Genomic DNA, 127848 nt, shown 5'->3' with positions numbered 1-127848 from the left:
AACGGAGGGAGTATTATATGATACGAAGTAACATTTATTTATTTTATAAAGGTGAAAAAATTAAGTTAAACGTGGTATAAAATAATGCAAAAATCAAAGTGATGCATTTAAAAAAAAAATAGAGGGAGTAGTTTACAATTTTACTTATGTGGGATTCCCACTTCATCTCTGTAATACTTCTTCCGTTTCATAATATAATTCGTTTCACATGAAATAAGTGTAGTATTATTATGTTAGTCTCAATGTGTAATTTACAATCAATGTTATACCAAGTAATTTTTTTTTTTTTTTTTTTATATATACACTTAAAAGCATTGCAAATGAAACTATAATGAGACAAGAAATATGTAGTTTTAAATCAACTAACTCTGATATGATTAATAATTATGTAAGGTATATATATACTTTCAAAAAAAAAATGTTAGAGTGCTTTGATTTTATTTTTTTATTTTTTTGAAAGAGTGCTTTGAATTTTAACCAACCTCATTTTAATTAAAACCACAATATATACTAGGTTATGCGCTATATTAATTTAACGATAAATGTTTAATAAAAGGTGGATAATACAAGTACTTGTGTAGTTGTATGTAACAAAGACAACTTAAGCTAAGCAAAATTGAGCAATGGAATTTGGTGAAGATAAGATAGTACTGTAATGTAATAAATTAAATTCAAAAAAAAAAAAAAAAAAAAAAAAAAAAAAAAATTAAAAAAAGGTTTAAATTCAGCTCAAATATAACATTCTTTTACAAGTGGTTTCTCAGATTTGCTTCAACTTCTCTACTAATCTTTCTACTTGTAAAAGAATGTTATATTTGACTGTAGTGCTGTTTGAGCCTGTGGTTTCTCAGTATATGAATTAGATGGGCATGGATAATGGAAATGAGGTTGCTTTGATTTCTGTTTAATAAAAACCTGAAACTAGACTACACCAATCTATTATAATCACAACACATAATACGCTACACATCTTCAACATCCCACTCACCATCTCAAGCACACTTCCAACTCGAACCACAACCCTGATCCACTCTATCATCTATATTCTAAAATCACAAAGAGCAGGAAAAGAGAGGAAACCAACATGACAACTTTGAACTGAAGTTCTAGCTAATGTTAACATATAGCACAACAATCTTCCATTGAGAGAGATACAATTGGCAAATTTTTTGTCCAAAATGGAGGCAGTTCTGCCAATAATAGAGTTGTGCTGACTTCTTTCCTTTACAATCCCATAACAAGATGAACATAGAGTAATGACACCTGATTAGTTAATAAAAAACAATGTCTCCCTTTCGTCAAATAAGCTCCGATCTTGAGGGACTGTCCAGCATATGTCAATAAGAGTGTCATGTTTCAAGTGAGCCATGCAATCAAATAATCCAATGCTGCTTAGTGTTTTTTTCTCACATTCCACGTCTGGGATCTCATCTGCATAAAGAGTAGCAAAAACCACTGATGTTAGCTATTGCTATCACAGAGCCGGAAATGTCATTGCAGCCTGATATATTGCACTGTAACAGCCTTTTGTCACACAGGCAAAACCCTAGCTAGGAAAACCTTGAGGATACAAGAAAGACAGAAATCCCTCCATCCCATATCAAAGTTAGCTAAAGAAGTAAAAAAATTGAGTGTATAGGTGGGTCGGTCAGTGGGAATGTGGGGTCTAACTTCAGAGGAAAATCTTACAGTAAGAAATTTTCAGCTTAAATATGGGACGGCCATAGTTAGTATATGATGACAAGACATCTAGAGTAAAGGGAGTATTATTAAGAATTAAAGGGACGAGAGCAAGTCAATCCCCTTCCAGTAGAAGATTTCGTTTGCTGTTATTAGAAGTAGGAAAAGAAAAGAAGGGACGGAGAACAAGCCTAGAAATTAAAGAACTGGTATCACAGTCATGCTTTACATTTCCCTACACCCATTCGACCATTTCAGCACATTTAAGAGAGTCAAATGTGGACAATCATACCAATACAATGATGTAAAATGTAGGTTTCTTCCTGAAATTCCCTTCTTGAAAACCCTGGACTAAAAAAACTAATGCGAAGTCAGCCTCAGGGGGTAATGGTTTTGGCTATATGTCATATTACTAGAAAACACTCGATGAAGATAGGGATATAAATGACATGGGGATCAATCTCAATATACTCCCTCTCTCTAGCTATGGCAATGGGATGGAGTTAAGAAAGAGGAAGGCAAGTAAAGAATAAGACTTACTTCCTGTCGTCATTTACTACAAACTGTACTCAGGTCTCAGGGTCCGGGGTCAAGGAATCATATGGTCTTCAGGATCAGAATCATAATCTTCACCATTCCAGATGCGAGGTTTTGGTCTTTGGTCCTTATCTTCCTCTTCCTGTACAAGCCCAAATTCACATATGATCAAAATCAAAACATTTAGGAGACATACTCTATGAACCAAAATGAAAAAATTAAAGTTCACTGGCAGTGGACCTCTTCTGGCTCCTTTGTGATAGGAGGAGTTGTCTGGAATGGAACACTTGGCGCATGAGGTATTCTAGATAATTGCTCTAGAAGAATATTTCTGCAACATTACAAAGGGCATATCAGAATCAGAAGACAAAGCCAAAAAAGTTTCGTAAACACAGCACTTGATACATACAACTATATAAGTAATGGCAGTGAAACAATGCAAAAAACATATAACACTAGTTCAACCTACAGTCAAGCAAACAAGCTTTGGCACAAATGGCACTTCCTAGGAAAGAAAACTTCTAATTGCCATAGCCTAGAATACTCCGCCACACCTCCAACAACTAATTCGTATACAGTAAATGGATTAATAATAATATAATAAACTAAAACCTATACTTCACATAAGTTAAACATAACCTCATTGGCTCATTGCCTGGGCAATTATTCTTCTGAAGCACCAGTTGCACACCATACCCAACTCAATAAAGTTCATTTACCACTTAACCATACCCATAAGCTAGAACTTAGGCCAACAAGAAGCAAATAAAGACACAAACTCAGAAAAATATATGCCCATACTAATCTCAAATATTGCACATATAATGAAATAGTTTAGTGTACACTACTAAAATCTACAGCAATATATGTATAGACAAACTTCAATACTTGAATATCTGAGATCATCTTCTCTCACATATTCTGAATTAAAAGTGACAGCCTTCATCTAACTAGCACTGAATTCTAAATACACAAGGATGCTAACATCACCTTCAATCTATAATCCTATTGCAGTCAAAGCACTCAAAGAAAATGTAAAGCTCCCTTGTCATATGTATAAAGAATAAAACAGGGTCAAGGATAAAAAGAGAAAGTTACTAAGCAAATCCTCAACAGGAAAGGTAGACGTAAACTAATTAATCAGACGAAGTGAGATGAAAACTCAACACAGGCCTCTGATAGAATCTAGCAGGCTAAGCAAATTAATTACAAATTGGAAGCTCTGTTTAACTGCTAATAGCCAAAATAAATAAATATCTTGGAAAATAAAATCTTGTAATGTCCATAATGGCGAGTAAATTAACCAGAATACCCTCAACAGCATTGCAAAAATTGCTGTCTTATGGTTAAACAAGAAATGCAGAATTACCGAATTTTCTCCATATCTTTAGGCGAGTTTTGGTTCTCCATGTTACTAGGCTCAACATGAAGGACGTAATCTGGGCCAAAATACTCATAATACTCGTTGTAAGGTAACTTATTATCAGGTTCGACTCCAACTGCAACTGCTGTCTGCATATTAACCATATGAAACTTGTTAAATAGTAGAAAAATAGATGTTAAAGTTTCCAGAGAACCAAAGACAAACAAAAATACACATTTGAATGCACCTGAACACACACACACACACACACACACACACACAAACAGAGGGGGAGAGAGAGAGAGAGAGAGACCTCATAGCACCAACAACGAGCTACATTTCGAATAGTGTACCCTCCTCCACCCAGCACCATTAGAGGGACATTGAATGATCTGAGAAATCGCAAGCAATCAGCATGACCCTTCACAGATAAGTTAAAACAGCCAAGCCTATCACCAGAGAGTGAATCCGCTCCGCATTGCAGGACAACTGCATCGGGCTGGTAAACATCCATGACTTTTTGAATAATTGGTCTGAATAGACCCCGGAAGCTGTCATCATCTATTCCATCATTTAATGGGACATTAAGAGAGTAATGCTTCCCAGAATTTGCTCCAACGTCTTTAATGTGTCCAGTTCCAGGAAAAAAGTCACCAAACTTGTGAAAAGAAACAGTCATAACTCTATCAGTGGTGTAGAAAGCTTCTTCAACACCATCTCCATGATGCACATCAATGTCAATGTATAGTACACGCTGCATAAAGAAAGAGTGAGATCAACGGAAAAGAGAAAGAAGTAGATAGAAACCCTAGTAATCCACACTCTGAAGGGGATAAATACACAGCCAAGAAGTCAAGACGAATTGGTGAAGCTGAAGACATGAAAAGCCCATAAAACTAGAGGAACAAGCCAATCAAAAGACCTCATGTAAAAGCACATTTGCAGGCAGGAATCAGTGATTTATCAGCAATCAGCATAGAACAATCAATTATCAAATAGCTCACCCAAAATCAACAGAGGTAAAAAAGCTAGCTAAAATAACTGAGCCAGGAGCTCAATAACCCTTCATCAAGGAATTCTATACCTACACCCTAGAGCAGTCATGAAGCTATCAAAAAGTCCCTCTTACAAAAGCCAGGTGAGAGGAATATTAATTTTCTGTCAAAATTAACTTGATCTAAAAAAAAGAAGAGAGTATATTAATGGAGCAACAGTAACATAAAAGCTCCAACAATTTATTTTCGCATCAACTATCCCTCTGTCTCCTAAATATTAAGCCATAAATTTCATGCTGCCATTTCTCAATGATCTCAGGCTTTGAATAATATTTGACAGAAGATGTCATCCAACCAAACAAGGTGGTGTTGCAATTTTCAATAGAAAAGCCTGAATTTCACTTCATTCTATATAGACAATCAAATAACTCTAAATCTCAAATAATGTCATCAAATCAAACACTAATCATAACATAGGGAATGCAACAAAACAACATTTCCCCACATAAAGTCCTTTCTCCATCTTACATGAGATTTTACTACGACATTCCTACCTACCAAAACTCAAGCATAATGCTCTTAGTAATAGAACCAATAACTCAAGTGAGTACAAGGTCAAGCCTTCAGAATACACTAACACCTAATGCAAACAGTTAAGAATCATCAAAACTCAGAAAAAAGGAGCAAAGCAAAATATAAAAATATAAAAAGCCTAGTGATTTTTCAGTAGCTCAAGTATCCAAACTTAAACACCATTAAAATTGAGGACAAAAATTATCTTACCATGAAACTCAAACCACCTTAAGAAGCGCTAATGACATATTTTGTTAGTAATAACTTGAGGGAATGTGTTTTTCTACACGAATTTTCATAACCACCCAACACCACGTCTAAATTGGTCATGAATGATGACACAAATTTATGATGACAGTTACATACTTGGGGTCTTGAGGGATGGACAAGCATTACCATAGACTATGATATGAGCCTTTCCTTACAAAAGTACATAAAAACTCATTCTCAATACGGCCTATCAAACGGATCACGAGAAACTAGACAGAGAGTTCACACTAACACTATATAAATTCTCAAACAGTCCACAGGCTCAAACAGCACTACAGTCACAAAGCTAAATTGCAATTGGCAATCAAAAGAATACTATGACACTACCAATCAAGTCAACCCCCCCCCCCCCCCCCCACCCCACCCCACACACAAATCAATACTGTAAACCAAAATTTAACACCAAATTCATCAATAAATAAAAAAATGACAAATTTAAAAGACCCAAAAACAGAAACTACTGAAATAATGTAACAGTATACTTATAAATGCAAATATTAAGAGGGGTGCGAAAGTTAGGAAGAGGAAAAGGAAAAGGCGCAATACCCTATGAAATTTAAGAAGCTCAAGAATCCCAAGAACAATATCATTAACATAACAAAACCCAGAAGCCTCAGATTTCTTAGCATGATGCAAACCACCAGCCCAATTAATAGCAATATCAGCATCCTTCCGATTCAACTTAACAGCAGCCCCAATAGACCCACCAGCAGAAGCCTGACAAAACGAGAAAAGCCCAGGAAAAACAGGGCAATCATCTCCAACATTGAACCTCTTCAAATGCCGATTATGAGAGTGATCAAGTGTAGAAGAAGCAGAGGAAGAAGAAGAGAGAGAACCGCAGAGTTCAGGGGAAACGGAGGAGAGAAACTCAACATAATCGTCGGAATGAAAGCGACGGATATCGGTGGCGGCGGCGGGGAAAGGGCGGTTGATTTCCATGCGACGGTGAAGAGAGTAATGGACGATGAGATTGTGGGACATACGGATGCGGTGGGGTTTCATGGGGTGGCCTTGACCGTAGTAGTAGTCGCCAATTGTGGGTTCGTAGAAGTAGGTTACTCGACGTTTTTGTGCGTCGGTTGATGCGGGTGATGGGAGTGATGCGCCGCCGTGTATGGCGGGATCTTCCATTGTTGAAGTGAGAGGAAGCTTTTTTGTGTTTCTGGTTTTTCGAAGGAGGGAGAAGAGAGAAGAGGGGGGAAGGAAAGAAGGAGAAGTTTTTAGGCCAACTAGCACACACACATAATATAATTTTGGTGAGTAAATTCGATAAAAATAATTTAAGTTCAACAACGAATATATCTTTGGTAGTACAATTTAAATTATAACCTAGTTTGTATGAAGTATACATCATAGATGAACTATATATACAACACAAATTAAAGATGGAATTAGGCCGAGTTAACTTGAGGTATGGCACGACACAACAATGAAAATTCGACATCCTTCTCAACGTGTTAAAGAAGTTCACGTTTTAATTACTAACGCAGGCAAATAGTAAGTGGACTAAAATGAAAAATTACATTGTCCCGTTGCTTACTCATCCTCTCCACTATCCACCATTGTTGGTTGTCGTTGTCGACACAACTAGCTGCAAGCCCACATCAATCCCCAATCCCCACACAACCACCAACTCGCCGCCAATAACTACAAGCCACCACCAACAACCCAGAGGTTTCCATACAACGCCTGGTTTGTTTTATTGGGCCATTAAGGAAGCTGCTAGGTTTTCTTGGTGCTCCCTTGTGGCATCGAGAATCAGGTAGTGCTACAGGACATCGCTGTCACCAAACAAGAACTATATAACATCTTTTTTCCAAATTGTATCCTTTCAAATTACAAAATAAAATGAAATATTGATTACATAGTTTCAAAATAAAGAATAGATTATAAAAAGTCTGCTACGCATGGACAATATGAAAAATACTTCTAATTACTACTTTGGTAGTTTCGTGTTAATTTTGTGTTTATGCCGTATCAATGGGTATATCAGTATATGTAATAGCTAGGGGTGAAAGTAGTATGGACAAAAACCGAAAACCGATCCAAACCGAACCGAACTAGAAATTCGGTTCGGTTTTTTTCGGTTTCGGTTTGGATTCGGTTCCAAAAACCTGAAACCGAATTATTTCGGTTTTGGGTCCTAAAAAACCGAAAACCGAAAACCGAAATCCAAACCGAAATGTTTAAAGCCCATATAGAATCCCAGCCCAATTCCCCTACATATATATAGCAAACCCTAATTTCCCCCTTCATTTTTCTGACTTTCGCCCACCTTCATTCCTCAGTGCCTCACTGCCTCTACAGCTCTACTTCCTCACCAAAACCCTTCATTTCCTCACTCCGGCCACCGTATCTCACCACCGTATCTCACTCCGGCCACCATATATTGTCTCCTTGTTCGAATCTCAGTTCCTTTCTTCAGATTTGGTGTTCGTAGACTTCGTACTCCCTCAAATCCGCGACGCGCCACGGCCGCCACCACCTCTCTCAGTCACTCAAAGGTAAGGATTTTTTATTTACTCCTCTTTTCCTCTTTCATTTGTTTTTTTGAATTGGGAATTTGAATTATGTTCGAATTGGGAATTTTGAGCGTGAACTATTTCTGGGTTATTAATTTATTATGTTCGAATTGGGAAATTGGTGGTCTATTTCTAGGTTATTATGTTCGAACTGGGAAATTTTGTTCGAATTGATTCATATGTTTCACTTTTTTGCAATCCCTAATTTGTGATTCCATTCAAATTGGTGATGTTTTGTTCTGTTATGTTCAAATTGGTGAGTACTTATGTTATTTTTAATAGATTGATTATTTTATGAGCCTTATTTTTGTAGTATAATGATTAATTTTCTGTTTTTTGTTGGCTCTTTTGTTCTATTATGTGCGACTGTTGAAATTGATAGCATTGGTTTATTTTCTTTTAATTTTGACAGTAATGATTCATATGTTTCACTCTTTTGCAAATTGCAATACTTAATTTGTGATTCCATTCAAATTTCTATTGCCTACCAACTGTTTGTTAAAATTCCCTGTGTGAGGTGTGACTGTTGAAATGTTAACTTGTTGGTTTTGTGTTGATATGCTGGTTTTTGTGTTAAATGGCCCTATATATTAGTTTCTGTGTTGATATGCTGGTTTTTTTGTCTTAAATCAGCATGTCCACAAATATGGGTGACGTTGAAGGAGGTGCTCCTATTGAGCAGCAATCCGATAATGATAAATCCAAACCAAAAAGGAAGAGAATGAAGGATCGCTCTGAAGTCTGGGAGCATTTTATCAAAGAAGAAACACCCACCGGAATGGAAGCACGTTGCAAATATTGTGGTATGAGATACAAGTGTGGTACAAAGAGAAATGGCACTAGTCCATTGTGGGCTCACATAAATAGATGCTGTAAGTACCCCTATAATACTCCTAAAGATTCAAAACAAAGCTTGTTGTCTTTCAAAAGTAAAGTTGAAAGTGGTGGTACTAGTGGGTTGTCTTATGTGAAATATGATCCGGTTTTAATTAGAAAAGCTTTATCTTACATGGTTATAGTTGATGAATTGCCTTTTAAGTTTGTTGAGGGAGTAGGTTTTAAACATTTTTGTAATGTTATGGAGCCTAGATTTCATGTTCCTTCAAGAATTACTGTGGCTAGAGATTGTTTTGAAACCTTTTTAACTAAAAAAAAGAAGCTGAAAATGGTATTAAAAAAGTGTAACTCAAGGGTTTCTTTAACAACTGATACATGGACATCTATTCAGCAAATTAATTATATGTGCTTGACTGTTCACTTTTATTGATAATGAATGGAAATTGCAAAAACGTATTTTGAATTTTTGTCCTGTATCAAGTCATAAGGGTGAGGAAATCGGGAAAGAAATTGAGAAATGTTTGTTGGTGGGAGCTTGAAAAAGTATTTTGCATAACTGTTGACAATGCTAGCTCAAATGATACCGCAATAGGATATATGAGAAGGAAAATAAATGGTTGGAAAACTGGGGTTCTTAAGGGTCGGTTCCTTCATATGCGTTGTGTTGCACATATTGTGAATTTGGTTGTTTCTGATGGCTTGAAAATTGTTAATGAGTCTATTACTCGAGTGAGACAAGCTGTTAGATTCATCAAACAATCCCCTGCCAGGTTGTCAAAGTTTAAAAAATGTGTTTTGGATGAAAAAATCAACTCTAAAAAGTTGTTGTGTCTTGATGTGCTTACTAGGTGGAACTCCACCTATTTAATGTTGGATTCTGCTTTAGATCTTGAGTTTGCTTTTCAGAGGTACTCTGAGGAAGACCCTCATTATGTGATTGAATTAAATGAAAGGGAAGGGAAGGGTTGCCCTAATTCTGAGGATTGGGAAACAGTGAGAAGGTTTTCTGAATTTTTAGGAGCCTTTTATGATCTTACCTTGCGTGTCTCTGGTTCTTTGCATGTGACTTCTAATTTATTTTTTCATGAATTGGTGAGTGTTGCTGTACTTTTGAAAGATTTGATTACAAATGAGGATCCGGAGATGTGTCTTATGGCTAGTAAAATGAAGGATAAATATGACAAAAATTGGGGTGATCCGGAGAAAATGAACATGCTGATTTTTATTGCTGTTGTGCTTGATCCTCGTTACAAGTTAGATTATGTTGAGTGGATGATATCTGAAATTTATGATTATTTGATTGCGTCTGTTATGGTGAATAATTTGAAAGAGGCTTTGAATACTTTGTATGAGGAGTATCGTGTTTTGTCTAGTGATGTGAGTAGGGAGGAAGTGTCCTCATCAACTAAGGATGATTCCCAATTTTCTCCCAAACACAAGAAGATTGAGGCTTTGAAAAGTAAGTATAAGAAACACAAGTGTGAAAAAGATGGAGATGCAAAAATTGAGTTAGACAAGTATTTGGATGAGGAAACGGAGGAGGAATCTGAAAATTTTGATATTTTAGGGTGGTGGAAGTTTAATAGTGCTAGGTTTCCTACAATGGGGAAAATGGCGCGTGATATACTTGTTGTCCCTATCTCAACAGTAGCTTCTGAGAGTGCATTCAGCACTGGTGGTAGGGTTCTAGACCCATTTAGGAGCTCCTTAACTCCGAGGGTCGTTGAAGGCCTTGTTTGTGCTCAAAATTGGCTACGTTCTTCTCCATTTCCTAATGTAGAAGAGTGTTTACAGGAAGTTGAAGACCTTGAAGAAGGTAATATAAAACAACAATTATCATATGTTTTTTTTTTTTTTCATTATGTCATATATATTATGTAACTTGTTTAATTTTTGAATGTTAGACTTGAAGAATATGACAATTAATGATCCAATCAACCCAGACTTGGTTGAGCTTGATTGAATGCTTGAAGAGTAGGCTGCCAAGAAGAAGAAGCTGCTGCCAGATTTGAATGAAGCTGCTGCCAATCTGCCAAGCTGCTGTTTTTAGTCTTTGCTTGTTGATTTTTAGCTTGATTGAGGGACTGTCATTTTATTTTTAAGACTATTGTTGTGTCTGACTGTCTGTAATTTTATTCTGGCAGGACAAACTTTTTTTTTTATTATGTTGTTTCCTAAATTTGGTATGCTTACAGACTTAAGTGTTGTAATTCATGACATTATGGTGGTGGAAGCTTTTTCTTAAAATTTATGTTTTGTTCAGGAACAGGTACAAAAATTAGGTCTTTAAAAGGCCCAAAACTATTTGTCCAACAACAGCCCAGAATTTAAGGCCCAAAAAAAAAGCCCAAAGAAAATCGGTTCGGTTTGGATTCAATATCCAAAACCGAATTATTTCGGTTTGGATTGGATTGGATTGAATCCAAATTCGGTTTGGATTCGGTTTCAAAAATCCGAAACTGAAATAATTCAGTTTGGATTCGGTTTGGGGTATAATCCAAACCGAATACCGAACTTTCACCCCTAGTAATAGCTTTGGGTCTCTCGAGTGTTCGTTTTTGCTTATAAAGACCGTTGCAAACGCAAACACTTCATTTATTTCCTGATACTTGTATTTCAATATAGGGGTATTGCACAAATTTTTAAGATGAATAGAGATAAGGAAACCCTGGTTTCTCTTCTTGATAAACATACTTGTCCCTTTATTTATCTATGGGTAAAAATTAAATACCACAAACAAATCCTCTAAATTAAAATACTTGTCCCTAACCACTATTTCTAGTGGGATTATCCCTCCGGATCCGACCCTACTCCGCCGCGATTTGAGGAAAAAAAATCGCTTCGAGTCTAAGAAAAAAGTAATCTGATTCTGACTACGTTAAAATAGTTCTAGTCCAACTAAGTTAAAATAATCTGACTTCGAGTTGAAGGAGGGTTGGAGTTGGATCCTACTGCCTGACTCTGATGAATTGTCTGACTTCAACTCTAATGGATCGTGGATTTGACTGTGGATTACAAAGGCCTAAATAGCTCAATTTCTCAAAACTCAGTGTACACCTGGGTGTATGGTGAAATTCTCAGGCTGATGTCCGACCCGTTGCCATCCCTAATTGCGATTATACCTATGAACAGTGAATAATACTTCGCCCGCACAAGCAATCAGAACAGTTTGAATGGGAGTTCATTACCGCCTTACCTTGCTCGCTCGATTCACAGAGGAACAATTCTTCATTTACTGAAGAATTTTCAGGTAATTGTTATCTGCTCAAATGATTATCATCGCGAATCTGAAAAGTATATATATAATTTATTGATAGGTGTGTTTGCTTTTATTTATATATTTTTCTGAAAAATTGTACAGTTTGTGATGTAATTTGCTTAGCATTTACAAAATAGAAAGCTTTATGGAAATAATTCAATTCGACTAGTGTAATTATTCATGAATATATCAGTCAAATTGAAAGAAAAATCCTAATTTTTGAATTGGATGGTATTGAAGAATGTTTGTGTACTAAGATCACTTAATTACAAAGTTGTATCAGCCTGTCAATGAATTTGTGATAATTACCGGGTTTTTGAGAAATTATTGGTGATTTTTGTCTGAAAATAAGATGAATTTGTCATTTTATCAGCAAAAATGTAGCTTGATGTTAAGGACTGGTATGAGATTATTAGTCTATATCTTGCTGTTGGAATGGATGCAATGCACATCTTGCATAAAGCACTTGTCACGGCCCGAACATGCTGGTCAATTTGAGGTGAGTGGCCTAACCTGAACACATTGTTTGATCAGCTTTACGTCAAGTAGTACGTTTTTCGTCTTAAAGTTAATAGACACCACTTCAGCATTGATGATTAAGAGATCATGGGGAATCTAATTGTTCTGATTTACACCTTTTAGTCTATTGGATATCATTTGGGTTCAGTCTTGAATTGAATGATCAAATCTTGCTATTATTAAGTAGTTTGTTTGTCTTATGGTTAAAATTGAAATGTTCGATTGCTATACCATGTTCTGGTGTTCTGAGAAGTCTGAGAACCGATAGTTTAACTTTAGTTGGATTAAAGCAGGTATGTAAAGTAACTTAGTTTGTTCAGCCATATAGCCTGCAAGTATGAGGTTTAAATATTCTTCTGTACTTCATCTGGTGCTCGATAAAAGGTTCAATAAACTTACAGCTCAATGATGCAGCCTTGTTTGATTTGTCTTAACTCTTAAGTAGTATTCTCACCTAATGGAAACCCTAATTATTATTGCTTATGTTCATAAGTAGAGAACAAGTGCTAGGGTAGTGAGGATCCTTGTAGAGACATCTGTGTGCCGAATTAATGAGATACTATCAAAATATAAGGCATTACTTGTATAGCAAACGGACTGAAGAGCGAAAATCCCTTGAAATCTATAGAAAACAAAAGGTGAAAATTGATTAAACTATGTTTTTTTAGACTTTTATGAAATGTTGGTGAAAGGAAAATAAGATGATATAGGTGAAAATTATGTCTTGTATTTTGTTCTTGTTAAATGTATATATTAAGAGGAATAAAATTGGCAGGCCATATAGTACACATCCATGGATATCTCAATGCCTTCTATAGGATATCAGCGTTTAGTGTAAATACGATATAGTTATCTTCTGTTAGATTTTCATATCCTCCTTTGTGTACTACTGTACTGAGTTGGAAAATACTTTATTACTTTTCTCAATGCCATTCTTTTTAAGAGTTTGGTGCTCCTGTATCTGAATTGGCTTTATCAATGGGAATTACAATTTCTTTGGTTCTGTTGGAAGCTCAGTTTGGTGACTGCATCAATGTGACACAACACACAAGTATTATTCGATCAGCTCTTCAACAGAGGAGAGGAAAATGGTTGTTGCTACATGCAAATTGGAATCAACGTGGTACTTCCTCATGATGTAATTTTCAGAGTACTGAATATCATTTGTATGATTAGAAGAACCATCAGGTATACATCTGTTCTCTAAGAGTTCAAGTATAGATTGTTGCTTAATAGGAGTTGAATATGGGTCTACTGTATGAATTTCATGCTATGTTTTCCTACTCTGTGAATCAGTGAATGGAAGAGAAAGCAAATGTGTTATTTTGAATCTGGGGTTCAAAGAGAATGACCATGCATGGAGAGGTAGAAAAAATCATTTACCAATATGATCTGACATTTATTAGATTAAGCTTCCAATTAATAAATTTGAAGTTCCTCTCATTTGGATTGTTTCCTCTGTTTACTTTTGTTGAATTTAACTCATTTTTTTTAAAGTTATTTCTGCTGAAATTTTTTCCTTTACTTTCCTTTTGCTTAACATAGCTTATTTTTTGTCAAACTTGTCTTATATTTGCTTAAATTTATTTTACTTGCTGAACTTAATTGTAATTTTTTTTTTTTTTTTTTTGACACCAACTTAATTGTAATACTACTTAACTAAACATTGTCTTGGTTAAACTTATTTCAATTAGGTGTGGAGATTCTGGAGAACAAGGCCTTAGTTTTGAATTCAGCGTTAATTTGCAAATTTCACTTGGCTTTTGTGGTATCAAATTCAATTAAGAAAAGAGTAAGTAAAGCCATAAAGGGAAGGAAAAGTATGCACATCTTGTTTAAAAAGAAAATTGGGAGTTCTAGTTATAAATTAGTAGAAATTGTGTTCCTCTTTGTGGAACATGGCCACCTAAATAGTCTATTGGTTTTATGGTCGAAGGGTTGGTCATTCGTATGAAGACCTCCCATATATCCAAAGGCATAATAACCACCTTAAAAAAAAACTGAGATACGCTGTCCTGTTGGAATCAGTGTTTTTTTTTTTTTTTTGGGGGGGGGGGGGGGGGGGGAAGTGAGCTGTTTTTTTTTCCAGAACAGAAAGGGGAAGAAAAGACTCATGTACTGTCTAGTTTTATAATGTTGTAGCATGGGTGACATTGTGGAGTGGCCCTGGAATTGAGGTTTCTGTAGAACAAACTCAGAAGTAAATGACTTGGCAGATGCTCTAGCAGAAAAGGTGTCAAAGCATGGACTTATGCATGAACAACCGAACAATGATACAATGGAGCTAGCCTTGTACTTTGATTAAAGGGTGAGGTGTGAAATGGCAGGTTGAGATATTTTCTAGATGGTGATTGGCAGATGCATATGGAAGAAGATAGGTTTAAGATAATAGCGCCAAGAGCATATGAACTTATCTTATATTGAAAAAGGTTGTTTTAGATGTGTGTGTGTGTGTGTGTGTGTGAGAGAGAAAACAGTTGTGAATTTGGCTCTTTCAAAAAGGAAATAAAAAAAAAAAATCAAGATGTCCTACCTTTTGGTGTAACATAGCTTGAAGCTACTTCCCTTGAAAATTCTCCAAGGAAAGTTCATGGATTATTGGCCCTGACAAAAGTTGTCTTCCACTTACTGTAAGGATTTGGCCTGGCTTAGACATAAGCAACCTTATCCCCGCAGTTTAAAATTTAGACATGATTTTGTCATGTACCCTTGGTTGAAAAAGCATCTATGATGTCCTAAGCTGACATGCTAGATTGTATTCCTAAGTTAAATCACATACCCTTGTGACAATGTGGTCGCTGTTGGAAATGAACAGTGGCCAGTGCATGAACGAAACATGGTCTTGAAGTTTGAGAGGAATTGCTATGATTTGTTGATCTGGTGTTTTCAGCGATGGTGAAGTGGTCTATTTAATCTAGTAGTCCTTTCTGACCTGGGCAGGTTATTGCTGTTGTTTAAACTCCTGGGTCCTGGCAGCCCAGAAGATTGCCCCTCGTAACTTTTAAAGCAGGTGACTTAGGATGATTCCTATGTCATATCTCAGACAGAGCCCACACCTAGGAAGCAGTTTTCAGAGTGAAAGTATGCAATTGGCAGGTTGTTTATGTGACAATGCCTGCTTTTTTTTTTTTATGTTTTGTGGATGTTGCTGCACTTGTTTTTCTTTCTAAGTTTTTTGAAAGAGTCCAACTTCTAAAAAAATATTAGTCTATTTCTGGACACAAATGATGTTAGGGGAATTTCACAAGCCTCATTCTGTGGTTTCCCAAGATTTTACATACAAACTTACAAAGGATGTAATGAATCATTTTGAATCTTAAGTTGAAGTCCACCTACAATTTCTTCTTTTCTTAAACATAAATTGTCTTATGATGGGAATATGCAATGTAGTAGAAATCAATCCAATTCCCCCTAGCCTTTCCTTGTTTGTACTTGTTTTATATGTTTGTTGAATTGCAGTAGTAAAAGTGCTATTCCTCCTTACCTGAGAAGAATTTGGCTAAAATCTAGTGATTTTGAATACTGACGAGGTTGTTGTCTGCACTCTGCAAGTCTGCAGTATTATAATCCTAAGAGAATTATTTCACAGATAAAATAAGCTGTATTAGCATGTTTGATTACTTCCCAAACATTGGAATACTATTAACCTTTGAGTTGATTTGTGTAAATTACTAATATAATTCTAGTGTACACCCATCAAGGGGTTTCTTTGTCCTTGAAAAGATGCAAACACAGAAACGCTTTAATTCAGCTTATTTGTTCAGGTTTGGAGTTGGCCTTCAGTTTAGTTCTTTCTTGTATTTACCAGATCGCTGTTGAAAGATGATAGAACGGATGATTTGAATGTGTTCTTTGCATGTAAAGCATAGTGGTGGTTTATATGTGTAAACCGAGTTATTCAAGTCCGGAAAAGAGGTGATTTGTCAGGGAATTGGCATTTGTGGCTCCTGAAGTTGAACTGGCGAAGCTCAATGGTAAGAAGCTGGTTGTTGCCTTGTGCAGGCTTTAAAAGGGATATTACTACTGCGTTTCTGTTGTATGACTGAGCTATGTTGTATTCTTTTACACGACACGTTAACTTGTATGATAATGCTGTCATACAGCACCTCTGTTGTTTGTTAGCTGCCTATTAGTGATCAAATGTTAGTATTAGTATATGTACTTATCAACTAACTACATTAAAGTTTAACAACTCTTTTATTCCCATTACTGTCTATGGAACCAGCTTTTACAATTGTACTCCATGTATTATTTCGCTCTTCAAAAATGTTACATTATCAGTTACTTGGAAATGCTAATGAGGAGTTTGCATTCTGGTACTGTAACTAACAAGTTCATACAAAGTAATATGCATAAATTAACATTTCACGCTACAAATTATTAGATCTTGAAAAGGAGTAGACGGTATGAAAAGGAGAAAATTCAGCAGTGTAGTTTTCAGATGTCGAATTGGGGGTCATCATTCTATGTGCTGCTCGTCTAAGCTTGGCTGTGGGTCGTGGGTCGTGTCGAGCCACCTTCATGCTGGCAGGTTCACCTAGTACCAACTTTAAGTTCTACCTTGACACGTGACATGAATTTTCGGCTTGGTGCAGTTGTGCACCTCTATATCTCACCATATTAACCATTTTAACTTAAGAGGAAATGCACTTCGTACAATCAATCAACTATAATTCGATCCCCTAAATTGTTTGAAGATAAATTGATGCAGGGTAGTAGGGCTGTCAACTTCAGAGAATTCTGAATGCACTCAAATTCACAAAAATGTGAAAATGATGTTCAATTGGTTTAATCACAAGATTGTGGGTCCTACACTAATCAGTACCAATTTTTAACTAGCAGCACTTATTAGGGGGAGATTCCTCTCTTTTCTCCTACCTTTCTTCTTGTGTGGGCCATTTATCATTATTTTGGGCCTGGGCCTATAATGGGTAGCCCAGTAAAAGGTCCCACTTGCCTATTCATAAAATCAAAAACTCAATTAATTTCTCTGACTTCTATCTATAATTCTATAGGCTGTTGTAGAGAAAAACCTTTGAGATTATGTTACAAGTAGCAAAATCCGGATGTGTATGTAGAGTTCTGTAAATCTATATACTCGTATATTTTTTTCTCGATAGTGAATGTCAACTAGTTTAGTTTTTAAAATATTAGGTCAAGCAGTAAAGACTATGATCAAATCCCATCTAACATAATTTGTCTTACGACTCTATCTGATTGTAAGATTGTAGACTATTTTCTTTAATTTTCATACTATTAGAATTACTAGAACATTTGATTATAAGATTGTAGACTCTTTTCTTTAATTTTCATACTAGTAGAATTACTAGAACATTTGATTGTAAGATTGTAGACTCTTTTCTTTAATTTTCATACTAGTATAGTAGAATTACTAGAACATTAGATTGTAAGATTGTAGACTCTTTTCTTTAATTTTCATACTAGTAGAGTTACTAGAACATTTGATTGTAAGATTGTAAACTCTTTTCTTTAATTTTCATACTAGTAGAATTACTAGAAAATTTTGAAAGCTATACGCCTATACCAACAGAAGATAACATCATACAAATGATATTATGATGACATAAGCTTGATGTCAAATGAACTTAATGTCCAACAAATGTTTAATTGCATACAATAAATGTAACCAAAACTTTATAACATGCATGCATATTGACACGTCTAAAATTTAAAATAAGAATACATACACCAAATTATAAAGTCTGTATATAAGATTATTTGTCCTTGTTCTTATGATAATTATATATTCCACATGTACATTATAATTTGTACTCCGTATAGATCTATAGGCAATGAGCTTATTTTGACTATTATCCAAATGAATGAAATGATTTTATAATTACTACAACATCTAGACTAACTAAATAAAAAAATAGAAGGAAATCCTTAAAAATGATTGTGAATTAAAAAACGTACACCTTCCAATCAAAAGACAAACTTATTAGTGGAGCACTTGAACATCTCAAGTATTTGCATTATTTTCTTAATTATATGATTTGATCTCCAAATTGTAGGAGAGAAAGAAGGAGATTGATAGGTGAGGGAGACAAGAAACACCACTTTTTTTTTTTTTTTTTTTTTTTTTTTTTTTTTTTTTACTTTATAAGTTTAAGTTGGTCATATTATGTTTAACATTATAATTAAAATAATTATGATTGACAAAGCATCACCACTATTAATTTATTATTGACTTGAATCTAAGGTCAAATCATTTCCATGTGAAGTTAATTATAATATTTGTGTTTTAACTTTAGTATCATAATTACTCATATCAAAAGAAAACAAAAATTAACAGTTTGTTTCATAATTACTAACGTGCTTTACTTGAGGTAACAATATGGCGGTTGTCATTATGCTAGCATTAGTCGCGGGGAATACAGACATGTGTCGTCATACTCATACACAAATTTCCCCCTCTCAAAAATCACTAAATTATTACCAGTATTATATTACTATACTTAATTAGGTCTACACCGAAGAAAATCCCATACTAAATAAAATCAATTAATGATAATAAGAGTACGTAAATCATTTAAGTTATAAGGTGTATCTCCTCTATCTTCGATGTAGGACATATGTCGATAACAAAAAGGTTTAACACATAGCTACTCGTACTATATAAGCTAGCTAGTAATCCTGGTATAAGTGACTTGTTAGGTTGCGATACGTTATAAAGAGGTTATTTCTATTTGTGATATTATATTCCTGTTGTTAAAATATGCTGTAATAATATTTCTGTGTCTCATCCAAGGAAAAAGGAAGAAAAAAATAAACTTTTTTCAGTCCATATAATATATGGATTATGTACCTTAGCATTCTCTATCCTAATTAGGTTTTGACAAATGCTAGTTGTATGTTAATTTATTGTTTGCTCTGCATGTGAATTGACATGTAAACTGTAGAAAATTAATATTAAAAAGATTATAAATTCCCAGTTTGTTTCTCTGTCATCAATTCTCAAGTTTAACATCTTAAGGTAATTATATTAGGTGAAGTGAAAGTAATAACTTTGAAAAAACTACAGTATTTAGCTACTTAAAAGAGTCAAAACGCTATTTCAGATATGTAGTCCTCAAACAATTAATTGAGTGCATGTTGAGTGTAGTGCTCCCTCTAAACAACACCAACAACTTTCGTTGTTAGAGAATTACAAATAGCAAATGACGCAGATAAAATTTCAAGATTAAAAATTTTACATACCACCTTTTTCATACTTTAATCAACTAATCTAATTAAAACTATATTTAAACTCGACTTGTTAACTACTCATAAATAATGACACGTTTATAGCCTATGTCACATGTAATATGTTTGATTAAATTAGCTAGTATGGTAAGCCTTATTAATTAGCGAGTATAATGCCAATGCCGTACCGTTGTGCTCTGTTCAAGCTAGCCATTACTCCTCCAAACGTACGTAACATTGTATTTAGCATTCTACATTTCTACAAACCCATTCCTTAGGGCTCTTACCATGGGAACCATTTAGATACTTAATTGTATCATATCATTAGAAAATGATATGGAGTAGAGTTTTAGGAAATTATTAGGGTTTTTATTTAATGTAGATTGATTTCATTTGTTGCTTCCTTATAAACTCTATTTTTATATTGGCATCTAAGACTTTTCACAAAAATAATTGTAATTTTACAGAAAAAGAAAAAAAAAAAAAAAAAAAAAAAAAAAAAAACCTACAAATTAAACACAAACCCATTTTGATTTAACTGCAATGTTTTGTCGTCATGATTTGTTTTTATCATAAATAATTAGATTCAAAATATATACTCAAATTGCATGTGACAAGTGGACCTAAATTATGTATTACTTAAAAAGATATTAATTAGTTTTGTACTTTTGTTAATGGTGTCATATCACCTAAAAATGAAAATAAAAATCAAGGGATTAAAATGAAGGTGTTACATATTATATATACAGTTGATAGGATGGCCTTAGCTAAAAATTATGTGATTAGACATAGAAGGTTTTTATTTCTCAAGGCACTCTAATTACAGCTTTTGACTTATAAAAATGAAATTGGATTGGCTAATTAAATGAGAAAATTTTATAAAAAAGGGGACCATATATTATTATATGATGAGGAATATTAATAGAAATTAAGAATCATAACTTTAACAAAAGGGTTGAATTTTTAGGTAATTATCCCTCTTTGAAGTTAAGTACTGTAATTATGTGACAAGATGCAGCCCACTAGAATAGTCTGGTTGAAGAGAAATTAAAGGTTAATAGCTTTCTAGAACCAAAATTAAAAGTTATGTTATTAATATCTTAAGCAAATGATAATTAATCATTGCTAGCCTAAAGCATAAAGTGACCTTAATTTTATTATCATGAATTTTGGATTTACCGTCACAAACTTTTTATTTCCTCATTAAGAAATTCATCATCGTCGGCATATGAGTGAATAATTATTTTGACCGTCGGCAGCATATTTTACTTGAGGTAAAATGTATACACACACCTTTTTGGGGGTGTTTTATTCTCTTCATATAGACATGATCTTAATGGATAATGATATTCCTCGTTTTTAAATAATAGCCCATCACATTTTATGTTAGACGGTTCAAATTTATAAATCATAATTTCTAAAGTTTTACTCATATATAAAGTTGATAATCTTTGATGATCAACTACAAGTACTAATTTTCTAAGAATTCCTGTATTTTGTTGACACGACTAAACATGATTTTACCTGAGTTTAGTTAGTGACCCAAAACCCAACTTAAACATGATGAAGTTACATCAATCATTTTCGACCCAATTTGTCACCTAATAACTAAAGTAACAAGATATCTGGCTATTTTAGCACATACAAAGCCTCTTTCTCTTTATTATGTGAGTAATAAATGTTCGAAAGAGCGAGGCTTTGTATTAAGGGACGGAGGGAGTATTATACATGCATTAACTTATGTTTGATTAGATCGAACCAAAATCAAAATAATCTACAATTATATTACCAAGCTAAAATTGGTATAATGGCGAGCATTGTACCTATCAATCTTAAAATTGGTGAGGATTCATTAGAGACACTTTAAGAGTGATGATCCCTAGCTTACTCATTGCACAGCCCTCACTATCGTGAAAGTGTCTAATCTACTAATTTTATATGTTGATGCGTGTGAAATTCTTTCAATTAGCATTCGATATGATTCTAGTTAAATGATTGTTTTTAAAATTGTTGCTTATTAATTAGTAAAGATGTCATGCCATATTTCGATTTTTATTTATTTTTTGGAAAAAGGACAAATTAATTTTGCCGTGTTATTTGAAGACGAAAGAAGTACTAAGTAAGAAAATAAAAATTCCTTCTCTAATTTGGTCCACGTTTTTTTAGTATAGAGACAGGAAAACAAGGCAAATAATCTAATCATTCTTTTCAAGGGGGAGGCATAGAAAAGAATGATAGAAAGACCCTAAAAACAAAATAAAGGTCGATTATGGAAAAACTTTTTTACTTTCAATTGTCAATTTTTCATCATCGCTTGAAAAGGAATACATATCGTTGGTTGATCAAGACTTTTATGAAAAGGACCACAACTTTGTAGTTTGTTCTATCTTACATGGCTAATCAATTAATATACGTACGTAGAAAACCAATTTCTTGATTTTTTTCATGCAAGACGGTACAAGTCTACATCTCCATTATTTGAACTAGGCCATCAATGCTTTGATGTAATGTGATTTAGCCCCTTTTTTTTCACCAAAACACAAGGTTTTGGTGGTCGAGATGGACTAGTTTGTGAATTATTGGGTGCATGCAAAGTGGCCCCTTGAGGAGGGTTCACCGGCAACCTAACACAATCGACGATATATTATGTTTTGACAAATCTATAAAAACTTCGTGTGTAGCTGTGTTTTTAATTTCACGTATATATCATAATTTTTGTAATATGTATGTCTTAGGCTCAATAAAAAATTTCTCTTACCAGCATGTGAAAGTAACAACTAACACATTATTAGTAAAACACTAAAACATGTATCTTGTGTGTTTTCAATTAATTGTTCTTTATTAATTATCCTTACATCAGCCGCCCCAACAACAACAACAACAACAACAACAAAAGGATCTTGATTAATTTAACCAATTGATATAAACTATATAAAACTTAGATAGTGTTATATATATATAGAAGTCAATATACTTCGTATATATTAGCAGTATCTAATACCTTTTGTCCACATCACAATATGTCTAAATCTTTTTTTGACTTACCATGGATAATCATAAGTTTTCTCATGTACATACCCTTGCTCTTTTTGTATGTATTAGCTTATACGGATTATGGAGTACTACGTAAGTAGCAAAATTATTGAATTGTCGCAATAAATAATGGTAGACTGAAGGATAAAAAAAATAAAATAAAAAAAATAAAAAAATAAAAAAATAAAAAATAACGTTTTGAACTGTTGACATTGTTGCAAAATAAAGAATTTTCCACATAAACTTACAAATTTAATTACTACATTTTTTTGGACAACATTTTTTTTATTAGAAAATTACAATTTGTTATACTCGTATTTCATGATAACGCAGTAATGATTAATGAGTCACATGAATCACGATGACCCAGAATTAAATTAGAAAACACTAAAATGACCTCTTCAATTTTGAAAATGTTGCAACACACACGTTAATTAGAATGAACATCATCCACAATTATTTGATTTAACAAGTTACTCTGGATATATACGTACCAAGCTACTCATATAAGACCATAGATGGAATTTTGTATGAGAACAAGGAGCAATTGTATGTACTCTGTATGTATGTATTCCCGGCCAATTGGCCACTGGATTTTTTTTCCGGCTATTTGATGAACGGATTTTTTCCGGCCAATTGATAGTCGTATATACATCATGGTATACTTTTTCAACTTTATTACACTGTATTTTGACAATTTGATACTTTGATTAGGTTTATAATGTGCGGCTCAGACATGTTTAACATCAATGCACATCGTCTTTGAATAACAAACATTTGAATACTTGTATAATTTTTATTATGTAGTAAAATTTTTGAAAAGTTGATACTGCGTATTAAAAATAGACACATCGTTTATTTTATTTCATTTTATTTTTGCTAGCTACCTAGTTGACCCCATGAATGATAACCCCGTCAATTACTTCTACAGATTTTTTTTTTCACATTGATCACTCATTTTAGGTAAACTTAATGTTTTAAGTTGTACAAGGGCGGTGATCGAATTTATTTAGATCATTCTTCTTGAAGAATGAAGATTATAACCCTAAGGATGCTATCATGCGGCCTCTAGATTTGTTGCTTGAAGATTGACCTTAATTTATCTAATTAATTTCTACCTTTATTTTGAATTTCTCATGTGTTTTAGTAAAATTGTTGTCGTCCCGCATCTCATAGGAGAGATCGAATAGATTGTACATAACAAGTTTTATCAAATCATTATTTATTAAGCTCACATTCTCGAATTTCACCTAAAAAAGAACGTAACCTACAACTAGCCTAATAAATAATAGTTTCCTTCCTAGTCCCTACTACAAGTCCTATATACATCAAGCAAAAAGGTCAATCCATCAAAATTTTATTACATCAACCAATCTAATTCAAAGTTCCTATAATCAAATTAGCTAAGGCCACACCATTAAATTAATAATTTGTCTAAATTTTGTGAACATAAGAAGCTCTAGCACCACAACATGCATGCATATCGTCCCTACACAAATATATAACATATATATGAGGTCACATAAATTCATACAATAGTAATAGTAATAGTAATAGTAATTGAATAGAAGCATTAGAGATGGGCTACATGTTGTCGGGGAGTATATGCATGTGTACCATTAAAGAAGGTGGTCAATTGGTGAATGAGACTTAGCTTGCATTATATTGAGAGCAGCTCTTATATAATTTAATTTGGGTTCCACGTCCAACCGTGCGTGTGATCAGATTATGTCGGACAACACATTATTTATATTTCTTGGATCTATTTTATATTTACCATCTATTTTATGTATGTACGTACGTAGGAGGCGTGCACGTTTGATGGTCATGAGCTTAAACTCTCATTTTGGTCCATGCATGTGACAACAATCAAGCTTGTTGAAGGGAACTCGACACCGCGCGATACTATTTATGATATGTCTTGGATATGGATTAAGCGGATTATTGTTGTAATTTTGACATGATGAAAATGAAAAAGTGAAATCTTTATATTATTGTCCCTATTCATAAGTATGAATTATTGTTGAAGATTATTTGATGATCTAATCAAATATGACAGCTTAATTATTACCAATCATTTAATTTTATTTATTAATTAAATAGGTTTCTGGTCGACACACGAATAGGTCACATCTGAGTAAATTTTTAAAATTGTTAAAATATGGCATAAATTAGTATGTCACTTCAACTGATTCCCATAGCATGCACCTCGAATTCTATTTTGCCGCCGAGCTTTAGATTATTTTAGCTTAGACTAATTTACATGGTGCCTAATTCGAATATGTTTGGAGAAGTAATATATGAACCTATGGCCTCCTTATTTTAACCTAGCATAATTTTGTAGTCTATTTAATTTTCATCAAAATCTATGTACAAATCTTCTTCTTACTTGTATGTAGATCAGTTGACATAGCTAACACATTATTAAAGAGCTACCACAAATTAACTTCTTTTTATTTATTTATTTTTTTTTTAACGTCATTTAATGTATAATTTTTTGCACTTGTTACAAACATAAATAATACAAGTAGTAACGAGGTGACAAAATGCAAACTTTACGATAACTATTTATAGAGTAAGCAGTACTACTTATAATTACAATTACAACTAAGTTAAATACCAAAAAAAAGTAGCAAATAATAATTTGATTGGGGCCATGAAAAACAAATTATAATTTGATTTGTCCGTTCGTATGTATCTGCCTATCTGGAAAGGTTTAGCTGGCTTTGTATTTTCAATCCAAAGATAATTAATTTAACTTGCTTATTATATTTTTCTTTATTTTGCATTCAATTAATGTTCCATCCAATCATACATACGTGTATCTGTCGGTTACCTTGAACATTATGATCTTTCTAGTTTCTAATATTATTTCTGGTGTTTTTATTCTCCAATCATTGAATTCCAGCAGTACTTCCAAGAAAAAAGAGAAAATAGCTCATTCATTTCATTTCGTATGATTTTGTATATTTTTCATAATGTATGGTTTAGTAGATAGTATGCGTAATTTATCCGTATTTGCTTGCGTTAAGAGAGAATTATCATTATTATTCATTAATGTTAAGTAACTAACACTATTATGATTGTAAACACAAAATACATTTATGTTGAGTTATTTTCTCTCTTAATCTAAGTCGTTGAGGAGGAGGAAAATTATAATTATCCACTTTAAATTTGATAGGAGGTTTCATCCAAAATCATTCCTTAACATACAATGGGAGGATAAAACACACGATCCTTAAATTTATATGAGTAATATAGTTACTATAGGTCCTCATGATATAGGAATGAAATTAAAGAGCGGGCTTGAACCATCACCTGTCTCGATTAAGGACTTGTTCTGATTTACTGAGCTGATGAACTGAACTGAATAGAGCTGAAATGAATTGTTTATGAGAGAAGGAAATTAGGAGTTGAACTGAACTGAAATTAAGTTGAAGAGAACCCTTCGCGTTTTGAGCTAGTATACTATATACCTACTCTTTAACATATCAGAGAATACTCTACATTTGCATGCATGAATGCATGATGCATAGGGATGTCAATGGGTGGGGCGGGGCGGATGTTGGCCTTCCCATCCCCACCTAACATTTTCATCCTCATTCCCATCCCCATCCCTGCGGCGGGTCTAATATTCACCCCCATCCCTGCCCCGGTGGGTACAACTCCAAAATCATCCCTACCTCACCTCCCACTTGGATATCCATCCCCACCAAAGACCCGTCTAATCCTCACCCAAGACCCACCTAATCTTCGTCTCTCAAATACACAATTCTACATAATTAATACGAAAAAAAAAACATTCTTAATATTACACTCATTTTTGTTTATAATATAAGTATAGTACAAAGTATTATAATTAGTATTTTATTTCATGTAATTATTTTATAAAATAGTATAAAAGTATATAATTTTGCAAATATTGGAGAATACCCTACATTTGCATGTATGATGCATATATGTTGTCACAAAGGGTCACAATCAAATTGGCAAAGAAATCTCTTGGAAAAGTCTCTAATGTGACATCTTAATTATTTTTTTAATTGAGAAAAAAAAATAATGTTTTAAAATTGTGACAGCTTAAAATCTTTTATTATATTCGCTATACCCTTCATATATTTCAACTTTTTATTAATGAATAAATATGCCAATATTTGCGACCATAATACAAATTTTCGCTAGGGATATGATGCGTTTAATGCTTTAATTATTATAAAATTATCACATTATTTGTAATATTGCATTGTCCAATGATAAGTGGGCATGTACGAGATTCAGTTCGATTAAGAAATCAAAATTTTTGGATTTCATCTTATTGTCAATGAAACTAGCAAAATTTCTAATGTGTTCATTTATTATTGATTGAAACCACTATGTATATATAATGGTTTTCAACACGTACAACTATTTCAGTTAATCAAACTCCGTATTACTAGCTATCTAACAACAATCAAACATTTACTCGTAAGTCTTATACACGCTAGATACTAGATATATGAGTTGTAACCTTAGTTGTATGTACGTACTCTTCAATGTGTTACACGATGCATGTACAGAATATCCGTCTTTCCACAATTTTTGGGAATAATTAATTGAATCTGATCGATCTTTCGTGGATGATTGTCACAATTTATTTTGTTCTACCGTCAATTGTTTAGCCTTTAGAGAAGTACAATCGATGAAACGATAGAAGTACTTTAGAAGGCATATAAATGTAAGCAAGTACTAATTACTGTACATAAAATGCAAGTAGTCAAACAAGTAGTGATAATTAGGAGTAAGAGCTAAGAAGAGAGATAATAAACATCTTAAAGCATACACCTGTCCTGGTCCACCTCAACAGAAAACTAATTGACTACTGTTTTTAAGTAGAGTATAAATGGGATTGATAACTTAAGGCCCAAATTGCGGGCTATTTTAAACACTATTACACATTATAGTAGGCCGTGTATACAATAAGTGTATTTATCTATATAATTGTATAGTAATTTACTCGTAATAATTAGCAATCCCTACCCCCTCTAATCAAGATTATGAATATCTAATTAATTTAGCAATAATGTCTTGTCGGTTTCTATAGATCACTCAAACTTGCACTAATAAGGTGATTAATTAAGCTTCGGCAATGATTATTAGTAAAGATTATTGATGTTAATTAGCTGACATTAAGCCATTAACCCTAAAAAAAGACATGTCTTTATAATGATTAGGTTGACAGCAAGAAATGTTAACGAAATGCATGTACGTATTTGTATAATTCAAGGAATAAAAATTAGAAAATTGGAGTCAAATACAAAGCATATTACAAGAATCAGCCGACACTAAGTATAAGAGTAGTAGGGTCCATACAGATATGAATCCAATATTGTATGCGGAATAATTCAAAGCCATGAAAAGTTTAAACCCTCATCAACAAACATAGCATAAAGACTACATTATATTAATCTACAGTATTGTTCATTTTAATTAATATGGGTCTTTTATTAACCACACAATTTGACTAATCAAACTCTATAATTCAATAAGTTTCCAGCCTACAATAAAAAGTCTTAAATTTCTTTATATCATTTTATTTGGAAAGTGATATGTATTACAACCAAGGAGTTGCCTATAAGAGTCAAAAATAGGTATATAATAAGCTAAATTATATACGAAGTATTAACTATACCGATCCCACAACGGAATACATGTGATCATCGAGTTTCAGTGAAAGTCAATTGATAATAGTAAACATGTAATTTAATTTTAAAAAGACATTTAATGTTTATATGAAACTACTATCGAAGTATGTATGTTTTAAGTATCATTATTTTTTATTCATCAATAATAACACATCACAAAAAGAGGCACAACATTTATTAATGTTCTCAAATGTCACAACTTCGTGAACTATCTGAACAAACTATATACGGAGTATTAGCTAGATTAATAAATGAAGTATATTAATTTTATTAAACAAATCATTTAATCAAAAGAGATAAATGGAAAATATAATAGAAGTATGTAGTTTGCGAATTAATAGAAAATTATTTTTAATCATGATGTACCTTTTCATTATCTTCAAATTTCCAGGCCTAAAAAATATTCCAAAACCTGAAAATTTTCCTCATAGCTAGGCTAGATCGGACGCGAAACCAAAGTCCGCTCAAAAGCTTTTGGATCGGATTAGGTCATGCCTATCTACGTAGATATATTAGTTGCCGTATATTCACTTTTAAATTCCTATGGAATTACTACATTACTTCTAACTAATCAATCTCCATAAGTTAACCCAGGTCAAGAAAACTAAACGAAAAATTTATTTAAAGAGAATGCTATTTTACGAAAAATTGTTCTCTTATATATTCCATATCATCTTAATTAGTTTTATTCACACCAATGTAGATTTTACGAATTCATTACATATCTATAACTATAACTAAAATAGAAACCGCTGACATTATCCTTTTTCAAATTTGTACATGTGTCGCTTTTTTATGATATTATATTACGCAAAAAGCATTTTAATTTCTCATGTCTTTCCATTCTATAGATTATTCTGTATTTCAACTCTGTTCAGGTACATGTTACACAGTAATAGTTAATATTAATTATGTGCTAAATGTTGATATTTTTAGTTAATATTAATTATGTGCTAAATGTTGATATTTTTCTAATGATCCTTCTTCTCTTTTCATTATGATAGTGGAAATAATGTGTATGGTGTTCATACCCTAGGTTGATATGCTTAACTACTCATAATTTTGGTCAAATGACTCAAGTTAAATTAATTAAACACACATGGTCATCAACGTGGTGCTCAACATTAGCAATGGTTTTAGACGAATTTTCTCTTAATGGTTTTAAATAAAATAAAAAAAATAAAAAAAAATTGAATAGTTTTTTTTTTTCTTTTTAAATGAGTAGTTGTTTGCATTGGTCCTTTATACAGTATATTCATCATTATATATTTTTGATAAACCGTGCATCGCACGGGACTAACCTAGTATACAATAAAATAAATGACATGTTTTTAAAATCAAAATGACTAACCATTGTATATTTTCAAACTCCATTATTCTTTAAAAACACTCCATTATATTAGTCCATACATATTACAATCGAAATTAATAAATAATTAGATACAAAGTATGAAACTAAACTAACATCACATCTTCAAACATATATGCATCATATTGTGGACCATACCACAGCTACGTGAGATGTCTAAATGATCACTGTATTCCTACTCCTAAGCTAATTATTTTACTTAACACGTTTACACACTTCTTCTCATTTACAATTATACCTTTTTAATTAGTATCATCATCTATCTCTATTTATTTAATTAATTAACAAGAAAAATAAATGAGATTTCTTAAATTTCAATCCATAATTTCAATATATTAAAAAAATAAAGCAGAGCATTTACTTGCGTAAAAACCACTTGATTGCATCACATCTCTCTCTCTCTCTCTCTTACCCATAACTTGAATTCTAAGTATGATTAATTTTAATTTTATAAGAAAACATTAATTAGAAAGAATAATAATAATAATAAAGTAATAATATTTACTTTCTATTAATAGTGATTGATGATAAATATAGAAGTACTATATATGAGTTTGATCTCTTGCTAACTCACTACCGTACGAGCAGCAGCTAGCTTATCACTATCTCTATAACTTCCTCTTTCATCAAACATTTTTACTCTTAAAAAACCAAACATTTCTATTAATTATATCCTATTATTATTCACACAAATTTATATATTAAACACCCAAAAAGAAAAAAGAAAAAAAAAACACACACGCAAAGTATGGGGCGCCATTCTTGTTGTGCAAAACAAAAGTTGAAGAAAGGGTTATGGTCTCCTGAAGAAGATGAGAAGCTTTACAATCACATTACTCGTTTCGGCGTCGGTTGCTGGAGTTCTGTCCCTAAGCTTGCTGGTACAAAAATATATCCTAAATCTGCGACAAATATTATCTGTCTTTTTTTTTTTGTTTTTTTTGAAATATTGTATTTAGGGTGGGATTATAACATATGAATTTTTTTTTCATAATGTAAATTTTTCCAGGTTTACAAAGGTGTGGAAAGAGTTGTAGGTTGAGATGGATTAATTACTTGAGACCAGATCTTAAGAGAGGAATGTTTTCACAAGAGGAAGAAGATCTTATTCTTAACCTTCATCAAATTCTAGGAAATAGGTATGTTTCTTTTTGTATAATTTTCCTTATTTTATCATGAAATTTTATCTACAAATTTCTTTTCTTTCTTTAAAAGGTATAATAGGCATATTACTCCTTTAGTCCGTACTGAATTGTCGTGTTAACAGTGTAATTTGAACTACTCCGGAGAAAGATGGTACATTTTCTCACCTAAATAATTAAATTACATACGAGTACATACATACTTCTTCCGTACGAGTTCAATTGTCACATTACTCTAGTCTAATTACATACACTATCAAAATGAAAACTAATTCTGGACGAAGAAAGAGTGTAATAATTTAAAAAGTAGCAATAGATTATTGAGTATGGAATTATTGGACATCATGATTATTATCATAAGAAAGAAATGGGTATTCATTGATTCTAGTCATTAAATAGTAAAAGAAACTCAAACTTATTCCATCAAACTAAATTGTGAAATTATTTGTTGATGAAATTGTTGTACAGGTGGGCTCAAATAGCATCACAATTGCCTGGAAGAACAGATAATGAGATCAAAAACTTTTGGAACTCATGTCTAAAGAAGAAGCTAATGAAGCAAGGGATCGACCCACAAACACACGAGCCTATTTCGACTCAAATGCAATCCAGTAACAACATCAGCACCAGCAGCAATGGCTTCAGAAACACAGCTGAAAACCAGAAAATCGCGCGAGCTGTCAAGATGGAACAATCCTACCCTTTCTGCAACACTGCAGAAGTAACAAACACAAACACAAGCGCAAGCGCAACAGTTATCAGTAGTTCATTCTCCTCTTCATTAAACTCCCAATTCAGTCTATTACAACCTGCAGCTTTTCTTAGTTCGTCGTCTCAGAATTATCTGAGTCTGCTTAGGCCGATGATTGAGTCGCAATTACAGTCGCAGTCACAGTCGCAGCAGCAGTATATGCTGCAGCAGAGCTGCTTCAATGAAAATTTGGAGACCGAGAATTTGGGGTCAGAATCTGTTGTATTCAATGAAGGAAAAGAGTGTTCCAGTAGCAGTTCAAACAATAACAATAACATCATGACTAATTCTGATAACAGTGCAAGATTTTCATGGGAAAACAGTACTAATGATCAGCAGAACAAGTTTGATCAGTCAGAAATTTTCCAGTTTCCTGTTAATTTTGGTGGGTTGATAAAAATGGAAGCAGTTAGTCATGATCAAACAAGTCCATGGGAGGAAGATCCACTGAAGTCACTTTCGATGCCTGAAGATTTAGTGACAACAGCTGCAGGAAACCTTGATTATTTCTTACAGCAGATTTCATGAAAGTGAACTAATTAACTTACTGCTGCTACTAACGATCATTTCGTTTGTCATGTCATTCTGTTACACTTGATCAGCCTTGCTTTCCGGTTATGCGCTTGGGCTGCCCATTTCAGTTCGACGGGGACTATATGGGCACACGCAATTAAAAAAAAAAAAAAGCGGTATGTTGATCCCATGTCGACCTTAATGGGTCTTAACCTCTTATTTTTATTCGATCAATTGGTTTTGGAATGGAACCTCGCGCTTACCTATAGCATAGGTAAATAGAGCTTCAGTTGGTGTGCAACAAGTATACCACTTGTAGAATATACAGTACTCATAGAAAAATTAGGGATGAAAAAAAAAAAGATTGTGATGATTTTTTTATTTTTGTGTGGTTAATCATTTTGTTATTCTTTCTTTATTTCTTTGTCAGTTTGATGGGTCATTTTTAATTTTTTGGATTTTGACAATTTTAATTAGTGGTAGTCTCAAGGTATTATTGTGATTGATTGATTTATTTCTGCATTCTTTTCAGTGGGAAATATGGTGAATATAACAGTGTTTTTTTATGATTTTTTTTCTAATGTAAAAAACTGATATTTTGAGTGAAAATAATTTTGTGGCCCATGTAAATATAATTCTTTGCCACCCAAAAAAATGTGTAACAACTTAACAAGTCTTAAATTGAGTGTAACAACTTAACAAGCCATTTTGTGGTCCATATATGTCTATGTCTCACACAATTAACTGTTGAGGAATTGGTGATTTTGAATCATCCAGTACTCATGTACTTTCACTTCTTTTCTTTTTTAAGTACTCCCTCTGTTCTTATTTGATAGTCATTTATTTCATTTTTGGTGCCCCAAAATGTTAATTACATTTGCTTTTTTCAAGTACCATTAATATTAATTTTTTACCAAAATTCTCTCCTTGCAAAAATATTTGTGCAAATTTAACTTTCCCATGTAAATTTTGCTTTCCCATGTACTTTAATTACTTTATCTCTCTATTTTTTTGCATGCCCAATGTAAATTTACTTTTTCAATGTACTTTTGCTACTTCTTATTCATGTTTATTAATTCCTGTGAACATTGCCCAAAAGTGACTATCAATAGGGACGGAGGGAGTATTAAAATATTTAACAAATTATTAAATAGATATAGAATTTTCTTCCAAAAAAAAAAAAAGATATAGAAAATAGCTCTAACTTCTCATCTATCATTGATTTTTATTCATTTCTAATAATCTTTAAGGTCATTAATTGATGTTTTTGATATTAATTGACATAATTTTGTTTCTCATTTACATTATTGGTAATCACAACTTGTTTTAAAAAAAAAAAAAAAAAAAAAAAAAAAAGGCATATAAAAACGATTGAGTGCATAATAAGAGAGACACTTTTTCTTATAAGACTCGTAATGGTAATAATGATTTATAAATAAGGTAATGCAAAAGTCAAATGACAACCTCAAAAAGATAATGAGCAATCAAAACCTTCTAAAAAAAAATCACCTTCGCTTAATCCCGGTGTAGGCGGAGTGGGGAATATAGAGGGGTTGTGTCATAGTGTTGATAAATAAAATCAACCCTAAAAGTGAAATTGAATTGATGGTGTATTTCTGTATATACAGTTAATGAAAAAAGGATAGAAACTTTTTTTTTAAGAACTTTAATCCGTTGCTTGAAATTGGGTATACAAAAGTGAATATATAGAGTGGTACAGGTGCCTAGTTAAATTAAAGTTTGATTTTTTGTCCGCTGACCTGTTCTTGAGAATGTTATACAGTTTTTGATCTGGCTTTGGCTTTTACTTTTGGTGTGTTTAATAAATTAATCCTTATTTAATTGCTTCCCTTTTTTTTTTAATGATATTATTTAAATTGCTCTTAAAAAGTTGAACTTGTAAGTTTTTCATATGAAATTGTACGTTACTTAATTTTGTGATTATTGAAATATTTTACAGAGTATGAACAATTTTATCACCAGAAAACCTGAAATAGCCCTTCATTTATTCATGATACATACACATATAGTGAGTGCATAGGCCATGTAAAATAGTCAAGCTCAGACACGATTTCATAATAAAAACAATAATTAATACTCCACGTAAAATAGTCCACTTGACTTATATGTTCATCGTTTATTGTCATTTACAAAGTGGAAAAATTAGTCTGGTTATGTGTCGATTATTCAATGCTCCCTCTCACATTGTCACACATATACTGCTCACAAATACATCTTTTTCTAACAATGTACGCCGAAGGTTAGCAAAAAATTTCAAAAACTAGAAGTTTATAAGATTATATTCTAAAGTTTCATCATTTTTGAATTGTACCTTATCATCCAAAGTCTTTATTTCAGCCGAAAAATCTTGTTTTTAAATGAAAGAAGTAATAACTTTACTTAATTAAAAACGAATGGAGGAAGTAATACTTATACAAAGTGTATCTACTATATAATTAAGAGTGTTATTTTTTTTCTAATGTTCAACCATAGCACTCCAAACCGCTAATCTTTTTAACTTGAGCATTTCTATTTTATTTATTTATTTATTGGCTATAACCTTCAATTAAATAACTAATTGCCTATGAAGTACTATTTAAAGAGGATTAATAAAAACCTACTCATATTACATTTATTTTTTAATAAATCAAATATTCATAAATTCATCGCAATGAGAATATATCCCGTACTTCAACACGACTGCGTTCTAGTTCTAATAACTTCAAAGTCGTACTCATTGGCACCCCACTCGAAAAGTAATTAAGAATACATTCTTCTTTACAAGGATTAAGTGTAAATTATAATGCCAGCTTGGGTTGTGTACCCACTAGCTTGCTTCATTGGAGCAACGACCAATAATTGCTAGACTTTACAATGAAACTTGTATAGTAGCTTCATTTACACCACAAGAATAAGCCCAAAACAATATCATTAATTCTCATGATAATTGAGTCATAATACCTCCTATACAATTAATTACACAAGGGGCAAAAAATTTATTGCGCACGCATTGACGGACACACAATAATAATGGATATTCATATTGTTTAACTAAAATTGTTAAATTGATGATTGATAATGATAATCAAACCGGCATTTTTAAAGAAAATTTCAACAAAACCACTAAATTTGAGCAAACCTCATAAGTATCTCACATCAACTGTAATATAAGCATAATTGATTTAACGAAAATAACGTATTTATATGTAAGAAGTAAGTACTCAAATTTCGAGTCTAAATATACCTAACTGTATTTAGACTTGACAATATCTAATCCAATCCATTCAATTTACATTCGGATAAAGTTCACTCGTGTAAATATCGTCAGATCAGTGGTTTGAGGTGAGATACGCACATGGAGGACCAAAGAGATGCGTCCCAATCTCGTAGTACTACAAATTATTACAAAGGTCCATTCTGTGGAGCTCCTTGCAATCATGAACAACTAGACGACCTTAATTCTTTGGTCCCTTGGTATTTATTCAGAAAACAACAGCAAGAGTGTGTGGTTGAAGTCTTGAAGATGCCAACTTCTTGTTGAAGTCTTCAAAAAAACTGCTTATGAACACAATTATTAATCCCCTTTATTAGTCCTTGTATTGGGTGTCAAATTGTCCTACGCACAAACATATAGTCAAGACTGCGTTATCTCTATATTTCTAGTTGATTCGACGTGAATACTCCATATACAGAATACTCCCTCCGTTTCCAAAATTTCTTCATGTAGCATCTTTAGGGAAGTAGGGGAATTCCCAAATTGAAAATTGTGAAGATATTTAAAAACAAAAGAAGTACGAGTAGCATATATTCGTACCCATAACAATAATTTCAATACTCCATATTCATAATTTATATTGGATTATCCTAATTAAAACAAATAAACAAAGGACAGAAATTTTTTTTTTTTAAATATTAAATTGTCATTCTATGTGACAGTATGACACAGCCTCCATAAGGAAAACACAGCAGAGGTCACTTTTCAGTTATCCCCACACAAAGGCACTGTAACTTTCCTTACAGAGCTTAACCACATGATTCTGCCAATGAAGTTGAAATGGAGCAGTAAGTTTCAACTTCAGGTTACTGCCATAAAAATGCCTTGAAATAATAATAAAGCCAAACAGTTCTTCAAGTCATATTCACCATTCACCAAAACTAACTACATGGGTCTACCATGAAATTTGCTGATGGCTACATTCCAAGTAGCACCTAGCTTGGACTACCCCTCTCTCCCACCAACCTAGTACCGCCTTTTCAACTAGTTGCTGGACCATTTTTCTAGCAAATATACATAGAGCATCATTATGTTACTTAAGGAAAAAAAGAGAAGATGCTATGAATTTGGCCTGGCTTTGAAAAAGATCCCAAGAAAAAATGTAGTACAAAATTTAAAGATGACTCAAGCAAATATGGCATGTAATAATAAATATTTTAGTGGCTGCATTCCACTGAATGATTGATTGCCTTCAATTGCCTCGTCTTATAACCCTGTTAGTTAGGCAGCAACGGCTTTTCTGTACCAAGAAATGTTTCAAAAGTTGGGTTAGCATTGGAGTTATGGCGGTATGCCAAAGACAAGAGTCGGACCTAACTGATGTAGTGAGTTACCTAGGGTGAAAGAGGCAGAGCTTACCATGTCCATCATACGAGATAATGCAGCATGTTTATAAAGATATCACGCCATTTGGATGTTTACTATACCCTGCTTCAGAATTCATTTACAACTTAATTACAGATCTCTTGCAGCTTATATGTCATTGTAACATGCTCTGGCCTGTCGGTCTGTTAAAATTACAATCACAAAATTGCAGTCTCTATTATTCAAGTGAAAATGAAAGCCTCAACTAGTTTCTCGACCAGTTTAGATAAGCAAGGGAGTAACATTCAATTATCTGGGGAAAACAATATAAAATCTTAAGCACGAGTACGACTAGCCATGCATTAGCTGCAAAATTACCATCCGAAGCTGACATGGAAAAAGGAATAATTACCATCTTACTCTGCACAATAGGAATGAAATGGATGAGATAATGTTACACTATAACCCAGCAGCAGTTAAGATATTACTGTCTAGCTAACAGTTGTCACCACTTCCTAGAGTAGCTTCCAGCCAAAGGCACCCTCAAGTCCTCAACAACCACCCCTAAATTAACAAGTTGGATGTTTAATGCACATCTGAAGTGCAAACCAAAGTATAACTAACAAGAAAGCATCCCACATCAGCATTCCAAATAGAATGAAAAATTGAAGGGGACATAAATCGATTTCATCTTCAGAATGCAACTCTGATATGGTTTTAATAACGGAAAATAGCCAAAAACAACTTGGTCACGGATTTCTTTAAAACAAAGAGGATGCAAGGCCCCTGCCTTTCTCTTTCAAAAAATAAAGAATTGATGCGTCTCACCAAGAAACTTCTCCTCACACTGCTTTTATCGCAAATCATAAACATCAAGCGTAATAGTCCATTAATTGGGATTAGCAGAAAGTTCCTTGTGCCAAGAAATAATTAGCACCCTCTCTGTTACTTAAACAACATATATAGAGAGAGAAGAAAAAAAAAAAAAAAAAACAGCCATTGCAAAGATGCTTTAAGAAAATTATGCCAAAGTTTATATTTTTTACCTTATTCTTCATATAGCTTTATAAATAAACCTAAAAAGGTATGTTTTATACGGAGTATGCAACTAGGAAAATAAAAATAAAAATATGTAGAATAGTTAAGTTGTAATCAATAAAAACTAAAGCACAATGCAAACTCTAAAAGCCTGGTTTTAATTAGAAAGTGTAATTAAAAATTAAGGTTTGTAAATATCAGCCTCATGCAAACTCATTTCTTGCTCTTTTGGGTAAAAGGACACATCATCTATCATGTATAAAAATTAATTAGAAGATACGTATCTTTTCAAAAATATCATCATTTAGATCCAATGCCAAATCCTCTGAATTATCCCTATTGGTGAAGGTTGCTTCTATTCATACCCAACAAAGCTGTACAAGATTCATAAGCAAATTTTAACTTTGGAATACAAAAGTTAAATAAATTGTCTTATTAAACTGTCAGTCATTTTTTATCTACAGTTAAATACTAGTTGAATAGTCCTACTCCTTACAATTGAGCCGTATTTCAAGAATGGACAAGCCATTCTCCTTATTATGAACATAAATGGCCATAGATCCAAAACTGGCTTAGATATTCATGTATTTAAGGTGGCAAGCTGAAAATGAAACGCAGCCTCCTTCATTCAACACCAAATCTTAGATCTAAGGATATAAAAAGCACGATAAAGAGTAGGAACCAAAGCAAACCTCATAAACTTTGAGCCAACGGCCTTGGAAGATCGCAGGTATCATCATTCAATGTTGGATCCAAGCCTGCATGAAAAGACAAGTGATAGTGTTTGCAGGGTAGATACTGATGAGAGACAGAGAAATGAGGACATTACAAACCTAGTACTTTAAAAACTGTACAGAACAATTATGATCAATGACGGTGCTCTCGCACAGGGAAGCAATTATATGACGGGCTGACATTTTATTATCAGATATAGAAACAAAGGAAATAAATCATGCAATAAATAAAGCAGTGAAACACACACAATGTACAGGACAGTCAATCAGTCATAAGCAGCAGATTTTCATTCTAAGGTGATACAAGTAACCAAAAGACTAAGGATAGCCTTACAAATGGTCTTTAGACTCTTTACCTAACAATTCAGCATCAATTGAACTCACTGGTTTGTCTGCATGCATATATATTGCTGTCAGTAACATGTAGTGCAGATAAGAAACAACTTTGCAATCAGCTTTTCCCAAATTGTGTAAAGCTTTTGCAATGAGATCTATGATTCAAAAGTGAAAGAAAACAATGAACATGGCAAAGATAACATAAAAACAAAATAAAAAATGAATCAAGCTTAGAGCAATTCCAATACTCCGTGATTGGTCACATATAACAACCAATCTATAACTGAGAACAGGGGTCCAGAATCGATTGCAACATTGCCAATCTCTCAATAATGAACAAAGAATGCACAAGGACATGAAGGGTGGGGAAAACTTGGCAGATGAATTCGTAGCTGGTTCCTTCAACTTTGTGTAGACAGCCTCCCAAGAGTCTAGCAAGAGAATATTTTATGTCAGTCAGACAACGGAAATAGCAAGTGTCAAAATGCTTGACGATGCTTTGCAAAGTTCCTGCTCAAAAAATATTGAAAAAGCCTTCTTCCCTACCTTCCAAGTTCCCATTTCAATTGGGTTGGACAGCAATGTCAAATATTTGTCCATTAAACAGGATAGTAGATAGCCAGGAACAGAAACACACACCGCGAGGTGATCAAATAACAACTCGCAAGATTAATATAACACGCTGCACACGCCAAAGCATGCAAGTATCACGAACTTGAATTTACACAAAGGCTCCGTTTGGTTTACAGAATACATGTTCAATGAAAGATGATTTTCCATAAAATATAGTTTATCAAGGGAATACAATATTACAAGCTAGTTTTCTTTCGACAGGTTCCTTGCAAAAGTTGTACAATAAAGAAAATTGAAAGTTGAATGGAGAGGATGGATGAGAGGAGAGAGCAAGGGAGGTCAAGGCAGATGTTTTCCATCCTAGGGAACAGGGAGAACTATTCTCACCCCTTAACAAACCAAATAAAGAAAACGAGAAAATCATTCCCCGAAATAATGTTTTACACCCAAACAAACACTCTACAAGACAATGCCAATTCAGTACCAAGGAGAGAACCTTGAGCAGCAAATTCGGAAATGAAATCTAAGACTCCAATATACGACTAATGCAAGTGTATAAAAATTCAAAAACAATGAAAAGAAAGGATATCTAGAAATCTAAGAAACGTAGACATCACTGATCAGCTCTAGGAAACTGTTAATAGATATTTGAGTACTAATTCTGGATTGAAAATTTAAATAACTCGTGTTAAAAAGTAAATATAGTATTATTAACAACAAAAAAACTCATTTACATCTCTGAAGTCAAAGGCAGAACTGCATTAAGCTTCAACCCTTAGAGCACAAAACTGCAAACTCACTACAAGTTGCCATACAAGATTAAGCAAGCAAATTTATACTACATTAATTTACCCTCTTGTTTCTGACAAATACAATGTACAAGTCAGGGCTTCAATCCAGCAATGACAAGCACGCAGGAGTCAATCATTAGCCCTTCACAATGATCATACCATCGCAAATGAATGGTGGTGAGGATGACTCCCATCTTGATACAACATGAGATGATGTACAGCTCGGGAAAACAAATCTCTTAATTCAGCATTTTGAGCCATCCCAGAGCGAACTGCAGTCTCAAGCGTTTTCAAAGCTCTAGCCTCAGCAAGTTCCTTGCTATTCCCAACATGCATGGACAAGTAGCAGAGCAAAACAAGTCCATGCTTCCTAGAGCGATCACTAACAGCCGACAATTTCATCAATAGAGGAACTCCATTGAACTCAATTATTGTTTTTGAGTGCGCAACACAGTTGTGGTTATCAGGGCAAGCAAATTTCGCCAATGCAATGGCAGCTTCAGTGGCCACATCAACATCCTTATTCCCAAGCTGACTAACCAATGAGCTAACAATCCCTGTTTCCTTAGCAGAAAATATCCTCGCCAAACACCCAATTGCTCTGATAGCAGCAATTTTAATATCAGGGATACTCTCCTCCTTAATCACTCTAAGAAGCTGCTCCAAAACTGCTTTAGCAGGTGGAGAACTCGGCTTCCAAGACACTTTCCTAAGGTCGGCATTATCCTCAGCCACTTTCGCAACCTCCATAATGGTCATCAAACAATGGTATTGCAACTCCCCTTTCTCAGTTTCAATAATTTTCGACAAACAAAACAACCCTTTAGGCTCAGCAACCTTCTGACTATTCAAGACACTACCTTCACACAATCTCCACAATGCCAAAGCACACATAATCTTAAGCTTAAGCTTAACCTCAGGCGACTCATTCTCCTTCTCCTTCCTATTATAACTACTCCCCCCAACCCTCGAATCAAACGACGAACACGAATGCACCTTACTATAACTATAACTATTACTACCATTACCATGACTATGAACACGATTATTATAATTCGGATAATTCTTAGCAGCTAATTCCTTTTGAACAATAGAATGAATACTATTCTTACCTCCTCCGCTATGATACCTTTTGTATTCCTCCATATCCACGTCCATGATCAAGCAAGAAATCAACTGCTTCAGCAAATTCTCCTTCCCAAACTCCTCCCTCGCAATCGAATCGATTTCCGCCACTTTTGCCACCAATTCCGCCACCGCTATCTGCACATTCATACACGATTCCGCAAACACTTGCACCATTATCGGTATCCCACCTTCAGCAGCGACAATCCTAGTCCTCTCTACCTCATCTACCAACATATACAACGCTGTTGCGGCCGCAATCTGACCATCCGGAGAACCTCCACCATCTTTCAATAATCTCAACAATGGCGAAACTGCTCCTTCCTCCACAATCAACTTCCTGTACCTCTGATTATCTACTGCTAACGAAGCCAGATTATTCGCCGATTCAATCCGATCCTTCACCTGGCGATTAACCTGCAACGACGCAATATAAGACCAAACCCAAGCAATAATCGGATCATTACTCACAATAGGAGGAATCGCAAGATTCGCACCACCTTCATCATCACTGTAAATCGACAACAACCAACCAAAATCCGCAATAGAAGACTGTAGAAGATTCGAAACCTTCTTGAAATCAGCAGTAGAGGAAGTAATAGTCAAGAAAACATGGCGAAGAAGACCAGTATGCTTGCATTTGCGAACTAGGGTTAACGCTCTTTCGAGATTCTTGGTGACATCAGCGGCGATGCGACGGATAGGGCGGTCGTAAATAGAGGAAGAAGACGACGGAGAGGAGATTAATCGGACGGCAGCACGGAGTTTGTGGGAGAGTTCGTCGGCTTGACGGGCGAGTTCGACGCAGTCGGAGCGGGAAGACTCGGCTTCGCCGACGGATTTGATGAGGCGGTCGGTGAGAAGGATGGGAAGAGCGAGTTGTTCTTGGAGAGTTTTCTCGCGGTCGAGAGTGGAAGCCGCCATTATTGTTTGGGGGTTTCAGGAGGAGGAGAGAGAAAGATGACTGTGGAAGAGTTTTTTTTATTTTTTATTTATTTTTGGAAGGAATGTTTTTGTGTTTTGCGTATTAATATTTGGAAATACTCAAATAATAATGTTTGTTGTAGATACTCTTGACCCTTGATAGTCCACATGACTACATGAGTATTGATTTTTCCATTTTATATTGCTCTCATGTATCTATGTTTTATACTACAAATATTATAATAATAATAATTTCTTAAAAAATTAAAATAACACTTCCTCCGTTCTTACTTACTGTGCTTGTTTCTTTTATCATGCTTATCAATGCACGCAAAACTTTAACGATTAATAACTTTAATTCTCCATAAGTAAAAATTATACTACCTTCGATTTTTTTTTAAGCTGCAACTTTGAAATATTTTATATCTCACAAATAATATCCCAAAGTTGCAACTAAAAAAAAATCGGAGGTAGTATATAAAAGTTATATATTATGATAGTATTTATTGATACAAATTTTAAAAACATTCCACATGAATATGTTTTTCCTTAGATATTAATCACAAAAGACGGTTAAAGGAAGGGTGCGTGGTGAATAGTGTAAAAGTTATAATTGATCAAGTAAAAAAGAACAGGAAAAGTAGTAATTATGATTAAAAAATAAATAAAAACTATAAAAAATTTAAGGGACAATATATAAATTCTAAAGATTATAAATAGATGCTTAAAAAGAGAAATTAGGTTGAATAAAACATTGATCATACTAATTGTTGCTTATACATGTTGTAATATTATAGAAAGAGAAATTAGGTTGAATAAAACATTAACCATATACTGAGTATAATTCATTTTCTTATAATGTCAAACTCCACGGGCATCAAAGCTGAAATTTTCTAATTACGATTTACGAAGTATTTTACTGGATTTCCTTATTGATATTATAGTATTCCATAAAATATACAATAATCACTTCACCAAACAGTAAGAAGTTTGCTTTAGTATAATATATTACTGTCACATATACAGTCCTAATATCTTGCATTAATTTCATAATTATTGGGAAAACGTTAAGATAAGCTAGATTCTTTCATTATGTTATAATTACTTACAATTTGAGGTCTATTCTATTACAATTATAGCTAGAAGTTGAACTACCCTAAAAAATAAATGGTTTTATAATTTTTGTGGTCAATAACGTTGGATTGATCACATACATTATATATTCATAATATATAAATCTATAATAATGAACAACATTTGGCTTTGGACGTAACATCATTAAATGACAAGAAATTGATCAAATATGTATGTTTTTATCATCTAGAGCTGTTTCTCGGCAATTTCGGAGTCTCCAAATAGAATATGTCTAAATCATTTTGATTACATGCAAAATCATTTTCATAGGTAAAAAATCATTATGCATGAGAGTAAAGGGGGGAAAAATCTAATGCCAAGATTGCCGACTATAATTTCTAATTTGAAAATAATCTACTCCTTTCATCTTAAAATGATAATTTCTCATGTCTACTTTAGTACAAACCACTTCATATAAGCTAATGTTATAATCTACATTTTCAAAAATAAATCACTATCTCAATTTAAAAATATTACATATTATTATATCTCGTTCACTTATTTTCCATAATAATTTAAACAATTTTTAATACCGAGCAACTGTTATTATAATATCTCACATAAAATTTCAATTAATATAGAGAAATATATGTAAATTCATGATTTAATAAGTAATTCGATAATTCTATGATCAAAAGATTGATCATTTATTTTCAGACATGCATTCTAAAACAAAAACATGCGTTGTTGAGAAGGCAGGTTATTATTAAAGTAATATAAAGTGTTCTACAATGCGTTTTTACATATCCGACTTAACATAAAATAATTTACTTTTTAAATTTATCAAGTTAAAATTTAAAATCTGTCATATTAATCTTAATAACTAAAAAATAAATAAATTTCTTAATGAAGTACTTCAATATATAATGTCCAAAATTGTACTATCCTTTGTAATTTTAACTAAAAACCAAAAATTTGGGGATCCCGATCGATCAATCATGATTGAGCTGGCTAATCAATCCTACAAAAAAAGAGTTTGGCATATATTATTTACAGAAGAAGAAGAACATGCATATCCATTTATACACATAATTCTAAAATATTATGGTCCTACGTTAGTTGCAATAATATTGGATTGCATGAAATTTTGTTGCACACTTGCAGTGTTGCACCTACCTATACGTGGACTGAGGAGGCACTTCTAAGTAGCAAACTTGGCCAACAAAATTATATTTTTTTCATTTCGTTCATTCTAAAGGTGTAACAATTCTAAACAATCACGGTATTGTATTAAATATATTAAAATATCATGGTATTTTGCATAAGAGGACAATAGATTATTATATATATACAGAATTAGGGTATGATTAATAAACTTTAATTTTAACATAAAAATAATATTTTTGTTGTTAGCTTATTTTATTTAATGTTATATTAACAGTTGCTGTATGCCTATATAAATCTAATTTAAACTCAACCAAAACTTATTTGTACTTATTTTGAGTTAATAGAATTTGTCTAAACTTTTTTGAGTTTAGTCTGAACTTATCAAACTTATTAAAATTTACAGAGTAATTGTTTTATGGAAAATGATATACATAGCCTTTAGGGCCGGTTACATATAAGCATTAAATTTACACTTGAAAATCGTAAAAAGTTAAGAAATCATAAAAATATAATCACCAATTACACTGATTTACGCATTTTTTGTCATAAATACCTATTTTTATACAATTTCAAGAGTATATTTAATACTTATATATAGTCATTAGGACTACATATAACATTACCCTTGTTTTATTTGTAAATTAATGAGCTTGGTTAGCTCTTATTAGCTCTAGTTATAACCAATTAAGTTGTGAACTTTTATTTGACTATTTTTTTCAAAAATAAGTGGATATTAGGTGAATAGATCAAGGCATGGCATTTTTGTTAAATTTTGGCACTCAATGTCTTGATCTGATCAAGTGGAAATTTAACAAATCAACCTCGATGGAATGGACTAGGCCATGATGTATTCTTTAACTTCGAACACACAATATTCAGCAAAAAGATTAATTTAACCGGTTAAATTCAATTTCATTCATCAATGATAATCCTAATTCCTAATTAATTTTACTCAACAAAATAGTTTCAATTCAGCAATATACAGGGGACGAAAATATGGCAGAACGAAAACTAATGAATTGAAGAACCACAGCCCACAGGTATGACCGAGTTCATAAACTTTTCAGCGTGGAAAAAAGTTTGTAAGAAGCCAAAAGATGAATGGGAACACGAAAAGCAAAAAAAGAGAAGAAAAAGGGTTAGTTGTTGCTTAGAAATTACTACGTATAATACAATTCAAACATAGATCGCCAATAACAAAAGCAACAAAGTGCATTATTAATACAGCTAATTCAATTAGACGTACGTTAGACCTTAGTTTATGAGAAAATGACAGCTTTAATTTAACGAAGAAAAAGGATGACTGTCTTTAAAGTTTTGCAAAATTATGATGAATTTGCGTGGACTTGACTTTGTTAAACCATAAATGTAACCTTTGACATCATATATATCACGTGCCTTGACATTTCTTAGTGTTAATTTTACACCTCACAAAAATTAGGTGGAACTAATTTTTAATTGCACAAAATCACAAACCTTAAAACCATTGACTAAATATGGGGTATTTAATTAAAAAAAAATACTAAATATTAGTGTTAATTTTACACCTCAATTCAGTTTAATTTCAGTTCAATTCAGTTCAGTTCAGTTCATCTCCTAATTTCCTTCTCTCATAAAATATTCATTTCAACTCTATTCAGTTCAATTCAGTGCAGTTCAGCTCCAATCAGTTCAATTCAGCTCAGTTCAGTAAATGTGAACAGATCCTAAAACGGGAGCAACAGGCCAACAATTAGTGAGATTGAAGAAATAAATATAAGCATATAATATAATTGCACTGAGTATATTACTCCATAAAGTAATATATGGAGTACTTAAAATAATTGTAAGCTTGTAGCAAGACTAGCAACTTAGCAAGGTACTATTGTCATTAGTCAAGCTATTTCGCATAAGTTAAATTATAACTTTATAAGGTACTCCGTAGTTTGGACAATATAAGCAATTATAGGTATATCATACATTACCCAAAAAAATAAAAAATAAAGAAAAGAACATTCGGATCATTCGGAGATTCGAATAAATGGATCGGATTCGGATCCTAAAATTACGAGTTTGATTGGGCTTGGACTCAAATTTTTAGATTTAGCCGCATCCAATCCGAATCTGATGCATTATCATTCATATGAAGATTGAAGACATCAATTGAACAAATGTAGGTGGAAATCAGAAGAACGAAATTACGAAACCAAAGCGCGCAAGTGGGAAACACCCTAAACATTGACTCCTTCAAATCCAGACTAGGTAGTCTAATCTATATCAAGAGAATTAAAAACTTGTACAAAGCATTACGTCCTAAAGTAAACTTATTGATAAATTAAGTACTCAGTAGAATAAAAGTCAATACTCGTACAACAGTAAGAAGGCATCGTACATTTTTCATACGACACTTGGGTAGTTGGGTGACATGGTTCATGACTTCATGCACTCATTTTTGTTAAACTGGAAAATCGATTAAGAAAATATTCAAAAGAAAGGGACAACAAATAAAATTGTGGCCTCAAAACTCAAATGTTAATAGGAAGAATATTCAACTTTATGAACATGTACTGCATTTATTTTCAACAGCATTCCCTTCTATTCACTAGATACCCATTTATGGGACTCACAAGAAGTCAACACCCATTTTTTCACTAAAGTCAACTCATACAATACCAATTCAAGTTCGAGATCAGGATAATACATTCCTATCTTCTACGGAGTAGTTTATACTAATAGCTTAGCCGAGAGGTTGTTATATATATCCGGTTGTACCGTACACTCATGAGTATTTGTTCTCATTTTGATGATTGTTTTTTATTTAATCATCAAATGAAGAGTAAAACTAATCTTAGATTAGTTAGATGTACAGTACACCCGGGTGTATTGTGTGCATAACAAATTCTAAACTTGGAAATTCTAAGCTTGGCCACCTAAAACAGATTTTTTTTAAGTACATATAAAGCAAATTATATAAACAAAATTCGATGTCATGTTTTAATTGCCACCTCAAAATTATTACTAACTAATTAATGTAATTGGCATCCATAACAATGTTCAAACGTTTTATTTATCATTTGCGTATTGCCCACATAGAACTAACCACATATTTATCAGTTCGTTCAGCAGAAAAATTTTAGAAAGCCATGCTTCCTTGTTCAAGCATTAGCTACGCACATTTATGCTTTATTATTACTGTATATTGCTTTTCAGTTTACATGTATGTTTGTTAAAACATTAACCACAAGATTTATATCAAGCTCCTGCACAGAAACAAAATGAAAAGACATGAACTAAAAGAGACCGAGGGACAACTCTCAGTATACAAGAAAGAAATCATGGGCAATCAATGTCTACCTACAAAGTACAAACAGCAACAGACACAGCGTAAAGTTTATCACGTATTCGTAGTAGTAGTAGTAGTAGTATAAGCTGGAAAAAATGGTGCGTTGGTATGTTTTTCGTAGAATACAAATTGTGCATCAGATACACCATCAAACAGCTATAGCAAATCTTATTACCCCAAGAAATGCACTACAGTCACCACAGTTAGGATAGCTTATGAGTTCAGAAGCAAGCCCATTTAGTCAGCAAAAAACCAGTCACTTGGATAGTGTGAAATAAACAAGTGTACGCGTATTACATAAAGCTCCTACAACAATTTGAAGTATCTAGCTACCCTCTACATCACCGGATGACCCAAAACTTTCTAACCGGAGAAACATATATGGAATAGATATCAGTATACATCAATCATTTTGTGTTTTAACTAGGGTATATGATACACACCGAAGGTGCTGTCCATCATATTGGCATCCACCCAATTGAAAAACGAGTACCGGACCTCTCATATTGTCTGTAAATTGTATATCCTCTCTCCAAGATAATCAAACTTCATCCAGTGCTTCAACCAACCGATGAAAGTTGATCTAAATTTGAGGGGCAGTTGACTTGTGAGGTACGATGATTTAGGCAAAAAAATCTTACTCGTATTTTACTTGCTCCTCTACCATCTTCTGCCAACAGGAATAGTATTTGATCCAGAAATCTGTGACCTGTTACCGAAACCTCCACGACCCCTTGAGCGAAAATTGCCACCTGAAACATGATTTATCAACAGGCATACATTAGCTACATAATCCTTTGCTAGCTTGATTATCTTCAAAGGTGGATGGACAGCCATATCCTTTACAGTAATGATTCTTTTGATTACTTAGGCTTATCATTACTAGTAATGTAAGGGAAATAACTTTAACTAACTAAATTTAGTAAGTAGCCTAATATGCTCTGCAATACATTTATTCCATATTTACTTCATATTAACTCTCCTTCCAGCCACATCCGTTAACAAGTCACAAGTTAGAACATGCAACCGAGGTAGTTTTAGCATTTTTCAAGCACATACATTTTGAACAAAAGCACATAGCATTATTACTCCGTATTGATTTATAGAAGCACATTGATAAAAAATAAAATCAAATAGATAATAATCGAAAACGAATAATAGCATAAAATACATAAACATTATTATAAAAGCACACATAACATTTTAAAAACACATTATTGAATAATAAAAGCACAATATAACATGATATAAGTAAAATACATTGTTGTTTTACCTGGTTTGCATGTAGATCTACATACAACCCAGGTGTAGCTTCTATCAATTCTCAAAATGTGAGAATGTAATTCTTCCACAACACTTCCTTTCTTTCCTTAATTCCATTATGATACCAAACTCAGGGAAGTTATTTATTTACTAGGTTCCCTTTCTTTTCTGCCCATTTCCCACCAAATAAGCTAAAGCTTTATGAATACTTAATGTATCCAGTTTCAAATTACTGTATCATTTTTCACATACTTGAAAGGAGAGGCATATAGCTTAGTGAAGGCCACCTCAAAATATTAGATGAAGATAGAAAGAAATGAAATTACCCCCAAAGTTGGAGCCACCTGAGTGGGCCATTGCAGACAAAGCTGGAGGAACAGCCTGCCCTGCTTCTCTCAAGATCTTCATGAGTTCCCTGGTAAACTTGGCATTTGATTGAGTGAAAAATGTGTAGGCCATTCCCTTGGCCCCAGCACGACCAGTTCTCCCTATCCTGTGAATGTAATCTTCAAGACTTGTTGGAAAATCATAATTTATCACACATTTTATGTCCTTCACATCTACAAGCAAGGCAAAGAAAGAGCAAATGTCAGATTAAAATATTATGAGAAGGCTAGAAAAATGCCCCTTATCCCTGCACCTACGTGATCTCATGGATCAAATTTAATGACAACACATTCATCATGAAAATGTGCCCACCTTTACCTAACAGGGATAAGGAGCAGCAGCATCAATGATTCAACACTCTCCTCAACTGAATAAGCTTGTCACATTGTACCCGGCTGCCATGACAACCAGCTCTGTAACCGTGGATGGGCGGCAATGTCTACAACTAAGCTACTTAGACACTTGGTGAAAGGACCAAAGCCAACTCAGACACATCTATAGAATAACAACTCCCTAATGTTGGCCTCCTATATAACTCGATACCAGATTTGAAATACATACTAAAATATCGGTCTGAATCCAAGACGCATCTGATAATTAACCAAAGACCAACATCACCAACCAAGGGATTCTATTGAGACTGAAATCTGACAGCGCTTGCCTTTGAAAGCAAAAAAAAACCGCACTGCATGTCAAAAGGCAGAAGAGCAACCAAGAATCAAATAACAAGCCCTTGCAAGTAGCAGCATTGCAATCTTACCTCCCACCCAAACCACATATATTTGACAGGAACTGGATAGCAGCCGGCTAACAAGCCTTAATTTTCAAAACGATAGCTAGAACCTAGAAGAAGGAAACAATCAAGACTCCTAGCACTCAATCATCCTACCAAGACCACGCGCAGCAACATCAGTAGCAGTCATTACAGGACTTCTGCCACTTTTAAACTCTGACAGGACCCAATCCCTTTCAGACTGGTCTTTATCACCATGGATGGCCAAAGCAGGCCACCCATCCATTCTCAACTGTCTAGTGACCTGGTCACATCCTTTTTTCGTTTCCACAAATATAAGGATTTTGCTCCCATCCATAATTTCCTTAAGCAATGCAATTAACCTGAAATAAAATGTTGGGAGTCAGGAGGGAAAAAGCAGAAAAACCCATAAAATATTAAGTTGATAGGGTTATTTGCAAAAAGCTGTTGAACCTGTTGTACTTCTCTAAATCAGTCATGACTTCAATAACTTGTCGGATAGAATGATTAGCCTTCAGATCTTGAGATCCGATAACAACCTGACCACAGTATGAACGAGATGATACACAAAAACATATATCCAGAAACTTACACGCTCAGATATAATTTTATAATATTTTACAAAATGGGATGTAATTTAAAAACAGACCTTGTAAGCATTACGTAGGAATTGCCTTGCCAGGGTTTCTACCTCCCGCGGCCATGTAGCGCTCCAATATAAAGTCTGTCTATCAGGCCGGATCTACATGTTGCAAAAGCATATAATATTAAGCACCTTACAGCTTGAAACAATAATTATTGCAAGTATTAAAAACTCTTCCGTAAACTCTTAAAAACCAAGCAACTTCAAGGAATACCCAGCAATTGCAGCATAAACAGCTGCATTACAGCTTAAATAACTATGAAAATCTGGTAATCTATAAATATTACTAAAGTAACAACCGCTAACATCATTACTTTTTTCAAATTGTACACGTGTCAGCTTTTCATTCATTTTTTTCCCGCCTAAACTTTTTTTTCGTTTTAGGTTTTTTTTTTTTTTAAAAAAAAAATCTAACTATTGGTTGCAAAGTAATTTAATACAGTACATTAAACTTTTTAGTTTTCAATACTTTTTCTTTTAAAAATCTTATAGAAAACAAATATCAACCTTTTATATATGTGATTACTCCATCTAATTACAAAGTTTGCAAAATTTTATTGTAGACATGAATTTTTTTTTGTTTGTATTATTTTACTTTTTATAGTTTGGTTTATGTTAATAATATCGTATGTAATACAAAGATTTTACATATTTTGACTGATATGTATTTGAAGTTTACACAATTATAAATTCTTTTATTATATCCGTGCATCGCACGGGAGTTAATCTATACTAGATTATAAAAATACTAAGTATGGATTTTGCAATAAAACTGTAACAGAGAGCTCACACAGTCACGAAATATTAGAACTTCAACAGAGAGTTATTAAAGTTCTTCGCTTTGAGGCAAACTAAACTGCAGCCTAATCTACTTGTCACGTAATAACTAATAAGTGTAGCATGCTAATGGACAGCATACTCGTGATCAGAAGAAACCATTTAACCAAAATCAAAGACAATGACTTTAAGTATGACGACGAAAATGATCCGAAGGAACCAGATTGGTTCAACATTTGCCACGTCTTAAGGATAAAATATACATGCCTTGCTACCAGTCAATATCAAGTGTTGCAAGAAAATTGGGGCAGAGAAACTGGTGAATCCCATTACCTCCCCCCCCCCCCCCCCCCCCCAAAAAAAAAAAAAAAAAAAAAAAATTTGAGGATTTGCTTCTCATGGTGTACCTAGCTGCAGATACATCCCATTATCTCCCCGACCCCCCCAAAAAAAAAAAAAAAAAAAAAGAGTGGTGGGGATTTGTTTCTCATGGTGCTCCTAGTTGGGATTTCCTATTAGAACTAAAATAGACCAGGCCAAGCCCGGCCCGTGATGTACCTTTCCATGCTAAGGGGTGAGCTTCTTAAGAAAACATCAGGGTAAGGGGTGAGCTTCTTAAGAAAACATCGGGGTTCGGGGTGATAATGGTGAGATCCTACTGGTAAGGATCGTCTGTGCATATATGTGTCTAGATTCAGCCACTAAATGAAAAAACAAATATTGCATCTTTCTAAACGACATGAATTGTCAAGTGTGCCTATACTCATGTCAAAGTGTCTTGGGTATCAGACACCAATAAGTGATGTGAAAGGAAGTAACCAGACATATAGGCAGTAGCACTGTACAAAAAGCAAAAGAATGCATAACAGAAAGTCTAATTCAAAGAGCTTTTACTAAACAAATATTACCATTCACATTGGACAACAGACCTAAAAAGGTCAAAGTGTCTTGGGTATCAGACCTAAAAAGGTTTTTCTTTACAAAATTACACAGCATAGCTACTGAAAAAGCAGTGTGACGATATTAAAAGATACTCCCTAGTATTACAACATTGGACAGCAGCACTCACAGGAGGCCAGTAATGGCAGACTAATAAAGTTTATAAACTAACATACCTGGGACACAATATTCCTGATCTGAGGCTCAAACCCCATATCTAACATACGATCAGCCTCATCCAACACCAAATATGTAACTCTTTTCAAGTTGGTGTGTTGAGCTTCCAACATATCTATCAATCGACCAGGTGTAGCAATCACGATCTCAACACCTGACAAAGATGCAATCATATGCATCAACCTTTTGCATCACACTGTTTACTGGGGATTCAAGATGTGACAACAAATATTATCAGAAGAGAAGTCTACCTCTTTTAAGATCTCGGATTTGTGGTCCTTTGGGAGCCCCTCCATAAATGCAAGTACTCCTAACATTAGCACGAGACCCAAATTTCAGAGCTTCCTCTTGTATTTGCACAGCCAATTCTCGAGTGGGAGCTAATACCAGTACAATTGGTCCATCACCATATTCTGGAGAATGCTAAACAAATCAGTAAATCTAAAGCAAGCACAGATAACCTATCTTAGAGCCTGTATAGACTATATATACTGACCCAGTTTCGGCTGAGCAGTAACGTGAACAAGAGCAGGCATCAAATAAGCCAAAGTCTTCCCAGAGCCAGTCTCAGCAATGCCAATCAAGTCTCTACCTTTCAAAGCCATAGGCCATCCTTGAGACTGAATTGGTGTAGGCTCAGTAAAACCCAATTTCGCAATGACATCAAGACAATAACCTACACAGCAAATTAAACACATTTGTGAATTACCCAACAATGACCACAACACAAACAAGAATTAAATTTTGTTCACAATATAGACAGGATTTTTACCAGGGAACCCAGCTTCAGGAAACCAACGAATAGGCCTAGGAACATCAGACCCTTCCACAGTAATATCACGCTTAGCTCGATACACCATCACCTCTTGCTCAGACATAGCTCTCACTGATGGACTCTCAATATAGAAATCCTTCTTAAATGGAACCATATTTCTAAACTCTTGTTTAGGAAGTGAAAGGAAATCCAAATCAGTACCTCGACCTCTCCCCCCGCCTCGCCCACCACCAAACCCTCCTCCTCTACCCCCACTACTAAACCCTCTCCCGCCACCTCGATTCCCATCGAAACTTCTCCCTCCTCCACCTCCTCCTCTACCGCCGCCTCTTCGTGAATCAAACCCTCTATCACCACCATTAGAATGATGATAATCACTTCTCCTACCCCCTAAATCACTACTTCTACTCCCCCCACCAACACTACCTCTACCTCTAGGAGCTGGCCCTCTACTATCACGACCAACATCGAAGTTCCGACTAGCCGGAGGCTCAAAAGAGGGATACCCATTTAAACCCCCGGATCCCGGCAAATGGGGTCCACTAGAACCACCATAAGGTGGTGCGTAGGGAGCTGGGCCGCTTGACCCAGAACCCACATACGGTGGTGGTGCATAGGGTGGTTGGGCCCCGCCCACCGGGCCACCCACATGGGCCGGTGGAGGCCCTATAAAATCACTGCATTCAATTTCAATTGATAAACAAAAAGGCATAAATTTCACAAAATCAAACACTAAATTACAGTACAAACTACAGAGATCTTGATATGATTGATCGAAACTAGGAGAGAGATTGAGAGTTACCTGCGGCGTTCGCGGTAAGAAGATGGGTCGGTGTAGCGGTTGTCGTAGTGACTGTTGTAACTCATATTTCTGGGAATAGAAATTGAATTAGGGTTTATGGAAATTGAAGATGAGAAAAAAAGAGGGAAATAGAATGCAGAAATTGATTTGGTGTTGGGTTTTTTTGGAATCAAATGCAATTTTGCTTAGAAAAGGGGGGTTTTAACCCTATATTACTATAGAACAAAGGAGAAAGTAGGAAGACGAAATAGGTGCAGAAAATATAAAAAGATAAGAGGTTGCAGATATTTTGCGAATTGCGGTTTAGTGTGCGTATCTTATGCAATATGGAAAAGACCCAAAAGGTCGGTTAAGTTGGTCCGGGGTCGATAAAGGACATGTTCGACACTATCTTTTGATTAACGGTTGACATTTTTTAATAGATGAGTAACAGTTTATTGATGGTAAGTTTGTAACATATATCATTTAGTTAACACTTATCAGTTATTTCGTTGAATAGGGTTAAAAGGTCTGTTCACATTTATTGAATTGAGTTGAGCTGAACTGAATAGAACTTATTGGAGCTGAATTAAACTGAATAGAGATGAAATGAATTATTTACGAGAGAAGGAAATTAAAAGCTACACTGAACTGAAATTAAGCTGAAGTTAACAGGCCCTAAGTTATAAACTCCGAATTTTAAATGGAAGGTATAGATTTGATTTGCAATCTTTAAGTTGGTAACTTTGTCAACTTCCAAGTGGGGAATATAGACTTTTAATCTTGGGCACGTGGCACAGGGTCGTAACTTTGTGGTACGGCTAGTGTATTGTGTGCATAATTGTGTGTTAGAAGATATAAAAAATAAATAAGCTCATAACTCGACTTGGTTCACATTTACTGAACTAAGCTGAATTGAAATGAAGTGAATATTTTATGAGAGAAGGAAATTAGGAGCTCAACTGAACTGAATGAACTGATTGGAGCTGAATTGGACTGAAATTAAGCTGAAGTGAACAAGCTCTAAATTATAAGCGTGAGTCGTTGATTTTTGAATAATGTTGCATTAATGCATTTAAATCACTTATGAAGGATTATCTTATTTGATATTATTTGAATAAAGTTTGCTTTACATTGTGTTGTGTTCTTCATTGTAGGTCAATCACTTAATATAATATCTACGCATGGATGATACAAACTTTAATCTTAAATAAAATAAAAGTTTTTGAGTTATATTGTGATTAAATTACCTTCTTTTTTTTTTTTTGAAAACTTGTGATAAGATTACTTTGTTATACATTACATTTAAAGAGACAATGTGTTTAGTTGAATTAAGTTATTTTAGAGGTCATACATCTTTGAATTTTAAATTGTTACATGTTTGAACAATATGTTTAGGTTCACATTTTGGAGTAGCTGCTTAAAAGTTGTTAATATAAAACTATCAAATATGGATTACGAACAACATAAAAGAATTTAATATAAGATAACACATGTTTTGTGGCCAAATGCATTTACAAAAAAAAGGAACACGGGGTTAGTGAACTTCAAACAAAACAAAGTAAAATAAAACGTCATATATACCTGATAAAAATTATGATCATAAGATCCATAACAAGTAAAATATCACTCGTAATTCTAATGACTAGTGAATGTTATTCATACATGCGATGCCAAAAACTTTTTAGCTGAACTTAACCGGCAAACATGTACATTCCTTGTGACTCCCTTCATATTTTTGTCGAGTTACTTTGGTTTGTTTGTCATTTGAGGCTACGAAGGAAGATGATATGTGATGTATCTTTCCTCGTTTATCCACGTTTTTCTTTCCAATATAAATAAGGGAAACTTTACAGTAATTCGGAGCGCTTTTTTGGATTAATGCTCCTTTACTTGATCCTTTAATCAATCGTCTGTAAAAAGTTTAATTTATTATTAACACGTCATGAGAAAGTTTGTCAATGGTTAAATTTGTAGTAATAAGGAAAGACATATACAAGGAGATTGGTGCATCGATGATTAAAATACCTTGCAAGGTTTTGATGTTTCGTGCCCATAAAAAGAGAAGTCATGTTGAGAACCGGAATAAGATCCAAAATTGCCTTTATTGTTTCACTTGACTCAATAAGTATGGTATCCACATTTACCTGAAATGTTATGACAGCATTGGAATGTGAAATTCTTGTATTTATTTTTATATGTATTTTTCAAATAAGTAAAATATTACACTTAATTACAAGCAATATACATATCACTTTATATGCCAAGCTAAATAGAATACTCAATAATTAAACATTCAAAAAGTCATTATTTTCTCTTGCAACCCTATCTTTATCTTAGTATTAGATCATTCATATAAAACTTTTATTGATTAAAACCCAAACATAACAAAATTGCATGAATAATGCAAGTTAAACCACTTATTTAAGAATTTAAAAATGAATCGTCTGAAAGATCTTTGTAGAATCTCTATTGCCTGAGATTGATCCTTCTTTAATTTTTTGATCCAGTTCCTCCACCACCGTGAACCTCCTACGATGATCATTTAGTTTACTCCCACCACCAAATACTGCTACATACGAAGTAATTCAAAATTAAATCACATGATTTCCGCTTACTTATCCTCAATTTTCACAATTATTATTATTATAATTTTTCGACACAAGAATTATTCAAAAATTTTGGTGGCTACATAATTAATAAATTTATTTTGTAAAATGTACCTTGTTGTCAAGACAAAGGCGAATGTACTTGTTCAATAAATTCTTCCTCTTGTTGTGCTCTTCAATTGCAAAGATCTTGCTTTGCTCGGGACTCAATTGTCCAATCCACAACCTTCCAACTGAAAACGGCATCGTATCAAAAACTAGTTAGCTAGACGCAATTCAGCTGTTTATTTGTCGCAAATTGACATATTCCCACATCTTCTTCGATCACTCAACATGATATATCATTATCCCTCTTTATTTTTTACCATTTCTTTTCCTCCTTAATCTAAAATAACAACAAATTTTTTTTAAAAAAAACTTTCTTAAATCATCTTTGCAAATTATAAAGCAAAAAATTTAGAGTTAATTCTACAATCGTTAGTGCAAAATTAAAAAGACATGTAACATATCTATCTATGTAGTACGTACCTTTTTTAACGAAAAGAACTCAAAATTAAAGTCGCCACATGCCACATCTAATAGTTAAGCAAACTTATCATATCTAAAAGACTTAAAAGTATGATCCAAACTGTTTAAACACTCCTCTTCACTAACTCAAAGAAAAGGATCTAAACATCAAAACAAAAAAAAAATAAAGATCATCGTATGCACTAAAATGATGACTTATTTATACATTATATACTTCATACAAGTATTAAAGAGGTATTTGGGAGAAGCATGATAAGGCACGGCACGACAAAGCATGCTAACATCAATGTAGTTTTCCTTAGGCACGCAAGCCCGGCACGATGACACGTGGGTCTAGGCTGTGCACGGGTCAACTTTTTGAAAACTTCGGCCCAATACAAAACTCGTGGGCCGAGCCTAACTAACCCCAAAGCACGTGGGTGTGACACGAGGCACAACCTGGCGTGGTCCAGAGCCATCTTCAGAGGTGAGTATCACATCCCCCAATTTTATGGTTAGAAACCTATGTTATGCATGGAATGCTTAATATGCTACTAGCCTAAACCAAGTCGTGCAAGTCAATCACTCCTACTCATATTATATAACATATAAATAAAACTAGCTGAGAATATAAAACTTACCGGGGGTTGAAATGGACGAAATTGGATGAGACACATGGATGAGATTAACACGAGCTCCCGGCACAACAGCATGAGCAAGAACCCATTTAAGTACATGTACATCATCTTTACCAACTGCAACATAAACATCTTCATTCTTATTATTTACTTTGCTTTCACAATTTACTCCTTTATATTCATCATTTTCCTCTTCAATCTCTACAATCTCAGGCACAACCTTACTCTCCTTGTTACATGAAGGCTGAATTTCTAGTATTTCAACTTCATCATCATAATATGCTTCTTTTTCCATTATATATATTTATATAGTTCTTTTTTGTTCCTAGTAGGTATATTTCCACTAGAAATAATATGTAATATGACTTATATAAAAGAAAAAATCTTGGTGGAGATGTAAATAAATTATTAAAGACGCAATAATTTATGATGATTGATGAAGAAGGGAGAGGACGTGGTAGAGGAAGTTGGGGAAAGTTTAATGTGTTAGAGGCCACATATATTATTGTTCCTAGGATGTAGACATGCATATATAAGTCATGCGTTAGACATCAATTAGGAGAGAAATTCTCAAAAAAGGCATGTCTTTCAACTTCTATTTGAGTGTAGTTTGTCCCACTGTATTAAAATAAGGTAGGTTCTAATATTCTATCTACTAGTTTGGAATATGTCTCATATTTTAGTTCAATAACTTCATGATATAATTCATGTTTATTAGGATTACAATTATGAAATATATGTATTAGTGTATTACTCTCTTTATTAGTCAAAATTTAATTTTACACGGTTATTATAACTACAAAAATCAAGAAAAATGAGAAATGGGAACTATACATACATGTCCCTATTTTTGTTTGAAAGAGTAGATAAATAGAGTAAGAGATTTATTTAATATAATTGGATTTCACGGAAGTGGAGTACTTATAGATGATGGGGATTATACATGTCACTACTTACTAATCTTACTACTTACTCTGTATATGAGACCTGACATAGCTGTTTGTAAGGAGTAGATTACCGATTAATTATGATTTTGTCATTCTTTCCTAACCATTTGGTTACACTTACATGTTATTCCAAGTCCACTTTTTCTTGCCTTTTTGAACATTTGGCACAACCAAGAAAGAAAATTCAAGTTTCTTACAATTTTACCCTAAAATCGATAGCAACTAACATATAAAGCTTTATCCTAAAATATTACAGTTTTGCCTCTTAATTGTTTTTCAAGAAGATAAACCAAGACTCCCTCCAATCAAATTATAAATAAAAAGGGGTTTTTTTTTTTTTTTTAATTACTTTAAGAGAGGTGGGATGAATTTGAACATATGGAAAAATGGAATGACTTAAAGACTATAGTAGAGGATAGAAAGCAGCTTGTGTATCGTCCACATACTGTGGTAGATAACAAGTATATTGTCAGAATTGAAACTTTATGTGATTATCATTTTGATATATTGGTCCTTTAATATTGGAGGGGGTGGTGGGGTGGATAATGACTTCCATTTGCTACTATGAGGGCCAAGGTTTTTGTTCCAAGCAAACCGGATACATTGTGTCCAAGTACATGTCATGACGTATCTGTAGGTTTTATGTTGTGGTATCTTGAGCCGTATCTTAGGGTATGATCTAATTTTATTGTCTGATTTGATTAAACTTTTACATTAATTATCTTTATCTTCAAATATTTTCTTAGCAAGATTTCAATGTCAAACCTCTATAATTTGAGGTAAGAAAGCGAGTCAAGTCTTGTTTGACAATTTTCCTCTTCTAAAATCTTTTGAAGATTGTGTTATTTTAAACTAAGAATTTGTAGTCTAGTAAATATTTTAGGAGAAAACGCGGCACATTAATACATAATCCCACAAGACTCACAAAGTCTTTGCACATCAATCTAACAGAGCAGGACAGCAATAAACATACCCTTCCAATTTCAAACATTTAGGTTGGGATTTATTACTAAGATTCCACTACTTTCACGTTGAAGCAAGTTTGTAGAAAATGCTCGATAATTGTCCGGTTGTTCCCATTTGATTTTTGTTATACCTTGACAGTGAAGAATCCCAACTTTACCTCATTCGTCCAAAATAATTCCAACTTTAGATTATTTTTTAGTAATCCGAACTTTGATATGAACTTGCTTTAAACGGTTTCAAGTGACCGGTAATCTGTTGAGTAGGTTTTTTCTTTCTTTTTTTTTTTTTTTTAATGTTTAGGTTAATTAACACTTAATTAACTATTTAAAAAATTTATTAAAAAAATTTATTTTCAAAATAATTAGAAAATACCAAATTAACCCAGGCCCCAACACCAAACACCAATCCAGCCGCTACCTCCACCACCCTCCTCCCCTGAGCCACCGTCCCCACACCTTCCTCACCAAAACTATCTGAACCGAAACTTCGTCGTTCTCTCTCCTCGCTCGCCATAACTATCAGAACCTCATCCTTCTCTATCCTCACTCGCCCGCCACAACCTGAACCAAAACCTCTCTCAACCAAAACCACCAATACCCAAAACCCTAACCCCTATCTAAACCGAAACCATCCTCACTCAAATATGGGTACGATCGAGTATCCGAGCCTTGATGTTCAGCCGCTAATGGTCTGCTACTCTGCTGTTGTAGAATGAGATAAGAGGTGGAGCCAACGACCACTTTTTGCTGAACCCTCTTCGACTACAGATTTTTTCGGAACGGGAAAGGGGTTTAGGTTTGGGTGGCGTTGGAGGATGGTTCAGGGGAGGAGGATCGGCGCGGGGGATCTAGGTGGCTGGGCCCGGCTGGAGGCGGTGGTCGGGCTGACATGGTAGGCGGCGGGGAGGGTGGTTGAGCTGGTGGGAGGTTTTTCTATTAATTAATTACTAATTTTTTTGAGGGGGTTGTTAAATATCGCCCTCGAATATCTAACTAACGCCCGTAAAATAAAATAAAATTACGTATTTATCCTTATAATAACGATTATAAAAATAATTAATTTTACCTCAATTTCACACTTTTACTATACACAAAACTTTTTACCGTTCTCTCTAGTGGTCAACGACCACTAATGCTCATCGAACAACCACCCCAACCACCGTGAGTTTCAAAATCAAACAAATTTTTTAAATTTTGCAAAATCAAATTCGTTAGATCTTATGGATAACGACGAAATATCAGAAACACAACCTTAGACGCTCGCCAAAGGCTCGTCGAACCGTACGGAATCGATACGTCGCGATAATTTTTTTAAAAAAATTCAAAACCCAAGAAACGCCTAGATTTTTCGAATACCCTAGGCTGAAACGCCTAGTTTTTTCGAAACATCCTAGGTTATTCGAAAAAACTAGGCGTTTCAGCCTAGGGTATTCTAAAAAACTAGGCATTTCACCTCAAACGCCCAGATTTTTCATACAACCACACGGTTGTTCGCATGAACTAGGCGTTTGAGCCTAGGACGTGCGAAAAATCTAGGCGTTTGCCGCGAATTCAGAAAATAAAAAAACAAACATTTTCTCCGCCGGCGACCGACTTTCCTTTGTCCTTACTCGTCATTACCGCGGCTATGTAGATCGTGAAACCGGAGGTAAGGAGTTGGTGGTTAAAAGAGGAGGAGGAGGAGGTGGTGGTGGTTAGTATGAAGAGGTGGTAGTGGTGGGTAGTATGAAGAGGGGGGTAAATTGAGGGGGTAATTTTTTTTGATTAAGAAAGGGTAAATTTGTAATTTTAGTTTATTTTGCGGGCGTTAGTTAGATATTCGAGGGCGACGTTTAGCTTTCCATTTTTTTAATTCTTCTTAAAAAAATTTAAACATTTTTTAATAATTTTTTATTTATTTTATTTTTTTGTCCACTCATGTGTCGACACGTGTCAATTGACTTGTTATAACAAGTTTGATGACTTGTTGGGATCACTAAAAGCAAATTCATATCAAAGTTCAGATTATTATAAGATAATCCAAAATTGGGATTATTTTGGGAGAATGAGGTAAAGTTGGGATTATTCTCGTCAATTTTTCTTTTTAATTTTATTATTATTTTTTTTTAAGAATTTCTTAGCACTATTTAAAACGCATATTCATTTGACAATTATACTATGTATTTTGATTGTTGACTACTTTAGAGTGAATGAAGTAGAATTATTTGATGCTGTTAAAAAAAAAAAAAAAAAAATTATTTGATGAGAGTTTGAGACCTATAATATTCACAGCAATTTTTTAGTGCAACAGGCCACATCATGCGGCAGGAGTTACCTGAGTTTTTTATGTTAGGGGCTACCTGAGTTTTTCAGTCAGGGGTTACTTGAGTTACTCGGTCAGGGGTTACTTGAGGGGTTCGAACATGGGTTACTCAAGGGGTTCACTCGGTTAAGAGTTACTTAGTTAGGAATTACTCGAGTTTCTCAGTCAGGGGTTACTCAAGTTTCTCAGTCAGGGGTTACTCGAGTTTCTCAGTCGAGCCGCATTCAAAAAATTGTGACTCGAGTAACCCCGGCAACTCAAGTAACCCCTGACCGAGAAACTTGAGTAACCCCTGACCGAGAAACTCAAGTAACCCCAGAAACTTGAGAAACTCAAGTAACCCCAAAAACTCGAGTAACCCCTGACCGAAAAACTCAAATAACCCCGAAAACTAAAGTAACCCCTGATCGAGAAACTCAAGTAACCCGTGTCGCACGGTACAACAGGACGCATATAAAAATTTGTATAATATTCAAGGATATTGTTAGTCAGTATGGAGTAATTTAATACTATCTCTAAATGATTAAAAAAATATTATTATAAATCTGTCAATTTCTAATTCGATTTGACCCGATGCTAAACCCAAGTTATTGAGAGAGTATTCTAACTGACCTAACTCAAATGACCAAAAATTGACTCAATTTGACCTATTTATCACATTTTGTAATGACTTAAACGATTCAAACCACTAACGACCCAAAATCTCATGAATCCGACCCGTTAACCCAAATTGACAAATCTAGTTATTATTAATGATTTATGTATAATGTTTAAAGTAATTGTTAAAGGAATATATTATGGAGGTCTTGTTAATTTATCTCAATATATTTTATTAATTTTATAAATATATACTCTGTAATTAAAGATAGTAATTATTATTAAAGTTTAACATCAACAACCGTACAAAGATAAAATGTAAAAATTCGAAAGTGGTTAGTGGTGATAAAATCTGTATATAGTTAGTTAGTTACTATAATAGTGTAGATTGTCGGGCCCCTGTATCACTCTTTGGCTGTAGTAAGCTAAACTTTGACCTTCAACCCAATAAAGGAAAAGTGGACTGATATTGCCAAATGGCCCAAATATTCTTTCAATAATTTTTTATATCGTCTAACGGAATAATACTGCCAAGTGGCCCAAATGCAACCCAATGAGCTGAAAGAATATAAAATAAGTAAAGTAAATTTTAATGGTTCGCTTGCCTTGTTTAGTTCACTTTAAAAAAATAATATTCAATAAAAATAATTTTACTTTAGTAAAAATAATTTTATTTCAGTAAAAATCAATAATTCTAAAGAAGAAACATAACATAGAATCAGTAAAATTAATTTCAATTCAACAAAAATAATTTTAATTCAGTGAAATTAATTCAATTCAGTAAAAATAATTTAAGTTCAGCAAAAATAATTTCAATTCAGTAAAAATAATTTCAATTCAGCAAAAATAATTTCAATTCAGTAAAAATAATTTTAGTTCAGAAAAAATAAGGTAAAATGAACGGGGCCTTAGTTTGCCGAAAAAATATTTTCATTTAAAATTGATCATTAGAAAACAAATTTTCAATGAAAAACAAATAAATTACTCTTACAATAAGGTTACTAGTCTAATAGAAAAACATTTGTAAAAAGAAAATGCCGAAATGGGGTCAGAAAGGTGAGAAATTTTAGCTTCCCTTCAAAAGAACTTTTTCTTAAGAGAACTATTTTCCCACCGTTAAGGAAATCATCTTTCACCTCGTCACAAATTAAGGGTATGTTCTGTTCACCTTATTTTTACTTATTTCAAGTCTAATAAGTTCAGATAAATTAAGTTCAGAAAAAATAAGTTCAGGAAAAATAAGTTATGATAAGGGTTACCCAAGTTCAAAATGCAACAAAAATAAGTTTTAATAAGTTCAGATTAAGTTAAGTTCAGATAAGTTAAGATAAGTTCAGTTAAATTTAGATTAATGAAAATCAGGTGAATAAAACACACTCTAAATGAGAGAAAATGAATGAATAATTTTTTCATAAAGCATTTTACACCTAACCAGACACTATATCCCTAGCTAATAGATGTTTTATATATATTTTTTTTTGACGGTATTGTCTCCTATTAAGCGGCTAATAATAATAATAATTAATGATAATAATATAGTTTAGTTTAGTTCTATTCAACGCCCTTAGCTCACTTTGGTTGAGTCCAAATCAACTCAAAAAACAAGACATTACTCTTTACTTCTTTAACAATATCATATTTTCATTTATTTATGTTCTACAATATACTTGTATTAATATGATTGCATATAAGCATGCAAAGCCATTCACTAATTCTAGATTGAGCAATGACCCATCACTAGTCACAACTCTAAAATTGGTCCACCACCACTTAAGCCAGAACTTTATACCACTATTAGTACTGTAGTCTATAGATATATTCATGTAGATATTATTGCTATGATCCAAATATCCAACAAGCTTATGATTAATTATTTAATTATGTCTATCTTTAATTATTTATATATCAGCAAGTGACTGTTAATAGAAATATCTGACCGAGAGCAGCGAGCTTATATGCCCAAACCAAAACAGCATTTCCAAGAAGAGGATGTGACACTTTATACAATGTCATCACTACTTTTTCTCATGTAGTCAACAGTTGATCAGTGGTCCTATAATAAAACATAAAAAGATGAGATTATAGAGACAAAAAAATGTTTATGAGATCTCATAATTAATCTCGGAATCACTAAGAAAGTTCAATTTCATATGTATGTGGTCATGTGGGATCGTGTTAGATAAGATGATTGGATAAATACAACAAAGCTTTGCCCATTCGACTATTTATGCAAGATCCAATTTACATCAAAGAGGAGATAATCAACAAGGTATTTATTTCATTTGCTTACTAATACAATTATTATACAAGATAGACAGATAGTGGGTGTGTAAATTTTGCTAAGTCCACTTTCAGAAGCTAGCAATGTGCAGACGTATAATATCACTCTTTCTAATGTCTATTTGTTAAATTTTTTTTCAGGATTCTATATAAACCAATCTTTTAATCAAGATTATGTGTGGTCTAACCTCAAAAGTTGGAAGAAAAAATGGCCAAAATTGTACTCTTAGCTCTACTAAGAACACTGTTGATATTGATATTTTTGGTGTGGATTATTCTTTGGTTCCTCAAACCCACCAAAAGTTGGACCAAGAATTGGAAAAAGGTTGAAGATGGTATGCAGACAACAATTTTCAAATATAATGGTATGAAAAATTAGTATTTTTCTTGGTTCATGTAGTCGATCCCATCTTTTCGAGGTTAATGCTTCGGCATTATTGTTGTTGCTACTGTTGTTATGCATAATGTATCTGAATTTGATGCAGGTGTTGATTTTGTGGTATATACATTTCCCATTATATTACTAGCTATGATTGGATTAATATACATGTATATGCAACCAATGAGATCAATTAAAAGGTAATTATATACTAAAATTATGCTTTAATGGATATTATGGGGTGAAATATTGTTAACTAAAAGACTTGGGTTTTTTGAATGCAGAGGAGTAAGAAGATATTTAACAGCTCTGTATAATCCAATCATAGTAAAAACTCCTGTTGGTATGTTAACTGGCATTGATGTTATTGCCATGTCTTTAGTTTTAACTCTTTTAGTTTGGACATTCTATGCTAGAATTTCCAATGACTTCAAGAAGTTAGTACCAGCAAAACACATGAAACTAAACATGTGAGTATTCTTAGCAAATAGCAATGCAATAATGATTATGAGCTAGTTAGTAGGACTTAAATTCGACGATTTATGGTTGGAATATGTGACTGAATTGAAAATTGGTGTTTCAGTTGGCAGCTAAAGTTCTTGAGGATTTCGACTAGGTTTGGTCTGTTGGCAGAAATTTGTCTTGGATTTCTCCTCTTCCCTATCCTTAGAGGGCTGTCGATATTTAGGTTGTTTGGTGTACAATTTGAAGCTTCTGTAAGGTATCATATTTGGCTAGGGACGACGTTGACATTCTTTGCTATCCTGCATGGAGCAGGCACTCTTTTCATCTGGGGCATTAATCACCAGATACAAAATCAGGTTTATATATGTATCAGCTAAATTAAGTAATAGTTTAACTGTTTTGCAAGTACATGAATAGACAGCTAACAGAAACCTGTGAGCCTGATTCTGTATTTATGTTAGTACAAGAAAAATGTGCACTTACATTTTTTTTCACTCTAAACTCGTAAGGCCTTGTTCCCTTCACTTGATTTTTACTTATAAAAGCTATATTTTTCTTTTTTATGATTTACGAGTGTCTAGTCATATGCAGTCACCAACACTAATCAAATCTGAACTTAGTGATTATAACTGATTATATGTGTATGTTGAAGAGATAAAATAATAAGGTTATGTTAATGATATAAATTTCTGTCAACAATGTAACTACAGATATGGAGTTGGCAGAAAGAAGGCCGAATATACTTGGCAGGGGGAATCGCTCTCATTACCTTGCTGATTATTTGGATCTCATCACTTCCCTTAGTAAGGAGGAGGAAGTTTGATGTATTCTTCTATATGCACCATCTATATGTAGTCTTTCTTGTGTTGTTCTTGTTTCATGCTGGTGACAAGCATTTCTACATGGTATTCGCGGGAGTTTTCCTCTTTGCAATAGACAAGTTGTTTCGAGTAATCCAATCAAGTCCAGAAACTCGCATTCTTTCTTTAAGAATCTTCCCTAGCAAGATCATAGAGCTAACCTTTCCAAAAGATCAAAGTAAGCACCAAAGAATCATTCTTAGAGTTCATCAAAAATTGGAAATGGCAGAAAATGAATTATTTCTGTGTAATTTGTTTGTCTCACTTATTTTGTGCAGGATTGAACTACACACCAACCAGTATAATATTTGTAAAGATACCGATGATTTCCAAATTTCACTGGCACCCATTTAGCATTACTTCAAGCTGTACTGTCAACGATCAGACAATGTCAGTTATGATCAAATCTGAAGGGTGTTGGACAAATTCTTTGTATGACATTTTGTGTCAGGAAGTCGAGTCAAATAGCCAAACAAAATGTGTGCCTGTTGCAATAGAAGGCCCTTATGGACCGCCTTCATTTGATTTTGTCAGGTTTGTATGTTGTATTGAATTCTTAGTCTCCTATAGCCAACTAGAAAATATGATTTGTTTTGTTAAGATAACTTCAGTAAACTCTCTGAATTTCTCATGCAGATATGACAATCTGTTGTTAATCGCGGGTGGAATTGGGATAACACCCATGTTAAGCATACTGCAGGAATTAGCCTATGCAAAGGGTGATCTCAGAAACAGATGCCCCTCACAAATACAACTGATATATGTTACTAAGAACTCCCAAGACATTTCACTTTTGAATCCAATTTCTCATGTTGTCTTAAATCAACCCTCTGAATTCTGTCATCTGAAGCTGAAAGTTTTTGTAACCCGAGAAAATAAGGCTAATTCGAGCCTTAAAGACTTACTGAGTTCAGTCTCTGCAGCGCGGACTATTTTCTTTGACATGAAGAACTCAAATCATTCATTTGGAAGAGTACTTATCAATCCTCTTTGGATGGGTGCTATCACTGGCTTTTCCTCTGCTATATTTCTTCTGTCCCTTTGTTTCTTCAACCAGTTTCTGTTTTCACCCAAAATGAAATCATCTAAGCCAAAAGGTCCCTCATCAGTAGTAGATCTTTTTGTCTTATGCTCTTTCCTGATAGCTGTAGCATGTAGTTCTGTAATTGCTATGGTGTTGAAATGGAGAAATTCAAAGACAGAACGCAAGATGCTAGCAACAACTTGGGACAATGAAGGTGAGATGAAATTAAGCGCGATGGAAGGAGCAAGTACAAATACTCTGGAGGAACAACACGAAATCCATTATGGAGCTAGGCCTATCTTCAAAGGTAGTTTATATATTTGAAAGGCGATTACAATATTCATGTGAATATATTACATTACAGTACATTACAACTAATAGATTTTATTAATTTGATGAGTTCACAGATCTACTGCAAAAAATGGAAAGTGAATTCAAGGGATCAAATGTAGGTGTGGTGGTGTGTGGACCCGAGTCAATGAAGGATTCCGTGGCATCAGCTTTCCAACAAAAATGTCGTCAAGCCTATAAGTTCGATTCAAAGCAACAGCAGCAACCACAGCAGCATTTCTTTGTTTTCCAATCTCTCAACTTCAGCCTTTAGGGGTGGAGCTACGTCGTATGAATACTCCTCTGTATGAATTCAAGTTAACCCGTTTGGTTGTTAATAATGATGCAAATACCTATTTGTCCTGGTCACATTATAGTACAAGTATAAAACATAAGATCTTGCGCCTGCTTAGTTCCATTCCTAACTTTGACCTTGCTTAGTAACACTACTACTCCATTTACAAGTTATATTATAACTATGGATAGCCTTTACTATTTGAATCTCAATGTCCGCTACTGTCAACTTGCTAAACTATTATATGAAGTTGATTACATGTTTACAATATGGTTTGTATAACTGTATGGTGCTAGGCTTCATATATTCACTTGGTAAAAACTACCAAGTAGATGCGATTAAAAAGTAATATTGTCTCGGACACACTACCATATATCTGATGTTTAAACTTTAAGAAATTGTACTTATATTGCTCGTATCTATCCTACATTTAAAAAATTTTATATTAATATACCTCGTATAATATTTTATACGTATTGTTAGAAGGGTCATGTCGTAAAGGTTGGAATCTAGAGGGTTTAAGCTAAGTCGGAGTAAGACTGAATATTTGGTATGTCGTTTTGGCACTCAGAGGGGGACAAGCAATGAAGTGGTGAGTTTGGATGGAAAGGATTTGACCATGAGTGAATGTTTTAAGTACCTAGGGTCGATCATCCAGAAGAATGGTGACATTGATCAAGACGTGACCCACAGGATTAAGTCAGGGTGGCTTAAATGGAGAGCGGCCACGGGAGTGCTATGCGACCGCAGCATTCCCTTAAAGTTGAAGGGAAAATTCTACAGGACTGCCATAAGACCAGTGTTGCTCTATGGTACAGAATGTTGGGCTTCTAAGAAAGAGCATATTAAAAAGATGGAGGTTACGGAAATGCGCATGTTAAGGTGGATGTGTGGAAACACTTTAAGAGATAGAATCAGAAATGAGGTTATTCGCAAGAAAGTAGGTGTGGCGGGCATTGTAGATAAATTAAGGGAAAATCGTCTGCGTTGGTTTGGACATGTAAGACGGAGACCCGAGGGTGCACCGGTGCGAAGAGTGGAAGAGTGGGACCATGGAGGGATTAAACGAGGAAGAGGGAGACCAAAGATGACTTGGTTGGAAGGAGTGAGGAAGGATATGAAGTGCATGGATTTACGTGAGGATGAAGTTTTGGATCGTAAGGGATGGAGGAGAAAGATTTATGTTGATGACTACACGGAATAATCAAATTTGGTTCATGTTAGCCGACCCCACTTTTAGGATTAAGGCTTTGATTGATTGATTGATTGATTGATTGTTAGAAGGGTCATGCACGCATTGCATGTTCACACGTTATGCGCATATATATTATATAGTAATTGTTGGAAATCAATCTCTCTATTGCAAATTTGTAAGGCCATGAAGGGAAGCAGACATTTAACTCAAAGGCTGGGTGCTTTGGAAAGAAGACCTATTTCTATATTGTTGTGTCATTTGCTTATTGGGCCGCGCCATATCAGCAAGCTGGCCCCTAATTAAGCTGCAAACGTGACCATTGTAAATGGATCAAACCAACCATTTAGGCTACAAGCCAATGGGGTTAGGACTTAGACTTTGTTTTAATTCATCTTATTTTCTCTGAATTTACTCTGTATGTAACTATTTTACTGTTTTAGAACTTATACTCATTGTAATAAAGCTTATGGAGTATTGAGTATCGAGTATTATATTTGAACTTATCTTAATTTGTTTGAATTTATATTCTTTAATTTATGTTTATTTGAACATAAATTTAATGTTACAAACTAGAAAAATGTCTAACAAAGCATTTAAATAAGATGGCTTAGTCAAATAAACTTAAAATTAAGTTGGACGTTCTCCATCATTCAATGCGAGACAATAGTCACAACTCACATGTAGGTTCGTTACATTTTAACGGTTATAAAATTAAACCACAAACATGTAAAGAATACAACACAACTGCTGAGCAGCAAACCTCACCAACGAGCAACATAGTAATGGAAAGAAGCAAATGGATCATCAAGAATGATACAATACACCATCACATGCACTTTAATTTAGTCAGCAGATTCAGTCTAATTCAAGTTATATGCATGCAGATGCAGTAGCAACCACCTGTTTGGTATTGGACCTTTAATTTGTGTCAGCTCACCTTCACCTCACAAATAATACAAATAAATAAATAATTATTAAATACCTTGCCTAATATATGTTCGATTTGAATTTTGCAATTATTTAGAATCATATAAATAACATTTTTATAAGTTATTCTTTTTTAGACTCATAAAACATGGTTGAGACACGTATTTGAAATCTTTTGTATGACCAAGTCACTATTTATGAATGATACAATGATTATAGTCTGTAGCATTATTTATTATGCTAAATATGCCAAAAATATACTCTGTTGTTCACTATCATTTATTTATCATAGTCTAATCTCTAATGTGTCGACAGTGTATCAAATGTTGGTTTATGTCGGGTTTATGTCAATTTTTGATGTTTATGGAGCGATAATGGAATTTTAATACAATATTACTATATTAGTCCTATTATAAGTTAATAACAAAAGTTTAGTTTAAATTCATGCACCATGCCACTAATATTGCCTTTTTTTTCCCCCTTATCCCTAGCTAACCGGCTGAAACGAACCAAATCATCAGAAAAAGTTGGCTGATTGGTTAGCTAATTTTGGGTCAACTCTTCTAATTAAAATATGAAGATTTTTGATGCAGTCTTGAAGAATTTCAAGAAGATTTGAGTGGAGTTGGATTGGTGGTCAATACTTTGACTTATATTATTAGTACCACCGATTTAAAAGAAATTAAAGTTTGTTATATAATATATGTATTAGTGGATGCCCATTATATCCTTAGAGTTATTCAGGAATGTTCTAGATACTATTGTTTCCCAAACAAACCCTAATTGTATCACATCTTTAAATATAACTAAAGTAACAACCGCTAACATCATCCCCTATTTAAATTGTACATATGTCAAGTTGTGGTAAAAAAAATTCCCGCCTAAATCAATTGCTGACATCATATTTTTATTTTTATTTTTACTTATTTTTTGAAACCTTCTTATTTTTTACCTTAAATTATTAAATAATTATATATACGGAGTATATTTTTTTAGAAGACAATTATTATACTTCCTCCGTTTAATATGATATTCCCATATGGAATCAATCACATAAACTAAAAAATCAAGAATATTTGGAATCTAACATTAAAGTAAAAAACAATTCATAAATAGTTTTGCTTATTTAAATTGTTTTTGATTTTTTTAGGAAACCGTCAAACATAATTGCATAACTTAAGGGAATAATTTCTTTACTTAGAGTCATGTCATCAATTCACAATCAAATCAATCAAAATTTAATATGTATAAAATAGGAAATAAAAAGTAAGTTAAAAGTGAAATACATTCAATATGGGTAAATTTTTTTGAAACGCCAAAAATAGTATATGAGACTAACAAATTGAAACGGAGGGAGTACAATAAAAATTTTTTAATTTTTTTTTTTTTACATTATTATGGATTTATAAAAAAACTATCTGGCTACTTAATATAATCACTCCCGGTTTAAGAGTACTCTGTAATGTATAATTTGGTTAAATTTTAACTATCTTTAAAATTATTTAGATCTATATATCATTGCAATTAATGGTTATGTTTCTATATTTTTTTTCTCATATAAGGTACATATATAAAATATATTTATTTTAAAAAAAAAAATTATGTCGTGTATCGTACGGGGCTAATTTAGTTATAACTATAGATCACCGTGCATGACACGAGATCTAACCTAGTGTATAAATATATGTATACTCCCACATATTATTGAATAAGAATACACAATTATTCTCTCCCAAATTCCCTCTATATTCCACTAATTTATAACAAAGTCATTAGAATAAGGCTCATTTATTTTCGTTTTTTGTCTTTTGTTTTAATTTTCAATTTTCGATTTTTGTATTCTACGTTCTATGGGGTATTATTTTTTCTTCGCTTAGGGGCTTGCCCATCTCTCTGTCTCTCATATGAAAATTTAATAGTAATAAAAATTACCTATTTAATTTTCAAATTTCTCATTCTTTTTATTGTTTTGGTCTGATAGAAAATATACTAAATATATCTTTGGGCCTCAACCATCAGCTTATCCTTTTGATTGAGATGGTCCACTAACATGGTATCAAAGCAAACGTAATACAAAGATCACGGGTTCGAATCTCATCCCTCTCTCCTTTTAAATTGGAATTTATCAACTATACATATGTCCAATATGACATGGGATATACCAGATAATTCAGAGTAATATATAACATGGAGATAATATAGTACTACGAGAGCTCTAGAAATATTTGGAGCAAAATAAATAAATGAGAAGTGTAACTTAGTCAAGTACATACGTGGGTGGTTGGTAATGCCTTGGCCACATTTGATGCAAACTTTGAACTAACACCCAATCATGTGATTTTGTTATGGTTGGATCGAATTCATCAAAATCAATGTCCTTATTTTATTACACAGAATAATTACAGATGATAGCCTAGTAACCTTAACATATATTATGCGTGCAATCGCTTTTTGTCATTTCATTCAGGGACAAACTTGTGTCTTCTTGTGAATCAGAGTTTCATAGTGGTTTAGATCAACATGATCGACCCATGTTGTAGTTATTCATTGTCTCCACCACTTTATAATTGTAGGGAAGTTTATTTTTCCTTGGTGTACAACTTTTGGTAGAATAGGTCATAGTCGAGATCGAGCTACGTGGCACATACAATAATATACTTCGTATAATATGATATATGAAGCTGAGAAACTAGCTAGTATATGTTATACAAATCAACAATCAAACGACTTAATAATTTTCAAGCAAAAGGTTCATTCAATTACAAAATACTTTGTACCACTATTTTTGAAATTTATTTTAATAATATTTTGGGTTATTGAAAATAATTAGAAAGGTTGATAAAAGAATTGCAAAAACCTTAATTCTGTCTTAATGTACAAATTTGTTTGTGAGAGAGTATCACCCTGTAATAAGACTTGCTCTAAACAAGATCCTTGATTTGCATTGGGTATGTCGTTGTTCTTTTGTTACGTCAACTAATTTTATACGCTGCTTAATTTCAACTTCATGCTTAGTTTATTTGAATTGAATGTTCTCTTGTTCATATATGAGTTCTTTTCAAATCTTTTGACAAAGTACGTAAGTCCAATAAAATGCTGGATTATATAAGTGAATACAATCCCTACTCTTAAGAAACAAAAGCTGAAATATCTTGCTTGTTCAACGGAGATACAGATTGAAGTATTAGATATTTGTATGTACATAGACGGTGCATGTATTTACCACATAATAATGTTAGCAAGATTGATAAAATAAAATTATATTAAGCTAAGGTTCCCAAATCCTACAGAGTAATAGAGAATATATAGGTCGTTGTAGACGTGTACGACTCAAATCATCAATCAATCAATCAATCAAAACTATATACTAAAAGACACACCAACAATGACACGTATCATGTTCTGGTGTGTCCATGGATTTTTTTTTTTTAAAAAAATAAAAATTATACAAAAATAATTCCCTAATATTATACAATATAATTACTTAAAATAAAAAAGATTTTACATATCTAACATAATTTTGATTATTTTCTATGTAATTTTATATGTAACATATCTTTCGTAATATTTTATTTTGATTAAAATTTGTCAACTATATTTTTAGAATTTTTTTTTATATATAAAAAGCTAATTATAATGATTAGTTTAATGGTTATTGAAAAAAAAACCGTGCATAACACGGGAACTAACCTAGTATTATACTGATGTGCAGTGTTTGGTTCATTAAAGGTGATTAAGGAAATGAGTTATAAAAAATGGAAAGGGAAGAAAATAGAATGTAACTCTTGTCGATATAAATATGTTTAGTAACAAAACTTTACATAATTACACAATATACTGTATATATCAATACAAAAAATGTACGTATACGGTTTACACAATCTCTATCAGCTTCCTTCATCAATAGTATTTTTTTACAGTAGGTTTTATTTATAAATCAAAGGGCGTATTTTCACTTTTGAGCTATACGATATTTGTTACAGTAGTACTTAATGATATTTATTGGAGGTGTACAAGGATTTTTTTAGCGTTGTTAGAATGATTAAAGATGGTTGATATTGAAATACAGAGTATTAATTCTCTCTTTTGGGACACTTAAACTGTTGGGCCATTAATTGTCGTGTCTTCACATCATTGTTGCTTGTACGTCGCGGCATTTCCTCGCTTAGATGATTAAACATCTAACTACAGAGTAGTAAGGTGTATCTAGCCAAGAATTCAGTATTACTATATTAGTAATATCTGTATTACGTCTAAATGGACCTAGAGAAGCAAGTAGCTAGTTCTAATGTCATAAAAATTGATTGTGCATGTGGGATGCTGGAAAAGCTATATATATGGTGAATGAATGAGGTGAAGAGAGAGCATAGTTAAGGACTACCAGGTGTTGATGAAGGGTGTTAGGAAAATGGTGGGCGGCAGCCGGCAGGGAAAGGCACAGTGAAGGATGGACCGTCGAGGTGGTTAATGATGGGGTGGTGCCCGTGGTGGTGATAATTTGTAGGACTATACTAGGGGAGTGTGATTTGTGTGTCCGTTAAGTTATTGGACATTATTATTACTTATATTTTATATTTATAATAATATATTCTTAAAAACGTTGATGTGACATGTTACGTAATCTCTTTTTGGTTGCGCCATGTCATCTTTCGGATAACGAGGTTTGAACTCTTAACCTCTTATAAGAAGATGACTATTTAACCATCTAAGTCAATTAACAACTTTGTTATTAATATGTAAAAAATCTATATAAGTGCAAACCACAAGGTTTAATTAAGAAAAATAAAAATAAGATAATCAATGAATAACTCAATTTTAGTTTGACAATGACAATTACAATTTTGAAAAGCCTTTATAAAAATTTATCGATTACACATCTACAACAGTAGCAACCCGAACAACGCCTGGGCTACTTTCTAGTTGATTATTATTCCTTTGAATTGGTCTCAAATTGACAAATTGTGTTTCATTTAGATTTTGATTTAACGTACAATGATTATTACTATTTTTGATCGTGTCTAATTGAATATAATAAATAAAATTTTACACTTGAAACATATACTTTATATGAAATTTAACAAGATTTTATAAAGTAAGAAATAAAAAATATACTATATTCATGATATCATAAATCATATACTGAGTATATAAAAGTTGATTATGTTTCAAAAAAAAAAAAAATATAAAAGTTGATTAACTATATCAGGAAACAACATTTGTCATTACAGTTTTTCCAATTCTTTTGTTTCATAAGGTTACAAGCATAACTGCATTAACACGTTATATTTAAAGACACGCAAATAGAATTTGTTACATTTTCGTCAAGAAAAAAATGAGCAAACTTAAGTAAATTTTTTAGGATTCAATTTTAATAAACAGTAATAGAATACTCCATCGTTAGCAAAAATCTGACGATTAATTTAGAAAATATTAATTGAGTAAACTTCAATGCCCGTTAGGTTTAAGAATATCATGTCTAATAAAGTTCGATGCGACGATGCCCGTTAGGTTTAAGAATATCATGTGCAGTTGCACTAAACTTGACAAACACGTACATTCATACATACATTACACACGACTTTTGTTTATTCTTATTCGTTAATTTTCTTGATTCTCCAACAACTGAACAAAGATCACGGCCCAATTTCCATACTTGGTCCATCTTAAAATTAAAACAGAATATCCGAATATTACTCATATTTTTCCAACCTCTTTCCATATTTTTTTTCAAACTTCAAGGAACCGCTCTCTTCTTTTTCTTTCCATAATTTAATTAACTTCCTAAATAAAAAATAAATTAATTAATTAATTTCGTGTGGGCCACGGCCCACCCTCTCGTATTAACCTTCCGCTATAAATAAACCTTCCATCTTTGAGCCTCAGCGGTTTGAAGCAACCACTTGACTTCAATACCTCATATTTTCTCTCTCCTCTCTCTTACCTCTTCTTCTCTCCATCAATGGCGGTCCAACAGAAAACCCTAATTAATTCTACCTCAAATTCAATCAAATTTCTATGTAGTTATGGCGGCAAAATTCTCCCTCGACCTTCCGATGGTAGACTTCGTTACGTCGGCGGCCTCACTCGTGTTGTCTCCGTTCATCGCAACATCTCCTTCTCTGGTGAGCAACTTTTTCGTAATTTTTATTCAATTTGTGTTGATTCGAAGCTTCTAGAAGTGGTAAATTGAGCTTCTTGTTGTTGTTCGAATTACAGAATTAATGGCGAAACTCGAGAATCTATGTGGTTATTCAGTGAATCTACGTTGTCAGCTACCTAACGAAGATCTCGACGTTCTCGTCTCGATCAAATCCGACGACGATCTCACCAATGTAATCGAAGAATACAACAGAGCGTCGTTAATTTCTGGTAAAGAATCGAAGATCAGAGCAATTCTCTCTCCTCCAAAGTCGTCGTTATCATCATCATCTTCGTCATCGCTGTTAGTATCTCCAGCTTCATCACCATCATCGTCTTGTTCTGGCGCTGATTACTCTCCTACAAACAGCGATCGCCGGAGATTCGTCAACTCTAAGCCGCCGATTCCGGCAACTGTTCGATCATCACCGCCGGCGAGAAGAAGTCAGTACGGCGTCGTTCGAGACTGTTACTACTATTATCCTTGCCATTTCCTAGCCAATTTTCGGCCTCCTTCATACTTCATCCAACATTCAAATCGCTTGCATTAATTTTTTCTAAAAATAAAAAAAATATTTTCGTCCAATTAAATAAATATATAGAAATATAATTATCGTATACAAAGTAAAATTTGGCAAAATTGAACAAAAAAAAAAAAAAAAACCAGGAAATCGGCCTTTATAGTTTTTGAATGGGGTCAACGTCAATGTAATTACGAGTAGTTGTGTAAAAATACTGGTTCTGTGTGTACTACTGAGAATCCGGAGTTGTTGAAATCTGATGGTTCAAATTCCTATAATCTTCCGGTGATTCTCAGATTCTAATGCCTATTTTTTTGGCCTTGGATTTTTGGACCTTCAATTTAGCTGTTAGTTTTTTTTTTTTTTTTTTTTTCCCTTGTTTTTTTTAATGGTTGAGCGCATTTAACGCTAATTTAACCAATACATTAACACGTATAACCTGGATTTTTTAGAAGGTATACTACGTTTCTTTTTTTTTCTTTTCTTTTTTTTTTTTTTTTTTTTTTTTTAATTTTTATATTGTTTTACTTTTATAGTTTGGGTGTATGTGTGTGTTTTTATTTTTTTTCTATTTTGCGAAATTTCTAGTTACATATTTTTCGTAATTTTTAGTGGTTCAATCATTATTTTTCTTATGTTAAACAATTTTATTTTCCAAATTATTGTGTGTGATGCGTGTATGTGTATCGTGACTTGTAATTTAATTTATGTTGAATTTGGTTTGTTAGATACTTAGATCATTTGTTTTGTGTTTATTTAAAGTTCATATTTTTATATGTTTGTTATCATTAAAGTTCATACTAATTTTTGGGTTATTTCCATGATTTTTGCAGGTCAAAAAGGGCAGAAGAAATTAAAAAAAAAAAAAAAGACGACATTATTCTAAACAGCTAAAATGTTGGTGGACTACACTAAACTAAATGACGTAACCCGAAAATTATACTTATTTAAGAAAACTTGATAAAAACATTTCTAAATTAATTAATAATGAACAAATGGACAAATATTTGATAGAAAAAAATGGAAAAAAGCAAATGACTAAATAAATAATGAAAAGAAAAGGTGGGCAAGTGGTATGGGCCTGGGCTTTGGTGGACCTAATAAGTTGGAGATAAGGATAATATCCGGAATTATGACGTGAACTTTGGGGCCCATTAGGCCTTATAAATGAATGGAATAGTTGAACATTTGGATGAAAAGGTTTAATTTATGCGGCTAGAATATGAACATGTCAACCATATTGTGGGACCCACACATTTAATAGTATAGTATACGATTGATTTGATTTGAATACTACTTGTATACTATACTATAAAGATAAGAATGGGGCATAATTTAAAATTGTGGGACCATTGCCGGCTTCTGGTGATTGTTAGAGGCAAAGAGAGAGAAAGTACAATGCCAAATCCTAAATAAAGAGCGGCATTTATGTGTAATGTGTTAGGATTTTGCGTGTGATTTTAGTTAAGAATATAGTATTACTATTTCTTAGTGTTCAATGATTTTGGAGAAGAATAATGTTAAAGAATATATTCGAATAAAGTCTAAGGTACTAAGGTAAGAGTGTTTACTAAGAATTCACATCGGCTCCCGCGTACTAGGAGAGGTCGATAGGATAGGAAGAGAAATATTATTATATTTATGAAGATATTTATATGAAATGACCATTGGGTGTAGCATGGTCTTATGGGTGAGACTTACATGTTCATATAGTTGTTACTTATTTACGGTTAGTGAGTTGTGTTATGCTCATTTATCAATTCAGTCCTTTTAAGTCGTAAAAATCTTAAATGTTCAACTTGCGGATAAGAAAGAGGAACTAAATAAAATCATAAGCTTTAAGATTCACTTCATGAGCAACCAATTCGCACTATGTTTTGAGCGCTAGTGAAAAATGAGATTAGTACTCGTAGCAATTTGCTATGATGCCATTGTCATATATCAAATAGATATTTGTTTTCATAATTGACACTCTGCCTTATTTGATAATTGGAGCTAGAAAACCATAACTGAACTTGAACCAATTTGAGCCATTTGACATCTTTGGAAAATTTTTAAACTCGATTAATCCAAATTTTGGTTGCTTACTTGTCTTCTGTTTAATAATTAGTACATCGGAAATGAAACTTGTAAGAAATCACCTAATCAAAAGGATAACTAACCTAGTTATTATCACTGTACGCATAAAAATATAGAATTCTAGTGGTAAAATGTGAAAAAATAGCATAACTTGGGACAAATGATTTGTTGGATGCAACTCATGCAAGTGTGAACAGAGTTGAGTATAATTCCAATGCCTCAATACAGTCGATAGAGAGATCATTCCCCAAAAATTGATCTTCATTGAGTAAATGTGACGATTGTGATTCCATAACCAACAACCGCTACAAAAACTAGTAATGTAGAACATGTCCCAAATATACGAGTGTGCTACTTCTAGAAGACATTAAAAGAGAGTATAAAAAGATATTTGATGAACTTTGTTCTAAGGCAAATTCTTGTACAAAACACTTTCCAAAACACTTGAACTTTTCGGGCCACAATTACAGCAAGGAGAAATACGGTGATCTGGTTCAAATTTTGAGTATGCACTCAGTCTTCTCACTAATCACCTATAAACACAAAGATCACCTATAAACACAAGATTTTCGCTACAAGGACACTTAACAAAACCATTATCTAAGCAGTATGGAGTACATCATAATGTACTTGGCATGTGGAAATGGAACTCAATCCACAAGTACTTTGCTGTTTCTACTACAAGCTCTTCCGAACTAGAAAATAAAGCGAGAGACATTTGCAACATAGAAATTGAATTTCAGTCCACCAGAATGACTAGGCAGTTTCCTGTTCGAACTCGCCTTCTGATTCTTCAGCATTGTCAGCTTCATCATCGTCTTCAGCGTCATTGTCAATGTCTTCTTTATCATTATCCACCTTTGTTTTCCCGATCACAACAACATTGCAATTCAACTTTTTAATTTCATTACACTGCAAAAATTGGAAGTAAAAAGAAACAATATCATCAGCTATATAAACATTTCCATAAAATTACTAGCCTGTTTGGTTGCATTAGAAATGTAAAAAGAAAGCTTGACCTATGAAGCCAGATACAACAATATTATATCCATCTATATCATTTCTCAAATAAGTAAAGCTAAAGCAACCTAACAGAAAACTCAGAGCACAACCTCCGCACAGATTTCCAGAATGAAGGCTGACTCTCAAGTTTCGGCAAAAAAACTACAAAAATTCATCCATAACAAAGTAAATGCCTCCATGTTACTTTGGATACCCTAAAGTGCTGGCCTGCTTACTTCAAAACAATTAGCTTGCATTTCATCAGAGGCTTCATATAAGCTAGATAACAAGTATGCACATAGCCAATACATCTAAAAGTATATTTTCATCCATAATCTCAGAGGAGTCAATTAGTAACTCAAATGGAATTCAATAGCCAATTAGTCATGAAAAATGACATTGTTACATGAAATAATGAAAACATTGACAAATCAAGTTTTAGCACATCTACACCAAGCTGTCCATCCATTCCTAGTCAAGAGATAATTTCAAAACAATGATGTGCCACTAGTTTTAAAAAAAATGCTAGTGTCTTCAAACTCTCAGCTTTGCAATACAAGTGTATTATCTAATCAAGAAAGCATATCCCCTTTCTAAAAAGGAGACCTAGGTTCAGGTCTAAAGATAAATCGAACCTCCAGAATGTTAATTATGTTGGCGTGAATATCAAACGATGATATTAATAAAATAAAATGTAGGTTATTTTACTCAAATAAAAAAATTCACCAAAACTATAGAGTTTATCAGCTTATCTGCCACAGGAAAATAGGTACACTAATTAATAAATTCTTAAGCCATATAAGCTTTCTATAACTCCCATTACACAGGCTAAAGTTTTAACAAAAAAAAAAGATCTTGATAATTCTCACAGGCACTCTGTTATAAAGATTGCACCTAAACCACGCAAGTGTGCTCAACCATCCACAAATACAAAATGGTCAATCATCAATCCATTCAATCCTGAAAGTGATAAATGTTAATGAATAAAGTAATCCTTATGTATAAACCAACTCCAATTACAAACCTTAATTTACATCTACCTAAATACAACTCAACGGCTAATCAATCATGCAAAATGATATTTGACATGAAATGATTAAAAATATTAACAAATCAAGTTTTGGCACATCTAGACCAAATCGTCCATTAATAAATAGGGAAAGTTTCATCAATCAATATGAAGAATAATGTTGTCAACCATTTCATACTAGACAAAACTTGCTTGTATAATTGTTCCGAGATATTATGAATGATGTAATCAACATGTATAAATCAACTCCCTTTACAAATCCTAATTTTCAAGCCAAAATAACCTTGCATGTAGAGCCAATCACATCAAATTCTAATCAATCAATCAATGCAAGAGTGGGTGAATGCAAGTTGCACAAATGTAAAACCAACTAACAAAGCAAAATCTAACCTCGAAGGGAAATTTCCACTAGGGCATCCACCAGCATAAAGGGTTTTGATAGGGGATCAAACACAAACAACGGCAATGGTCACACTTAATCAATACCACACTATTCCTTAGAACAGAAGTTTAAAAAAAAAACAAAGTAAAAAATCCATAAGATTCGCACATCAATTGTCTTCGTCTTCCAGCTCCATATATGAATTCTTCTAGTACAAACAATATAAAGATTAGTTTAGTCTTTCAAGTACAATGAATTGATCTCCCTTAATTTTACCAGCCAAGACCACAACAGCTACAACACCAAGAAGACCCTAAATTAAATTTTTTTTGAATTCTGTAAAACTATCCAATTCAACCATGAACAACATGAACTCTGATTAAAGGACTAAAAACTCAGAAATCCAACACCCCACAAATTTAACAAACTCCAAAACATTTTCTAATGGCTAAAAGATCATTCCAAAGCAATATATGCAGTGTTCCAAGGCAATAGTAGTTGGATGCAAAAGATTGTTCTTCAATATTTGCCTTGATTGGCAGTCGCACACAATGCCTTAATAAATTACCCAACCTTTCAATTTCTTCCTAACAAAATCCCTAATTCTCAAAATAAACAACTCAATTCCTAGGGTTTGCTCATGACCAGAGTGATCAAACTTAAATTAGGCAAAAATACATTATGAAAATAACTAATTATAAAATTAAGAAGAATTAATACAGAGCAAAATTGCAAACGAAATGTAAAAAAATAAAAAATGAAGGAGGTTAGAAATTGAAGGACCTTGTCGAGAAATTCAGATTCTTCCAAAGCTAAGAGTTCGTCTTCGTTTTGGGCATTAGCTAATTGGTGTTGGAGAAGAAGTGACGCCGGAATCATCCGCTCCGACGACGGAAATTGGGTCATAAACGCCGGAAACTGCAGCATTTTCTCCCGCCTTCAGTTACGTGTTGTCTGCTAAAGTCCTAAATCAACGATTTGGAGGCTCCTACAGTGAAAATGTTTACTACTCGTAAGAGTTAGCTTAACAAGGCCTTAATAATTCCAAAATAGTAATAATACTACCTCTGTTTTTTTATTAGTCGACACGTTTTGACTTTAACACTATTCACACGCCTACCTTTGACCATGTTTTGTGATTTATATGTAAAGAAAAATATAGTCAAGTGGGATCTTGTTAGATTTGTCACAATATATATTTTCAAAATATCAACTTTTTATAATTTTTGCTTATTGGTAATTAAAGATATTGATGATTGAATTTATGCATTGGCAAACGTGACTAGAGAAACATGTCAACTAAAAAGAAACGGAGAAAGTATTAATTTAGTAAAAATAATTTCAATTCAGCAAAAATGAGGTGGAGTGAATATAGTACAATTAAAAAAATGAAATCTACCGTCATATCAAACGTGTCTGAAAATCTGAAATGATACTTCTTCTATCATTTTATAATTGCAACATTTCTCCTTTTACATTTGCCGATACATTATTTCAATCGTTAGTACTACCTCCGTTCCTGAAAATTCGACTCACCTACTATTCATGTGGTCAAAATAAGATAACTTTCACCGTATTTTATGATTTATACAATCAAAATATATTAACAAGTTTGATATTATTAGACTCCCCTAATGATAAAATATTCAAATATCAAACTTTTTAAAATTTTAATTATATATAGCTGAAGTCATTAATGGTCAAAGATGTTTATTAGAGACCGTGCAAATGATAATTGAGTGAAACCTTCCGGAATGGAGGGGTATATTTAATTACAAATATGTAAAAATAAACGTATAATATTACTCTACAAAATAGAATTAATTGAACGAATCTAACAAAATCTCACATAACTATCTTTTTGCTAACAACGCATCTTCTGTTTGTAAAAGAACAAAGTAATCTATATAATACTGATCAAGTAACTCCAGTAACACTGACCTTCACTAACAAAGTAATTTCATAATGTTCGGACACACCGCTAGTCACATATAAAAATTTGTGTTTTGCTAATCTATAAATAATTAAATTTAGTCAAAATAAAACACACTAGTAATATAAATTAGAATTTATTATATACACCCGGGTACACCGTATACCCAACTAACCCAAGGTTAGTTTTTACTCTTGATTTGATGATTAAATGAAAACACAATTATCAAAATGATTACAAAATATTCATGGGTGTACGGTACACTTGGATGTATTATGTATATAACAATATCGCAGTATAAATAGTGTAAACATCAAACCGTTACAAATACACTATAAAAAAACAGAGAAAATACTTGTTGAAAGTACGATCCTACCCTTACTTAAAAAAACCTCTTTGGCCCTTTTTCTTCTTCCACAGTCTACACTCTCTTTCCCACTTCTCTTTCCTACCATCCTCTTAAAATCAAATATCCCTTTCCGGAAAACCTGCTTCAGCCGGAATCACCACCCTAACCGCCGCCATAAACTGGCAACCTTACCTTCACCGTTTACACTTCACAGTTCACACACATTACTTCAATTCTGCTTTACCTTTTTGTAATATATAGAAAAACCACCACCGTCAAAGCCGCCTTCAAAGTCTATGGCGTCAACTGTTAGGATATAATTATGTTAAGTGAGATATATTTTGTGAATATATTTGTATATATCTTATTAGGAGTTTTTGGCATGTTAAGTTAATGTTGTAAGCCTATATATATGTGTTTAATGGTAAACGCTCATTAAGCCGTTTTCTCCTAAATTTCTTGTGAGTTTAACATGGTATCAGAGCCAGGTTAAGTTATGTTGTGATCTGGGCCAATATTATGGACAACTCACATGTAAGGGGGAGTGTTGAGCCCATGAGAAAACCCACATGTGAGTGGTGTGTTATCCCACATTGATTGAGTTTATAAATGAAAGTTTGTATTGAGATGTGTATCCCACATTGAAGAAATAAGAAATTTGTGTCCACTTTATAAGGGTAAGGGGCTACTCCCCTCATTGCCATATGATTTTGAGGTGGAACCTCCTTGGTCGTATAAAGTGGACAGTTGTGTTAGGTGTGGTCCATGTCTGTTTATCATTTATATCCTAACATCAACCAAGAAGCCGCCTGTCTCCACCTCATCTCCCACTGCACCACCTCCAACAAAAGCTCAAGTAAGTATAAAGTTGATTGGTGCTACATTTGTTAATATATGGATGAAGTAGATAAAATTCACTAATTCTTATATGTGATATTTCCAAATTATAGCAACGAGCAGTGAAGAGGATAAATAATGAGTATACACCTGTGGTTGAATCTAGTACTCGATGTACTAGATCTCGAAAGGTGGATGCTTCAGTTAGGAATGATTTGCACGAGGCTGGGGAGGCCAAACGCAGTAATGACTGTATGGATGATGAGTTAGAGACTCAGGGACATAATACGAAAAACAGTCCGGACTCAAATGGTGTAATGGATGAGGATGGCAACAATGAGATTTGTATAGGCAATCAGGAAGTTGACAAGTCATTTGATCACACGACTTTAGGACAACAAGCAGGGCGAGGAGAGGGTGATTCTTCGACTGGTGTGTATTATTTGATGAAGGGTAAAGGAGGGAGATTTGTGAGTCTTAATCCGAGCATGGAGAATGGGAATAAATCTTGTGCATCTCGCTCCTCAGACACTTCTTGGTTAGTCCAAAGCCCGATGCTTGGTGGTCCTACGGATGGTAGTGTCATTCCTAGCTTTGCTGCCCACATTGCTTCTCGTATTTGGCTTGGGCAGAGTGAGGAACGGCCTGTTTTGAGGTGTCATATTAGGGGTAATGCATGTGTTGCTTTGGGGAAGTGGCGTGAGGAGTTAAGCAACGATTTAGTTAAACGCATTGATGCTACTGGACTTTCTCACTTGCCACGGGTCATGTACCGCCACATTGACATGCCCCTGATTTCTACGTTTGTTGAGCGATGGCAACCTGACACGAACTCATCTCACTTGCCTTTTGGAGAGATGACAATCATGTTGCACGATTTATGGCATATCCTTAGGGTACCTGTTGAGGGGCATATGATTACTTCCCGTTGTGACTCAACATATTTGCAGCAAGAAATCTGCAAGCTGTTGTAGGTAGGGGTGTTCAAAACTACCCGACCCGTTTGACCCGACCTGTTGACCCGCAAAATACCCGACGAGTTTTTTTTATTTTTTCTCAATTTAGCGGGTCGGGTACCCGACCTGTTAAAATATAATATTTACGGGTCGGGTAATGGGCCGCGTTCAGAGTGTAGCGGGTACCCGTTAAATACCCGGTTTTTTTTTACATTTTTTTTTTACTAGAAGCATTTTACTCCTCTAGGGTTACTAGTTATTGGGCTTTTGTGAGTTAGTGAATAGCATGCAGTAGCTGCTACTAGGGCTGTACACAGTTTGGTCTGGACCGTAACCAAACCAGACCAAACCGCATTTTAGCGGTTTGGTTTGGTTTACGGTTTGGAAAAATATGGTTTGGTTTCGATTTTAGGGGGAATATGGTTTGCGGTTTGGTTTGGTTTGGTTTTTCGAAAATTATAAACCAAACCAAACCGTAAACCAGTAAACCGCATTTTAATATTTATATAATTTTTAACTAATTAGAATAGTTATTATATATAATAAAAAAATTAAAAAAAAAACAAAAAAAACATGAAAAATCATTAGAAGACTATACAGTAGTATACTACTATACTCATTCTCAAATATCAATACTTAAAATTCAACAGGTCATATAACTCATATTGCTCTTATTGTGTTAGCACTTAGCACTTTAAAACTTTGTAGTAAAATTTAATCCCTTTGGGCTAATTATTTAAATTTTATTATAAATTTATTAATATTTGACAATTTTTTAGGAAAAAATGTCGTCTCATCATAAACCGCAAACCAAACCGCACCAAACCGCATTATTACGATTTGGTTTGGTTTGGTTTCAATACTAATATGGTTTGGTTTGGTTTGGAAAATTGACCAAACCGTATTTTGCGGTTTGGTTTGGTCTACACTCAAACCAGACCATGTTCACCCTTAGCTGCTACTCATCAGTCCTCACCCCTCTTCTCTCTTCTCTCTCCTCTCTCCTCTCCCCTCTCCCATCTCTCAAACACTCACTCTCAAATCTCCGGCGACACCACACGCACCGCACCTCAGCACTATACTCACTCTCAAGCAACCACCGCCCTCAGTCTCAAGCGACCACCGCACGCATCGCACCTCACTCACCGTCAGCTAGCCACGTCATCAGGTTAGTTTTGTTTTTTTTTTTTTTGCGTTAATTTATTTGCTGATGTTTGTTACTTTGTTTATATTTAATTTATTTTTAATTACATATTTAGTGTAAGTGATGATAGTTTTTGTTTTTGTTTTTTTGAATTATTTATTTGTGTAGGGAATAAACACTTGGTTTCGGAGCAATCAACAATTATCATTGATGAGAGTCATGAGACAATTGAAGCTTCGGCTCCCCGATTTAGTTTGATTTGTGGCTCTTAGATATTATTTAGACTTTGTAATTTATTTGGTTTTTTTTGTTGTTTTAATTTGATGTAAACTCTCTGATTTGAAACACACAGCAAAAAAACACATCATTTTTTTTATTATTTATTTATAATTAAAACAGTAGGTTTTTTTTAATAAATAAGTACATCAATTTGTATTTTTAATAAAAAAGGTTTTTTTTGGTATAAAAACAGCAGGTTTTATTATTTTTTTTAATAAAAAATCATATATATTAAAATATCGGGGACCCGGTAAAAGCGCATTTCCGGGTAATGGGCCTCCTAAATCCCTACCCGCATTTCCGGGTACCCGCACTTTCGGGTACCCGAAAACCCAGGTACCCGGTTATGAGCACCCCTAGTTGCAGGTTGACCCTAAAGAAGTCGTAGAGAAGCCGAGAGCTTACTGGGATAATGGGGGTGTCAAATTTGAGGGTATCTTTGAGAGGTGTAGACTTGTGGAGAGGGACGACCCTGATAATGTGATGATGGCTTATTTGTTGGCGTTGCTTGGTTCTTCCTTGTTTGTCGACAAGAATGGTAACAGATTTTCCCCGACTTGCATATTGGAGTTGAAGGAGGATTTGGACCGTGTTTCTCAGTATTCTTGGGGTTCGACGGCATTGGCATATCTATATCGTCAGCTTGGTATAGCTTCACGGAGTGAGTGTAGAGCGATGGGAGGATGTTTAACGCTTATGCAAGCATGGATATATGAGTACTTTCCTTGTTTTTGACCACATCAGGGCTCATTAGTGATACAACCAGGAGATGCTCGTGCCTTGATGTGGGATTATGGCAGTGAGAGTAAGGACCACCTTCGACTGGCCTCATATCGTAAACGACTTGATCAGATGACTGCAAGAGAGGTAACATGTTAAGTTATACAATGATTTTATGCTACTATAAAATATTAATCAGTGTGAATGTCATTTTATTGTATGCAAGTTAATTGGTTGCCCTATGTTCCCGACCCTGCTGTTGATGTTCCGAGGACTACTTATTTGGGTTGTTTATGTTATCATGACATCATTGAGCCATATAATTCTGATCGTGTCACTCGACAACTTGGTTACGTGCAGGAGATCCCTCCTCCGGCTCTAGCGCCAGACAAAGCATATAGGCCGCCTAATATAAAGTCGTATAAGTTAGAGTTCTCCATCCCATATGCAATCTCAATGCGGCAAAGGTTTAATCCTTTGTTCGGTGGTATTCGTGTTAATGTTTTGAAGCGCTTTGAGGACGACAGCTTAACTACTTGCTCAGATGATTACATGGATTGGTTTATTAAGTACTCCCATCCTCATATTATTAACGACGAGGGTATATCGAGGACTCGGAGACTTCTTGAAAGGACAAACACTGATTATGTAAGTATATTACGATGTACTTCGTATTAAAGATTGCTAAATTTTCAAATTACTGACTTGTTTTTTTTTTTCTGTGTCCTTTCAGTGGGTGAATCGCTTTATACATGTTCTTCGGCGTTTTATGGCTGAGAATGGTTATAAACGGACCCCGGCAATGATAGAGGCGGAAGAGGCTATTAAGGAATGGAATTTAGCGTTAGGGAAAGCAATGACCTGATTTTAAGGACAATCTAGATTTTATTGCAATTTTTAACTATGATGTGGTTTATAATTAACCCATTCATTTTGTATATCTTGTTTGTAGACTCATTTGCCTAGTATGAGAGTATTTTTTTTTTTTTTGGTGTTCAAAGAGGCACAAGGGCGGGGTAAGAATCGATCCAGAATCTCTTGAAACTGGGATTATGAAAGTAGTTCTTAATACAGTATTGCTTTTGGATAGAGAATGTCAAAAAAAATGATGTAAAAATTGTTAAAAATCTGATATAAATATGTCCAAATCTTATACATATAAGTTAATATCTTATGGTGAGTCTGGTCTCACGCAATAAAACCCTTATTGACCTACGATTCTCTCCACCTTAAAATTATTCTGTAAAACGAATCATTATTAATTCATACTGTATAAATGACAATTTTACTCAAGTTACCGGATAATAATAGGTTAGGGCCTGAAGTTTTAAGAATGTCCCTCCAAAATTGAGAACGCTATGAGTTACTCAATAATGGGAACTTTTTTCAAAATTGTCTTAGGACAGGATGCGATTTCAAACTACTATTTTTTTTTTCCTGGAAAAATACTCTATAATTTAAGGGACTGTTCTGATTCATTGAACTGAACTGAACTAAACTGAATTGATTTTTTTTTTTTTTTTGCTGAACTTAAATTATTTTACTAAAGTAAAATTAATTTTGCTGAATTGAAATTATTTTTACTGATTTTCTATTACTCCCTCCGTGTTTTAATAAATATTACAGTTTGACCAAACACGCATGTCGAGACACTACTTTGACCATTAATTTATCTAATTATATGTTAGTAAAATCATAGGAAATTTTATAACATGAAAGTACACATAATAACAAATCCAACAATATATTATATAATAATATTTGTTTTTTATATATTGGTAAATTAATCAAGTCAAAAACATTATGTGAATAGTGAAAAATGTCAAACTGTAACACTTATTAAAACACAGAAGGAGTATATTTCTTCTCTATAATTACTGAATTGAAATTATTTTTACTGAACTGAACTTATTTTCACTTAATATAAGTATTATTTTTTGTAAGGTGAAGTGAATAAGACCTTAATCTTTACCAATAATAAGTATATTACACCCTCCGTCCTTTTATTAAGAGTCCCGTTTCTAACATTTACGGAGTATAACTCACATTAACATAATAAAGAGAAATGAGACTCTAAGAGCAACTCCAATGGTTGTAGCTAGGGAGTTGCTTGCAATTTCAATAATTTCCAAGCTACTAGCTTGACCATTGGAGTTAGAAAACTCAATTAACTTGGCTAAGCAAATTAGCTTTGTAAAGCTAATTTGCTTGGGAATTAAACTTGTCGAAATAAAATACTCATCACACCAATTAAGCTTTTTCCATGTATTTTCTATCCAACAACTACTACTAAACTAATAGCTAGCCATTGGAGCAAAAAGTAGCTAAAAATGATAATTAGCTTAAAAGATGACGTGACATGACAAGCTAATCAATAAACCTATACTAAAGGCGAAACCAGGAATGACACTTGTCATTTCCTGGTTAAAAATTTTCCCGCCTTTTTTTTCCATTCCTTTTTAGTTTTTTGACAACATATTTAATTTAATCCAATTATATTCAAAATTTTTTTATATATATATTCTATATATACTTGGAAACTTTTAGTTACAATAATACTAACATTGATTAAAAATAATGTATTGGAATATATTCTTTTCCAAAATTGCTATAATATTATCAATATCAATTTTTTTTTTCACCAACTTTTATCATTTGATAATAAAATTTATTTTAATTAAAAAAAGAAAAATTATTTTGGTAGCATACTTTGTATTAATCTTAAAATTATACGTAACATTTATAAGAACAAAATAAGTTTGTTATAGTATACTTTGTACACAACATATATAATTGGAAAATTATTTAATTATTCTAAACATTTATGTCATTATTTAAAAAATAAAAACCCCTACTACTCACTAAAGATATATTTAAAAAGTTGATTATTGAATACTAATTATCCTAAAGTAAAATGAACTCAACTAAATTTTCATATTATGTCGATCAAAGTGTGTCAACAATTTAAGGACAAATGTATACGAGTTCGTATATGGGTACTAACCTAAGCTAATATTTTAATTTTCTTATATAAAACCTTATAGCTTCTAAGTTTCTATTACTATATTTATTTATTTAAACAATCCAATTCAATAACCTTTACGTATTTAGTATTGGTATAAATTAATTAAAATTCAAGTTATTTTGTTACAAATAATTTTTTTGGATAAATTATCGTTGAATTAACACCATTATTTATTGTTTATTTGTTGTAAAATTTAATCATGACCGTGCATGACACGAGATTTAACCTAGTTGTCTAATAAAAGGACGGAGGAGTAAAAAAGGGGGTTACAAGTTGAATTTTCAATTACGGACTAACAAAAAAAAAAAAAAAAGGAAAAAACAGTTCTCCCTTTGGCCGCCGTTTGGTTGACTGTCCTCAATCGACGACGAAAATTTCCGGTCGGATAGCGGTTTATCGGCCGTCGCTTGGACTCCACTTTGGCTGTTATTCTATCTCCTCAACTCGCCGGTAACTTCTTCCCCTCACGCCAATCTCATCTCTTAAGCTTACCTTAGCATTCCTAAATTTATTCCCGTCTTCCTTTTCAAATTTAGTGAATTTAGTTTATTTATTCCGGGAATTTTGTTCTTATATAATATGTTGTCCTCTAATCCCCTTAATTCTGTGATGTGTTGTACTTGCTTAATCTTGGTAATTTGAATAAATAGATAGTTTCATGGTTTGACTGGAATTAATTGATTGATTTAAATTTGGATTGAATTGGGGTTGCAATGCTTGTGTCAATTGAATAGGTGATAGGGTTATTGCTGCCACTCGTGGGTTTATCGGAACAACGACGTTTTCGGCTTTTCGGATATAATGGGAAGAGGGAGGAAGAATTTGAAGAGGGAGGTGGAAGAGGACGACTTCACTCTTCAACAAGGTCAAAGTATTATGCAAGTTGTGTCCCTTCGAGGTTCCAATCTTATTGAGGTACTGACTGAATGTTGCTTTCCTAATCAATGTAGTAATGCTTTGGAGCTTATTAATCTTTGAGAATGCTGGTGCTTATTTGTGATTTTGAATTCATCTTTTTGAAATGATTTTCTATATTGAGATCGTGTGGAATTTTTGAAGTTTTATCTGAGAAATTTCTTAATAAATAGTCATATGGCATTGAATTAGTGTACACATTTGTCGGGTTTCAGTAATTGTATGATGGATAAGTGATGGATGGTTCCCTATATTGTTCTCCTTTACACTTTGGCTTCTGAGGAGTTGTTTTTTCTCAAATTAGCCGATAGCATGACCAAAGGTTGTTAATTTTCTATTGTGTATAAGTTGGGGTGTTTTCCAATTTCAAGATTAGAAAGGCGATTGACCCTCCTGACATTGGGTATAGATTAGATCAGAGGTTTAATCCAGAGGAAGTTAAGACCCTAATGTAGCCGCACTGCCTTCACTAGTCTACTCCTTTACGAGGAAGGGTTACAGAGTCAAGGGTTCTGATGATAGTTGTAGGGTGGAAGTGTGGAACACATGGACTTGCAAGATTTGGATGTGTGGATAGTAACTAACTGAGCATTTGGTTTTGTATGTTTTTCAGGTAACAGATGGAAAAGGTGAGAAGTCCTTGGCTCTTTTTCCTGCCAAATTTCAGAAAAGCATGTGGATAAAGAATGGTTAGTTATCGGAAACATTACGAACATTATACTAAAATTTCTACTATATTAATGAAGTATCACTTTCTCTATGCATAGGGAGCTTTGTTGTTGTCGATGACAGTGGTAAAGAGGAGGCTCTTGAGTCTGGTAGTAAGGTGGGATGCATCGTATCCCAAGTTCTCTTCCATGATAAAGTTAGGCGTCTTCAAAAAAGCTCTGATTGGTAAGCTCTTACTTATTCAGATCTTCAGAATCTGCTTTAGGCTGGTAGTTTCTATTTCTGAGAGCATCTTTGTTTGTTTCTCTTTTTTTCCATTGTTTAGTCAGGTCAGCTGAATTACCTATATATTTTGTAATTTGTAGTCCTATTATGGTCTTTATTTAGCTTTCATGAAGTCTCTTTATCTTGATCTTATTTGTTGAAGCTTCATCAAGCTTGTATATTAATAAAGCTTTTAAAAGAGGGGGATTTAGCGCAATGTCCACGTATTGAGTTACATTGTTGTAGTCAGCCTGAACTAGAGGTCTCCCCTTTTAATTATGAGTATTGTCTGATTGTCAGATATCATATGGGCAATGTAAGGTGTATGCATCTTCAGAAGCATTGTCTCCTACTTCCCTAACTCTTCCATGTTAGACCTTTTAAACATTTTCTAACTTTTGCGATGGTAAGCTGCTAGACGCCTACACCACCTCAGTCCTCAGGTGATCCTTGTTTACTAGGAAGTACAGTGTATATTATTATTATATGGCTGTTTTCAAGGAGTCAGCCTAAAAACTTGATGGATTTTTTTTTAATGGACAAGTTAATTGATTTATAGTTTCTTAGCTATCTGCAAGTCTGCAACTACCTACTCCTCCACTGTATAATGTAGTCATACCTTTGATTCCCTTTATTAATGGCTGCATTTTCCTCGATTCAATACTTCTGGATTTACTAGCTTTGGTAGCTGTGAATCTATAAGTAGAAGCTTGTTTGTCGTGCTGAACTAACACCCTACATGGAGATTGCTATTTTGTCTCTCCAATTGTGGAAAGTTCCTAGGCCTCATCCATTGTTTTCTTCATGATAAATTTTAGGCCCAAGCTGACGTGTCCAAGCCTGGGATGCTATAGTTTTTCCGCCTTATTCTTGTTTTACTGCATAACCAGTGGTTCAGAACATAATAGGTTGAATCTTAGCTTTAACATTGCTCTTCCATAAATGAAGGGAATATAGGATTAAGGTCCTGGTACACCTTTTGTATCCTTGGGATTTGCTCCCTCTGACCATCGATATCTTTAATTATTGATTTAAAGAAAGTATTTTGAAAACATACATTAAGAAAAACTCTTCTTACATACTAACCTTTGTTTTCATATATTAGCAAATAATTGATAGTCCAAGTGGGGTGTGCAATTAGTCATGATGTGTCAACTAAATAAAGACTGGGGTAGGACCTAACATGTAAATCCCTGGTGATATATATATATATATATATATATATATATATATATATATATATATATATATATATATATACACACACACACACACACACACTAAGGTGTTGGGTGCGCTGTTCTGCAGCTTGAGCAGGACTAAAAAGAGGGATTGCTAATGTCACATTATTAGAAGTTATTACTGATTTGTTTTTGGTTACATAACTCATCTTTCCTGTTGTCATATATATAATGTAACTTCTCCTAAATTAGATTGGCTCCTACTTAGTCCTTATTGCTTTACATGTGATTGGACAAGAATTTTGCTAGCAGATATACAGCATGGGGATTTTAGGCTAGACTTCATGGAAGGAGACTTACCTCCTATTCTAAGTATGTAAAACAAAATTTTGGACTAGGTCTATTTATATGCTGATTTACTGCTTAAGTGCTTAGGTCCTCGTCCTCCTCATTGATTTCTTTATCTGACATTTGGTGAACCTTGGCCCCTTGGGTAATTACTTTAATGCTGGCTGTTCAGCTCAAACGTGAATGACTTATGAAGATGTAGTTCAAGCATGCTTTCGGGTGTACGTGGCTAGAGTGGATTATAATTACATTGATTATGTGATTTTCGGGCTTTCGAAGTATCATCTGTATAAACAATACTTTTTGTATTTTTGGACAATTACTAGTGTAAGGGAGCTCCCTTGTCTTTTTTTTGGAATCTATCCCGTCTCCATAGATATGTATCATGCAAGTTCCTTGCAGTGTTTCACTTTCATTACTGGAGGAATGAGTGGCCTGCTTAAGTAATTATGTTTACAATTCTCATGGATTTCTGTCCTAATATAGGTTACACAAGATAACTACTCTGTATATTAGCTTCATTATTTGGAGTATATAGAAAGTTGAAAGACTTGAAACAACTATATCCTTTCTCAGCAACCTTTAAAAAGCCTTAGTGCTTTGGAGCACTGCAATTTAGGCATTTGATATGATCTCTCTTTCTTCTTCTTCTTCTTCTTCTTTTTTTTTTTTTTTTTTTATTTTTTTTTTTTATTTTAATTTTTTTAATTTTTTTTTTTTTTTTTTCAGTAGGAAATGTCTTTCCCCTTTCTTTTCTTAGTGGAATCTGTCTGATGCCAATGTGGAATAAACTATGTAGTCTTTCACTGGTGTGTGTGGCAAGGTCATGTTTTTTTTACGCTGGAGTCAAGAGGCGTGTAGGTCATTTTTACTGTGAATGGACTGCTCTCATTATAATAATTTCATGAGACGAAGCCACTATGAAAATTTTTATATGTAGGTTTCATATGTTACTCATCATTTACCAATTACCATTACTCATTGATGATTGCATCTTACCTCCTCAGGCCAGAAGCATTCAAGTCACAAACTATTGATAGCTCCACTAGAAATTCCCCAGGACCTGTTTCTGAACAGGAAGCAGATGATTCAGGCACAAGTGATGATGATGGACTTCCACCACTTGAAACAAACATGAATAGAAGGAGGCCGTATGACTTGCATTCAGGCTCAGCATCAAATTCTGATGCAGATAGTGACACTAATGAAGAGTCTTAGACACGGAATTCTGGTAATTTCTTTCTAGATTTTAGATGTTATAGTCAGGTGGCACTTGCACGAACAATTATCACTACTCTTTATGTTCTCTCTCAAATCGTGCACAGAAATGTGTTCTAAGCAATTTTTGTAGAGATATCTATGTAATATTGAATAGATCCAGGTGGTACATGTTATTCAGATAATTGTAAAGTAAACTCAGTGCTATTGATAGTTGAGTTTATTTTGCTATTAGTATGCTGTTATTATCGCATCTTGCTCCTCTGTTGGCCGTACGACTAATTCTGAGCTGTATGCACACACTGACCTGCGACATGACTAGATGGGTTTGTGAAGGTTACGTAGAGTTGTATTTCATGAAATCATTTGGTATGGAAAATTTTACAAGTCCATCGCGATTGAATGATATCCGTTTTGAAATGTCAAAAAATGACAAATAAGTCAACATCTGCATAAGCTTTGCGAACGTGGCATGTTTGTTCTAAGGTCCAAAGTACAGTATAAAGATCGTTATCAGAGAATATTTAGCACTCTCCCAAGTTATTTTCACTCCATTCATGAAGAAATTAAAATCCAATTTGGTTTGTGTAGTTTCACTCCTTTTTCTTCCCAATATGCCCTATATTGGTCTATGATCAAGATAAATCCTATTTCAAGCTCTATTACTTATTAATTTGGGAGGATGCTAAAAACAATGGTGTTTCCGAGTTTCAGCATTGCTATGTTGTGATAAGGATGAACTAGCAAAGACACTAAGGCGCATGAGATGTCAATGAATAAACACTCCATCAAAAATATACTTGTACTTCTATATATCAACATCCCGTCTTCAAAATTCTATTTTTTTTTTTCCGAAACCTTATCACATGATAAGCTGAATCGCATATTACGTACAAATTTTGTATTGTTGGCCCACCATGCCACCAAACTGGTAAAAGCGTAGAGTGGTATACGGATAAGGGAAGTTCCTCACGTTCTCTCAACTTTGGCAGGGTAGCACTCAGCAAGTCACACCAAATAGCGAGTAATTAATTACAGCATCAATTACTTAGCGTTGTATGATATTCTTTTCCCTCTGACAAATTGAAGAAATTAAAGTTGTTAAGTGAACTACTGCATCTAAAACTACCGGTCAATATTTTCCAACACAAGCAAAGTTAACTTTAATCAGTTCCCTTTTCTCCCTCTTGTTATCATAATGATCATATTTCATTTTCCCACAGCTTAGATTCTTTTCCCTTTTTCTTTAAAGTACATTTGAAGAATATTTAACGTACTTCTAACATTTTATTCCGAATGCATTAGAATAAAGTATTGGGGTAAAAAGAAGAAGTGTTACATATAGGGATGTCAGTGGGGCGGGTCAAGTAGGAGACCCGCCCCATCCCCGCCCCAGTGGGGCGGGGATGGGTCTCGGTTTGGCGGGTGGTGGGGCGGGGATGGGGATAAAAACCATACCCGCCATGGGTGATGGGGCGGGGGTGGATTTTAAGTTGTACCCGCCCCATCCCCGCCCCGCCCCGCCCCACTTCATACCCGCCCCATCCCCACCTCATACCCACATCTATATATCTTTTAAAGCAAAATTACATACTTTTATACTATTTTTAAAATAATTACGTGAAATACAATATTAATTATAATACTTTGTATGACACTTATATTATAACACAAAAATGTGTGTAGAATGTTTTATTTTATAATTCGTATTAATTATGTAAGATTGTTTATTTGAGATACGAAGATTAGGTGGATCTTGGGTGGGGATTATGCGGGTCTTTTGTGGGGATAAGGTGGGGATGGATATCCAAGTGGGGGATGGGGCGGGGATGGTTTTTTAGTTGTACCCGGTGGGGCGGGGATGGGGATGAAAATTGGACCCGCCGCGGGGATGGGGATGGGGATGGGGATGAAAATATTAGGTGGGGATGGGGATGGGAAGGCCAACATCCGCCCCGCCCCGCCCCATTGACATCCCTAGTTACATAGGGTAATATCTAATTACATGACCAACATTAACAATTTAATATGCTACTCGATTTGCTTCTTTGCAAATATGTTAGGTCTCTTAATGATCAAACTTTCATAAGAGCAATTAGATGGCTAGACATCGGAAAATACGTTGATCACTAGACGATTGTCCACTTCAATGTGAATGTTTTTGATTTCTTGTTCAATGGCTAGGAGAATGTTAATATGGAAAGTTGTAGCCCATGCAATGACGAATTAAGTGATGTCAAGGATGAAAGTGTCTGTATGAAATACTCCGTGGTATATAAGTTCAAAAGTAAAAATACAATGTAACCATGGGCACACAATAAGATTTAAAAGATTCAGCGTTTTTAATAAGCACATTTTACAAAGATAGAAATCGCAATTTTTTTTTTTTTTTTTTTTTTTTTTTTTTTTTTTTTTTTGTTTAGACACTATCTATGATACTCTGTATTATTTAGAGTTAAAAGTCTAACTTTCAATTCGGGAACAGTTCGATTCTGGGGTCACAAAAGTCTCTTAGAGATGGGTGCAAAGGAAAAGTCGTTACTTATTAGAGACAAAGGCCCCGTTCTCTTCACCTTATTTTTGCTGAACAAAATTATATTTGCTGGACTTAAATTATTTTTACTGAACTTAAATTAATTTTACTGAATTGAAATTATTTTTGCTGAACTGAAATTATTTTTACTGATTTTCTATTATAATTCTTCTTTAAGAAAACTGAATTTTATTTGAACTGAAATTATTTTTACTGAAATAAAATTAATTTTACTGAACTAAACTTATTTTTAGTGAACTGAAATAATTTTTACTTAATATTATTTTTTTAAGGTGAATAAAACAGGACCAAACTCACATTTCAATAGGATTTGTTTCAAATAAAATCATTCCATAAACAGAGCCTGACATTTCCCTCTTCTTCTCCTCTTTTCCCTTCGTGTCACTTTCTTTCCTATTCCACGTTTTCCATGGCTTCCCCTTCAAATAACTTTCTCTCTCCTCACAATACCCACCTCTCTTTCTCTCTCTAAAACTCAATCCCCCCATTTTTTCTCATCAAAATAAATAACCCATTAATAAAAAACCGCCATTAATATGAGATTATATGCGTATGTATTAGAAGCTAAAGATTTACCAGTAAAAAACAGTAGCTATGTGAAGCTTCAAGTGGGTAAATTCAAGTCCAAAACCCGAATTGTAACCGGGTCTGACCCGGTTTGGAATGAGGAATGTGTATTCCGGGTTCATGATTTGGAAGATGAACTTGTTTTGTCGATTTATCATCATGATGAAGATGATTCTTATGCCCGGTTCTTTAATGTTTCTGGGTTTTTGGTGGGTCGGTTTCGGGTTCCGGTTTGGACCGTCGTCGGCGAAGAGAGTGAATGTTTACCCCCTACTTGGTTTTCCCTTCAGAATCCTAAAGCTGGGAAGCGCATGAAAAAAAATTGTGGTTTGTATCTCTTTTTCTTGTTCTTTAATTTGTTGTTTTTTACGTTGTGATTTTGTATTGTTTAATTTGTAAATGATTTTTAATGGGTATGGGTTGTATCAATGTGTTTTGGATTTGATTGAGTGTTTGAACTGTGCGGAATTATTTGTTACGTTGGTAGTGTAATTTGAATTGATAATGTGATAACTTAATCTGGTCGGAGAGGTAGTATTTGTTTCGGGAGCGTAGAACAATGTGATTATTATTTGAGAATTTTTGTTACGTTGATAGTGTAATTTGAACTACTAATGTGACGACTCAATCTGGACGGAGATAGTATATGTTTCGGAAGCGTAGAACAATGTGATTATTATTTGTGGCTGTGAGAAGTGGGTTTCTTGTTGTTTTGTTGGAACGTCATTGTAAATTGGGGTGTTTCTTTTTGTGATTCTATTATTCTTCTTCTTGTTTTGTGATCCTACTAGGCTACCACTGCATATCACCATGTCCTGTCATTTGTTGGTGTGGGGATGTATAGACATGTAATATTATGCCTTACTGTTTGCGTAACCAATGTATTTCAGATGATTAATTCCAAAAAACCAAAATGTGGAGTTATAGTCTTTCCTTTTGCTGTGGCAGGCATTGCCCTTGAATGCGGTTAGTGAAGTAGTGGACTATAAGTTAAGACAAAATTAGTAGGTTGAATTGCTTATCTTGCCTTGAACCTTTAAACAAGAATGTAAAATACTGGAAAATTTGGCCTACTCTTTTCTATTTTTTTAGAAGAGGTTATTATAGGATGTATTTGTATTTTTCTCTCAAGTGAGCAATGAACTAACCTATGGGAAAGATAACAGGATTTTTAGTTAAGTGAGACTTAAGGAAGTTTCCTTTTTGGGTAACAGTTTATTGGCGGTCTCTCTGGTTTGGCTATTACAAGTAATATATATCTCATTATGCTATGCATCTAAATAAATCACCCTACATGTGTAGGAAAAATTCTGTTGACTCTCACTCTGCACGGAAGAGGAGATGTTGCAAATGCGGAACTCTCCTTGTCTGAACAATCATGTACCAGAACATCTAATGGTAAAGAAGAGGATTTCCCAGATCATGGATCTGTGAATTCCTGTTCTCCTAAAGCTCCTCCTTTGAAGGTTCCACATGGGAAAAAAATGATGAAAGCTGTAACTAAACGTTTGGATAAGCTTCTGCATAAGAATGGGGAACCCTCAAAAAGTGATGAATCTTCAGATTTTAGTGTTAGTCCTTCTGAGTATGAAGCTTGTGTGCAGGACGAATCACTGCCATCTAGTAGTTTTGAAGAATCTTTGGATATGATGCAGTCTAGAGATGAGGAGTTAGAAATGCCTGAGAATCTGCAAGGCAGGATTCTTCTTGATCAGACATATGTGGTTACATCGAAAGATCTTAATGCCTTTCTGTTTGCTCCAGATTCACAGTTTAGGAGAGAACTTTCAGAGTTACAGGGAACAACTGATATACAAGAGAGCCCTTGGACTTTTAAATCAGGTGATTCAACACGTTTATCACGATTGGTCACGTACATCAATCCTGCAAGCAAGTTATGTAAGGCTGTTAAAGCCACTGAGGAGCAGACTTATGTCAAAGCTGATGGTGCTGAGTTTGCTGTTTTCGTAAGTATAGCTACACCAGATGTTCCATATGGGAATACATTCAAGGTTGAGTTGCTCTACAAAATCATGCCTGGTCCAGAATTATCTTCAGGCGAGGAATCCTCCCGTCTTCTGATTTCTTGGGGCATAAATTTTTCGCAGAGTACCCTAATGAAAGGTATGATTGAGAATGGAGCAAAGCAAGGGCTGAAGGATAGCTTTGACCATTTTTGTAGATTGCTGGCTCAGAAGTTCAAATTGTTGGATAGTGAGGATTCCTCGGAAAAGGATCATGTCTTGGAAGCTCTTCAAAGGGAACATCAATCAGATTGGGAGTTGGCTACTGAGTATTTTGGGAACCTTACCGTAGTTGCCGCCATCTTTCTTACATTATATGTAGTTGTACATATCCTAATATCCGTGCCCCATGATCCTCAGGGACTTGAGATTAATGGCCTTATTTTGCCTGACAGTTTTGGACAACTCATCACTTGTGGGGTTTTAGTGCTTCTTTTAGAGCGTGTATATAACATGGTTTCTCTCTTTGTACAAGCCAGACTACGTGTAGGTAATAACCATTTTTATATCTACGTCCTAATGTTTAAGATTTTAAATCTACTTATACTATGTGCATATTCTTGATGTCGTACTCTATATTTGCAGGAAATGATCATGGGATTAAATCTCAGGGTGATGGTTGGAAAGTTACAGTAGCTTTGGTTGAAGCTGTCAACTTACCGTCACTGGACACAGCAGAACCTTCTGATCCCTTTGTGGTCTTTACCTGTAATGGAAAAACTAGGACAAGCTCCGTACAGCTTCAAACTTGTGATCCACAATGGAATGGTTTGGCCTTTTGCTTAGTGTGTACCCTGTGCAATTATTACTCCATTTTATTACTTTTTCTTATGTCCATCTATGAATTTACGCAGAGATACTTGAGTTTGATGCTTCAGAGGAGCTACCTTCAGTCCTTGATGTTGAAGTATTTGATTTTGGTGGCCCGTTTGATCAGACAGCCTCGCTTGGGCACACAGAGATCAATTTTCTGAAGCACTCAGCAACAGAACTGGCTGATATGTGGGTTCCTCTTGAAGGGAAGGCTGTTTCCTCTCAGGCGAAATTGCATTTAAGAATCTTTGTGGAGAACAAAAAGGGAGTTGAAACAGTCAAAGGGTACCTCAACAAAATGGAAAAAGAAGTTGGAAAGAAGGTAGAGGGCTATTGATTGTTATGTTGTTAGCTAGTCTGTCAAAATATTTCTATCCTTGGTTTTTTTTTTGGCAAGGAATTGCACATCTTGTATATTGTGTGTGAAAGAGGATGTAACATGTTTATTTGACAGCTGAATCTTCGGTCTCCCCACAAGAACTCCTCATTTCAGAAGCTGTTTGGCTTGCCACCAGAAGAATTTTTGATCAAAGATTACTCGTGTTCTTTGAGGAGAAAGATGCCTTTACAGGTAACTCTATATGGGTAAAGCATTTCACTGTGCAATGGTTTTGAAAGAACGGGATTTTGTCATTAATGATTAGAAGCATGATGCAACTCAATATCTGCATTCATTTGTTTATAATCATTTTTTAAATGCTGCTAATTGGAATTAGTAATACTGATAGACAGTGGTTAGATAGTTATTGATGAAGAAAGCAGTTGGAATTCTCTTGAGTTGGAGTGAAGGCATTTATGTGGAAAATATGAATTAATCAAAGAAGAGCTCATTTGGTTCAGCTGTTCAGGGACCTTCTAAAATTTTTGTTTGAAATTGATGGGAGATTAACTCAAGTCTACATGAGGGTGGAGTGAGTCTCATTCCATATTTGAGGGTACGCATGGAATGATGGAAATTAAATAGGAGGTAAATAGTATTCTGTAACTAATGTTTTTTTTTGATGCAAATTCTGTAACTAATGTGGAAAGTAAACTATTGTTAAGAGTAGTCAGGAGGGTAATTAACCCCCCTCCCCCTTTTCCTCTTTCCTATCTCCTCCATATCCTAATAACCCAGTGCCCCATATAATTCATTCCCTCATTCCAAGCATGATTTGAGTGAGAAACTGGGACAATAGTGCTGACATTACTGTAGACAAGAAAAATTTATAAAAGTGCCACATCGGATATTATATGGGTCAAAAGTCAAAATATCGACTCCTATTTATTTGACTATTAATTAAACTTAATTATTTAGGGTGAAATAAATTAAATTAGCCCATTTTAATTATTTTAATTAATTTGTTTATTTAATATTGAAAACCTATTAAAATGGGTTAAACTATTGTAAATGAGTCATGATTACCTCAAAAGCCCAATACATATCAAACCCTAAGCTAATTAACCCTAGGGTGTCTCTCTCTGTAAATAGAGGTTCTCTATTTCATTTGAGGGGGGAGGAAAAACCTAAAAGAGAGGAAAACCTAGAGAAAAAGAAGAAGAATCGCTCTAAACCTCTCCAGAGAAAACCTCTCATCAAATACTCTAAATCTCTACTCTAAACCTTTTTAGAGAGAACATCTCAAAACCTAGAAGAAGAACAACAAGCATTCGACGTGCCGTTCTACTCTAGAAGATCACCCGTGGATGAGATCAAGCATCGACGGCCCTCGACACGAAAGAAAGAAAGAATTCAAATCATCAAGAACACCAATTCAACCTCTACATCACATAGTCGTTGATCGAGATCAAGCCTCGTCGGCCCTCAATCAAGAATTCAAGTCAAAGGTCTACATCAACATAAGTCAAAGTTCTGCATCAAATCTTCGATCGAGATCAAGCCTCGACGACCCTCGTCCGAGAATCAAGTCAATCCGTGAATTACGTCAAAGTCAAAGTGGAGATCGAATCAGAGGAGCTAATTAGAGATTGTACCCAAAATTATCAAATTAATAAAATTAACACTTTGTTGCATTTGTTTTGAATCTATATATTGCCAGATTTAAAATGTGTGTTTACAATTACTTACATGTTTATCAACTTAGTGCTTCCTAAAAGTTGTGAATTTTGCAGGGTCGTCTTTTTTTATCAAGAATAGTTGGGTTCTACAGTAATTTCTTCGGACACAAAACCAAATTTTTCTTTTTATGGGAGGACATTGAAGATATTGAAGTGCAGGATCCCACCATGTCATCATTTGGTAGTCCTACTCTTATCATAATCTTGCGGAAAGGGAGAGGCATAGATGCAAGGCATGGTGCCAGGACTCAGGATGAAGAGGGAAGGCTTAAATTCTATTTCCAATCTTTTATTCCATTTGAAGTTGCCAGCAAGTAAATTCTGCTACTTATATGGAGCTTTATTTTCATTATTGTTTAGATTTTATGAGGGGGTGCTGTTTGAACTACTTTGAAAACATTCTCTTTTTTTACGAGTGACAGGACAATTACGGCCTTATGGAGATCAAGGACAGCTGCTCTGGAGAGGAAGGCCATGGGCACAGAAGAAGACCAGGGGAATCAAGAAAGTCTGTTGGTTCCACTTGAAAATGACAATCATTTCCATGTTGAAGAGTCGAATATGTTGAAGATTTATTCCTCTACTCTTCCTGTCGATGTAAGTGGTTGATGAATTTGTACATTCTAGAGTTTAGACTTCATGTCATCAACTTATCATTGACCTCAACTCCTCAAGCTATACATGCATCTTCTAGCTGAGGGACTGAAGTGTAATTAAAGACAGTCGGAACTGATAATTGATGTTTCAATCAAAATTAAGTGGTGGTGAATTTATGGTGTTGTTAAATCTCTTTAGCCCAGTCAAAACTATGTGAAAAGCTAACATCTAACCCTTTAATTGTATACTTTGCTCATTTTGTAATTATAAAACTATGACTTAGATTACTGTCTAACTATAGTCTTTGTAAATTGGAATCTTACAAAAATTCCTTAGATACATGCTTGGACACACTTTACATAGATCCAAAGCGGAAAACAATTTCTACAAAGAGGATGTCTAATTTTTAATTCTGAACGTTTTTAGTTGCCATTTGGCCATCATTATTTTGATCATATTTCTGAGATCTTGAAAAAGATTTTAACAACTTCATTGCAGATCAAATCCTTAATGAAGATGTTTGGAGGAGGAAATTTAGAGCGTAAAGTGATGGCAAAATCTGGTTGTCTGAACTATGTCACAACAGAGTGGCAATCAGTGAAGCCTGATGTTTATGAAAGGCAACTTTCTTATAAATTTAATCACATTGTCTCCGTTTTTGGAGGGGAAGTGCGATGCAGCCAGAGAAAATCATTCCTTGGTGATACAGGTGGATGGATTGTGAATGAAGCCATGGCCCTCCATGATATTCCATTTGGTGACCACTTTCGTGTATGTTGATATATTGCAATTTATTAGGCTTCTTATAATTGTGTTTAGTTACTTGGTTTCTTAGTACCATTTTTTATATGAATGCAGGTACATTTGAGCTATCATCTTGAAAGTCTTCCATCAACCAAAGATGCATGTAAATGTGAGGTATACATGGGAATTTTGTGGCTAAAAGACTGCAAATTCCAACAGAGAATCGTTAAAAATATAAATGAGAAGTTTTCCTGCAGATTAAAGTCTATTTTTGAGCTTGTAAAGAAAGAAATTCTATTGGCAAAGAACATTCAGTATAGTACTCCGTAGTTTTTTTTTTTTTTTTTTTTTTTTTTTTTTTTTTTTTTTTTTTTTTTGGTAGGTCTTAATGTTTACAATGACCATTTTTTTTTTTCTAAGGATCCATAGAGTTGGCAATTGTGTGTATTTTGATGGATCCATAGGGTTATAATTGTTTGTATTATATCTTTAATTTCGTTTTATAGGGAAAATATTACTATAATGACCATTCAACATAGAAGTTCTCTGTTTTTTTGGTAGGATGTAATTTCTATGATGACAATTTTTTTAATGGATGCTTAGAATTAGATGTTTTGAGCTTATGTATATTGATTATTCCATAGGATTATAAGTTTATATTTTAATGTATTATTGGGCAAACCAGTGAAGTACATCTATTCCTAAAACTTGGCTGGTGAGTGGGTATAAGATAAGTGTATCAAATATAAATTGAGGAAAACAAAACTTAGTAGCATGTTCTTAAATCTTAAAAACATATAAATGTTAACTAATTGACCATTGAAGATATGAAATTGTTTATTGATAAATTTTGTGCATCCTCAATTGTGCCTGTCAAAGTAATGCGAGATGTAACTTTTTTTTTTTTTTTTTTTTTGGAACTATTTTTGCATACGTTTAATATGCAATGTTCACCAACATTTTTTGTGATTTGGGATGATGAAACAATAGTGCGATGGATAGTCGAGTACTATCTAAGCGTATGTACCAACCATTTTATGCGATTTGGGGTGATGAAACAATACTATGATAGTACTATGTAGACCTATAGGATTACGGGATATTCGACTATCCAAATATATATCAATCATTTTATGCGATTTGGGGTGACAAAACCATATCACGACTAGGAGCCTACAACTAACAAGTACTCCGCATTGTGTAACAGACCTCCCCAAGTACACCCCTGATCTACAACAAAACAATAATTCACTTGATGAGTCTCCACTAATTTCGTTACCGTTCATCATTTGTAAATGCTAATCCACTAATCTCCCCCATAAAATTCTCCCATCTTCTCTAATTAATCCCTTCCCATTTCCACCCCTCTCCTCAATTATCACACAAACACACTTTCTCTCTCCTCTCACCTTGATCATCAAATCCTCCATTTTCATCTTTCTCTCTCCTCCTGGCTCCTGCAACCATGGATCCAAACCCCACCAACTTCCCAGTCCTCTCCTACGTGATGGCTCGAGTCCCATCACTCTCCTCTCTCCGCCAACCCACCGCACCCTCCCACGACATCGAACAACCCCCTTCTTCCACCCCTTTCCAAGACCCCCTCGTCGAAACCATGCCCCACCTCAAAGACCCCAAGGTCATGTCCGCCATGGCCGAAGCCGTCTCCGAGATCTCCCAAACTCGCTCCATCCTCCAAGCTCTCGGCGAACGCCCTGATCACGAATCCATCGACATCGCCAAATCTAAAGTCGCCGAAATCGACGCCATTCTCTCCTCCCAACTCGAGGAAATCGCCCTCTCCCCTCGCTCCCCCGACGTCGACTGCGAGCGCGAGAAGGCGGAGCGGGAGAAGATGATGTATAAGGCTGTTATCCAGCTTGATGAGATGCATGATGCGTATGAGAAGTTGCTCCGTAGTGCTGAGGAGAAGCTGATGAAGATTTATGATTCTGCTGTTAGAGAGAAGGAAGGTGGGGTTCGTGATGGGGACGCCATTGATGAGGAGGAGGAAGAAGAAGATGAGATGAATGAGGATGTTGTTGCTGTTTTGAAGGATGAATCTGTTGAGAAGGTTGATTTGACTGGTAGGAAGTTGAAGATTCTTCCTGAAGCTTTTGGGAAGCTTCGTCATCTTGTTTTTCTTAATTTGTCTAGCAATCAACTCCAGGTTTTTCATTTTTCTCTTTCTTTCTCGTTTCATTTTGTTGATTGAGATGATCAGTGTGTTTTTGATTGTTTGGATTTCGAATTTTACTTGAATTATATACTGTTGTTGACTTGTTGTTGGGTTATTGGATTTCGATTGAATTTTAGCTGATTTTGCGTTTGCCTGCTCAGTTTGATGAATATTATGAATTGGGGAGGAAAATGATTAAGGATCATGATTTGGTTTTGTATTTCTATGAATCATCAAATTAGAGAATAGAGATATGAGATATGATGTATGACCACATTAGACTTGGACGTGGTTAGGTGTGTCCTGCATCATTTCTGGATCATACTATTTATAAAAAAAAATGAGTGATTTAGGATTGATGACATAATGGTGTTGGGTTTAGCAGAGCGGGTCGTTTCGTACTTTCAGATTATGTTTATTGGATGAGTTGTGTGAAGGTATTTGTTTGACTTTTGGAATGCTGTTACGGAGTGTTAAAACTTCGTTTCTTATGGTTGGAATCTGATTTGCGTTTTGAGGATTGACGAACTAATGGTGTGTGTGTTTAGAGGAGCGGATCAATTTTGTGCTTGCAGATGATGTTTATTGGATGATGTTTATTCATTTGACCTTTGGAATGCTATTATGGAGTTTTAAATTGACGAACTAATGGTGTGTGGGTTTAGAAGAGCGGATAGATTTTGTGCTTGGAGATGATGTTTGTTGGATATGTTGTATGATGATTAATTACTTTTGGATTACTGTTACTGAGTATTAAATAGCCTGTTTCTTCCGGTGGAAACTTGATTTCAACTTTTAACCTAAAATCCAATTTGAAATCAAGCCAGATCCAAGTAGCTATTATCTCAAGCTTTTCAATTTCCTGAGTTGGTTTTGGAGAAAACAGAAAGATTTTCATTAGATAGTTAAGATAGAAGGTTTTTATGTAGTACTTGAGTTCCATAAAAACCAGCCTGTGCTTCTGATCTAGGTCTGATCAGCGAAAACTATGTTGAAATGCCTCTCAAGAGGCCCCATTTTAGTCAAGGTTAGTGGGGTGGTTGTATGCAGCCTACCTCTGTGATAATAGAGAGGTGATTTCCCATAGGACTTTGATCGGATATGCAACAACTCTTGCCTATTTGATAATCAAAAAGGAAAAAGACAATAAAATGAATTGTTTGATTGTAGTCCATCCTTACACAAAGTCAAAGAATAGTGAATATTTGACTGCGATGGAGTACTATGTATGGAGGTAGGCATTAAGAGAATAGCTGAATAGTAGTAGCTCTAATATTTGATGGATTTTTAAATTATCATTTCAATACTAAATCAAACAAGAACCATAGGCTATGGTTGTCCACTTGAGAAGTTGATTGGTACCCTGATGTGTGACATATATATTTGCCTTCTACTAACTTGCCAAGCCAGATCTTTGTGAAGAACCTAATGATTTGCATTTCAAGATTTGACTCATAGAGAATCAATATGGCTTCTAAGCATGTAGGAAAATAGTTAAGCATTGCAAGAATGCTGATATGGTCACATGGATAATACTCCTGTGAACTGTTTGTCTTCGGTTGTGTCAAAAACTCATTCTAGTCAATAATTATCACGTATCTTGACTGCATTCAATACTTTCCTCTTATCTTCCTTATGCATTGCTCGGAATACTTCCATTTATTGTGTATCTTAAGACATTCGAGTTTCTGTGTTTTAAGCTACATATAGCAAAATGTTGAATGAACAACTGGTTCTCAAGAGTCTGTATTATGTTTTTACCAAATTAAATTAAGGAAAAGGTGTTAAAATCTGTCAAATTGTTGCCCCTGTACTGTTTGTTAATAAACCTTCAGCAACGTTCTTCCTTGATAATAAATTCTCAAACCATCAACTGGGGGGGGGGGGGGGGGGATTGGAGATACCAGTCTTGTTTTAGTTATTGTCTAAATGAGGTGACCAGGTGGGACCAAAATGACTCAAAATGGGAATGGTTTCATTTGGGAGAGAGGGGAGAGGGGTAGTGGAACTTTTGATAAATAAGATATTCCTCCATCTCATAAAGCTGAGTGGTGTGTGTACAATTTTTGGGAAACAAAATTTTTGTCCATCTGAGTGGGGTGTCTACAATTTGTTGATTAGAGTTTTGTTCATCTGTGAAAAAATATTGGTTCTCACCCTGCTGAAATCTGAAGGTATCTATTGGTATATCTTGGGTCAAATCCACTCTAAAACATATGATACTGATTACAAATTTACAATGTCAGTGTGATAGGCGATTTGAAGCATATATGTAACCCAATTGGCATCAGCTTGCAGCTAATTTTGTGCAATCACACTGTTTTATGTTACATTTGTGTTTAAATATTTATTGATCATTATCTATGTGTAAAAGACTATAAATAGAGCTATATAAAAATATAATGGTCAACTTGCTGCTATACCTGTTAATTACATCTGCATTTCATGGGACCGCTTATTAAAAATCTTACAGAACAAGTTTAGGATTTGCCTCTTCATACAAGTTAAAGCTCAATTGGATTTCTTTAGTAGAGTTTAGTTCCAGCTCATATTCTGCAGTAGTTTAAATATTTGGGCTAATTCCTTTGTTCTTTCCTTTGCAACCAATCTTTCTTTTGGGGCTGCAGTCCTAAATTTGTTCCTATGGTAAATAATTTTCCTTGTTTGTATGAAATTGGAAATGTATCCCTTTGTTTGGGAGCAGGTATGTGGGACCTAGTGTATTTCATTTTTTTGTAGTGTAATTATGCCTTGATGTTTTTGTACTGCATACTTTATGGCTTAGCTATGTTGCTATTGTCTTACCTATAAACTGGTATTTACTATTTAATAATGCTTGGTGCTTTTGGTTTGTAGTCTATTCCTGACTCTGTAGCCGGGCTGGAAAATCTTGAAGAGTTTAATCTGTCCTCCAACTCTCTGCAATCACTGCCAGATTCTATTGGTCTGCTCCTTAAATTGAAGATCCTCAATGTGTCTGGCAACAAGCTAACTACCCTTCCTGATAGCATCAGCCACTGCAGGTAATGCTCGATTCTTTTCCAAATACTTCAAAAAGTCAATATGGGGAAGTCTTTTGATTTTTGGTCTTTTCAGGTCGCTGGTGGAGTTGGATGCTAGTTTCAATAACCTAGCATACTTGCCAACTAACATAGGTTATGAGTTGGTGAACTTGAAAAAACTTGCAGTTCAATACAATAAGATCCGTTCTCTTCCAACATCTGTTGGAGAAATGAAATCTCTTCAACACCTGGACGTGCACTTCAACGAGCTTCATGGCCTTCCTCTCACAATAGGCAAACTGAAAAATCTTTTGACAGTAAACCTTAGTGGCAATTTCAGTGATATGAAGGAGTTACCTGAGACATTTGGCGAACTAATTAATCTTGAAGAACTAGACCTGAGCAACAACCAGATTCATTCCCTGCCAAATTCATTTGGTAGGCTGGAGAAGCTGTCGAAGCTTAATTTGGAACAGAACCCTATTGTCATTCCTCCCGTTGAGGTTGTGAAAGAAGGGGTCGAGGCTGTGAAGCTTTTCATGGCTAAGAGATGGGCTGATCTCCTGTTGGAGGAAGAAGAAAGGAGCAGGCAAGTGACGCAGGAAGGACAGGAGACTGGATGGTTGAAACGAAGCGTTTCTAAGATTAATGAAGTCGTTTCTAAAGCCTCTGAATATCTTGGATCTCCTCGAAGTCCCCAAGACCCTTACCTTGACCAACCTCTATGATCAGTATGCAAACTGACGTGCTCTTCTTTCATTTTCCTGATCGTTTTTGTGAGCTATAAGAATTTTGCTCATTTCTGCAACTACGCCGATGGCCCTCTCCCCAATTTTTTGTTGGTTACGGACTTACAGCTTGGTACGGGCAGAAAAGTCTTGATAAAGTTGCTGTTTGCGTATTGAACACTTTTGACTTATTCACTAAGTTTTGCAGATTAGTGTAGGATAACAGTTTTGTCTGTGTAATAAGTATGAAAATTGCAGTGTGCTACTTTGGGCTGTTATGTTATATGCAGCTAGCATTTCTTGGCTTATAATGTGGTACATATTGTCAAAAAATAGTGATTGTAGTATCCACATTGCAGTTTTAAAAGCATAGTTTTGATGAAATGGACTATCATAAACATACATGAAAATTTCCACACCTTTTTTTTTTTTTTTTTTTTTTGGGTATTGATGAAATGGACTATACGTAGCTAGCATTTTTTTTTCCTTGAAATGGACTATCATAAACATACATGAAAATTTTCACACTAGTAATTGACCAATTTGCTCCTCAAGTTTCATTCCTTAGCCTAGTAGTTTATCTTTTAGAAGAAGAAACACTAAACATAACCTCAATTAATGCCCAACTAGCATTTTGGCCCGTTCAACGAACGGGTTGAAGCTCATTTTATTTTTCTTGAAATGTGTTACTTATTTGTGTTGTATGTGTCGGTGATTTTTTTATAATAATTTGCTTAATTTTCTTACTTATAATTTGCAAGTTAGGAATACATAAAGATTTTAACATTAAATAATTTGTTATTTTAACTTTTACATTAAAAGGGGTATAAAGAGAAGTACAACTTTTTTTTATAGTGAAAATGAAACACTAATTGAACACTCCATTTCTTACTCAAATTTGCAAGTTAGGAATGCATAAAGACTTTATCATTCAATAACATTTTATTTTATCTTTTACTTTAAAAGGGAGTATAAAGAGGAAATATTAATTGTTGTGTTATGTGGCATATGGGTGAATTATGATGACATGTGTCATATAGGTGATTGTGGTTTCGCTTTTTAAATACTAATAAAGTATAGATATAGATATAGATTGTTAGCTAAATTCCACAAGAGGAAGGTCGTCATGCCATTATTGCGAAGAAAAGTACTCGCAAAGGGTTGTTTTTATTTAAAAAAAATAAAATTAAATCTATCTTTTTCTTCAACTATTTCCATCACAAACTACTAAGGGGGTGTTTGGTTCGCGGAATATAGGTATGATGAATGAGTTTAGAATGACTAAAACTCATACCATATGTTTGGTTGTCAAAAGTATGAATTTTAAACTCATGGGGTATGGGGTTTAGAAACCTTGGTGGGAAGGTGGGTTTGGCTCATGTCATTCCCTTAGGTATCAAATAAAAGGAGAAAATAATAAGAGATTTCATTCCAGAATTGAACCAAACACAAGCTATTAAGTATCAAGTTCCAACCCGATATCACCTTAACCCCATTTTTTATTCCAAACTCATACCACTCTGTGAACCAAACATCCCCAAAGGCAACTAGAAATAGATGTGAGCTTCTATGAAGTCAAATATCTTACTCCAAAGAGGCAAAAATCATGTATGACCTAATTTTTCATTTTGAGCTTGAGAAGTTACTTTAAAAACTTAGTTAAACACTATTAAGGGCCATGAAAAATTTTGGATTACGAGCCTGTCACTTCAACTTAATTTCAGTTCAGTTCAGTTCAGCTCCAATCAGCTCTTAATTTCTCTCTCTTATAAAATATTCATTTCAGATCAGTTCAGTTCAGCTCCAATCAGTTCAGTTCAGTTCATTAAATGTGAACATGCCCAACTTCTAACAATGATTATATAGGTGAAATTTGATAGAAATATAGTTTTTTTCCTTTTTTTTTTGACGAAGAAATATATTGTTTTCAATAATGTAACTTTAATATTATTTAAGAGTAAACTAAATAATTTAAAATTGGTGTGTCGTGACAACTTTACTCTAGCTAGTTGTTCATATTACCATTTAGATATTTACTTTCAAACCTTAGAATGAAATTGGGCAATTTTAAACCGTGTCAACTAAAATAGAACGAGTTAAAGTTAAACTCGTAAAATATACGGAGTAGTTGATTTAAATTGGTTCAATTCATATCGATTCCAAGTACACAAAAAATCCACATGAGCAAAATGACCAATTTACCCTTCCCAAAATCTTTCCTTAGCCTAGTATCCTTTCTTTTAGAAGAAGAAACACTCAAACACAATACAAAGTTAACCTCTAACCACTTGGCTATAAAACCAGGAAGGTGCATACATTTCGGATAAACATAAACACAGCTCTGGAATCTCGAGAGTTTTAAGATAGATTCATAGATAGAACCGAGAAAAAAATCGCGGCTAACGGGTACGCGCGTTAATTATATAATCTCAATAATAAATACGAGTAATTAGGTTTCCAATTTTCGTAAATAAATCTTTCAGTCTCCGATTTTCATAAATATTTGTTTTTTTCTTTCCGAAAATCTCTCTTCCAAAAAAAAAAAAAAAAAAAAAAAAAAAATTGTGCAAAAACCCTTTAAATTCTCAAAATTAGGGTTAGCTAGAATTTCTGCGGCTTACTGGTACGCTTTCTTTTGATTTTTGTCGACTGCTTCTTCTTCAATGCCGATACCTAAGAAGATCGCGGAAGATATCATGGCTAATTCCGTTGTAATTAAGGTTTGGATTGAATCAATTTTATTAATTTTTAAGTATTTCAATTTCAATTTTTGTTGATTTTCCTTTGCTTGCTAATTTTGGTTTAATTTGTGTATAATTGTGTATGATAGTGAAATTGCTTGTCAAATTATCTGATCACATTATTTGATTTTGGTAATTGTGTAAAAATTAGGTTTTGTAATGTGAAATCTGAAATTGCATGTCAAATTCATTTGAATTTTTATTTTAATTTTCGTAATTGTTTGTCCAAATTAGGGCTTATTCTTTCGATTGGGTCTTTGATTTGATGGATCGAATTATTGATTGGTTGTTGATCTCCATGTGGTTTGATGATGGATAATGATGGTGTATTATTCAATTGTAATTGAGGTCTTATGAATTGACCTTTTTCGGATTTTGTTCTTGTAATTATTTGTCACCATATATTATAATTATGCTATGAATTGAAGTGAACTTCTGGTAAATAGGGATGACGAGAGTGTTGGTGATGTGCTTTGCTAAGCTACTTGCTGCTTTTTTAATTGATTAAATGCCTGATCAATATTTACAATAGAAATTACTCCGCAGTCGTGATCAATAACAGATGTTATATATAGGCTCTTGTATCATGGCGTAATATGACTTTGATTTTTGTTGATGACGAAGAGTGTACAGAAATCCTCTTAACAGACAAAACAATATATTTATGAGTTATTACAAGGAGAAAAGAAAAGATTTATAAGACAATGTCTACTAGTAATCATCGACGGTGTAAGAGATTCTGTATCTTCATTTTTCTTTTGTATCGCAGTATTACCTGATGGTGCAAGTATTACATTTTGCTCTCTTCATTTAGTCTCTGTATTATATAATCAAGTTAGTTAAGTTGGCTATAATGTTGACTTCCATCTTCAGAATTTGAGATCCTGGACATCTGTGATTACCGATAGTTGGGGCTATAGGGTTGCAATGGGTCTTTTAAAGCTTGAACTTGTGCTTGTCATGTCATTATCTCTGAATTCTTCTTACGTATTACTTTTTAGGTGAAATATGAGGATACACTCAGGCGTTTCAATGTTCCAGTGAAGGGTCAGAGCTTAGATCTAAACATGGATGGTCTGAGGCTGAAGATTTGCTCTCTCTTCAACTTGCCATCGGGTGCAAATTTTACCTTGACATATCTAGATGAAGACGACGACGTGGTCACCCTTGTTGATGATGAAGATCTGCATGATGTTGTTAGGCAGGATCTGGATCCTGTTAGGATCACTGTTAACCTGAAAACAGACAACACTGTTCAACCTTGTGCTACAAAAAATGAAAGCTCAATGCCTAGAGGATCATCTTCGTCTTCTACACAACACAATGGAAATAAAAATGTTGCTGAAGTCTTGAAATCTGTTCCGGAGCCTCTCCGTGATGCTTTTACAAAGATATCTACTGAATTATCATCAAAAGCTGCATCTACTTCTCCTATACTTGCTGATCTCGTGGATGGTTTTTCGAAAATGGGGCAGCAATACCTGAATGTATCTCCTCCTGATTGTGGTATTACTAATGTCAGCAGTAATGCAAAAAACTGTTATGATCCCAATCGAAACGGTCTAAGTAGAAACGATGATGCATCTATTGGTGAAAGGGTAAAACTTAATGATTCTCAAACACCTAGTTCTGTGCAGCCAACTCTTAGAAGCACCACTGAAGCTACTGGAGAAGCAGAACCCCCTAGACCTTTCCTACCGTCACCGTTTTCCCACAAAGGCAAGAATGCAATCTCTGAACCTTCATCTCTGAGATTGTCGACTAGTGAAGGTAAAAAGAAGGAAGTTGCAGAACACTCTGCTGCAAATTCTGTTATGAATGTGCACAAGATCAACTGTTCTAAAGGTAGCATGAAAAAGCGTGTTTCCTCTGATAAGGAAACAAGTAGATACGAATCTTATGAGGGCTTAAATATTTGGCATAGCCCCCCTTTCAGGTCCAATTTATACTCAAGCCCATTTGGACATTCGCTCAGGGGTGAGCCAGGGAACTATAGTCCTCCTTCGGTTCACAATAATTTTAACAAAATTGATGCTATGGGCTCCATTTTTCACAAAGGAGTCCGCTGTGATGGCTGTGGGATTCTTCCGATCACTGGACCAAGGTTCAAGTCTAAAGTGTAAGAATGATCTTGTTTTAATGTGGATTATTTTCATTGTTCTATTGAAGTAATTGTCTTACTTTCTTTCTGCAGTAAATATGATTATGATTTATGCAGCATCTGCTTTGGACGAATGGGGAATGATCTAGATTACTGTAGACTTGATTTCCCTTTGCCTTACAAGCATCCATCGGCCTTAAAGAATTATTATGATCCTAAACGTAAATTACCACTGGTCCCTCTAGTGCATCCCCCCTGGGCAATTAGGAAACCGATAGGAAAGCATTCTCGCTCTAGACTTGACTGTCGCTTCATTATGGATGTCAATATTATGGATGGGACAACGATGGCCCCGTCGACGCCTTTTACCAAGATATGGCTGATGCGTAACAATGGCGCATTTCCATGGCAGAATGGACTACAACTCCTCTGGATCGGGGGAGATCGGTTTAGTGCCTCTGATTCAGTAAAGATTGAGGTATTCATCTCCCAGTCTTGTTCTATAAAAGGTCCTATGCTTGTTGTGGACTTTTTAGTCATTGTTTTTGTTTTATTTTGACAGCTACCTATCAACGGTGTGGATGTTGGCAATGAAATCAACATAGCAGTTGATTTTGTTGCGCCGGAATTGCCTGGCCGATATGTTTCCTATTGGAGAATGGCAGAGCCGTCTGGACAAAAGTTTGGACAACGTGTGTGGGTTGAAATACAGGTCTGTTCTTGAGAATCGGGTTTCCATTCTGCTTTTCTACAGTACATTTGTATTATTGGGGGTTTTAGTTGTTTTTTTAACTAATTAGCCCTGTTCTTCATCAGGTTGATGCTTCTGCGGACTTGACCTGTGAAGGATCCCCTGGCCCTGATTTAAACTTGAACCTCCCTCCTCAGACTACTGGAGCGTTGAGCCCACAGGCTCAAGATGTAAACAATGAACCTGCTTTGAACTTTGAAGATAAGTCTCCATCAATGGTTGAGCAGAGACGTAATATTGAAATTGAAGACTTGAATTTTCCCATCAATAATGATTTACTGGTTGCTAGTGATGTGCTGTGCCCTGCTGCTACTGCAGCTTCATCGTCAGAATGGCCTTCTATTGAAACTGCTGATAGTGTGTTTAATGAGGCATTACCTGTTCCAAATCCTGATACAGCAGCCACTGACAACCATGAATCACCGTCTGCTCCTTCAGCAACTTTATACCCTATCATTGATATGTCTGAGGGGTCTTCTTCCGCCCAGAATGACAAGAGCAACCTTGAGCAAGATCAGGAGAAAAAAGGCGTTGAAGAGACCCTGCTGAAGGAGTTGGAGGAGATGGGATTTAAGCAAATTGACTTGAATAAAGAGGTTCTTCGTGTAAATGAGTATGACCTGGAGCGGTCTGTGGATGATCTCTGCGGTGTTTCTGAATGGGATCCTATGCTCGAGGAGTTGAAAGAGATGGTAAGTGCAGGAGACATTTGAATAGGTTGAGCTGGTTTGGGGCTTCCGTCAAATTTAATTGTTTTTTTTTTTAATTTTATTTTTTGTAACTTTTGGCTTCAGGGTTTTGAAGATAAAGATACAAACAGGAAGCTGCTGGCTAAGAACAATGGAAGTATTACGCGCGTGGTCATGGATCTGATAGCCGGGGAGGAACAGTAGTATATTTACATACCTATCTATCTTTTGGGCCAATTGTTATTAATAATGGCTGTCTGTGAACTTCTTTAATGTTTAAATGTTTATGGCTTTGCCGAGACGGTGCTGTGTTGATTTTGGGATTTTTATGTTTGGAACGCTTACTGTGATATGGCAGTATATATATGATAAATATTTGATAAATGATGTTCTGTTTGAACGACCTTTTTACTCATCATGTCACATACAAACAGGGTTGGCTTTTATGTTTATTGTGAGATTTGCACATTCAAATTAAATAATACTTCGTACTTGTAAAAATGCTATTGAACCTACCTGCTTCTTAGCATTGGCGTATGTTTTTTTTTTTTTTTTTTTTTTTCTTGGGTTAAAATCTTTGAAGTATGCTCTCTTTTACTGTCTGGGTGTAAAAAAAAAAAAAAAAAAATTGCTGCTTTACTATTGCTAAGCTAGGTGCAAGGCACCCCATACTAAAGACACGCCAATTACAGTTTTAAAATGATTGTTTCAGTTTAACTTTAAACTAAGGTGAATACAACTTGGCATAAGGACTTGTTCTCTTCACCTAAAATAAAGAGATCTGATCTAATTTTATGAATGTCTGATTTGGAAAGAAAAGCATCATCAAAATGGATTTTATTAGATTCATCTCATTATAAAGTTTTCAAATATGTAATTTTATTTTTTTTTAATCGCAATTAACGATAATTAGTAATAATTAAATGATAATTAAAAGTTCTAATCTAATCCGAATGTTTTTGGTCCGGTCTGATGTGATCTAAATTTATTAAGGAATAAGTAATAAATGTATGAGAAGTAGATACTTTTTGTTTTAGTAGGTAGGATACTTTGTCACTAATTTAAACAATATTTTCCAAGCATCCTAAAGTGAAATATGTGACTAATTAACCTAAAGTACAATATTAACTATGGACAGATTGTATTTGATTTTATAGATGATTTCTACTTAAGGGTGTTCGCGGTGCGGTTTGAATCTTTGTGGTTTGCATTTTTTCCAAACCGCACTTATAATCAAACCGTACCGCAAAATGCAGTTTGGTGCGGTGGGGATTTGCGGTTTAGCCACATTTTTAAAAAAAAGTATTATATTGTATTTAAAAAAAAAAAAAAGACTATTATTTTGTGATTATTAATATATAATTTAAATATTTAACTCTTTTTTCAACTTTTGATAAACTAATAGTAAAAAAATTACATCATAATTTAAATATTTTTTAATAGGAATAGTATAAAATTGGTATAATGGTTTGCAGTTTGATGGTCTAAACCGCAAACGGCGGTTTGCGGTGCAGTTAGGTCTAAAATGTTTTTGAAACCGCACCAAACCGCAAAAGTGCGGTTTGGTCATTTTCGGACCGCACTACACCGCAATTTTCAAATCGCAATACTAGGAATAGCCATATTTCTAATGTATTAGTTAAAGCCTTAAAAGTTTGAAAATCCTGCACCAAACCCTATTTGGAATTTCTAGACAGAATGGTTTACAATTTATTGGAATAACTTTGTACGAAAACAATCAATCAACATACATTATATAGATTTCAGAAATTGTCCTAAAGAATTATCTTCGGTATTGATTCAAGAGCAACATATTGAGTTCTGAATTTATCTTTGTATTACACAACATAGTTAACTGTTACTACGGAAGAAAAGGAAAGACGGGATGTTGCTCAAGAATAATTTTTCTTAGAATAAAATGGTGATACAGCAAACTATAAATCTGCAGTAAAGGGGAAGACTAAGTTTTGTGTCACTCTTATATAGTACCTCACCCTACAGCTGAAAAAGCTATACTGAGAGAGTGATGGCATGCTGCCAGGTTTAGTAGGAACTTATACACAGACAAAAGGAGATGTATGGAAAAAGTTCAACATCTCTGGTCTATCTGTCATGCTGCACACGAGCCTTAAGTATACCAGGAAGAGGTGGAGATGTGGGGCTCTTCATTGCTGTATTCGGCCGTGAAGAAGGCAATGTCATTTGAGCTTGCTGTGTGTTAGCTGATGTTGGTGATGTACAAGTTTGAGGTTGGTATGGCTTGGGCGGTGATGGTAGCTGAGAACTTTCATTGTGATAAGTTTTAGGTGAAGGAGGCTGAGAGATTTGAGGATGGTAAGTGGCAGGCACGCTTGGACCTTCACCTGCATTAGCTGGAGTATCGCAAGCCTCACCATCAAATAGAGATTTGTTGGAAACGTTCATTTGCTTCAGGACGTAGTTGTCGTCATGGAGTTCAAAAGGGGTACTGCATTAAATGGGCCATGGAAAGAAACAATGGTCAAAAAATTTGCCAACGGCAAGACATATTATGCAGTCAGAAAATCATACAGTTAAGACTGTCAGTAGTTTTCTTGGGTTTTTTTTTTTTTTTTTTTTTTTTTTTTTTTTTTTTTGGGCCAGCAGGACATCCTTGATGAGTTTAGTGCAAAGCTGCCAATAATTCAACTTCTTTGAAAATGACCATAGAGCATAACATATACAGTAAATAGAAACTTTTGTAATGCCTTTACTTACCTATTAAAATCAAAATGCACAAGCTGCATATCTTCTGAAATTTCCACTTCAACAGTAGCATTTGGTCTAGTCTGCAATACAAAATTACAAACCACGCAAGATTAATTGAAATGGCCACTGCTTTGTTTCAGGCTATGAAAGACTTTCCTATATCATTATAAAGGAACATCAAAAAGCACCATTTACTCACGACTAAGCCATTGCTTGTACAATTTTTGATGAGCTAATAGTTAATCACCTTAACATAGTTCTATACCCCTACAATTGAGAGCAGTACAGCACCTAAGTAATAAGTAACATAGACTCCAAGAGGGCACTGGCAGCAACATATGCAACAAAGTAGATTATTAATCTATTATCAGATCCCAAATACCATTTATCATGCAACAAAGTAGATTATTAATCTATTATCAGAATCCATTGTTTTCTCAAGTATCTCACCACTATTAATCTATTATCAGAATCCATTGTTTTCTTAAGTATCTCGCCACTTAGACTAGTAATCCAGCCTAAAATGAATCACAAAGACATACAAGTTACAATTGTATGAAAAAATGATTTGAAATAGGCAAGAGGAATCATTCAACACTTTGAATTACCTGAACCAGAATAAAAGGTAAAGCTACACCGCCAGTAGGAGCATTCCCATCTCCATATAGCTGTTGATTACGCTGTATGAGGTTTTGATACCCTACGAACTTCAAGGAAGCAAAGGAATTAGTAAAATATCGCAGAAAAAAGGAAAAGAGAATATAAATTACAAACTTAAAAGCACATAATAGCTAAGAAGCTAATCACTTGGGCTTTATATAAAGGAATCATTACTTGTTCTTCCAGTTCCCGCAAGTATGCAGCTTTCTTTTCTATCCTATTTCTCAGTCCTACCCGCTCTGTCTGCGAGTTATAACATATGAATCAGCTTGAGAAGCTTACACAAAAAATGTTCTAAAAAGAAAGACCAACTAATAGCACGTAACTTTCACACCTTTAACTCTTCAATGTCATTCAAGCTTGTGCGAGGCAGACCTCTCCATTGTATTTCCTTCTTATCCTTGGAAATTATATCCATTGCCATTAGAACATTTAACGCATCATACACTCGTCGGCGAATGTTTTTCTCATCATATCCTTGCTGAAACAAAGAGGCAGTTCCATTTAATATTCTCCTGAACTTTCAAGCATACAAGATACAATTATTGAATCCGATTAAAGGAAAAATGCATACATTTTCATTTGTCCCAAGAGCATTACTTGCATCTGCATATTCAGCAACTAGTTCATCTGCTACCTGGAGGTTATTCCAATAATCGATATCAAGCACGAGCATGTGAGAAAAGAGCAACAAAAACAATACGGCACAAAGAATGCACTATCTCAGGAGGTGCTTAGTAAAAACTTGCATCTATACAGAAACATACAAGATACAACAGACAAGGTGGGAACGGTAATATAACAATAGTTCTCAAGGGCAAGGGATATATACAAAGCACTTCATAGCTTTTGCAATGTCAAACACTTGCAATTCCAATTAAAACCGAGTATAATACATGAATAAATTTTCCAAATGGTATAATGCATGACAAAATCCAGTGTTGATCGGTGTTATTAATGTTGGGAACATGCTCAATATTTCTACTTTCAGCTCTGTATAGAGGGCTGCATTGTCTGCATAGATCCTTTTCCTTTGAAAAAAAATTACAATAATCTTTGTGTTAGACATCAATCCTTCCTTCTCCATCTCTTCTGTCCGTTTCTACCTCAACCTGTTTAGGCTTCTGTAACTACTATTAGGATCTCTAGATTTCAACAAGATCACTCACTAAGTCACTAAAATTTCTGTCAGATCCTACATCAATTAGTATAACAGGGGCTTTAAGCCCTCGCCTAGTATGCAAAGACATATAAACTTAATGCCATGATATCCTCTTGCCTAGTAGCATATTCGAAAAAATAAACTAAAAGTTCTAAAGTTGTTTGCAGAAAAGCTAAGCCATTTTATAAACAAGATTTTCTAAACCGAGCCACCACCTGCTACAGTGCTAACACATATTCACTAGTATATGGATGTAGTAAAAATGTAAAATTATGGTATTGTAATGCCTATGAAGGGCATTTTTTTTTGTTGAACATGATTTGGAAAGATAGATATAAAAGGCACTCCATTACTAAGTTGTAAAAAGGAAACCATCAGAAATAATCCCGAGTAGAAATAAAGATGTTCAAAGCAATAAGAAATTGCAAAGATGAGTGGCATCCAACAAAGCAGCTGACCTCATTGTATGTTGTCCTTCCTTTGCTCTCCACTTTCTCGCAAACTAGTAATTTTGACAGATAATATAGTCATGTACACAGACAATAGAAACATCCCAAGTCAGGAATTTGTACGAAATACACAGTGGAGTAGAATATGATTTTCTAAGAAACGTTCATCAATGGAGATATGCTGTTTACCTTTCATACTGAATTGTCGAAGTCCACGACCACTTTTGTCAGTTCCAGTTGCACGTTGACCTCTTTTTTTCTTCTTACTCCTAATTAGAGGTTAATAGAATGTAATATTTAGAGACGGAAAAAGATTCTGGTGAATGAAACAAGGCATAGTAGCAGCAGAAATGCAGAAACTTCACCAAGACATGCAAATTTGGCAATAAGCCCATTCATGACTCAAAAGACTAGAAAGGACACACGCATAAACCAACAAATAAAAAGGAACCATCTAAGCATCACAAAAGCCATAAAGCAACTTAAAATGGAAGACACAAGACTTACACAACAGCACCCTGAGAGGCAGAATCATCACCATGAATCTCAAGGTGACTTAATCTAAGAACTGTACTGTCACGAGCTGGTGTTGCCATTCCAGCTTCGCTCCGGCTCGATGGTGAGCCCACACTGCCACTAGTTGATACTGACTGTCCTGAGACAGCTGGCCCCCACGACCTGGTAGCTCCTTTAGGATTCTTCTCCCCGTCTTCCTGAGAATTCCCAGTTACCATCCTGCTGAATATAAAAGGGGAGAATTAGAGAAGTTCAGGCCTGTTCCTGAGCCAACTTATCCTGATATGATCATCTACTTCACACCTGATACTAATTACAATTAGCCTACATAGTCCACAACTATTACTTCTATTGGTAACCAATTGAAATAGCATCATAATCAACTACATTCTCTCAAATACGCCCGACCCTGAGCCAATTAGTCCCCATACAATCATCTACCCTCTTCAATATGATTCAGAGCACCTGATACTAATTACGCCGGTGTAATTTAGTCAGTGTAGTCTACTACTAGTACTTAATACTTATTGACATAGAATCACAATTAACTAAATTTCTCAAATAGGCCGCCAGGCAGTGAGGGCATAATGTCAATTTTCATAGTTCCATCCTAACATTGAAGGGTTATAAACAAAATCTGCAACACATTAGCAATTTTATACGACTGAATCATCAAATTGGGACTTATAATCACGTAAAATTCCTACCTTTGAGTATCTTAACGTAAATTGTAAATTGTAAATTGCAAATATAAAGATTCATAATTTCAGTAATTATAACCAATAATTCAATAATTTAGCTAACAAGAACCCTAATTAGACTATACTAACAATTTTATATTAACAATATTGCGAAATTAAACCCTAGATTGTGAAATTAATATTCCATAATAAAACAGAAAAAGGGGAGAACAAACATCTTACCTCAGAAACTGCTTCGATGGAGAAGAGAAAGCTCCGACGCAGATTCAATGGAGAACTCAGAATACGCTTCAATGAAGAAAAGAGGGAGAAGTGCGCGAAAAAAGTGAAAAAAAATCCAAAGGAAAAAATGAAGACATAAGAGGAAGATTATTGACACGTATATCAACCGTCAAATTGACTGCGAGTAATAATATCTTTAATTCTCAATGTTAAACAAGTATCATGGTTGGTGTAGTGGCTAAAATTATAGTTGGTGATTTAAAACATGTGAAAGGCCAAAATGGGTGTTCATATAAGCAATAGGGTCGTAGAATAATGACATTTTTGCACAAAAGAATTATAATTGTATTCATAATTCGAAGTTCAACATTGGAAAAGGGAGGACATTAAAACGATCAAGGAACATAAGAGTGTTGACAATTTAGATTTGTTTAGCAAGATTTCAAAAACATAGTAAAAAACCTTGAAAGGATCGATATAGTACAAGTTAGGATATAGCAGAAAATGAGAATATGTTAGATACTCTCAAGTTTTGAGAGAGATGATACTTTCAACGATACTCTCTCTGTCCTATAATATAGTTCCTGTTTTTCTATTTTGGAGATCCAAAATGTTGTTCCTGTTTCTATTTTTGGATAGTATTTAAAGCTTATTATATCCTCACTTTTTTAACTTTATTTATTGTACTTTTTATATTACCCTTGAACTTTGCACATGTCATGTATTTTTTCCACTTTCTCTCTCTAACTTTTATCTATAATTATACTTTTCACTTTTATCACTGTACTTCATCTACTTTATATTTCTACTTCTTAAATACCATGAAAAAACACAAACAAGAACTATATTATGGGACGGAGGGAGTAGTATTTTGTATATTTCTAGGTGTGAAATATAATTTATCAATTTTGAGGTAAATCATAATAAAATATTGTTAAAAAAGAAGTTTAAATAAGACATTTAAGAAATATAATTAAATGAATCAAGTAATTTAAGATAAACAAATTTATTCTAAAACAAAAGTCATGTTGTTTACCTAATTAAGGGCATATTCACTTTAGCTTAATTTCAGTTCAATTTAGCTCAAATTAGTTCAGTTCAATTCATCTCTTAATTTCCTTCTCTCATAAAATATTCACTTTAATTGTATTCAGTTCAGCTCCAATTACTTTAGTTCAGTAAATATAAACAGGGCATAAGTCATATGCTCCAAATAAACTTTATATTGTAACTTTGTAAGACTTTTTGAGTTCATGATTTAAAAATATAACTCTATCTTGTTATTGTGGAAACTATTGCATGTCTGCATACAAGATTTAAATATTGACGTTAATGCTCTTAAACCAAATGATGGTTTACCAATTCAAAATTAGTTTTTATTTGGGAGGTGATTTACCTTTGTTATGATTCTTAAGAAGAAAATAAGTATAAAGAATAGTAATCCCTCCATTTCTAAATTACATTCCTAATACTCTCTATTATGTGAGGAATAAATGGTAGAAGTAGGAATGTAATTTAGGGACGGAGGGAGTACAAAGACAATTGTTGTGTCTCTTGAGACTATTTTTTGGATGCAATATTAGAAGGAAATACTATTCTATACGTGTTATATTAATTACTATGTAATAAATAAGAGTATAAAATAAATTACAAGTGCATTGTTTTACATTTATGCTATTACATTATAATTCCTTTTTAGATCTCATTGGAATGATAAGATAAGTAATCGTTGTTTTAAAAAATACTACTTAACTACAAAATGTATCAAAACACAATTTCAACAAAAAAAAAAAAAAAATACATAGTAATATATATGTAGCAATAAGCTACTACGCTACCTTTGTTTTCCTCAGACTTACTTAATTACTTTCCATTTTATCTGTTTTTCTACGTTCTACTCACTTTTACTTAATATTATTTGTGACAACTTTTTATTCATTTTTTTTATAATCCACAACCTTACTATGTGGAACCTAATTTTATTTAATATACGGTATGTTTTACTCTTTATTTATCTCTTTCTTCTTTAATACAAAAGTATCCACATGTATAGTCCATTCTTTAGTTTATGTGGCTGTAGTAATTAAGTAAGGGCCTGTTTTGATTGACTGAACTGAATTGAACTTATTGAAACTGAACTGAATATTTTATGAGATAAGGAAATTAAGATAAGAACTGAACTGAACTGAACTGAACTTATTAGAGTGAACTGAACTAAACTAAAATAAAGTGAACTGAAAATAAACTAAAGAGAACAAGCCCTGAGACTTAGCAAAATAGAAGTAGTATGACCTTATAAACCCCATCTCCACAATACAACAATAATAATCCTGTAAAAAATATCCACACGAGATTATGTAATATCCATAACGCACAATAACGTCCTTACACAATTGTACAAACACTTGTACTAGTGTAGTACAAATAGGGACTAATAAGAATTAATGGTAGCAAAAGATCACACAAGATGGGAGGATGATTAGAAGAAGGCAATCGCATTTGTTTGTGTCCGAGCAAAGTCCTTAATATAGCGTGCTTTGTCTACCCCCATGTTGGAAAGATCCGTTTCCATGTGCATCCCTTGATTATTTTATGTAACACTTCTTATATAAAAAACCATATTACTTGTATACTCCCTCTGTTCTAAATTGTTTGCCCCAAATCATAAATTCACTTTATTAAGGTTTTGGGCAAAAAATGGTGCATATGAGTTGACACAAATATCAATGAGGAGAAAGATAGACAAAGTGCAAGTGAAAAAATATGCCAAAAGTAGTATGGGATAATCTTTTAGAGATACCTTAAATAGAAAAGTAGAGCAAACAATTAGGGACAAATGGAGTAATATTTTACACTATGCTCAAATTATACACTATTCTCCCATACCTCCCCCCTTTAAATCTTTTTCTCTTTCTTGTCCCCCCTTTAATTTAATCCACTAAAACCTCTCTCTTTCCCATGATTCTGTCCTTAGATCCGTGAGTAAGGTTCTGTAACATCAAGTACAACCAAAACCCTTTTTTTTACTTACATTTTTCTAATCATCTTTAAGCCTATTATAATCACTACTCATTAATTAGTACTAGCTTATAAAGTTTTTTTTTTTTTTTTAGCTGGGGTTTTGCTGAATTGTTTAAAAATCCAATTTTTTTTTGAAGTTTAGCTTGTTTGATTGGTTGTTGTTCTCTTTCTTTGTGTATGTCCCCTAAACTGGGGGATTTTTTTGGCAATTTGGGCTCAAATTTCAATGAATTTTGTTGGGTTTTGCAATTTGTAGCTTCTTCTATCCATATCTTGTAATTTGAGATGTGGGTGTTGTTGAGAAGCTGCCACCAAGTAGTTGTAGCAGCAGCAGAAATGAGCAGAAAGCTGAGGTTTTAGCAGAGCATATCTTTTTTTTGATGATTGTTGTTCTTATTGATTGATCATTTGGGAGAAATTCTGGGTTTATTCTAGCTAATTGTTTGGTTCAATTTATTTGGGGAAAAATGGATTCTGGAGATGGGTTTTACTCAGTTGATGAGTTTCATTTAGATTCTAAATGGTTGGTTGATCCAAATCAGCTGTTTGTTGGACCTAAAATTGGTGAAGGAGCTCATGCTAAAGTTTATGAGGGAAAGTAAGTTTACAAATTTCTGTAACTTGTTTGGATCAAATTAGGTTTTTTTGTGCTGTTGGATTGCCGGATCATCAACCACCCTCACCGCCGCCATCAGCGGTGGCGTTGGTGGCCTTTGGTGAGGGTGGTTGATGAACTAATGTTTATGTGGTTAAACTTCTGTAGATTAATTTTTTTAAGATCTGATAATTCTTTGTTTTTAATTTTACATATGGTATCTTTACTTTGTAGAAGAATTGCTTATAAATGAAATTACAATATGGTGTAGTAATGTAGGGAATTAGTTGAGGTTGATGATTGTATCTTTGAGTTTGATGATTTATGAAAATGTGAGTATAGTTTAATACAGTATTGAATAAGGTAATAATATTTCTTTGCAAATTTGATACATTGTTATGAAGTTGATGGGATAAAAGGTTTGAGAGTAATGTAGGTTGTTAGATTGAGGGTGTTAATAGTTATCCTTTTCCTTCCGTGATATGGGATAATGTTCTTCAGGTATAAGAATCACAATGTTGCTAT

The 127848-nt window shown here is 34.0% G+C and overlaps 13 protein-coding genes and 1 long non-coding RNA gene across 16 annotated transcripts in view; 9 read left to right on the top strand and 5 right to left on the bottom strand.

Annotated features, from left to right (window-relative positions):
* Positions 1–1124: 1124 nt before the first annotated feature.
* Positions 1125–6662, bottom strand: LOC145568309 (histone deacetylase 6-like). The gene is made up of 6 exons (XM_081627740.1): positions 5965–6662; positions 3894–4334; positions 3587–3729; positions 2458–2548; positions 2221–2359; positions 1125–1431 (listed from the first exon to the last, which is right to left on the bottom strand). The coding sequence occupies exons 1-5, from the start codon at positions 6550–6552 to the stop codon at positions 2270–2272; spliced, it is 1353 nt and encodes a 450-aa protein (XP_081483866.1). The 5' UTR covers positions 6553–6662; the 3' UTR covers positions 1125–1431; positions 2221–2269.
* A 5180-nt stretch (positions 6663–11842) lies between these two features.
* LOC145568308 (uncharacterized) lies at positions 11843–16856 on the top strand. The gene is made up of 5 exons (XR_014095805.1): positions 11843–12030; positions 12413–12538; positions 13576–13746; positions 13855–13923; positions 16323–16856. It is a non-coding gene; the product is annotated as an uncharacterized LOC145568308 (long non-coding RNA).
* A 13623-nt stretch (positions 16857–30479) lies between these two features.
* LOC145568306 (uncharacterized) lies at positions 30480–32809 on the top strand. Its single transcript, XM_081627739.1, has 3 exons — positions 30480–30728; positions 30857–30986; positions 31458–32809. Exons 1-3 carry the CDS (start codon positions 30596–30598, stop codon positions 32266–32268), a joined length of 1074 nt encoding a protein of 357 aa, XP_081483865.1. The 5' UTR covers positions 30480–30595; the 3' UTR covers positions 32269–32809.
* Positions 32810–38563: 5754 nt separating this feature from the next.
* LOC145566099 (uncharacterized) lies at positions 38564–42353 on the bottom strand. Its single transcript, XM_081625637.1, has 5 exons — positions 40464–42353; positions 39998–40055; positions 39189–39371; positions 38961–39095; positions 38564–38628 (listed from the first exon to the last, which is right to left on the bottom strand). Exons 1-5 carry the CDS (start codon positions 42351–42353, stop codon positions 38564–38566), a joined length of 2331 nt encoding a protein of 776 aa, XP_081481763.1.
* Positions 42354–48152: 5799 nt separating this feature from the next.
* Positions 48153–58652, bottom strand: LOC145567208 (DEAD-box ATP-dependent RNA helicase 20-like). 2 transcript variants are annotated; one of them, XM_081626453.1, is made up of 13 exons: positions 58170–58650; positions 57136–57254; positions 56441–56559; positions 54434–54502; positions 53629–54308; positions 53353–53532; positions 53108–53269; positions 52856–53010; positions 50970–51062; positions 50774–50859; positions 50456–50682; positions 49506–49739; positions 48153–48668 (listed from the first exon to the last, which is right to left on the bottom strand). In XM_081626453.1, the coding sequence occupies exons 1-13, from the start codon at positions 58459–58461 to the stop codon at positions 48577–48579; spliced, it is 2508 nt and encodes an 835-aa protein (XP_081482579.1). In that variant the 5' UTR covers positions 58462–58650; the 3' UTR covers positions 48153–48576. The 2 variants fall into 2 exon arrangements, 1 of the variants encoding a protein (XP_081482579.1); XR_014095524.1 differs by lacking the exon at positions 48153–48668 and having other exon boundaries at positions 49606–49739; positions 50327–50682; positions 58170–58652.
* Positions 58653–65095: 6443 nt separating this feature from the next.
* LOC145568305 (ferric reduction oxidase 8, mitochondrial-like) lies at positions 65096–68684 on the top strand. Its single transcript, XM_081627738.1, has 9 exons — positions 65096–65246; positions 65399–65622; positions 65743–65836; positions 65921–66106; positions 66220–66457; positions 66812–67139; positions 67240–67495; positions 67598–68292; positions 68393–68684. The coding sequence occupies exons 2-9, from the start codon at positions 65466–65468 to the stop codon at positions 68587–68589; spliced, it is 2151 nt and encodes a 716-aa protein (XP_081483864.1). The 5' UTR covers positions 65096–65246; positions 65399–65465; the 3' UTR covers positions 68590–68684.
* A 7946-nt stretch (positions 68685–76630) lies between these two features.
* Positions 76631–77669, top strand: LOC145568304 (protein PAL OF QUIRKY-like). The gene is made up of 2 exons (XM_081627737.1): positions 76631–76854; positions 76949–77669. The coding sequence occupies exons 1-2, from the start codon at positions 76692–76694 to the stop codon at positions 77419–77421; spliced, it is 636 nt and encodes a 211-aa protein (XP_081483863.1). The 5' UTR covers positions 76631–76691; the 3' UTR covers positions 77422–77669.
* Positions 77670–79860: 2191 nt separating this feature from the next.
* Positions 79861–82894, bottom strand: LOC145568303 (uncharacterized). The gene is made up of 2 exons (XM_081627736.1): positions 82668–82894; positions 79861–80382 (listed from the first exon to the last, which is right to left on the bottom strand). Exons 1-2 carry the CDS (start codon positions 82809–82811, stop codon positions 80227–80229), a joined length of 300 nt encoding a protein of 99 aa, XP_081483862.1. The 5' UTR covers positions 82812–82894; the 3' UTR covers positions 79861–80226.
* Positions 82895–91421: 8527 nt separating this feature from the next.
* LOC145568302 (uncharacterized) lies at positions 91422–95956 on the top strand. The gene is made up of 5 exons (XM_081627734.1): positions 91422–91577; positions 91862–92042; positions 92656–92731; positions 92810–92936; positions 95512–95956. The coding sequence occupies exons 2-5, from the start codon at positions 91929–91931 to the stop codon at positions 95720–95722; spliced, it is 528 nt and encodes a 175-aa protein (XP_081483860.1). The 5' UTR covers positions 91422–91577; positions 91862–91928; the 3' UTR covers positions 95723–95956.
* Positions 95957–98658: 2702 nt separating this feature from the next.
* LOC145568301 (C2 and GRAM domain-containing protein At5g50170-like) lies at positions 98659–105415 on the top strand. Its single transcript, XM_081627733.1, has 9 exons — positions 98659–99170; positions 100146–101357; positions 101453–101635; positions 101722–102002; positions 102135–102251; positions 103793–104052; positions 104161–104335; positions 104834–105106; positions 105194–105415. The coding sequence occupies exons 1-9, from the start codon at positions 98813–98815 to the stop codon at positions 105407–105409; spliced, it is 3075 nt and encodes a 1024-aa protein (XP_081483859.1). The 5' UTR covers positions 98659–98812; the 3' UTR covers positions 105410–105415.
* Positions 105416–106389: 974 nt separating this feature from the next.
* LOC145567207 (plant intracellular Ras-group-related LRR protein 1-like) lies at positions 106390–111435 on the top strand. Its single transcript, XM_081626452.1, has 3 exons — positions 106390–107249; positions 110115–110281; positions 110355–111435. The coding sequence occupies exons 1-3, from the start codon at positions 106545–106547 to the stop codon at positions 110986–110988; spliced, it is 1506 nt and encodes a 501-aa protein (XP_081482578.1). The 5' UTR covers positions 106390–106544; the 3' UTR covers positions 110989–111435.
* A 1855-nt stretch (positions 111436–113290) lies between these two features.
* On the top strand, positions 113291–117670 carry LOC145567205 (protein NBR1 homolog). Of its 2 annotated transcripts, none has more exons than XM_081626451.1 (6): positions 113291–113708; positions 114731–115848; positions 115948–116308; positions 116393–116542; positions 116647–117273; positions 117376–117670. In XM_081626451.1, the coding sequence occupies exons 1-6, from the start codon at positions 113652–113654 to the stop codon at positions 117472–117474; spliced, it is 2412 nt and encodes an 803-aa protein (XP_081482577.1). In that variant the 5' UTR covers positions 113291–113651; the 3' UTR covers positions 117475–117670. The 2 variants fall into 2 exon arrangements, with proteins under 2 accessions (XP_081482577.1, XP_081482576.1); XM_081626450.1 differs by having other exon boundaries at positions 113292–113708; positions 115924–116308.
* A 1370-nt stretch (positions 117671–119040) lies between these two features.
* Positions 119041–123903, bottom strand: LOC145568300 (transcription factor-like protein DPB). Its single transcript, XM_081627732.1, has 10 exons — positions 123708–123903; positions 122776–123003; positions 122458–122537; positions 122278–122321; positions 121232–121294; positions 120992–121138; positions 120832–120900; positions 120606–120704; positions 120007–120077; positions 119041–119737 (listed from the first exon to the last, which is right to left on the bottom strand). Exons 2-10 carry the CDS (start codon positions 123000–123002, stop codon positions 119374–119376), a joined length of 1164 nt encoding a protein of 387 aa, XP_081483858.1. The 5' UTR covers position 123003; positions 123708–123903; the 3' UTR covers positions 119041–119373.
* Positions 123904–126588: 2685 nt separating this feature from the next.
* LOC145567204 (serine/threonine-protein kinase STY13-like) overlaps positions 126589–127848 on the top strand; it is a 4718-nt gene continuing 3458 nt past the window's right edge. Inside the window, exons 1-2 of the mRNA XM_081626449.1 lie at positions 126589–127326; positions 127825–127848. The exon at positions 127825–127848 is cut by the window's right edge and continues 109 nt beyond it. Coding sequence (XP_081482575.1) covers positions 127196–127326; positions 127825–127848 — 155 coding nt within the window. The 5' untranslated portion in view covers positions 126589–127195. The remainder of the gene's footprint in view (positions 127327–127824) is intronic.

The sequence above is a fragment of the Chenopodium album genome, chromosome 11 (assembly GCF_948465745.1).
Source record: "Chenopodium album chromosome 11, dcCheAlbu1.1, whole genome shotgun sequence".
Taxonomy (NCBI): domain Eukaryota; kingdom Viridiplantae; phylum Streptophyta; class Magnoliopsida; order Caryophyllales; family Amaranthaceae; genus Chenopodium; species Chenopodium album.
Note: the sequence above shows the minus strand (reverse complement) of the source record. Positions and strands in the feature narration are given on the sequence as shown.

Coding starts and splice junctions, on each gene's coding strand:
- LOC145568306 (XM_081627739.1), top strand. CDS start 30,596: ATGGGGCGCCATTCTTGTTGTGCAAAACAAAAGTTGAAGAAAGGGTTA. Junction 30,729..30,856: donor TTCTGTCCCTAAGCTTGCTG/GTACAAAAATAT, acceptor AAATTTTTCCAG/GTTTACAAAGGTGTGGAAAG. Junction 30,987..31,457: donor CATCAAATTCTAGGAAATAG/GTATGTTTCTTT, acceptor ATTGTTGTACAG/GTGGGCTCAAATAGCATCAC.
- LOC145568300 (XM_081627732.1), bottom strand. CDS start 123,002: ATGGTAACTGGGAATTCTCAGGAAGACGGGGAGAAGAATCCTAAAGGA. Junction 122,538..122,775: donor GCCTCTCAGGGTGCTGTTGT/GTAAGTCTTGTG, acceptor ACCTCTAATTAG/GAGTAAGAAGAAAAAAAGAG. Junction 120,078..120,605: donor TACCTTTTATTCTGGTTCAG/GTAATTCAAAGT, acceptor TTTGTATTGCAG/ACTAGACCAAATGCTACTGT.
- LOC145568304 (XM_081627737.1), top strand. CDS start 76,692: ATGGCGGTCCAACAGAAAACCCTAATTAATTCTACCTCAAATTCAATC. Junction 76,855..76,948: donor TCGCAACATCTCCTTCTCTG/GTGAGCAACTTT, acceptor TTCGAATTACAG/AATTAATGGCGAAACTCGAG.
- LOC145568301 (XM_081627733.1), top strand. CDS start 98,813: ATGAGATTATATGCGTATGTATTAGAAGCTAAAGATTTACCAGTAAAA. Junction 99,171..100,145: donor GCGCATGAAAAAAAATTGTG/GTTTGTATCTCT, acceptor CTACATGTGTAG/GAAAAATTCTGTTGACTCTC. Junction 104,053..104,160: donor CCATTTGAAGTTGCCAGCAA/GTAAATTCTGCT, acceptor TACGAGTGACAG/GACAATTACGGCCTTATGGA.
- LOC145566099 (XM_081625637.1), bottom strand. CDS start 42,353: ATGGCGGCTTCCACTCTCGACCGCGAGAAAACTCTCCAAGAACAACTC. Junction 39,372..39,997: donor TGCTCAAGGTTCTCTCCTTG/GTACTGAATTGG, acceptor TTCTCTTGCTAG/ACTCTTGGGAGGCTGTCTAC. Junction 39,096..39,188: donor TATATGTGACCAATCACGGA/GTATTGGAATTG, acceptor TTTGAATCATAG/ATCTCATTGCAAAAGCTTTA.
- LOC145567207 (XM_081626452.1), top strand. CDS start 106,545: ATGGATCCAAACCCCACCAACTTCCCAGTCCTCTCCTACGTGATGGCT. Junction 107,250..110,114: donor TGTCTAGCAATCAACTCCAG/GTTTTTCATTTT, acceptor TTTGGTTTGTAG/TCTATTCCTGACTCTGTAGC. Junction 110,282..110,354: donor GATAGCATCAGCCACTGCAG/GTAATGCTCGAT, acceptor TGGTCTTTTCAG/GTCGCTGGTGGAGTTGGATG.
- LOC145567205 (XM_081626450.1), top strand. CDS start 113,652: ATGCCGATACCTAAGAAGATCGCGGAAGATATCATGGCTAATTCCGTT. Junction 115,849..115,923: donor CCAAGGTTCAAGTCTAAAGT/GTAAGAATGATC, acceptor TTCTTTCTGCAG/TAAATATGATTATGATTTAT. Junction 116,309..116,392: donor CTGATTCAGTAAAGATTGAG/GTATTCATCTCC, acceptor TTATTTTGACAG/CTACCTATCAACGGTGTGGA.
- LOC145568309 (XM_081627740.1), bottom strand. CDS start 6,552: ATGGAAGATCCCGCCATACACGGCGGCGCATCACTCCCATCACCCGCA. Junction 2,549..3,586: donor AAAGATATGGAGAAAATTCG/GTAATTCTGCAT, acceptor GTAATGTTGCAG/AAATATTCTTCTAGAGCAAT. Junction 2,360..2,457: donor TCACAAAGGAGCCAGAAGAG/GTCCACTGCCAG, acceptor GGGCTTGTACAG/GAAGAGGAAGATAAGGACCA.
- LOC145568303 (XM_081627736.1), bottom strand. CDS start 82,811: ATGCTGCAGTTTCCGGCGTTTATGACCCAATTTCCGTCGTCGGAGCGG. Junction 80,383..82,667: donor AATCTGAATTTCTCGACAAG/GTCCTTCAATTT, acceptor CAATTTTTGCAG/TGTAATGAAATTAAAAAGTT.
- LOC145568305 (XM_081627738.1), top strand. CDS start 65,466: ATGGCCAAAATTGTACTCTTAGCTCTACTAAGAACACTGTTGATATTG. Junction 65,623..65,742: donor AACAATTTTCAAATATAATG/GTATGAAAAATT, acceptor AATTTGATGCAG/GTGTTGATTTTGTGGTATAT. Junction 66,458..66,811: donor ATCACCAGATACAAAATCAG/GTTTATATATGT, acceptor ATGTAACTACAG/ATATGGAGTTGGCAGAAAGA.
- LOC145568302 (XM_081627734.1), top strand. CDS start 91,929: ATGGGAAGAGGGAGGAAGAATTTGAAGAGGGAGGTGGAAGAGGACGAC. Junction 92,732..92,809: donor AAGCATGTGGATAAAGAATG/GTTAGTTATCGG, acceptor CTCTATGCATAG/GGAGCTTTGTTGTTGTCGAT. Junction 92,937..95,511: donor CTTCAAAAAAGCTCTGATTG/GTAAGCTCTTAC, acceptor TTACCTCCTCAG/GCCAGAAGCATTCAAGTCAC.
- LOC145567208 (XM_081626453.1), bottom strand. CDS start 58,461: ATGGAAAAAGAAGCATATTATGATGATGAAGTTGAAATACTAGAAATT. Junction 54,309..54,433: donor TCTTACCGCGAACGCCGCAG/GTAACTCTCAAT, acceptor AATTGAATGCAG/TGATTTTATAGGGCCTCCAC. Junction 50,683..50,773: donor GATTTAGAGAAGTACAACAG/GTTCAACAGCTT, acceptor ATTTTATTTCAG/GTTAATTGCATTGCTTAAGG.